This window comes from Orcinus orca, chromosome 17 (genome assembly GCF_937001465.1).
Source record: "Orcinus orca chromosome 17, mOrcOrc1.1, whole genome shotgun sequence".
Classification (NCBI taxonomy): Eukaryota; Metazoa; Chordata; class Mammalia; order Artiodactyla; family Delphinidae; genus Orcinus; species Orcinus orca.
The window spans coordinates 2,791,493-2,935,671 of NC_064575.1; the positions used below are offsets into that span (position 1 = coordinate 2,791,493).

At 42.2% G+C, this 144,179-nt stretch overlaps 1 protein-coding gene across 8 annotated transcripts; it reads right to left on the bottom strand.

Moving 5' to 3' along the window:
- Positions 1 to 31,695: 31,695 nt before the first annotated feature.
- Positions 31,696 to 92,276, bottom strand: RB1CC1 (RB1 inducible coiled-coil 1). 8 transcript variants are annotated; one of them, XM_033437666.2, is made up of 24 exons: positions 91,990 to 92,276; positions 74,472 to 74,585; positions 73,404 to 73,523; positions 72,287 to 72,413; positions 71,946 to 72,116; positions 67,123 to 67,325; positions 65,034 to 65,460; positions 61,117 to 61,287; positions 58,321 to 58,505; positions 57,967 to 58,153; positions 57,801 to 57,882; positions 57,617 to 57,678; positions 56,264 to 56,367; positions 55,425 to 55,551; positions 53,437 to 55,337; positions 45,090 to 45,255; positions 42,629 to 42,737; positions 42,318 to 42,546; positions 41,143 to 41,197; positions 40,101 to 40,148; positions 37,981 to 38,039; positions 36,173 to 36,309; positions 33,840 to 33,910; positions 31,696 to 33,097 (listed from the first exon to the last, which is right to left on the bottom strand). In XM_033437666.2, exons 3-24 carry the CDS (start codon positions 73,472 to 73,474, stop codon positions 33,020 to 33,022), a joined length of 4,770 nt encoding a protein of 1,589 aa, XP_033293557.1. In that variant the 5' UTR covers positions 73,475 to 73,523; positions 74,472 to 74,585; positions 91,990 to 92,276; the 3' UTR covers positions 31,696 to 33,019. The 8 variants fall into 8 exon arrangements, 6 of the variants coding, with proteins under 6 accessions (XP_033293557.1, XP_033293556.1, XP_033293555.1 ...); XM_033437665.2 differs by lacking the exon at positions 74,472 to 74,585 and having other exon boundaries at positions 36,182 to 36,309; positions 91,990 to 92,237; XM_033437664.2 differs by lacking the exon at positions 74,472 to 74,585 and having other exon boundaries at positions 91,990 to 92,237.
- Between the last annotated feature and the right edge of the window lie 51,903 nt (positions 92,277 to 144,179).

The following is a 144,179-nucleotide window of genomic DNA, read 5'->3' on the forward strand; positions in this document are numbered from 1 at the left end:
CTTTCTTCCTTCCTTCCTTCCTTCCTTCCTTCCTTTCTTTCTTTCTGTATGTCTTCTTTGGAGAAATGTTCATTTAGGTCTTCTGCCCATTTATGGATTGGGTTGTTTGTTTTTTTAATGTTGAGCTGCATGAGATGTTCATATATTTTGGAGATTAATCCTTTGTCCATTGATTCGTTGGCAAATATTTTCTCCCATTCTGAGGGTTGTCTTTTCGTCTTGTTTATGGTTTCCTTTGCTGTGAAAAAGCTTTGAAGTTTCATTAGGTCCCATTTGTTCATGTTTGTTTTTATTTCCATTTCTCTAGGAGGTGGGTCAAAAGGGATCTTGCTGTGATTTATGTCATAGAGTGTTCTGCCTATGTTTTCCTCTAAGAGTTTGATAGTGTCTGGCCTTACATTTAGGTCTTTAATCCATTTTGAGTTTATTTTGGTGTATGGTGTTAGGGAGTGTTCTAATTTCATTCTTTCACATGTAGCTGTCCAGTTTTCCCAGCTCCACTTATTGAAGAGACTGTCTTTTCTCCGTTGTATATCCTTGCCTCCTTTGTTATAGATTAGTTGACCATATGTGCGTGGGTTTCTTTCTGGGCTTTCTATCCTGTTCCATTGATCTATATTTCTGTTTTTGTGCCAGTACCATACTGTCTTGATTACTGTAGCTTTGTAGTATAGTCTGAAGTCAGGGAGCCTGATTCCTCCAGCTCCATTTTTCTTTCTCAAGATTGCTTTGGCTATTCAGGGTCTTTTGTGTTTCCATACAAATTGTGAAATTTTTTTGTTCTAGTTCTGTGAAAAATGCCATTGGTAGTTTGGTAGGCATTGCATTGAATCTGTAGACTGCTTTGGGTAGTATAGTCATTTTCACAATGTTTATTCTTCCAACCAAGAACATGGTATGTCTCTCCATCTGTTTGTATCATCTTTAATTATTTCATCAGTGCCTTATAGTTTTCTGCATACAGGTCTTTTGTCTCCTTAGGTAGGATTATTCCTAGGTATTTTAATCTTTATGTTGCAATGGTAAATGGGAGTGTCTCCTTAATTTCTCTTTCAGATTTTTCATCATTAGTGTATAGGAATGCAAGAGATTTCTGTGCATTAATTTTGTATCCTGCAACTTTACCAAATTCATTGATTAGCTCTAGTAGTTTTCTGGTAGCATCTATGTATAGTATCATGTCATCTGCAAACAGTGACAGCTTTACTTCTTTTCTGATTTGTATCCCTTTTATTTCTTTTTCTTCTCTGATTGCTGTGGCTAAAATTTCCAAATCTATGTTGAACAATAGCGGTGAGAGTGGACAACCGTGTCTTGTTCCTGATCTTAGTGGAAATGGTTTCAGTTTTTCACCATTGAATACAATGTTGGCTGTGGGTTTGTCATATATGGCCTTTATTATGTTGAGGTAAGTTCCCTCTGTGCCTACTTTCTGGAGAGTTTTTTATCACAAATGGGTGTTCAATTTTGTCAAAAGCTTTTTCTGCATCTACTGAGATGATCATATGGTTTTTCTCCTTCAGTTTGTTAATATGGTGTATCACATTGATTGATTTGCATATATTGAAGAATCCTTGCATTCCTGGGATAAACCCCACTTGATCATGGTGTATGATCCTTTTAATGTGCTGTTGGATTCTGTTTGCTAGTATTTTTTGAGGATTTTTGCATCTATGTTCATCAGTGATGTTGGCCTGTAGTTTTCTTTTTTTGTGGCCTCTTTGTCTGGTTTTGGTATCAGGGTGATGGCGGCCTCGTAGAATGAGTTTGGGAGTGTTCCTCGCTCTGCTATATTTTGGAAGAGTTTGAGAAGGATAGGTGTTAGCTCTTCTCTGAATGTTTGATAGAATTGGCCTGTGAAGCCATCTGGTCCTGGGCTTTTGTTTGTTGGAAGATTTTTAATCACAATTTCAATTTCAGTGCTTGTGATTGGTCTGTTTATATTTTCTATTTCTTCCTGGTTCAGTCTCGGGAGGTTGTGCTTTTCTAAGAATTTGTCCATTTCTTCCAGGTTGTCCATTTTATTGGAATGTAGTTGCTTGTAGTAATCTCTCATGATCCTTTTTATTTCTGCAATGTCAGTTGTTACTTCTCCTTTTTCATTTCTAATTCTATTGATTTGAGTCTTCTCCCTTTTTTTCTTGATGCGTCTGGCTAACGGTTTATCACTTTTGTTTATCTTCTCAAAGAACCAGCTTTTAGTTTTATTGATCTTTGCTACTGTTTCCTTCATTTCTTTTTCATTTATTTCTGATCTGATCTTTATGATTTCTTTCCTTCTGCTAACTTCGGGGTTTTTTTTTTTTTTTGTTGTTCTACTTTCTCTAATTGCTTTAGGTGTAAGGTTAAGTTGTTTATTTGAGATGTTTCTTATTTCTTGAGGTAGAATTGTATTGCTATAAGCTTCCCTCTTAGAACTGCTTCTGCTGCATCCCATAGGTTTTGGGTCGTCGCGTTTTCATTGTCATTTGTTTCTAGGTATTTTCTTTTATTTCCTCTTTGATTTCTTCAGTGATCTCTTGGTTATTTAGTAGTGTATTGTTTAGCCTCCATGTGTTTGTATTTTTTACAGATTTTTTCCTGTAATTGATATCTAGTCTCATACCATTGTGGTCAAAAAAGATACTTGATATGATTTCAATTTTCTTAAATTTACCAAGGCTTGGTTTGTGACCCAAGATATGATCTATCCTGGAGAATGTTCCATGAGCACTTGAGAAGAAAGTGTAATCTGCTGTTTTTGGATGGAATGTCTTATAAATATCTATTAAGTTTATCTTGTTTAATGTGTCATTTAAAGCTTGTGTTTCCTTATTTATTTTCATTTTGATGATCTGTCCATTGGTGAAAGTGGGGTGTTAAAGTCCCCTACTATTATTGTGTTACTCTCAATTTCCCCTTTTATGGCTGTTAGCATTTGTCTTATGTATTGAGGTGCTCCTATGTTGGGTGCATAAATATTTACAATTGTTATATCTTCTTTTTGGATTGATCCCTTGATCATTATGTAGTGTCCTTCTTTGTCTCTTGTAACATTGTTTATTTTAAAGTCTATTTTGTCTGATATGAGAATTGCTACTCCAGCTTTCTTTTGATTTCTATTTGTATGGAATATCTTTTTCCATTCCCTCACTTTCAGTCTGTATATGTCCCTAGGTCTGACGTGGGTCTCTTGTAGACAGCATATATACGGGTCTTGTTTTTGTAACCATTCAGCCAGTCTGTGTCTTTTGGTTGGAGCATTTAATCCATTTACATTTACGGTAATTATCAATATGCATGTTCCTATTACCATTTTCTTAATTGTTTTGGGTTTGTTATTGTAAGTCTTTTCCTTCTTTTGTGTTTCCTGCCTAGAAAAGTTCCTTTAGCATTTGCTGCAGAGCTGGTTTGGTGGTGCTGAATTCTCTTAGCTTTTTCTTGTCTGTAAAGGTTTTAATTTCTCCATCGAATCTGAATGAGATCCTTGCTGGGTAGAGTAATCTTGGTTGTAGGTTTTCCCCTTTCATCACTTGAAATATGTCCTGCCACTCCTTTCTGGCTTGCAGAGTTTCTGCTGAAAGATCAGCTCTTAACTTTATGGGGATTCTCTTGTATGTTAATTGTTGTGTTTCCCTTGCTGTTTTTAATATTTTTGCTTTGTATTAATTTTTGATAGTTTGATTAATACATGTCTTGGTGTGTTTCTCCTTGGATTTATCCTGTATGGGACTCTCTGTGCTTCCTGGACTTGATTGTCTACTTCCTTACCCATATTAGGGAAGTTTTCAAGTATAAACTGTTCAAATATTTTCTCAGTCCCTTTTTCTTTCTCCTCTTCTTCTGGGACCCACATAATTCGAATGTTGGTGAGTTTAATGTTGTCCCAGAGGTCTCTGAGATTGTCCTCAATTCTTTTCATTCTTTTTTCTTTATTCTTCTCTGCAGTAGTTATTCCCAGTATTTTATCTTCCAGGTCACTTATCTGTTCTTCTGCCTCAGTTATTCTGCTATTGATTCCTTCTAGAGAATTTTAAATTTCATTTATTGTGTTGTTCATCATTGTTTGTTTGCTCCTTAGTTTTTCTAGGTCCTTGTTGTATTTTCTCCATTCTATTTCCAACATTTTGGATCATCTTTACTATCATTTCTCTGAATTATTTTTCAGGTAGACTACCTATTTCCTCTTCATTTGTTTTGCCTGGTGGTTTTTTACCTTGCTCCTTCATCTGCTGTGTATTTCTCTGTTTTCTCATTTTGCTTAACTTGCTGTGTTTGGGGTCTCCTTTTCACAGGCTGCAGGTTCATAGTTCCCGTTGTTTTTGATGTGTGCCCCCAGTGGGTAAGGTTGGTTCAGTGGGTTGTGTAGGCTTCCTGGTGGGGTGGACTGGTGACTGTGTTCTGCTGGATGAGGCTGGATCTTGTCTTTCCAGTGGGCAGGGCCGTGTCCGGTGGTGTGTTTTGGGGTGTCTGTGACCTTATTATGATTTTAGGCACCCTCTCTGCTAATGGGTGGGGTTGTGCTCCTGTCTTGCTAGTTGTTTGGCATGGGGTTTCCAGCACTGTAGCTTGCTGGTCCATTAGTGGAGCTGGGTCTTAGTGTTGAGATGGAGATCTCTGGGCGAGCTTTCACCATTTGATATTACGTGGGGCCGGGAGGTCTCTGGTGGCCCAATGTCCTGAACTCAGCTCTCCCACCTCAGAGGCTCAGCCCTGACACCCAGACAGAGCACCAAGACCCTGTCAGCCACATGGCTCAGAAGAAAGGGAGAAAAAGAACAAAATAAAAAAAAAATAAATAAAATAAAGTTATAAAAATTGAAAAAAAGTTGAAAAATAAAAAAGTAATTTAAAAAAAAGAGAGAAAGAAAGAAGAGAGCAACCAAACCAAACAACAAATCCACCAATTATAACAAGCACTAAAAATTATACTAAAAAAAACCCAAAACCAAACCCAAAAATACCCCAAAAAACCAGACAGTCAGAACACTAGGACAGATGGCAAAAGCAAAGCTATACAGACAAAACCACACACAGAAGCATACACATACACAGTAACAAAAAGAGAAAAAGGAAGAAAGAAATATATGTCTATACATTAAAAAAAAAGGAAGAGAGCAACCGAATCAATAAAGAAATCTACCAATGATAAGAAGCTCTAAATACTAAACTAAGATAAACATAAAACCAGAAACAAATTAGAGGATGAAAGTAAACCCCAAGTCTCCAGTTGCTCCCAATTTGGGATGATTCGTTGTCTATTCAGGTATTCCAGAAATGCAGGGAACATCAAGTTGATTGTGGAGATTTAATCCACTGCTCCTGAGGCTGCTGGGAGAGATTTCCCTTTCTCTTCTTTGTTCTCACAGCTCCCGGGGTTCAGCTTTGGATTTGGCCCCTCCTCTACATGCAGGTCACCTGAGGGTGTCTGTTCTTCACCCAGACAGAAGGGGGTTAAAGGAGCAGCTGATTCGGGGGCTCTGGCTCACTCAGGCTGAGGGGAGGGAGGGGTACGGATGCGGGGCGGGCCTGCGGCGGCAGAGGCCAGCATGACATTGCAGCAGCCTGAGGCGCGCCGTGCGTCCTTCTGGGGAAGTTGTCCCTGGATCCCGGGACCCTGGCAGTGGCGGGCTGCACAGGCTCCCCGGAAGGGGGGTGTGGATAGTGACCTGTGCTCGCACACAGGCTTCTTGGTGGCGGCAGCAGCAGCCTTAGCGTCTCATGCCCGTCTCTGGTGTCCACGCTGATAGCCGCAGCTCCCGCCTGTCTCTGGAGCTCGTTTAGCAGTGCTCTGAATCCCCTCTCCTCACACACCCCAAAACAATGGTCTCTTGCCTCTTCAGCAGGTCCAGACCTTTTCCCAGACTCCCTCCTGGCTAGCTGTGGCGCACTAGCACCCTTCAGGCTGTGTTCACGCCGTCAACCCCAGTCCTCTCCCTGGGATCTAAACTCCGAAGCCCGAGCCTCAGCTCCCAGCCCCCGCCCACCCCAGCGGGTGAGCAGACAAGCCTCTCAGGCTGGTGAGTGCCGGTCGGCACCGATCCTCTGTCGGGAATCTCTCCGCTTGGCCCTCTGCACCCCTGTTGCTGTGCTCTCCTCCGTGGCTCTGAAGCTCCCCCCCCGGCCACCCCCCATCTCCTCCAGTGAAGGGGCTTCCTAGTGTGTGGAAACTTTTCCTCCTTCACAGCTCCCTCCTGGAGGGGCAGGTCCCGTCCCTATTCTTTTGTCTCTGTTTTTTCTTTTTTCTTTTGCCCTTCCCAGGTACGTGGGGAGTTTCTTGCCTTTTGGGAGGTCTGAGGTCTTCTGCCAGCGTTCAGTAGGTGTTCTGTAGGAGTTGTTCCACATGTAGATGTATTTCTGATGTATTTGTGGGGAGGAAGGCGATCTCCACGTCTTACCCCTCTGCCATCTTGAAGGTGCCCTCCATATGTATTTTGTACCTTCTTGGGTAACAAGATTATTTTTCCTGAGCAAAGTGAATACAAGTCCTATTTCATGTCGGCTGCGATTATCGATTCAAGGTTGTCTTTTAGAAATTCAGGACCCCAATTCAGTTTTGAATTCAGGGAACAGGTTAGGACTGTAACACAAAAACCTGGGGGAACTTCCAAGACAAAGCATGTCATGGACTTCGTGGAATCAGCCCTTTCCGATAGTAATAAAATCTTTCAAGCTCATTTCTCTCTAGAACTTGGTGTATTACATTTCACACTTACCTTTTTCTCTTTTTAACTATAATCTCTCACACAACCCTTAAAAGATTCCTTGCCCATGTCCCTTTTAATCAAGTCAACGCCAGAAGAGAATTATACAGTATATTTGTACTACACGTTTCTCTTTGGTGACCTATGCTTCCTGATTCCACACGGACGGTCTCTGCCAAAGAAGGCAACACAGGAAAGCGGCTCTGGGTCCATCATGCAAACACACGTGACAGTGCTGTCAAGGTGGTCACTCTGAACACATGGCGGTCTTTAAAGGTAGTAAAAATTACGTCAACAATTATAAAAAGCTTAATTTGTGTACTTTCTCTCATACATGTTTAGTCTGAGCTACCTTTATGTCACTTCTATGATTCTGAATCAGCTCACTAGCATACTTAAATGCAGTAGGAGAAAAAAGATAGTAGACGTAATTCTCTAGCAAGGGCATCATAGTGCATTCTATTCATGTTTTTGAGTTGAGATATTCAGAAAGATAAAGAAACACATTGCAATGTTCTTAGGTAAATATTTGAATCATTACAAACTTTTAAAACATTTATGTCATGGCTAAGTAGACAAAAACCATCCAAGTGATTGGGAATAATTCAAAAAAGTAAAAGACTGGAATGTGAACGTAATACAGTTTTATATGTAAAATATTATATGGAGAAAAATGATAAGACATGACTCTGATCTTAATGGAAAAACAAGATAGTGTTTGTTAGACTGTGCTTAAAATAATAAAAATTAGTCATAGTTCATGGTACCAGCAATTTAATAATGCTGTAGCAAGTAGCTGCAGTTAACTCAAGTAAAAGTCGAGCAAACAGTCTAACGTGACATTTCCAGAAAAAGGGGTCTCAAATCGGCCTACTTGGGTGCAAATCCCAGCTCTGCACTTCATAGCCGTGTGACCTTAGGGGTACCCAACTCTCTCCAAGCCTCTGTCTCCCGCTCACTTTTGGTGATGGCCACATCTAGGCTAGACTTAATTTTAGTCTCCTTTAAAGTAAATACAAATCCCGGGACAGCCAGAGACCAGCCGCCATTTGATCTCTAGTTTAGCACGAACAGCTTTCAGTCCTTTGCTAGTGATGTGGATGTTTTCATTTCTCTGGACGCATCTGGGTCTTCTCCTTTCGAGGAGGCGGCCACAGCAGGCTCTTGCCTGGAAATGGTGTCTTTAAAGAAAGGAGATGTTCTTCTCCTCGTAGCATCTCATACATCTTGGAAAAGTACAGCTGGCTCAAAGCTTGGGACAATTAACTCTCAAACCTGCTTGTTAGAAATGCCCCTGGAGCCTGAGGCTGACGGTTCTCTAGGGCAGTGCTCCCCAACGTTTTTGGTACCAGGGACCAGTTTCGTGGAAGACGGTTTTTCTCTGAGGTTGGGTGGGGATGGGGGGGATGGCTCAGGCGGTAATGCGAGTGATGGGGAGCGATGGGGAGCGATGGGGAGCGAGGGGGAGCGGTGGGGAGCGGTGGGGAGCGAGGGGGAGCGGTGGGGAGTGATGGGGAGCAAGGGGGAGCGGTGGGGAGCGGTGGGGAGCGATGGGGGGGTGGAGGGCGGTGGGGGGCGGTGGGGGGCGGTGGGGAGCGGTGGAGAGCGGCAGATGAAGTTTCGCTCACCCGCCCGCCGCTCACCTTCTGCTGTGTGGACTGGTTCCCAACAGGCCTCGGACTGCTACCAGTCTGCGGCCCCGGGGTTGAGGACCCCTGCTCTAGGGTGCATTGGACCTGGGGACTCCCCTTTCAGACCACATGTAAAGCTTCCGTCTGCGTGTGTCCTTTACGGATGGGCCACCTTCCACCGCCGTTTCAGCCGACAGCAAGCTAAATTAGTCCCGTCCAATTCTCCCCCTGGGGCCTCACCTTGCACTTAAAACAGATGAGTAGGTAGCTGTTTTGCATATATTATCTCTTAAACCATACCTTGAACTCTCCCAGCCTGAACACAGGGCATTTATTTTTCACTCCGCTCGGTACTTTGAACAGAGCTCAATAGATATTTTGGGGTGGGTTGATTGGAGTGAGTGAGAGAAATCAACAAGGTTCTTGTCCTTCTGTGCAGGACAACGTTAGAACAGGCGGCTTATTCACCAATAGATGGCAGTGGTGACTTAATTTCTGGACAGATGATTATACCAGAAAGGCAGTAAATTGCCCAAAGTGCCCGATTTCATTTTCCATCCCTGCATTGTGCTTTCTACAGGGCCCCAAAGCCCTCCCCATCTCTCTCAGCTCTGTCTGCCGCTGCCCTAAGCTATGGCGGTCAGAACAGCTGGAGTTGTAGGAATTCCCTCAGCTAGACTTCTCTGTCTCAACTCTTTAAGCCTTCTCTGGGATTTCTACTAAGTCATGTTCATAAAAGCCGGTCTGACTGCATCAGCCCCTGCTCAGCGTGGAGGGGCTCCCCATGGCTGGCAGTGCCAAGTCCAAACAATCGTCCTGGTTCTCAAATGGCCACTGTCTGGGGCCTTTGTAATTTTTACTCTTATTTTATTACCTGGCTAAACTAGTCTCCTCAATTGTTCTTCAAGCGCAGGTGTCCTGTATGTATCCTTATATTCCCACCCACTCCCTGGCGCCTGCTCAGTTGGGATTGATCTCCCAGTTCCTTATTCCCTCAGCACTTGGTTTCTTTAAGGCTTTCCTACCCCGCTAGGTGGTTTTCAAGATCAGATGAAAGACATGTGCTCTCTTTCAAAATACTGTGAGCTTCCAGACAGAAGGAGGGAAATGTATGTGCTCTTGGGAGAGAGCAAAAGGTCGGCTGAAAAGTTGAATGATCATTGTTCTTGATTATGAAATTCTTGCCAATACCATCACCAAGGAGCAAAGGCCATTCAGTGAAGAAAGGTAGTCTTTTCAAAAGCTAGTGCTGAAGAAACTGGACATCCATATGCAAAAAAAATGAAAGCAGACACAGATCTTACCCCTGTCCCAAACATTAACTCAAAATGAATTATAGACCTAAAATGTAAAATGCAAAGCTATAGCCTCGTAGAAGAAATCCAGATGAACATGGGTTTGGAGAAGAGTTTCAGATACAACACTAAATGTATGGTCCATGAAAGAAAAAAAATGGATAAGTTGGACTTTATTAAAATTTAAAACTTCTGCAGAGGACACTGTAAGAGAATGAAAAGAGAAGACACAGACCAGGCGAAAACATTTTTTTAAAGTGTATCTGATAGAAAACTGGTTTCCAAAATATGAAAAGAACTGAACCTCAACAATGAGAAAAGAAACAACCTAATTTTAAACTGGACAAAAGATCTGAACAGATCCCTCACAAGAGAAAATAATCAGATGGCGAATAAGCATACGAAAAGGTGCTCAACATCATTGGTAATTAGGGAATTGCAAACTGCAACAATAATGAGATATCGATACACATCTATCAGAATATCAAAAAACAAACAAACAAACAAACAAAACCCCCCGACAGTATCAATTCGTGGAGCAACAGGAACTTTCATCCATTGTTGATGGAAATACAAAATGGTGCAGCCACTGTGGAAGACAAGTTGATAGTTTCTACAAAGCTGAACATTGTCTTAAGATACAATCTAGCAATCACACTCCTCAGTATTTACCCAACTGATCCGGAAATTATGTCCACACATTTGCATGCAAATGTTTACAGTGGCTTTACTTCTAATTACTAAAAACTGACCAAACCACCTCAGACAGCTGAGTGAGGTCAACAGAAAGAGACATGTCACGAGGAGAGTACATATCCCACCTCTGATGGGATGCAGTCAAACGGTATTAATACCTTACCTCTGTGGTCCTCGTCCTATAAACCCATCACCCAGCCATGAGACAAACCTTGGACAAACCCCAACTGAGGGACAGTCTGCAAAATTCCTGAACAAAACCATCAAGGTCATCAAACACAAGGAAAGTCTGAGAAACTGTCACAGCCAAGAGGAGGCAAAGGAGACACAATTACCGAACGTAATGTTTCCTGGGTGGGACCCTGAGCAGGAAAGAGACAGCAGCTAAAAACTAAGGAACTCTGAATGAAGGATGGACTTTTAGGAATAACAAGGTTTAATACAGGTTCATTAATTGTCACAAGTGTACCATATTAATGCAAGGTGTTATAATATGGGACACTGGGTGTGGGGTATACGGGGACTCTCTGTACTATGTTCACAGTTTTTCTGTAAATCTAAAATTGTTCTAAATTAAACAGTTTATTTAAACAAAAGCCTAGATTGTGTATAATTTTTTTCCAGCGTCATTGAGATAAGTTGGCATATAACACTGTGTAAGTTTGAAGGTGATGATGTGATGCACATATATTACAAAATGATTACCACCACAGGGTTAGTTAACACCGCCATCACCTAATTTTCATTTGTGTGTGTGTGGTGAGAACATTTCATACTACTGTCTTAGCAACTTTCAAGTATAACAAGGAAAATGAAAGCAGGGGACTTCACAATGAATAAAGTATATTTTGGGGACTATGTCTCATTACTGCTGTCATCTTTGATCATTCGTCTGACAGACATCCCCACTGTAAATTTACTAGTTTTCCCTTTGTAATGAATAGGTATCTTGTGGAGAGGTACTTCTTGACCAAATATCTTGTTTCTCATCATACTTTAAACATCTAATTTTAGCATCCATTGCTGATTCTTTTTTTTTTTTTTTTTTGCTGTACGCGGGCCTCTCACTGTTGTGGCCTCTCCTGTTGTGGAGCACAGGCTCCGGACGCGCAGGCTCAGCGGCCATGGCTCACGGGCCCAGCCGCTCCGCGGCATGTGGGATCTTCCCGGACCGGGACACGAACCCGTGTCCCCTGCATCGGCAGGCGGACTCTCAACCACTGCGCCACCAGGGAAGCCCCATTGCTGATTCTTGATTGCAACAATTATTCCTGTGTGTTTGCTTAATGGTAATTTTCCACTTTTATCAATAGTCTACATTTATTAGTTGGCAGTGTATTTAAGGCAGAACCAGCCTTTCTCCCCCATTTATGTATTTATTTATTTATTTTGGGTTTTGGTTTTCTTTTTGGTTTTTTTTTGAAAATTCTTATTGGAGTATAGTTGATTTACAATATTGTGTTAGTTTCTGTGGTACAGCAAAATGAATCAGTTATACATATGCATATCTCCACTCTTTTTTCTTTAGATTCTTTTTCTCTCCCATTTATTTCCATACTTATTTATATTTATTCAATTCCTTGTCTATGTTTGAGCAACTCTGTTCTAGCATGTGTTCGGCCAATAGTTACTGAGCTTCTGTGATCACTTAGGCCGTCTCTAAGCTCTGAGACACATAAGTGAGTCAGGTATAGTCCCTGCTCTTGAGAACATTCTAGTTTATTAATCAGACCCAGGTGAGATGGATTCGCATCCCTTATTTTCCCCAAGCCTGCTGTATCAGGCTGAGGTGATCACTGAGTTTCTGGTGTCCGCCAGGCGCTCCTATAGAACTGCTCAGGAAACAAACAGAGAGACCAGCTCCGGAGAACCTGGCTCAGGACGGCAGCCTGGAATCTGCGTTTGTCACTGTGGCTGCTCGATGACTGAGATGCAGGTGAGCAAGGACCACACCTGGGAACCGCTGCTCGGGCACGAGGGCTTCTCAGTCACTTTGACATCGTTCTAATCACGACAGGTGGTCTCGCTGCTTCAGAAGGGTTTCCCCCCTGAAGCCTCAGGGGAATTATTTCATTCAGGGTCATCACGCCCCCAGGACCCATCAGCTTCTCTGCCCACTGCAGGAAAGCATTTGTGGGGGACGAAGAAGCACTGGTTTTCATTCAGGATTGTAACACCAGGACTTCTTAGCAGTACTGGAAAAGGGTTTTTGTTTTTCTTTTTTGTTTCTTAATCCTGGTCTTTGGAGAGCTCTGGATGTCCTGAGGCTTGCTGTATAAGGAACCATCGTAGAAAAACTGATAAAACACATTATTGTACTTCAAGATGCTGTAAAAAGTTAGTATGTTTAAGTAGACCCAACAGCAGTGGTATGTATGTTTGTGTAACTTTGACTTCATTCCAAAGAAGGACCTGAAGCAGGAAGTCAGGAAAGAGAGTCGATTTGAAGTTTTGGTTAAAAAACAACAAAAACAGGGCTTCCCTGCTGGCGCAGTGGTTGAGAGTCCGCCTGCCGATGCAGGGGACACGGGTTCGTGCCCCGGTCTGGGAAGATCCCACATGCCGCGGAGCGGCTGGGCCCGTGAGCCATGGCCGCTGAGCCTGCGCGTGCGGAGCCTGTGCTCCGCAATGGGAGAGGCCACAGCAGTGAGAGGCCCGCGTACCGCAAAAAACAAAACAAAACGAAACAACACACACACTAGGGTTTAGAAGCAGCTTCTCCACTTCCGAGCGTGTGAATTTGGGCAAATCACTAACGAGCTGAGTCTTGACCTCCTCGTCAGCAGAAGCCCTCTTATCTCTTGTGCTATAACTTCACAGACTGGAAGAGGTTCCGTGAGATCGGGGCGCAGGGGGGCATCTTTTCCTTCCACTGCAATAATTCATGTAAATATTCTGTTACTACGAGCCATAAACAAACGAATGGATTTGCCATCCTGAGCAATGAAGGAGATTCACTCTGATTACTTGAGTCTGAAGAAAGTACCACCTTCTACTTCGATTAAAATGCTTACAAATGATGAGAATGAGGGAAATGGCTTTTTATGACTCAAAGGACTATTGACTTACTTGCTGTTCCTAGTTTTATTTATTTAGCAGCAGAAAGAATGCTCATTTATTAAAAACAAATTGAAAAATATAATTTGAGGTATATAGATAGAAATATTGGCTTTAAACCAACCATTCACAGGATGGTTTATTTCTTATGAATGGACTCGGTGCCACGAGTCAAATCAATGCATGTTTTCTGAGTGAGGTCGAAGGCTGGGCTGAGAACGCAGCGAGAGGGAAAATCTCCAGCTGTCCAGGGATGCTGTGCTCCTTAAACTTACTGTAAAGTTTGTTTCAATTTCCATCTTCTATCTTCTGAAACAGTCTTAACTATAAAACCAATCCAAACCCTTTAAGGAAACAAGTGACCTTATTTATCTGCTAGTAACCTTGTAAACCTCGTGAGGGTGATTAATAGGATTACTGAAACCCACTGTCCAAAGAGGGTTTTTGACAGTTTTATGACGGGGGTTTTTGACAGTTTTATGACGGTATTAGTTACTTTCTACTTTCCAGCCGGTCTTCTTCCTTCCAGCTGCTCAGCGGCGTTCTGGGGCGTCCGTGGGATGCTCCTGCATTCCCAGTCCGGGGCCAGAAGCTGAGCTGTGTGTCCTCCACAGATGACACCTTCGCCCCAGGCTTGCCTCCTTCACAGTTAAATCCCAAGGTCATGCCACGGACATCTCACCTGAGAAGACCTTCCTTCTATGCTCCGCCTCTCGCCTGCAGTTCTCTTTGGGGAAATTAAAAATTTATGCAGCGACGACAACAATTCTGTCCCTTGAGCCGTGTCACTGCTAAGCAGTCTTGCCTTTTTCTATCACACTGAACAGGTGTTTCTACACCTCCCACTCTGCCCAGAACCTCAGGGCTCAGAGCCCTGCGCTTTCGTTTGAGACGTTCCTTCCTCTGATCTGCTCAGACATTACTTTTACAGTAGAGGTTTACACTTTTTCAACCCTGTCCTGGGTGGTAGTAAATTCTGCATCTCTGGAGCAAGTCAACCTTCAGTTGGATAGCCCCAGGAAATCCATACATGCTACAGACAAGAAGCATCGTTTCGGATTTTGGTGATGATGGCCTTGGCAGTCTCTGATATTGATATTTTCTGATTTTATACAGCTCTACTGATGAGTTATAATAGGTTTGAATTTTAGAATACTGGAGCCAAGGTAACTGAATTCATGCTTTGTATCCAAATCACAGTGGAAAAGCTCATATGCTATTCAAAGGAATCATCTATTAAATTTTGATTTTCCTAAGAAGTTGCCAACTAATGAAGAGAATAGATTTTAAGTCATTAATTGCAGGAAGACTCCATCAAATACCTATTGTATGAATGAGATCTAGATAGTTGAAAAAATTCCAGGTTTATATTAGATGTTTTCATCCATTATTCCTCAGCTCAAAGAGACGTGAGCGTAGCTGTATGATAAAGAGGCCTTGCTGCACCCGGCAGGTAAATACTAGGCAGTTGCAAAGACACAGTTAATTCCACATGCTCTTTTGGTGCCCTAATTACTAAAGCAGTTACCACCTTTATAACCAGTACTCATCGATGTCAAGTGGAAGAGAGGAAATAGCGCATCATAAACTTGATGACCAATCGCTGAAACGGCACAGTCACTTTAGCAAGATGGTGATTGTTGTTTTCAGTGGGACCATCCTTGACAGTTGTGAGACTTTGCCTGGTCTCACCTTCTGTCGCTAGGAATCACGTCCAGGCATATTTTAGAGAAGCAGATGGTGAGTAGTGATATGTTTCCTAGGTGTTTCACTCAAACTCTAAATGCCCTTTCTCTTATCTTTGTCCTTATTGTACTGTTAGAGGAGTTCAGACTACTTGGTTAGGGTTAGGGTTAGGTTCAGGGTTGGGTTAGGGTTAGGGTTTGAAATCACGTCACTGAGGCCACCTCTAAGTTACAGGATATTGTTTCAGTTGCTAATACATGAGCTTTTTTTTTCCTGATGCTGTCAGCAGTTGGTGTTGAGGCCTTTATTGTACCTGCAGGCTAACATACTTTGGAATGTACGTTTAAGGCCTTTTTATAAATTGATCCTCAGCCTTTTAGAAGAAATTAGAATTAAAAAAAGAAAAAAGAAAAGCTGTCTTAGAAGCACTAAATGTAATCTTCTTGTATGAAAATATCTTTCAACTGTGATGTAGCCCTATAAACTAGATGTTTAGTCATTATTACTGCTAAAATAATTTCATTTTAAGTATCACCTCTAAATTCAAAGAATTCTTTAATGGAATCATGAGAATATGGCTGTGAACACTAGCTTGAGAAATCCTGCCTTATAACATGGTTTAGAACATCTTTAGGATCATAAAGGGTATCATTTTAAAGAATAAATGGCTATTTAGATCATGTTTGATTCAAACTGTTGTCAGTATTAAGTCTGATGAAACAAAACTGAGTTGCTAAGGCTTTTTGCCACTGGTTCTGAGTCACAATTTCTAACAGATCATACTCTTGAAATAACCAATACTCACCAGTAAAAATTACTAATAACTCCCTAAGAGGATTAAGTACTTTTACTGAAATATATCGTGATTTATCCCCTCTCTTGTTAGTATGTTTGACTTTGGGGGGTAATGTGCTCATTACAGGGAAGATAAACACCTGCTAATGAGGAGGATGGAGGCCACGCAAGGACAACAGCTCACATCCACCGTGTAGACCGCGCCAGCTTCGTTCCAAGCCCTTTACATCTGATGACGGCTTTAGTCCTCACGGCCACCTATGAGCTGTTAATACTATGACCATCCCCATCTGCATCGTATAGATGGAGAGACTGAATCCTGGAGAAGGTCACTGGTCCAGGGTCAGAGCTTGTGGTCGGCAGAGTCAGGACTTGAACTTCCAGACTTCACGCTCTCTGTGCCCAGCCGACGCCATCGCCTTCCTGTTTCTTCCTTCTACACGATTCATCCACCGAACAGAATCATCTGAACCAAATCCGACGTCACCAGCTTCGCCGGTCAGGAGGCTCTGGCTCTGACCTGTCTGGGGAGGTGCGCGGAGCTTGCTCTGAGCTTGGCTTCCCCCTCCAGGCAGCACGTCTGCGTCTCTGCAAAATCAGCAATTAGGTCCTTGGCCTGGCTGCAAGCATTCTACATGACTGCTGAGATAACGCACTCCAGCTTCCCCAAAAGGGCCACCGTGGACAGTGGCCGAAGGACGGCGGCCGTCTGGGAGGCAGCGTCGGCTGGCAGCAGCCCTCCTCCACGTCCCCCGGGCACGGCCGGCACCACCAGGGCACACGGAGCCCTTCGCCTGGACCTCGGCAACCCCCCGGATGGACCTCCGATGGTCCTCTTGTTCCTGCCCCGAAGATGCTAATGAGGTAGCATTTATTTATGGCATGATTTCCTAATTGAAGGCAATTTTTAAGAATTTTAGTCTTAAGTATACACGAATCTAAAAACTGTTCATGAACAACACGGGACGTGTAGAAAACAGACGGTCCTTGGACGCTCACAGTGTCAGCCTTGCACTCGCAGCCCGCGTCAGCCACGCAGGAATAAGCACAGCGCCTCTGATGCTTAACGTGAGGGGGACGCGGACTCTCCCGGACCCTTTCTGGGGACGCTGCCGGTGGCCGTCGTGAGCTGCGCTGCAAGCCCCCTCTGCTCTCCGCGCCTCTTTCGTCAGCAAGGGGTCTGCCGGCGAATTCGGTGAAACGAGCCGAGCGTGAAAGAAGAGGCCTCGGACGAAATTTCCAAAGACAGAAAGCAAATGAGACAGCCTGGGCACCGTCCCCCAGTGCACTTAATGCAGCCCCGTACCCCCAGGAAGGTCCGTCACTGGAGTTCAGTAGAGAGACCTGTAATTGCTGGCTCTTCAAGTTTGGGGAATTCGACGCTCTTGCAAAAAGGCAGTTTCCCGAACGTCTTCAAGGGTTATGACCTAACAACTCGTACTGGACAGATTAACCCAAGTTGCACGAGATTGCCACAGTACTGCTGAATTTATTGACACCTACTTATACTTTTTGCTCTCCAAATTCAGGCTGGGAGCTCTGAGATTTCCCACAAGCATCCATCCCCGATGCACCTAGAGTGCTCACTAGGTAGGGAGCTCGAAAGCACGCCAAGCGCGACGCGGAAACACACAGGTCAGGAGGAAGGAAGAAAGAAAATGGCAGATGAAGGGCAGGCTTGAATCCATACATAACAACTCACGATTATCCAAGGCTTTTCAGTCACAAACAGAAATAAAACTAAACATTTTGATAGAACAATTTTGATGTGTCTGAAAAGTTGAAGTTCTCCTGAAAGAGAAATTAACACCCACCAAGAAGCAGGTGGGATTAAACTATTAAAGCTGCCGGGATATAGTGTGTGATTTAGGCCATGGAGACCGGTTTTAGTTTCAACGTTCTCTTTTGATACACTCTTTTTAAAAGGTAAAGAGTAAAACAGGTTCCAATTTGTTTAGAAAATTTCTTGGCATCTTCTGTAGTAACTGCACCCATTCATGTACTTAACTTTCTTATTAATTTGTATTTATTTATAGTTACATAAGATAATAAGCCTTTATCGTAACTGTAGAAATAATATTTCTTTGTGAGCTGCTGGCCATTATTCCATTCACCGAAGATACTTTTCCATTAGCACAGACAAGTTTAGCTTTTTTCCTTTCCTTTGTGATTTCTTCTCTTTGTAAGATTAGAAAGTCTTCTCCCTTCCAGGGTGGTAACAAGTATTTAACTCCATCACTGGGCTGCTTTTTAAATGGCATCTACATTTTCTATCTTCAGTTCATCTGGATGTTATTTTGGGCAGGAAACTAGGTTCATTTTTTTTTGCAAGTGAGCCAGCTGCCTACATTTATAAAGTGTGTTGGTTTGGCTAAATGGGCCTCTTTCCTCCGCTGCTTTATAAAGGGGTGTGGGGCTCAGCTCTTCCCTTGTGGTGTGTTTCAGCCTTGGGTGATGGGTTTAGCCGAGGGCAACGAGAGCTGCTAGAGGTCTTGTTCAAGGACTGAGACGCAAGATGCTGGCGAGGGTCACTTTGTGGGGTTCCATCCGGCGCTACCAGGCACCCAACGGTGACCAAGGAGGCCCCTCGATGTGGGGAGGGGCTTAGAAATGCAAAATAAGTCATTGCTTTCTTGTCCTTTCCCATCGTCGGATGTGGATCTGCCCTTCTCTGTTCACACACACACCTACAGGCTCACGCTACACCACTGAATTTGATTTAACTTGAATCTCAGAATCGGGCAGATCATCTGTCCTGAGCCCCGAGTGTCCTGGGCATGCTAGCCACGGAGCACTGCATGCTCCGTAAAGTACCGGCGACAGGAAAAACACAGCCCTCCCCCATTGTCTTCCTTTGAACTCCCCTCTCTGACCATGTTCCTCCTGTGAGGAGACATGGACCAAGGGTTCAGCGGTCTAAAATTGCATGAGGTTGCATACAGATGGGCAACAGGCACATGAAAAGATGCTCAACATTGCAAATCATTAGACAAGTCCAAATCAAAACTAAAATGAGGTATCACCTCGTACCAGTCAGAATGGCCATCATCAAACAGTCTACAAATAACAAATGCTGGCGAGGGTGTGGAGAAAAGGGAACCCTCCTACACTGCTGGTGGGAATGTAAATCGGTGCAGTCACTATGGAGGATAGTACGGAGGTTCCTTAAAAAACTAAAAATAGAGCTACCATATGATCCTGCAATCCCACTCCTGGGCATATATCCAGAGAAAATTCTAATTCAAAAAGATACATGCACCCCAAAGTTCACTGCAGCACTATTTACAATAGCAAAGACATGGAAGCAACCTGAGTGTCCATTGGCAGATGAATGGATACAGAATATGTGGTACATATATACAATGGAATATTACTCAGCCATAAAAAAGAATGAAAGAATGCCACTTGCAGCAACATGGGTGGACCTAGAGATTATCATAGTAAGTGAAGTAAGCCAGACAAAGACAAATATGATATCACTTATATGTGGAATCTAAAATATGACATGAACTTATTTACGAAACAGAAATAGACTCACAGACATAGAAAACAGACTTATGGTTACCAAGGAGGTTGGGTAGGGATACATAAGGAGTCTGGGATTAGCAGATATACACTACTATATATATAATAGATAAGCAACAAGGATTTACTGTATACCACAGGGAACTATATTCAATGTCTTACAATAACCTATAATGGAAAAGGATCTGAAAAAAAAAAAGTATGACTGAATCACTTTTCTGTACACCAGAAACTGACACAACATTGTAAATCAACTCTACTTCAATAAAACAAAACAAAATAAAATAAAATTGCGTCAGGCTGGATTTAGACTTGAGGTAAAGGACTTCTCCAAGCCGAGGAGAAGGGAGCAAACTTGCTCTGAGCACCTCTGCCAGGCACCGTTCTTGCCTCTCTGGGGCTCACAGCCTGGAGGGTGATGAATGCGAGACAAAGACATACAAGGGCAGACAACACATTTAAAAGTCTAAGACATCCTCCATGGGAACTGAACACCTCAGAGCAGTGGTCCAATATGATGCTTACTACGTTTGAATTTGGGGACCAACGGGAAGGTCGTGTCCACCGGGGACACACACTGTCCCCAGCACACCCCGTCACCCTCACGATGACTTGTGTATAGTAAGTACTGAGCAAGGGTCTGAGGGACACATGGACCTCCCAGTGGAAGTGAGAGGGAGAAGGCGGAGTGAGGCTGCCTGCGGTAGGAAATGGGAAGCCAGGAAAAGGAGGTAATTGCGAGTATTTCCATTTCTCTGTAACTGTTGAACTGGTGAGTGATTGACAGAATTTGTGATCCTGACCCTGAGCTACTCCATTAACCCCTGTGAGTATCAGTGTCCTTATGTGTAAAAACAGAGAAAGAGATTTATTTCGAGGTTGGAAAAGATGGTGAACCTGGCTCTCTGATTCAGCTCAATCCTTGAACTTCTAGGAAAGAAATATGTTGTCAAAAAATTTGGAAAGGGACTTCCCTGGTGGCGCAGTGGTTGGGAAGCCGCCTGCCAATGCAGGGGACATGGGTTCGAGCCCTGGTCCAGGAAGATCCCACATGCCGTGGAGAAACTAAGCCCATGCACCACAACTACTGAGCCTGCGCTCTAGATCCCGCGAGCCACAACTACTGAAGCCCACGTGCCACAACACCTGAAGCCCACGTGCCACAATAGAGCCCATGCTCCGCAGCAAGAGAAGCCACCACGATGAGAAGCCCGCGCACCGCAACGAAGAGTAGCCCCCACTCGTCACAACTATAGAAAGCCCGCACGCAGCAATGAATACCCAACAGAGCCAAGATAAATACATAAGTAAAATTAATTTTTAAAAAATTTGGGAAAAAACCTCTGAACAACACTAATACAGGCAGTGTCAAGAGAAACAAAAGGGACTAATGAGCATGCTAAGACTTTGTATAGAGGAAAGGTGCAAGGGTAGCTATTAAATAAGACAAAATATATTTTTTAAAACTAAAAGCATCACACTAAACAAAGAAGAATGTTGTATAAAGGTTAATGGGAAAATATATCAAGAAAATGTAACAATTATGAACATAGATCTACCTAACAATATAGTCTAAAAATACATAGAACATATGGCAAAATAGAAGAAATACATAAATCAACCATTGCAGTTATTTTAAAAAGTTGAGGTGAAACACACATTTAGTGAAGTCTGTGAATACACCCACTTAACCCACCCCAATGAAAATATATATTTCTAGCACCCAAGAAGTCTCCCTCAGGGCCCTTCTACAAAATTAACTTGTGTCAGCGTGGTTCATTTGCCCATTCTTGAACTTCATATAAATGGAATCATTCAGTATGAAATCTCTGTATCTGTCATTTTAATTCATTGTTATGTCTGTGATATTTATGTTCTTATGTGTACCGATAGCTCATTCTTTTATAAATTGCTACATAATGTACCACTGTGTGAATGCACCACAATTTATTTATCCATTTCTTACTGAAAAGCATTTGGGGTGTTTCCAGGTTTTATCTCTATACATTATTGTATGCATCTTTTGGTAAACATATGCACTTATTATTCTTGGGTAAATACCTAAGAGTGGGATTACCAAGTCAGTGCAGTGTGTAATTTCAAAAGATACTGCCGTGCTTTCAAATCTCTTCCCCCCTGCAGTGTACGAGAGTTCCAATTGTCTCACTTCTTTGTCAACACTTGGTATTGTTAGTCTTTTGAATTTAAGCCAGTCGAGTGAGTGTGTAGTGGCACCTCATCGTGGTTTTGACTTGCATTTTCCTGATGATTAATGATAATAAGCACTTTGCTAATAGCTTATTGGCCATTGGTTACCCTCTTTTGTGATGAACCCATCAAGTCTTTTGTTCACTTTTAAATCAGCTTGTCTTTTTTTTTTATCAATTTGCAGTTCTTTATATATTCTAGATACTAGTCCCTTGTCAGATGCATGTACAGCAAATATCTTCTCCCAGTCTGTGACTTGTCTTTTTACTCTAATTAAGGGGGTCTTTTGATAAATAGTTCTTAGTTTCAATGACATCCAATGTCTCAATCTTTTCTTTTAATGTTTTCTTTGGTCCTTCCCCAGAGGGGAAAAAAAAAGGGATATTTTTCTATTTTTTTTCTCCTAAAAGCTTCACTGTTTTACCTTTTCTATTTAATTTTATGATCCATTTCAAAATACATTTTTTGTGTGTTTCAAATATATTTTGTGCATAATCTGCAGTCAGGGCCAAGGTGCATTTAGTTTGCATCTGGTATCTTTTATTAAGAAGACCATCCTTTCCCCACTGAATTGCAATGGTGCCTTTCTAGTAAATCAGGTGACTGTATATATGCGAGTCTATTTCTGGACTCTGTTTCTTTTCCATTTTACCCTGTGAGCAGAAACCGTAACTGGATTGTGAGACCGGAGACAGTCATTTCCCAAGATGCTATTTTTAGGTGGAGACATGAATGCTTTTGCTCTGGTAGAGTTCTTTTGATTCTTTTCCCTGACTTACTTTCCATCTCTTTATAAGGCCAAAGACGGCAGAGAGCTGTAGGCCATGTAATGGCCATGGTGATCCAGACACTTTTTACTATAAATTCTATTACATCTACTTTTTCTAATAGAAAAAATAATACAAAATTTAATATGTCCCTTAACCCAATATCCAGAAAACAAAGTGAAATTACATGAATGCCCAAGGAGCCTTTATTTTGCATTGTTCATAATTCATTTTCTATATTCCTGGTTGTATATATGGATACCTACTAGAAATATTCTACAAATGAGATCTCAGGGAAATAAATAACAGCTAGTGCTAATGACCTGGGGTTTTAACTTTTCCTTTTCCTTTTATGAGTAAAAAAAATGTTACATCCATTTGTCTTTAATCTTGGCATTTATTATAATTATAGATATTCATGCTATCTGTGTTTGCACTGCAAATTATAAACTATCTTTTAATTAGAAAAGCACATTTTTAGCTCTTGATTGTGAAGGCAACAACAGCTACAAGAAGAAATATTTGTGTATATTTTGGCTGTGATATTTTTAAGAAATAAAATTACACATATTCTTCACACGATAACTAAAAAAAAAAACCTCCTGATGTAAGTATTGATCACAGTTTCTCTGATGCACCCAGTGGGACTAGTTTACCAAATTCAATTCTCTACAAGTACTTGGTCACTGAATACTTAATACCTTGTGAAAATGTCTAAGTCCATCTCAGAATGCACCTGGTTCCCATAAACATATGTTCAGCAGTATGTGCGACTTTAACGGTGAAATTATGGATTTCTTGTTTCCTCCTCTCCCTGCATTCACTCGGGAAGACTCCCCGTAGCAAAGCAGTTCATCCTGTTATAAGAGGATCATGAAGCAGGAAACAGTCAACACACTTCTTGTCGGACAAACCCTATCCTTACACGGTCTGCTTGTGCTCTTATATTAACATACAGAACTTGCTCCCAGAAAGGATCACAGCCACCACGCATCACTTTCTGTAACATCCAACTTTGTTATTATGGGAAACTTGAATATAGAGGCTCCCCAAACACTGAAAAAAATATACGAGAAAATATTGAGCAAAGTAATTGTAATAAATTGATAGTCTAAATGTCAGTCATCTCCCATTTCGCAACTGCACCCTCCTAAGTAACGCTGCACGTGAAGTAGAAGGCATTTGGCTTTGGTCCCTCTAACCCCAATCAAACTTTGAATTTCGCTGTTGCCTGAAGAGCAGAATCATTTTGATGTCAGGCATTTATTTAATGGAAACTTTCTGAACTTCATTCTAATCATAAACTTTTAGCGACAAGCTCTGTAATTTTTTAACGAAATAGAAATAATATGGCAGTGAGCACTGAGCAGGTATTTTGGTATGTCAGAAGTGTTGGAATTGTCAAGATTTTTGTGAATAATCTGTGTATTTCTAATTTAAGTTTGCTTATTCTAATAGACAACTGCAGAGAACACATGCAGGCATCCCTAGAACCTGAATAAAATTAGAAAAGTTTAGAGAAAAAATGCATTAGTCATCTGGAAAGTCTTAGAGGCTGTGGATGTGTGGCTTCCAACAAGAGAAAGACTTCATCTATTACTACAGATCTTCCCTGACTTACATTGGGTTTACATCCTGATAAACCCAGCATTAAGTCGAAGATATTTCAAGTGGAAAAGGCATTGAATACACTTAACGTACTGGACACCATAGCTCAGCCTCACCTCCCTCAGATGCGCTCAGAACACTCACGTTAGCCTACAGCTGGGCAAAATCACCTCACACAGAGCCTGTTTTATACTAAAGCGCTGCCTATCTCATGCGGTTTACTGAACACTGTACTGAAAGCGAAAAACAGAACGGTTGCCAGTGCATCAGTGGATCACCCTGGAGACCTCTTGGTGACAGGAGCTGCTGCTGCCCTGCCCAGCATTTACGAGGGGATCCACCGCATCTCGCTGCCCAGAAGATCAAAATCTAAAAGTCGAAGTACGGTTTCTACTGAATGCATATCGCTTTCACATGGTAGTCGAAAAGTTAAGCTGGACCATCGTGTATCCTATGTTCCCTTGGCAACTATATTACTCACCACAAATCAGCATGGTTTTGCTTTATACCAGAACCACGACCCCTGTGACATGGTCTGCCTTTATACATAATCATGGAAAAATTGGTACTACTGATTCTTAAATATATATCTATGTGTGTGTATATATACATATTTAGGAAACAGTTTTGCGTAAAGATATTTAGAAGACAGCAGCACTGACATGCTTATAGAAGTAAAGTGATAAGTAATTCAAAGGGAATAAGAAGACAGCGTTTATGCTTCGAAAGTGGAGAAACTGTTTTGACGTTCCAGTTATATCCAAAAGCCTCTACCCACTAGGAATTATCATTTAGTTCATGCTGTGAGGTTTCAGCTCCCTCAGCTGAGAATACCATGATTACTGATTAACAGTAAATGACCAGTTAGTTTTTCAAGAAATCAAAACTTCATGGTTTGAAAAGCCTCTCCAATGTCTTAAGGAGTACACAGTGGTTCACATTATCACTGGTTAATATAGAAATGCTTGGGGGCTTCCCTGGTGGCGCAGTGGTTGAGAGTCCGCCTGCGGATGCAGGGGACACGGGTTCGTGCCCCGGTCTGGGAAGATCCCACATGCCGCGAGCGGCTGGGCCCGTGAGCCATGGCCGCTGAGCCTGCGCGTCCGGAGCCTGTGTTCTGCAACGGGAGAGGCCACAACAGTGAGAGGCCTGCATACCGCAAAAAAAAAAAAAAAAAAAAGAAAGAAAAAAGAAATGCTTGGGAAGTAGCAGGCACCAAGGTTGAAAGGTGGCCTCTGTCTAGCACTCTGATCGCCACGGAAAAGGCAGGAGCAGAGTGATGAGAGAATTCTTGTAGAGTGTATAATTTTTGAATGCTCTTACTTATTACATAATGATACTATTATTTGTAAGGCATCTCAAAATATTTTAAATTATGCACAATTGCTTTTAGTGCTAATTGGTAAGAAGAGCCCTCTGGGAAGATTTCCAGAGCGTACATGGCCATTGCCATAGTTGAAAAAGTTGCTCATTCATGCTCCCCTGTATTCTTCAATGCTACAGCCTAAATCTGAGTAACATTCATGAAAATGTTACTTTTTTAAAAGGACCTAATTCAGTATATGGTGGCATGAAAACATAGGGAAAAGTATGCATTCCGACTAGACCATGTACAACCTGTTTTAAAAGTAGTACCACCTAGGGGCTTCCCTGGTGGTGCAGTGGTTGAGAGGCCGCCTGCCGATGCAGGGGACACGGGTTAGTGCCCCGGTCCGGGAGGATCCCACATGCCGCGGAGCGGCTGGGCCCGTGAGCCATGGCCGCTGAGCCTGCACGTCCGGAGCCTGTGCTCTGCAACGGGACAGGCCACAACAGTGAGAGGCCCGCATAATGCAAAAGAAAAAAAAAAAAAAAAAAGCAGTACCACTTATTTAGACAGTGACATCTCCAGAAACCATACTTCTCAAACAGGTAGGATGAAGAGATAAGCTTGTGTATGATTGTGACTGAAATTGCCAAGAATTCAGGCATCATATATGCTTGTAAGGTTAGGCCTTACACTTCTGTAGGAATTATTTAAGAACTCATTCTTTAAGAAACCAAGTTCATGTTAAAAGCCTAAGCTGGTTAAGCAGACACCCACTGGCCAAACAGAATTCCAAAGCGATTACGAGTGACACCTACGTTAATTATTCACTGAGTAACATTACTACTATGACCAGTGGGGGAATTAGTGGCATTCCTAAGTCGGTCTAAGAAGTATTACAGCATCAATTCAGAATTAGACTGTCAGAGAAGCATCTGTGCTATGAGGGTCCACAAAACTGGAGAGATCCTTCTGAAGCGACACATAACGTTTGTAAAAATAGTCCCTGAAAGCCACTGAAAGTGTTGAAATTTCCTAAATTGCCATTAAACTCTACTGACAGTGACGACGGAGGATTCCCGCCTAGTGCCCTGCTCTGAAGGAAAAGGGTAACATCTGTTAAAGTGGTTTGACGGCCCAGCATTTTAGTGAGGCACAGACCCCGGACAGAAGTGTCCCTACGTGACACACACACACACACACACACACACACACACACACACACACACGTACTGCTTGCACCACAAGGGTATGTAGAGGACTGACGGTCCATTTCGTTATATGGAGGCTTGTTTCCGCTAACACTGGAAGTGATGCTGCTACTAAGCCTCATCTATCTTAAGGTGAGAAGGAAACAATCAGGTGGGGTTCAACCTCAGTGGTGTCTGAGACACCTAGGAAGTATGTAAACCAAATAGCTTACAGCTGACAGGATGTCTCATTACCACTATGTTAGGAATTGTTTGAATTTCCATCTTACCCTTAAAGATTATAAATTATACAAAGTGTTTTTCAGAATCGGCCAAAGATGGCTTGCTTATATTCTAAGAGTATGACTAACATAAAAGCCATCAATTAATGGACATTAATAACATTTTAAACTGCTTCCCAGTCATCACTAGTAAGTGTTTAAGTAAAAGGGGAAATTTATGAAAATAAGATTTTAAAGCAAACAGTATTGGGGACTTCCCTGGCGATCCAGTGGTTAAGACTTTGCCTTCCAATGCAGGGGGTGCGGGTTCGATCCCTGGCTGGGGAGCTAAGATCCCACATGCCTCACGGCCAAAAAACCAAAACACAAAAGAGAAGCGATACTGTAAACAAATTCAATAAGAACTTTAATAATGGTCCACATCAAAAAAATCTTAAAAAACAAAACAGTGTCCAGTTTTGTTGCTTTAGGCATCATTAAATCACATGCTTTAAAAAGAAAAATCTTCAAGGACGTTTATGCCTAACATTAAAGGCCAACAGCTACTCCTATACTTTGAGTTGTGGCTCAGTCACTCAGTATGATCAAAAGACTGCGGTAGAAGTGACATAATTTGACTTCCAAGCCTCCGACTTTGTTGCCCCCTCTTTTAGGAATACTGCAGCCCTGCAGCCGCTGTTTAGAAACCAGGGCACTTTGACAGGACACATAAGGAACCAAGGCATCCCCGGTGAGCCTAACTCAGTTCCAGCCAACTGAGCGATGTCAGCCATTCTGAAGTGAACTGACAGACGACTGCAGCCACGCCACGTAAAGCAAATGAACGATACTTTACGGCACTGCTCACTGAATGCGCAGTTACAATGTACTTGACACAGAAACTGGTACCCCAAACCCAGAACACCTGGCACTGCCTGACAAGCCTGGGAGAACAGGGAACTAACTGTCCGTGAAGGTTGGAAAAGCAAAACTGCTACTGGAAGCTGGAAAGATGGTGAGTTACATCTTTAAGTAGCAAAACAACTGGCAAAACTAGCAAATGTGTGTTTTTGGCTAAGAAACTTTCTAAGAAATGTTCAAAGTGTCCACTGGTTTCCTTCAGCTCTGTATGAGGCATGGGAAGAGGCACATGAAAGAGAGAAGAAACTTTTCATTTGCAAGAAGAGTTCAGCAAAAATATAGAAGACACAGGACCTGTAAGGTTGGGTCCACTCTCTCCAGAGCTGAAGATTCTCAAAGTACGAAATGGTTCCTGGATCGTATGATCAAATCAAGACTGTAACTGCTATGCCCATTATTAAGACTTCAGGGTTACGCCAGCACCTAGAAAATCCTCTCAGCTACACAAAGGAGTTCTTAAGCATCTTAAGAGATTTTTCCCAGAGCACTTCACTATTCCAGAGACGTCTGTGTGAATCACGATTTAGCTTTTAAAGGACATTTAGGGAACTCCAAACAGTTTTATAGGAAACCCACAGCATTTTTTAAGGGAGTTGTACTTTGATAAACATATATGCACAAAGGCATTTTAAAAATAAACAAGACCTCTCGACTCCCAACTTTGAGTAAGCAGGAAGGAGGATATAAACGATCCACTTCAGAGCACTTATGATAAATGTATAGTCCTAATTTCTAGCAAATATATATCTTTCCATCTGTGTTTGTTCTCTCAGGCCAATGCCTGAAAGAAATGGAATTCATGTAAATGACTCCAACCATCGGAATAAACTGAGCCATAAACCCAGGGCTTTGGGGTTTTCCTCTCTCTCCCTCAACTGGAAGAACATTATGCTAAGTCAGCAGTGATGATGTGATTCTCACTGAGCTCCTAGTTCTGAGACACTGGCCAAGTCACTAATCACTCCAAACCTGTTTTCTTGTCTTTAAAAGGATCAATCCAATAGTGACGTCACAAAAGATGGTGGATTAGTATCCAGAGAATGTGTCCCTCCATTTAAGATGCAAAAATCCGCAACAAAATTCTAGGAACTGAATTCAACAGATTAAAAGGATTACACAAAATGACCACCGGGTGGGGTGGGGAGGTCTATTCCAGAATGCAAGCATGACTCAACATATGAAAATCAACGTAACACATAACATTAACAGAAGGAAGGACAAGAAAAACACATGGCCATCTCAATTAATACAGAATAAGCATTTGACAAACTTCAACACCGCTTTGTGATTAAAAACATTCAACAAACTAGAAACTGAAGGGAACTTCCGCAACATGAAAGCCATACGTGAAAAACCCACCACAGTGAGTAGCATACATAATGGTGAGAGACTGAAAGCTTTCCCTCTAAAATAGGAACACAAAGATTCTCATTTTCACTGCTTCTTTTCAACACAGTATTGGAAGTTCTAGCCAGAGCTATCAGGCAAGAAAAAGAAAGAAAAGGCATCCAAATTGGAAGGGAAGAAGTAGAACAATTTCTATTTGCAGATAATCTGATAATTAAGGAAGCAATTCCACTTACAAAATCCAAAAGAATACTTAAAAATAAATTGAACTAAAAAAGGACTGTACATCAAAGGCTACAAAATGTTTCTAAAATAAAGAGGATATAAATAAATGGAAAGACATCATGTATTTATGAACTGAAAGACAATACTAAGATTGTCAATACAGGGACTTCCCTGGTGGCGCAGTGGTTAAGAATCTGCCTGCCAATGCAGGGGACGTGGGTTCAAGCCCTGGTCCAGGAAGATCCCACATGCTGCGGAGCAACTAAGCCCGTGTGCCACAGCTACTGAGCCCACGTGCCACAACTACTGAGGTTGCGCTCCAGAGCCCGCAAGCCACAACTATGGAGCCCACATGCCACAACTACTGAAGTCCACGCACCTAGAGCCCATGTTCCGCAACAAGAAGCCACCGCAATGAGAAGCCCGGACGCCGCAACGAAGAGTAGCCCCTGCTCGCCGCAACTAGAGAAAGACCGCGTACAGCAACAAAGACCCAACACAGCCAAAAATAAATAAATTAATTAATTAGAAAAAAAAAAGATTGGCAGTACTGCCATAAAGTAACCTACAGATTTGATGCAATCCTTAACAAAATTCCAAGTCATTCTTCCAAAATGGAGAAACCAATTCAAAAATTCATATGGAGGGAATTCCCTGGTTGTCCAGTGGTTAGGATTCCATGCTTCTACTGCAAGGGGTACAGGTTCAATCCCTGGTCAGGGAACTAGGATTCTGCATGCCTCACGGCGTGGCAAAAAAAAAAAGAAATCATGTGGAAACTCAATGTACCCTAAAGAGTCAAACAATGTTCAAAGAGGATCAAAGTTGGAGGACTCATAATTCCAGATTTTAAAACTTATTACAAAATTTACTATAAAACTCAATATAGTGCAGACTGCAGTACTAAGGACACACACACACCCCCCAATGAATCAGAGTTGAGAGTCCAGCAATAAGCCCATACGTCAATGGTCAAATGATTTTCGACAATTCAGTTGGAGGAAAAAAAGTTTCTTCAGGTGGTACTGGGATTACTGGATATCCACATACAAAAGAATGAAGTTGGACGCCTACCTCACACCAAATACACAAGTCAATTTAAAATGACTCAACAATCTAAATATGAGTTCATACCACAAAACTCTTAGATATGACATCAAAAGCACAGGCAAAAAAAAAATTCAATTGGACTTTATCAAGATGATAAACTTCTGCACATCAAAGGAGATTATCAAGAAACTGACAAGATGACGTACAGAATGGGAGAAAATATTTGTAAATCATATGAGCCTAGTATCCAGAATATATAAAAAACTCTTACGACTCAACAACAGAAAGACAACTGAAAAAAATGGGCAAAGTGCTTGAACTGGTATTTCTCCAACAAAGATATACAAATGCCCCACAAGCACATAAAACACCCACTTAGGATGGCTACTAAAAAAAAAGTCATGATAATGTAAATGCTAATGAACCAACTAGAAAGTAACATACGGTTCAGGAAAGGTTCTTGTGATGTAACTAAATCTTCATATCCTATGAGAAAGTAAACTGATAATATAAATTGATTTATCGAGAAATACCAGTATAGTCGGGCACATAAAAAAAAAAAAAGGCCAAACAAGCAAAATTATTTCCACGTGGCAAAACTGGGAAATAGGACAGGGGTTTAAGGGCATATTAATTTTTTTGAAAGCACGTACATGTTTTATACCATGATAATTTTTTTAAATAAATAAAAAAAAGTTTGTATAATTTTTGCTCAGTCTGTTCTTAGGATATCCAGGTACTCTTGCAAAAATAAAACTATCCACGTAATTCACGTAAGCTTAAAGTTTACTTGCAGTTAAATGTGACTTAAACTTTCATTCTCATAATAAAGAGAGCTACATTTCTACTCGAGTTTGAATAGTGAATTTACAGATTCTGATAAAGAAATCTTTATAAGAGCTAATGTTTATTCAGTACTTAACCTGTTTATCTGAAACTGTTCAAAGCCCTTTATAATTTTCATCACTTAATTTTCAAAATAACCCTACGAGGTAGGTCTTATTATTACACCATTTTATACATGAGAAAACTGAGGTTCAGAGTTTATGCAACTTGGCCAAAATTGAAGTTAGATCTGGGACTGAAGCGTGGACATTCTGACGCCAAGGCTCACCTCAACGACCCAATGGTAAGGACTCAACCAGGCTTCATTTTTCTTCCTTTTAACTACGAAAACTGCATTTTCTTTCTGTTCGCTTTGTGAAGGTTTATGTGACCACTGATAGCATGGATATGAAATGGGATATAAGAAAAACTCTAAGCAACAGAAGCCAACGTTAAAGAGCGACACTCCTGAGATGTCACACGTCAGCCCACAGCCCCACGGCACAATGACCACGTGAAATCTCAAGTCAAACAGGCCCCCGGCAGATTCATTCAGACCAACCACATCTGCTCAGCAGGATCACTCTGCATATAAAGTTCTTCAGTGCTTTGACATTCTCTGCATGAAGATGTAATGGAAGGATTGAAAGAGAAACATGTGAAATCATTTGTTCATTTATTCATTAATATGTAGTCAAATTCAGTTGTCTATACACTATGGTGTTTATTCCATTTTCTGTACTATTAGACATACATATTTAAAAAAATATTTAACTTATTTTTACGAAGAAATTAAATATTTTCTGAAAAAAAGAATCACTTTATTATTGTTCTCTAGCAACAAACCTGAAACAAGTCTCAACCAACTCAACTACTCATTTAAATACCCCTGCTCCGTGGCCACTTAGCTAAAGATCGGCTTCACACAACTCTACTCTACGTAACACTGTTTTACCCTGTTACATAGCATATAGTTAAAGAACATTTTTGTAATAAACATGTTTCTCTTTTGATACGATACAGAACAAGCTTTTCACACCTCCCAGCAATCACTCAAATATATTAAACATGTATCCTTCTTTAAAAGGCACACACACTTACAGGTTCAAATATTTATTGTTTTAAAATTCTACATGTCTTTTACAATACAACATTTTGTTATATTTAAATGACCTCTAAATGGTTAATGTACAATGAATATGTTTTTTCTGAAACTGAACCATGAATTACGACCTCATCAATATGATTCTTCTAAACAGAATAATAAAGTGTTGGGAAGGTCTGTGTGCTGCTTGAGAAACCATCACTAGCACACTCCTTCCTGTAGAACCCAGGCGACCAATCTGTTCAAAGTGCTTTTGAAGATTGCTGATTATGGCTGATCGTAAAGTCAGTCAATCAAATTAGAGTTCCTTCTTGTTTGGAAACATCAAAGGGCATTAAAAAAATAAATGAAACGATTTGTTTTAGTAATCTACAGAGGCAAACTCAAAATTATGATTATCTGCATGCAGTGACACTCCTCCTTAAATAGTTTTGAAGAATTTATACATTTTATAAAGAATGTGTTAAAGAGTGCAAGTTTTCTGATATTGATTTCACAAAAGGACAAATGCTGGTAATAACAACTAACACTGAATATCTAAGTTCAAGCTAAGGTATATGTAACAGGCAAAGAATATGGCTGATCATAACCACAGTGCACGGGTGTGCCCTTTGAGAAGGTGAACTAGTTTGGTCCGCATTTCTAGAGTTACTTGGGTAGAAAAACAAAAACAAAACCATTTTAACTCAGCCAAGGGTTTTGATGAATTTATTGTTCCTAAAATGTAGCCAGGTAGAAAGTAAATGATATACACGAAAGAAGTATGCTGTCGTGTTGACTTGTATATAAAAAGATGGCCTGCTGTTTTTGGAGTGATGAATGAGCACTGTTGGGACAAATCAGAAAAACGTCACAGAATGTCTCAATTTCTTCCAAAATTATACTTTCTTATTCCATGACACAGCTTTCACTCTGTAAAACTTTGTCCCCAAAGGAACTTTAAATCTGTTTTGTGCCTAAGACAGAAAGAAAAGGGTGATTAAACCAAACTACAGAGGTACCATCCTACCACACTATGCCATGCTCGATCATTGTGGGAAGAGGGGTGTCTTTTTCAAAGAACACAGATCCGTCCCTCACCAGATGAGCATATAACAGACGAGCCACTAATACTGACGGAAGGGTCGGTAATCACTGCTAAATAATACAGTACAAAGTGAGCCATATGTTATTAGTTTAAACATCAAAGAAACCTCAACAACACACAGATCAAGTTCTATTGCTGTTCTGGCGCACAGGGTCCACAAACGAGCTAGGAAGACTGCTCACTGCTCTGACTCTACAGCACGGACACTGCCGACATCAGTCAGGTGCATTCTGAGCCATCAATATCTCACATTACCTTTCTTCACTGGGGGTAGCATTATAAAAGTAAGGAAACATCAGCTCTACCTACAAACAGATCAATCACCAGTTATGTTGTGTTCCTTTTTTTGCACATGAAAACACTAGTAATTTAATACTCAGAACAGAAACTTGTTGTAGTTTTCCTGGATATGTTGATAGCTTGTTGGCCATCTACCTCTACTACTGTAAGGTAAATCACATAAATATTCATAAAATTGCTGGTGCAAACTCACACTCATTAAATTCAGGCCTAGTTCAAGTGAATTAGAAGGCCAAGAAGAGCACTGTTCTGCATAAAGCACCCTGAGAATCTTCTTAAACTCCTAGGTCCACGTCCCACGATGGGCTTACCTTTTTGGCCTGACAGTACTCCTTCTCCATCACTTTTCCAAGGACCCATGGTCTTCGAGATGCACCTGAAGCTATGGAATCAAACCATTAAATTCTTTTTGAAAGTACAACTATAATTATTCATGAAAACGTAACTGCCCGAGTCACAACAGTTTAATGACATTCTGAGAGTGAAATCACAGAAATGCATAGCGATTTATAAAACAAAACGGAATTCGCTTTACTTTTCAACCACTAATTTTGGCTTCACTTACTCATTAAGTACAGATGGTTAGTCAAATCACAGAACTGACAAAGTTCAAGAAACAAAAACACAATCTGAGTACAAATCACGAACAAATAGATCTAGGAATTCTAAATTAGCTCAGCAGTGCCACCTACTGAAAGTGCTAACACATGACCTTTTCTGCTACTGAAAGCAGACAGTTACACAGACAAAATTTATATTCTAGGTTCAAAGCAAAGCATTGTCTTCTCTTTTTTTTTTGGCACCGCAATGCAAACCCAGTCAGTGCACAATAAATAACTAATAAGGATGAAAGAAAGTCTAAAGGGCAGTACTTGTGTGGAGGGGAGATAAAAAAATGTGGAAGGAGACACGATGAAAAAGCTAGTTCTCACACGGCAAACTAGGTAAGCGATAAATACTCATTCTCTTTTAAAATTCATCGGAAGAGAAGTTGTCATAAAAGAGCTGGTTCCAAAAGTATTCGACCAATGAATTATCTGTTAAGGGTAAAGCCTCTGAGAAGCTAAAACTGATTTTTTATTCCATAAACCTTACTTGGCATGATATATAAAAAAGATATCCTGAATAAACCATCTGAAATGAACATACAGATACTACCATGTGATACAAAGATAAAAAAGCTCCTGGACCACAGGATATTAGTCTAAGGACTAATAGAGCCCTTCAAGGATAATTCACAATTTCTGAAAAGAATCATCTAACACTCATGTCCAAGGAGTGATGAGTCCCCGTCATGGGCATAACAACGCCCTGGTCACCCACACACCCCCAGGGCAAGGAGTCGGTAGGCAGCATTACCCCAAATGGCATCCTGTTCTGTATGTATGCATGTACGTATGTATGCATGTATGTATGCAGGGAAGGAGGGAGGGAGGGACGGAGGGAGGGACGGAGGAAGAGGAAAAAAGGGGGCCTGAGTTCTGTGGTAAAGTAAGACTATTAAATAAATTCTTTTCTGTTGGACTTGTGAGAGTCTTCACAATGCAAATGCGCGTGGTAGACAGTGAGCGGTTACTAGATGTAAACACTGAACCCTTTCTGTTCTTAGGAAATGCAGAGTGAAGTAGTTAAAGGGGCAGGATGTCACTGCCTGGAAACAAACGTGTGCCTGCTTGTGTACAGCTGTGGGTCAGTACATTTAGACGTGCACAGGCAGAGGTAATGCAAATGGGGCAGAACGTGAACAGCAGGTGACTCTGGGCAAAGGGATATTGGGCTTTTTTATACTGTCCTTATTTATGCAACTTTTTTGGTAAATTTAAAAACCATTTTCAAATTAGTCTAAATAAATGAAAAACAAAAAACCTACCAAAAAAATTAAAGAAAAAAAATCAAGTTCATTGTTTTCAAGGTACAAAACCAGTAAATTAAATTGCAAGCTTCTTTTCTCATTTTTCATGGTCACATTCTACATAACCCACCACCAACAGCCATGGTGGTGTGATCGTGTGTGGCCTACTTCAGAGAACGGGCATATGACCATGTTCACAAGTCATTTCAAACAGGACATCAAGCCAAACGGACACACAGTCTTGTTTCTGAATAATTCCATTTAGCCTAAGTATCCCAGGGCACCTATTCTGTTCTTTTTGAGTTCTTTAAAGATTAATGCAATCGATGATAGTAATATACTAACTGTAATTTAGTATACTTTAACAAAGCTTACTGCCTTTTTAAAAAAAATTACTGACAAGTTCAATGAAAGAAAAAGGTAGAAACAGGATGATAAATAGGAGAGAAAAGACATCTTATAATTTAAAAGAATTTATTTTTGCCAAAACAAGTAATGCCCTTATAAACAAGTGAGCATGTTATATTGAAGCTTAAATAGGTATGAGAATTTTGATAGTGTAATTCTGCTATTGCTAGAGTATGAGATACTTGACCCAACTGCATCAGCAGAATCCAGGAACAATAATCTGGATAATGAAGATTTTAGAAAAACAAACAAACAAAAACCTGATAAGGCAGAGTTCCTGCTCACCTACTTAATTCTGACATCATTAGACAACGTGGGAGAAAAATCTTTCATATATTCTCTCCACTCTAGGTTTATTGTTTTGGTTACAGTTGTGACACTTACCCCCCTCACCTGGTTTGAGGTCCAGGGCAGGCAGCGACTCTGAGTGCAGGAAGTACAAGGTGGGACTCACGGTGAAGAGCACGTAATTGTCATGGCGCTCGTCCAGGATGATGAGGACCAGATCTCCCACCTGAAAACTGAACAAAGGAATGATTTCATTGATCTGAGGAGTCACCTTGATTCTGCAACGTTCAATGAAACATTCAATTAACAATGCAATAGGAAATTTCATACTTACATGATTTGTTTTTTACTCTACCCAGGCCCTCACGGGAATGCTGGACACACACAGACGCTCAAAGGCTAACGTGAGCAACCGCCAAAGACCCAAAATTTTTAAACATAAAATTTCCAATAAATCTACTGTTTAAAAGAGCACAACCCAAAACAGGCTTGGGTGAGGGGGAGACAAAGAATACCCATTATAGTGCATCTAGTATAGAAAGAAGGCATTCATCCTCATCTTTCATTTTACAATAAAAAACATAAATTGGGGGAGCAAACTTAGTCACAGTGGGAAAGAAAGAACTACCTTATACTACTTCTCCGGTCTCCAAGTAGTCTCCTCAATTTGAAAGAAAACCCAACTGAACCAGCTGCATGTACTTAGTTAAGCTCAAACAAGTCAACAGCCCGACTCGGGGTGAAGCTAGCAAGGAGGGCGCAGAAGGAGAGAGTAGGTGTGACCGCCTAGGGTGTCTCAGCTGGTGTCTGTCTCTCCAGGGTCCTTCGGAAGTGTCGAAGTGTCGTTTGGAATATCAGTTCAAAGTTAACCTAGATCTAAGATAACTTAGTGGGTCCTACACCTAATAAATCATTAACATCACTGGGGAAACTTTAAAAAGTTAACAGTCTATCATCCACTAATTATTTATTCTACACTTAACTGCCTGCCTAAAAAGATGTGACAGGCACTGTTTTGGAGGATAATACCTTAAAAAAGGAAGATAGGGCCTCTCTGAGGCAGTTTTTTTTTTTTTTTTTTTTAAGCTCGTCTCTCTCTAATCTTTGAAAAACCTTATATTGATTTGACTTGACATACAGCTGGCAGATAAAGACTGATACACCCAGCCCTTCCAAATCACTGAGAAAAGATAAAAGTCTAACGAGAAGTTAAAGATCAGTAACCGGGAGTGCCTGATAACCAGACATATGGTCGATGGATCTATTACGGACAAAACAGAGGGTCTTATTTATTTTTAAGTCAGTCCTGACAAGTAGAGAAGAAATGACCAGTATTCACAAGCTGCTAACAATGCTTTATCAGACACCCTCCTTTCCAGTAGCCCATGCCAAAAATCAATACATTACTATGGGGTAATTTGGTCCTGGAATATTGTCTATTAAGTTATTCAAGTGATAATTTTAACAGTGTATTATGGATTTGTAGCATATCAATAAAATGAAGTCTGAGAAATAAAAATGAAGAAACACTCCAACTTCAAATATCAAGATTCTCCAATCTAAAATGAAAAAGACTAAGGTGACAAACGGGATTTAAGAGAGGTGGCACCAGCTGAAAAGGAAGTAGAATCCAAAGGCTTCAGGAATGTATGTGTAAGTGATGATTAAAGCTATGATAGGAAGGACTTCGAATACAATCCTAATGTTCCCAGAATAACTTAGAAAAACCTTGCTTTTCAATAAAATAAATGTTAACTACGAATGAGTACAAAACACTCAGCTGACTGAACCTGAAGTTGAAAGATTATAGCCATTGAAATACATTTTCATTGACAATTCAATACTACTCAGTTCGGTGTATCATTTTCACAGAAAAAAGCACAAAATACAAATCAAATACTTACTCTCTAATAGCTATCTTTTCCGAATGCCTTGGGGACACGGACGACATGCTCTGAGACATCTAGAGAGAGAACAGTTCACAAAGCTTACACAAGTAACATGTTCTCTCGATGCACTTACTAGGTCCACACTGCAAACGCTTCTTCCAACGTGACACACATTCACGTCTGTGTCCCAGCTTTCAGGGTCCAAACTTCTCTGCTCCATTAATGTAATTCCTTTCCTTCAACAATTACTTTCAGTGGACAAATTTACCTACACTTTTACTTATGTTATTTCTTAATCAGGTTTGGCTGGATTAAAGACTGAATATAGAATTTTATTTATAAATACATATTTAATCCTAAAAAATATCACTAGGAAGGAGACATGTTTTTCGAGAAGAGTTTAAAACCCACTCTTCCGAGCAAGCATGACACAAGGAAGGGGCTGCCCCCCTGCCCCCCACCCCCACAGTGAGCATCGCAGGGGACACGACGGGACGGGACGGGACAGGCTAACTGGTCTGTGGCTGCCTCAGCTCGGCCGGGACTCTCCGCTCCTCAGTCAGGCTTCCGCACATTTCTCACACTGTCACATGATACATGGGACATGGGTCTCAAGGTATCCCTCCCAAGCAGTGTGGGCCCAGTTATAACCACACAAATCAAGGACAGAAAAAATGGATTTCTCTTTGTTCGTAAGTTTAATTCTGACACTCAGAATTTCTTCCATTTCCCTTTGAGCACTACGAAGGGTCTCAATTAATGTTTGAAAACAAAAGAGAAAGAAAACAACAAATACTGACTAAAAAGACCTAAAAGTGTATTCCAACCTGTCTTCAAAATCATCCAAATAGTCTACATGCTGCCAGTGAGAACAAGTTTAATGATCCATTTTTCAGACTGTATTCAACTCTGTTTAGATTTTCTTAAAAAAGCTTGAGCTCTCCACGTATTTGTTACAAACGAGGGCTTAGACGTGAGGGAGCCCTGGCTGAACACAGCTGGCAATCGACAGGAAAGTGCGAGTGACCCGGAGGCGCCGCTCGCGGCGGAGCGGGTGCGCTCTGGACCTGAAGGACCAGACCCTTTCCCTCGTAAGCCTTTCCCCAGCATCTACTGTGTGCTGTGCACCACCTACTATTCCGGGTGCCAGGAGCACACCTGTGAACAAAGTGCCTAAACCCTCGCCCAGCACAGCGTCCATCCCACTGGGGACGCTGCACGGAGCACACGTGGAGCACGTCTGTTCTGTGCAGCGACCCCAGTGGCCGCAGGCAACTCCTCCAAGGCTCCTTGAAAAGGGTTTGCTTCACTCACGGAAACAGCAAATAGCCTTCGAAGAATTGTTTTGGTGATAAATTCATGACTGACAGTCTGGCAGAGCCATGGAATTAATACGTAATTTTTGCTGTTCAAGTTAAGAAAGGCAAACGAAAGAAAGCACAGATGTCTCCCTACAAGACACTTTATTTAAAAAAAAAAACTCAATTCTAATCTGTACCTTAAAATTTTTCAGAAGTCCTGAACACAGGCCTTAAACTGTTCCTATTTCCTCATGAACTGTCATCACCAGAATTTGAAAAATGAAGCAACTGCTTTATTAAAGCAGGAAAGATTGACTGTAAAACTGCCTCATCAAGCACTTGGCTAGATTCACAGGCTAGAGGGAAGCCACGGCAATTCAGAGGGCCACGCAGGGTCTCAGGCAAGGTGTCAGGTTCAAACACCTTGAGTTAAAAAAAGAAAGAAAGAAAATCCGTGACGGACAGAACGTGCTGATTCCACACACCTCCGGGCGGATGCGCCAAGAGCCTCGTGAGGAGCAGTTCTGACTACCTGCGCACTTAACCAAGAGCCCCAACCTGACATTATAAACACGTTAATTATGCAATCCGAAGAGATTATAGCTTATTAATAATCAGAAAAGACAATCTGGATTTTGCCGGCTGCTTTTAACATCGTAAGACTGAGACAGTGCATGTGGTCAGGCTTAAGAGTCAACTGTCATCAGTGACCAGCGCAGCTCAACGAAAACTACCAGGAAAGAACTAATCACGCCACACAGCCTTCTGATCTTTATAATGAAATGCAATGCAAACAGTTTAAATGTCAAGATCAACTGGGCGAGAAGACCTTACCAGTCTCTGATTCAACCGCTTGTTTTCTTCTTCTTTCAACTGTAGTGTCTGCAGGGGTGGGAAAGAGAGACCCCTGGTTTATGCTCGAAAATATAGTCTGCGTGCTCAAGTCTGGTTCTACTATAAAAGGTTTGTGGGGACATTCTTTTCTAGGAATCCTTTCCAACTGTCTTATTTACTGGCTTAAAAGAGAATAAGAACAATTTTAGGTTTATTTCCTTAAGCCAAGGATTCTCAAAGTTTAATATGCATTAGAACCACTTGTGACCTTGTAAATACGCAGTAACTATCTGAGATCCATCCGCAGAGGCTCTGTTAGGAGGTCGGGCCCAAGAGGAGGAATCTGCAATTATACTCCTCATGCCAGCAGATGCTGATGAACCTTCACTAACAAGAGCACACGTGCAAGAGCACAAATCTGTACAATTCTGACTCTGAGTCCTTATCAGACGGTTATCTCGTAGGGAGCTAAAGTGCTAAAAATCTTCAAAGCCTCAGCAATGAAAAGTGGTCTCTGAACAAAGATGTGTAAAGTCTGCAGCTGAGAAGAAACCCCTTATTACCATTTTTTCTCTTCACTTCAATTAATCACTATAAAAACCCGAACTTTTCTTCATTATTCCCATATTCTACTTGTGCCCTACTTTGGAAAATAGTTAATATTTTGTTTTTTGAAATTAGTAAGTGAAATTCACACTTCTATTGCATTGCTGAATCCTGAACTGTTCCTGGCCACTTGGATCAGAGATGACAGGACTTCTCGAAAGTAACCACAAAAATAACCGTTAAAAAAGATCTAATTTGGGGAAGTCCCTGGCTGTCCAGTGGTTAGGGCTCAGCACTTTCACTGCCAGGGCCCGGTTTGAGCCCTGGTTGGGGAACTAAGATCCTACAAGCCACACGGTGCAGACAAAAAAATTAATTAAAAAAAAAAAACCTAATCTAAAAACACAAGTCTGCTTTCAGCGTAAGGTTTACTTCACTGCATCCTGGAGTGAACATATTTATTAAACCCTGTGTTTCAAGAAAACGATGCACTTACTCGTTCCAACAGCATTATCCTCTGCCTTTCTTCAGAGAGCATGTGGACGTTTTCTCTAAGAGAGAATGGCTTATTTTAGTTTAAGTCTTAAAATTCTGGACTTCACAGTCTCCAATAAGGTTTTAGAAATGTAACTGTTAATACAGAGCACTTTACAGATTTAAGGGTTTGTACTAAATTTTCAGAAGCAGCCTGTTTAAATGAGGACCCATTTTGATGGTGTAGGATGGTATGAAATTTATACCACAGATCCTGCATCTAGATTGATAAACCTTTTGAAATTATGAGCAAAACTTTGCGCATGCATCTTTCTAGGGATAATGTCTGAAATTTCAAGCTTTCTCCCAGGGACCATTCTTCTTATCCATGTTACAGATAAGACGGTCATTCTTGGGCGGCTTCACCATTAAAACTAGAAACAAACAAAATGCCACAAGTCCTTGAGTGAGCTATAAAACTCAAAGCTTCAGTTCATAAAGAACAAACCAAATCTATATAAAGACTACAAAAGTATTCCTACATGTCTACAAAGCGCTAGTCACTGTCATGTGTGAATCTGCCCATCACACTGAGGTAGACAGAAACTAATCAGAAAAGAAAACAAGAGAGCACGCAGGCTTTTATTTCATTCTTTTAAGCTGCGCCATAACTGACAAGTAAAACCGTAATACATCTAAAGTGCGCAGCACGATGGCCTGATACACATGCGCGCTGTGGGAGGAGTCCCTCCATCAAGTTAACTAACACACTCATCACCTCACGTCATTTACCCGCCTCTTCGGTGAGAACACCGCCCATGCTCCACCCCAGCCCCTGGCAGCCACTTTCCTGCTCTCTGCTTCCGTGAGTTTGAATTTTATCTGATTTTACTTCAGTTTCCACACAGAAGTGACAACTCCCTCCCCATAGCACGGCCTCAGCATGCTGGACGCACTGGCGACCCTAAGGAAGCCCTGCGCCCCTGACGCGATGGCCTCAAGGCCTGGACCCCACTGCAGGGTCCCCGCCCGGCCGCCTGCACGCTGCGGTGGCACCTGGGCACGGTATGAAAACGTGCCGAAGTGGATTCCCGCACACCATCAGTGGCGCTATCACAGGCCGCGGCACGGAGAATTCACACGCGCAGCTCTCAGGTCCACGGGCCGCGGCCCCCGGCGAGTAGGACGGGCACTCACCGGACAGACATCGTGCTGGTCTCCAGCGCTGAGTCCAGCCTGCCTTCGCCGAGGGCATCCGGGGCCTCCGCCGGGGGCTCGGGCGCACAGGCCCCATACAGCTCGGGGGCGGCGGCCACCCCCGGGAAGGGGACAGGGCCGCCGCCCCGCAGCCGGCTGACCTCCTCCTCCAGCCTCTTCTTCTCCTCCAGCAAGCGCGCGCGGTCCTCGGACAGGGACTCGATCAAATCTGCAGCCCCGGGCGGACGTGAGCGTTACAATCATGGAGTGTGACACGGAACTAACAACGCTGCATAGGAAGCGCCACTGACCTTTGTCCCGCTCCTGCTGCTGCATCGTGCTTTTCAGCTTGTCACTGAGGTCACTGATTATGTTCTCTTTTCTCATTTTCTCTCTTGTTAAAACAGTATTAAAATTGGTCTGGAACAACAGAACGATAACTACTTAAATTATCTGCATGCACAGGGCAGCCAGAGCTAAAGAAAATACGTCTATTTTTGCATGGTGTGTCTCTATGGGGAGAAGAAAAAGCATAATTCACAAGTGATGTTTATTTTGAAATAAAAATGCCACGCTGTGGTAAACACATTCGATTATATTTTCCTAGTTCTGTATTAAGATATGCTCCAATTTAATATCTTGAAAATGAATGCTATTTTCACATTATTGTCCACATTATTTATTGTCAGAGGAAAAGCATCAGTAAATATGTCTTAAATGTGGGGGAAAGAAATAAAATAGCCAACACTTTAACCAGTGCTGTTATATACTTAACTGTTCCTTTTAGTGATCTCCCTGCCTCTGGAATCTTCCTTCTGTCCTTAGCTAAATCTCGATTCCACAGTCACATTTTGGACATGACTGTATCCCATCTCCTCCTCTCATCTGGATATCTGCTGGTTTATAATGGCTGGACCTGCCACTCCTCGACTTCTAGGAAAGCCTTCTCACTGCGGATCTCATACATGCCAGCTGCCTGCAGAGATCCCGTGAGCCAATTTCCACAGTTAAGAGTCAAGATCCTCCAGTCAATCATTAATGCCAATGATGCTAGAAACAGAGACGTTTAACAAGAACGTGGCATTCCTGGGCCAAAATCAGTGAATTTGTTAAATACTGAGTTAAACTCATTTCTAGCCAGAAAGCAGACAGGAAGATCCCCTCAAAAAGAATATTTATGATATGCCTTTGTATTAAACCATTGCTCTGTATCATTTATGGTAGAAAATTAACAAATATTTATAATAGTACATTAGTTACTTTGTTTTCATAACCTCTGGCTGTTTCTGCAATATCAAATGGATTTTCAGAAAAGTTAACACAATTTATAATACACATATTAGAAACAAGACTAGTTAATGTAAGAGCCAACTAGGGCCAAGGAGCCCTTATAAAGCTAGTTACAAATCAACTCAAGTAACTACCACTTAACATCCAAGCACCACTTAAAATTGGCAGGTACCTTAGGAGTCACCTCCCCTCTCGTCTGACAGCTATTAAAAGAAGAACTACATTTGGATCAGATGGCTGGCAGCTTTCCACGCTGGTCTCCGTCTTATTTCATCCCCCCTTAATGCTGGAAGTCTGCAGTTGCACAGGCTCACAGGAGCACAGAGACAGGCAGCAAGAAAGCAGGAGAGAAAGACCTAGCTCACGGAGGAGGAGACATGAAAGAATGCACAACTTCAGACTTCTAAAAACAGACCTGAATGGCCTCTTCAGTTTAAACCTGGTGGCTCCTCCCAGCCCTGGGCAGTGCATTTCCCTGGTTTCCGTGAAGCACACTCTGTTTCCGGTTACTCTTTCTCATTCCCCCTTTTCCAGGCTCCTCTGTCTTTCCCCAGGCCTTAACATTTAAAGTTCCTAAGTGTTTGGAGCTTTACTTCTACATTTTCTTTCTGTTCTCTGGTTGACACTTTTATTAACTCTAAAAAGACAATAAGAAAAGGAAAACTACACCACACCACATTAAATGTGCACATTAACTGTAACATGCCTACCAGTCTCAGAAACGTATTCCTCGGGATAAAAAAAGGATGTCGTGCTACCCCTGGCCTGACTTACACCTGCTCTCACACCGGTCTGCTCTGGCAGCCCTCACTCTGCCCTGCGCCCCAGCCAGAGATCCTGATTACGTAGAAATCCAACCGCGTCGCTCCTTTATTTCCTCTCCCACTGCCGCCCAGCACCGTAGCTGATGTAATGCTCCCTCACAGGGCATCTTGACCCTCAGTGGACTGGCCGCTGCTGACCTCACAAGCGTCAGCTCTCACCACTGATCCATATTAATAAAGGAATCACCAAAGTTCAACAGTATTCCACCATAACCTACCGCCAGCCTATCACATGGATAAGAATTATCAGCATGTAATTTAGAATAAAATTTTAGAGTTTAGAAAAAATTCAAATATCATCTATGCAGCAGTACAAACACTTTCATTTGCAAAAACACCAAACTGATGTGAAGAGGTTAAATGCTGTTTACGAGGTCACACAGGTAGCTAGGCAACCAGGAACAGAATTTACATTGCCTCGTTTCTAACCTAGCACTGCTTCATTCTGAAGCACCTACTATGTGACATAACGACCGTTAAAAAGAAAATGCTTCTATCACGAAGAAGATATTTAATAATAAATACCATCAGGATCAATGTGGGAAAACCACATTTAAGATATAAGAAACCTCAGCTACACAAAGAAAATTTACTTGTGAATGTATGTTCATCTCCTCTAGACCTAAAATGAATGCAGTAAGGTGGGAGACCTACAAACCTGTTGTTCAGCAATCAAAGATGTTCGCACATTCTGCATTTCTTCGTTTTTTCTTTTCTCCTGCTCTTCAAGTTGTTCTAGAAACTTAGCTTTTTCTTCCTGGAGCTTTTCTTGAAGTTCAGCGACTAGGCTTGAAGAATCTTCTTTGGTAGACTCAATGGTATGACTTTAAAAATTAAATACAGCATTAATTTTTTCAAAATCACACAGAACTAACACAACATTGTAAATCAACTATACTTCAATAACATTTTTTTTTTTTTTTTTTTTTTGCGGTACGCGGGCCTCTCACTGTTGTGGCCTCTCCCGCTGTGGAGCACAGGCTCCGGACGTGCAGGCTCAGCGGCCATGGCTCCTGGGCCCAGCCGCTCCGCGGCATGTGGGATCTTCCCGGACCGGGGCACGAACCTGTGTCCCCTGCATTGGCAGGCGGACGCTCAACCATAACATTTTTTTAAAAAGTAACCAAAAGTATTTTAAGTACAATGTAAAGTCACTGAAGAATTTTGTCTAGAAAGAATGACATATAGTGAATTTAGATTTTTAAAACACTGTTGTAAGGATCCCGGTCAGAACACTGGGGCATGTCTGCATGAGAGGTTTCAGCTGACACAGGACGCTAAGTAATAAGAATCCTGTAGGAGTGCAATTGTGCGCTCACATCGCGTGTGCGTGCACAGGCGGGAAGGACCTTCCTTCCTAGATGCCCTGCGCCTGTGCGCTGCCCAGTGCACCGAGGGGAGTGCTGTTTCTATTTCAGGGTCAGTGCTGTGCGAGGATGAGGCAGGAAGGACAGTTCAGGCACAAGGACGTTCAGACACTACTGACTCTGTAAACACACGGTCATCCCCAACACCCAGGATGAGCACCCGTGACATCAGCACAGTGTATATACTGACCCGCAAGGTGAACACTTTGGCAGTAAAAACAAAGAAAGGAGAGCTTACGGGGCTTCCCTGGTGGCGCAGTGGCTAAGAATCCGCCTGCCAGTGCAGGGGACACGGGGTCGATCCCTGGTCCAGGAAGATCCCACCTGCCGCGGCGCAACTAAGCCTGTGCACCACAACTACTGAGCCTGCGCGCCACAACTACTGAGCCTGAGTGCCACAACTACTGAAGCCCATGCGCCTAGAACCTCTGCTCCGCAACAAGAGAAGCCACCGCAATGAGAAGCCCGCGCACCACAAGGAAGAGCAGCCCCCGCTTGCCGCAACTAGAGAAAGCCCACACGCAGCCAAAAAAAAAAACAACAAAGAAAGAGCTTTTAACACAAAGAATGATCAAGAACCATGCTGTGCTGGGGCAGGGCTTCTCGTGGCTTTATGGGCAGCCCTCCTTATCCTTGGGTTCCACATGCACGGATTCAACCAACCACGAGTTGAAAATATCCCAGAAAGTCCCAGAAAGCAAACCTTGAATTTGCCTGAGGGCTGGCAACTATTTACACAGCATCTGCATTGTTAGGTATTACAGGTAATCTAGAGATGCTCTGACGTGCACAGGAGGTTATATGCAAACACCGCACCACTCTATACAAGCTGACTTGGGCTTCGGCGGGTTCTGGTATTGGGGGAGGTCCTGGAACCAATCCCATGACATCGAGGGGCTGTTATTATTAGTCTGACCCAAAGTACACACTGTGTCACACTGCTGGAGGCTCCCATAGAAAACGCTCCAGATTACCACCAGCCCCATCATTCAGATGCAGTTTGCAGGACTCCAAGGCCCCAAACGGCTGACCTCAGCGGGCATTAACCCTAGCAAACTGAGCAGTAAGTGAGAGCTGAATATTTTAAGTAGTTTTTTTAACAGCATCACTGGCGGGCTTCCTCTGGGGAATTAGGAGCCATGTTTGTGTTGTGTGGGGAGAAGCCATAAAAAAGGGTTCCAGTATCTCACAATTTAGCTAAAGCTGTTTCTGATCCAGCGGTACTACCATGGAAATCTAAGAAATTTATCAATAAAGGTTGCCCTCCCCCAAAAGAGAAACTTACACAACGCTATCTTTCCATATATTAATTTAAAACCTTAAAAAGGCCCTGAACTTAAAACTGAAGGAAGCAAGGTATATCTGTTACCAGCTGGGAACGTCATCCCATCACACAGAACTTGAAACAGAGCAACTCTGGTTCCCCCACGTCCATGAACCAGTGTGTGCGAGCAAAGCTATCACACCCAGTGCTCCTAGTAACTAGGAAACCCGCACTGAACACACACCAGAGTGGCCTCTCCCCCATCAGTGACTGTATTAGATTTGGGCCTAGTAACCGAGTAGTTGATCGTGGGTTTTTAAAAACTCTTCTGAGATCACAGAATAAGAGATTCAAAACGACACCCTATTCCAGTGTTCCCATCCCCAGGCAGACCCACAGCAACTGCTCCTGGACACACGCCTATGAGCAGCACGGGAGGCAGGCTTCCCGACACATGCAAACCACACACACGTGTCCTGCATGCGTGTTCCGTGTACACGGGGTGTGAGAAAGCCCCTGCCCTCAACTCTCAAAATAATATATACTACCGACTTCATTTTTCCCAGTTATATGGAGAAAAGGTACGCACTTTTAATTCTGCATTTTCTTAATCCCAAGCAGACGGAGCAGCTATTCGCACCCTGGCCGTCTGTCTCCTGTCTTCTCTGACCTGTCGATTCACATCCTCCGCCCATTTTTCTCATGGATTGTTTGCCCTTTTCTCTCTGATCTGCGGGACCCCTCTGACATTACAGACATAATTAATACTCCCATTTATATCTCGCCAACGTTTCTCCCAGGCAGGTGGCCTCTCAACGCTGCTGCTGGCAGATGGACAACCGGCCGAGTGGGCACGGCTGGGAGAGGAGCTGGCCCGGGTGCCGTCCCATCAGCACCACTCCCTTCATGTCGTCACATCGGCACCACTCCCTTCAAGTCTCCTCACTCCTTTTCAAGGGTTTCCTCTGTGCGACGGCAGCCGAGAACGACACTATCCAGAATCCCCTTCCCAGGAAGCTCTGGTTTCAAGTTTGGCAACAAAAAGTTACCTGCATGAAGGAGTGCTAAAGAGTCTATCACTCCAGAGGGCGCTGTGACCAGACAGGAGGGCAGTGAGGGTCACAAGGGGTTTCCTGGGTCGACGTCTCAGTAGACACCTGGCAGCAATCTCCAGAGAATCTGTAACGGTTTCCTGACGAGCCACCAGCTTTGTACTTAAGGTGACTGTGAACCTACCGATTCCCAGCCCTTCAGCAGCAACGCTTACCCTTCGCTCCGCCAGCCCTCCCCAAATTCACACAAGTTCTAAACCTAGTATTACACCCTTTATTCTTAGAATACTTAAAAGAGGTTCTATTTTTCTAAGCTCATACCAGACAGATACAAATACGACCCTAGGGGAGAAAACCATCAAGACAGGGACCTGGAACTGATTCTCTGACCGGCTCCAACCGGAAGGCAGCAACCACCTTGGCGCCAGGGCAATGGGCGCTCCAGTGGAGCCAGGCCCCCACTGCAGAACCGGACAGCTGTGTCTTCCGGGAGCGAGAGTCTGGAGACATCCAGCGGAGCCCCCAGTGCCTACCAAGCTCCCCTACCCCCTTCCCTGGAGAGATCAGGATCACCTTCCTGAGGTCCCTTCTCAGTTAAGCTGATCTTCCTTCTCGACAACCTCTCCCACCATTTCACTACTACCAGACCCAGAGCAGCTTTCAAATCCCCAGATCCCAGAGGAGCTAAAAATCTAACCAAGGAGAAAATACAATTGCAAGATTTTCTTCATTTATTTTGGCAGAATCATAGGAAGTATGTACACGGATGGATCCAGTGAGAGTTAGAACAGGAAGAATCAGGCCAAAATTTGCGTGGATGTAAAGACCAGACATTCTAGATTCAATATTAGCTATTATCAGTTTGCTGTGGTGATTGCCTGAAACGTGGACCTAACGGGTAAACCACGGCCTGCGGGCCAGATCCGGCCTGTGACCTGTTGAGTTTCACCAGAGCACAGCCGCGCCTGTTCGTTCATCTCTCTCACTCCTCTTGATACAACAGCGAAGCTAAATAGCTCAGAGACCACTTAGGCCACAAAGCCTAGAATACTGAAAAGGAAGCCTTCTCAGAAAGTGCCAACTGGTTCTCTATACCAGTGACTCTCAAAGGGTGATCCACAGAACCCCGGAGGTAACTAAGACACTGTCCAGGGATCACTAAGGTCAGAACTACTCACACGATGACGCCAAGATGCTGTCTTTTACTCCCTGCTGGCATCGCACAGATGATAAAACTGTTGACACCTTAATGGAGAGACAGTAGCACCAACTATACTCTCAATCACTGTATCCTGCACTTCAAGGCGCTCCAAGTGAAGGCAGGTTTACTTTGGAATATCCTTGATGCAGTAAAATTATTAATATTACTGGATCCTGACCACTGAGCCTACATCTTTTAATCCTCTGTGTGACAAAACGAGAAGTACCTACGAAGCCCTTCTGCATCACGAGGTACGTCTGTCTCATGGCAAAGCACCTGCACAGCTGTTCTGTGTGCGCCGAAGGAGCACCTTCTTTCATGGTGCGCTACTTCTATTTGAAAAATGACAAGCTTTGGTTACTTAGACTTGCGTTTTTGATAGATGTTTTCTCAAAAATGATCAACATTACTTCAATGAATAAATGACATAATTTGTTACCACTGACAAAATGTGACACTTTAAAAAGAAACTAAAATCTCGAGCTTTATCATATACCCCTGGTAGGGCCCAGAGAATGCTCCTTCACCAAGGCTTTCAGAAACACCACCCCAAAGGCTCTGCAGGGCGCCTGCAGGACAGGGAGAGTGGCGGGACAAGCCAGTAAAATTCAGCGAGCTTCACGGGCAGGACAGGCTCTGGAGGGGAGGGGCCGACCAGCACCACTTAACCAGACGCAGGACGTGGCACCCTCACACGCAGCAGAGCCTGAGCAACCGAAAGTCTGACCCAGAAAAACCTCTGGCAGTGGCTGTCACTAGGGCTCTAACAGAATGGGCCGATAAAGGCTTTTAAACTGACTTTTAAAAAACCCAGTAGCTGGCGTTCAGAGATCTAACTTCCAGAGAATCGCCATCTTTCACCCAATTCCAAGACCTGAGTCAGTCACCAACTACAATGCCAAAATTTTATACAGCGTTTTCTTTCCAACCTTCAAAGAGACCCACGGCCATTTTCCAGGCTGAGTGTGTATTCAAGGAAGGTAATTAATCAACTTTTGAGGGAATCCTGAGCACCGGCTCTCACGTGACTCTAATGCCGCTGTGGTCCACCAGGACACCACTGACAACCATACACAAGAGACGCGTCCTTCCATCCAGGATCTGAAATGGAACAGATGTAAAAGCAACTGTTGGCGAATCACTGCTGGTCCCCCTACTGATGGAACGAGGACATTACGGCAGAAAGAGCCATAAAATCCCTGAAACACAGAGGAGATTTCTACCACAATCTCGCTCAACTTAAGTATGCGTCCTGTCGGAAACATATAAAAACAAGCAACGGGTTATCATGATTTAATCAGGTAGTGACTCCAATAAAACTGCTATTTCATACATAACCTCTTCACTGGAGCAAATTAACAAGACCACTACTACCTGACATGTAGCTACTGATTCGGTGATTTCTTCCCCCTTTATTCTTATTAGTACAGACCAGGGATAAACAAACTTTTCTCTGTAAAGACAAATACTGAATAGTATAAATGTTACTCAGACAATCTCTGTCACAGCTACTCAACTCTGCTGAAAGCAGCCACAAAGCAGAAATGGCCTCTCCGTGAGCCAATACAGCTGTGTTTACAAAACCAGGCTGTGGGCTGGATTCCCACAGGCCACAGACTATCAATCCCGGGTAGAGACCACAGGAAGCAGTGTGATTTCACCAACAGGGACCGCAATCGACTCTGTCTTATCCAGGATTAGATCAACTCTCCGGGCCTCTGTTGAAGTCTCGTTGGCAGGCATTATCGATCTTCCCGCTATCCCTCAAGAAATCACACTAATGCAACCCACTTATGGCAACATGCTCCTCAGGCCTGGTAAACAGGAATTAGCCACTACCTGAGCTACCAGGGCAAGACACAAGAGTGCCGGTGGGGTGAGCAATGAGGGCCGCGGAAGCCCACAAGCCTGTCAGCACAGCGAGATTTCTGAGTGCCCAGCGGTCCGGTCCAGGCCTGCGAGACGCCTGTCCAGGGTGCGGGTGAGGACCCCGAGGGCTGTGGGCAGCACCCAGTACGCTCAGCTCCTCCTGGACACCTGCCCAGCCTCCTGCTGTGTGGGAGCCCCTGCAACCCGTGCCAGCTGCCCTGCGGCGGGGCCCGTCTCCCAGCGGGTGCCAGATGTGTCTGCGGCAGAAACGGGCAGTGTACGGGGCCCCGGCAAGTCCTACAGGAGAGTCGCGGCTGAGGCCCTCAGGATTCTGAAGCAGGTGAGCGTTTCCCTTCCGTAAGATGGCTCAGGGCTCGCTCCTGGGTCTGTAGAGGCCGAGAGCCTGACCGTGCTCTCCCCAGTTACCGCGTGACCCGAGCCGCCTGTCAGGAAGAGGACACTGTCTCGCCCACGGAGCCAGGACGCCGGGGGGGGACACTCGGGTGACGACGTGGTGGACGCGAGGCGGGCCCACACGAGCCCCAGCAGCGCCAGGCGGGCACAGGAGGTGCTTCCCTTCCCTCCATCACAGCCACGGCGAGCCCGGCAGGGAAGCAGACTGGCGGGCCCGGTTTCCAGAGGACGCTGCACAACACGCGGGCCCGGCTCCAGAGCCCAGGGGCAGGACGAGAGCCCGGCGGGCAGGGGCGCCCATGATCAGCAGTGAACTCGAGGACGCCCGCCCCGGGGGAGGACCGGCCAACAGAGTACGGGAGAGAGGCCGTCCGTGTGGAAAGGTGAACGAAGAGCCGCGCATCCACTCCGGGGTGGCGGGAACGCTCCAGGGAGGGGAGACGGGGGACAGAGGCCGCGTCGGAGGAGCCTGGCTCCGGCAGGTCAGTGCGGGTGAGAGAGACGCGGGAGCCGCGGGAGGCCAGGGTGCTCGGTGCCGGGCGGCCAGCCGTGCTGCGCCCACCCCAGTGCTAGAGCCTCACCTGCACCGGATTATTCCCGGAACCCCCTCTGCAACCGGAAATCCGCCAACGAGGAGGACGAGCGTGGAGTCCGGAAGGAGAAGGGCGGCTGGGCCTGCTCCCCGGGGCCGCTCTCCGTCATCCAGGAACACAGTCCCGGGCCGAGCCGCACCCCGAGCCCATCGCTGGGCCCCGCGGGGACGCCCGGAGCCGCCGCGCCGTCCCAGGGGCCCCGCCGGCCGCCAGCCGCGGTGGGCGCGCCCGCGTCTGTCCTCCTGCTGTGTCACCGGTGCCCTCCCGGCCTTCTGCGGTGACTGCCGGGACCTCGGCGTCCCCCAAGCTCTGAGAAGGTTCGAGTATGGCCTAGTTCCTCTAAGAGCCCGCCATCCTTCCAGAACACATAAAGGCTTTCTGTCTTCAAAACAGACGTGGAGGGTGAACTGCGCACCAGGGTATGAACACCACACAGCGGACAGTCGATCACAGGAGGCGGTGTACAAGTCCCTTTAACCTCCGGCCAGAGGTTAAAATAGCCAATGCAAATATACCTATCATATGTTCCCTTGGAAAAATTAATGATGGAACCAACCGATAACGTTCTAGAAATTGTTTATTAGGCCACAAACCCCTTCAGATAATTTTAACGAGTGGAAATGCGGAAGCCCAATTTCTCTCAGCCAAGGCAGTAACATCCGGCAGCAACAATAACACAAAAACCCTCACCACTGTATAAACCCAGCATTTAACGTTATCTTTTGAATCACAGAGGAAATAACTGAAATCGTAATGTCAAGAAAATATCCACCAGAAAGCTACACAGCACCAACCCAGAAGTTACTAACTGCTGCTCTTCATACATACATACATACATACATACAGTATTTTAAAAGAATGAAAATAAATAACTTTCAAATGAAGAATTTAGGGAAAGAACTACAAACAAACCAAAAGGAAATTTATAACTTAAAAAAGGAATAAGAAGATCCCGAAAACATAGGAAACTTTCAAAAATTATTCCTCTCAAAATCCAAAATACGAATCCATTTTTAAAAGCCATCCTAATGGATTCACGTAGCCTGTTAATTTTTTGTAGATGTCTGTGAGAAACACTACTTTCAAAAGTACGTTTTTACTTCATAAAGTATCTCCACTGTTACCTTTACCTAAGGTGTTACCTAAGGTAAATGAGTAAATCAAGGCACTGTGATTACGCTCACAATTAAAATCTCCATCACTGAGACTTTAATTTTATGATTATAGACTAAAGTTCATTCTTACCTTTTTGCTATTTGACTCTCAAGATGTTTAATTTTTTCTAACAACTCCTTCTCAACAGCTTCCCTTTCCAAGCTCATTTCTTTACGGGCAGTCTCAACAGCTGCCTCTTTTTCACAATTAAGCCTCTGAATCAGCTGTTCTCGGTCCTGTTCGTGCCACATGACACATTCCTCTTTGTCTTTTTCAAGGTTCTGGATAATAGCTCTGTACTTCTCTTCTTGCCGGGTGATCTTCTCATCTTTTTCTTTCTCAAGAGCACTCAGTTCTGAGTCCAGTTTACTCTGCAGTTCAGCCAATCCTTCTTTCAGGCCTTTTTCTACTTCAGATGCTTGGTGATGCAATGATGTCACTTTGTTCACCTCGGCCCTAAGCATATCAGATTCTTCTTCATGTCTACTAATTAACTCTGAAATGCACTGATCTTTTTCAATTGTCATTAAAGTTCGTAGTTCGGCCAAGCCCACCTGGTAATTTTCATTATCATCTTGAATCTTTTGCTTTAGTTTACCCATCTCTGTTCTCAAATGTTCTGTCTCTTGTTCGACGAGAGATTTTAAGGTCTCCTTCTGCTGGGCTCTGCTTTCTTCCAGCAAAATTTTTATTTCATCCGTTTCTGCTTCCTTCAGGGCAAGTTCAACCTCTAACTTACACCTCATGTCCGACAAATCAGACACCTTGAGTTTTAATTCCTGGAGCTGCTGTTCTTTTTCCTGGATGGCTGTGGCATGAGAATCTTGCATCTGCTCGATTCTCTGTTGACTTTCCTTTTCTAATTTCTCCAAACAGACCTCGTGGCCGGTCATGACCTTCTTGAGCTCCTGAGTGTGCCTGACTTGCAGAGTGTCCTCCAAGTCCTTCAGGTGGCTCTGCTCCAGGCACTGGAGCTCTGCCCTCAACAGCTGGAGCTTCTCATCGTTCTCCACGCGGAGCCTCTTTAAGTCTGCTAGCACGGTCTCCCGTGACTGCTTCAGTTCTTCCATCTCGCAGTGTTGCGTATGCATTATACTTTCCATCTCTAACAACTTCTGATCCTTTTCCTTCTGCAGGCAGATGACAGCTTCCTTCTCATGTTTAACCAAAGCAAATTCGTTATCTTTATTTTGTAAAACCTCCTCAAGGCACACCAAGTCTCCTTTCAGCTTTGTGATTTTGTTTTCATTTTCTTCACTCTCCTTTACTAGTGCAGCAAGTTTGCCCTCATATTCACTTTTTAAAGACTGTAGTTCTTTTTGGTGTCTTTCATTTAGTGTTATTTCCAAAGAGCATTTTACTTTTTCAATAATGTTTCTTATTTCTACTGCTGTACACTTTAAAGAATTTGAGAAGTCACACTGTTCCTTCTGCACAAACGTTCGGAAGTGGCAAAGGTCCTCCTTTATGGTTTGTACACTGAGGTGCGAGTCGTGGGCAGTGACACGGCACTTCTCCAGCTGGACGCCGAGAGACGCGTGGTGGCCCGATTGCTCCTGACCTCGGGCACTCGTGTCCTGCATTCGCCTGCTGTCGATGGCATTGATGACTGAGGAGTAAAGGGATTCCACCATCATCTCTGGACTCTGTGGATCACTGATAGGATTGGGAGATGACAAGTTTTCCTCTATTACAAACTCATTCACTGCAGACATGAAATCTGATTCAGGACTTTCTGCTAATGAATCCAAGTCTAACGAAGCCTGGTGAAGAGTCTGTTCTATGTTTGGATGGGGGATAGTTTCAAAATCAAATGTATGTGCATCAATGCTATCCGGAGACAATTCTTCTAAGGGACAGACTGCAGGACACAAGGGGCCCTGCACAGTGAGTGGAGGGGGTGTTCTGGGTGAGGTAGTAGTTGTGATTCCTGTCGTGCTTTCTATCCGGGGTGAGGAAGCCGCCTGTGGGGACGTCTGACTCGCGGATGCCTGGAAAAGAGAGGGACAGGCTTACAGAGCTGCAGCAACACAGGCATTTACGCTAACGGGCGAACCACTGGAAAGAACGGGATTTGCCTTTTGTTCGCTCAGTAGGTCTGTAATGGTCTGTGACATTTCATCCAAACTTTGTGCTGCTTTTACCAAATTATGTAGCGCAAGTACATGCTGGTGCAGAGGGTCAAAGTCACAAAGTAGGGGCACCCTGAAACAGAGCACAATCGAATTAGATTTCTAATTTCTCAATGAAAAATGGATAACTGCAACCAAATACTATAAACTATGTCAAAAGCAACTCACCATCGTCTTTCAGTCAATACCAGGAATAGTTTAAGCAGACTAAGACATATCATTAAGGGGGGGCGGGGAGGAGAGGGTGGGACGAATTGGGAGATCAGGATTGACATACACTACCGTGTGTAAAATAAATAGCTAGTGGGAACCTGCTGTATAGCACAGGGAGCTCAGCTCAGTGCTCTGTGACGACCTAGATGGGTGGGAGGTCCAAGAGGGAGGGGATATAGGTATACATGTGGCTGATTCACTTCACTGTACAACAGAAACTAACACACCACTGTAAAGCAATTATACTCCAATTAAATAAATAAATAAATAAATATATAGTAAATAAAAGTGATAAATCAGAAATCTCTCACAGTATGCAACAACGTCAGATCACTACCAGAAAAGAATTAACTTCATGTAAGGCATTAATTCCCTCCTAGTTTATCTTCTTCGTTTTTTTCTGATCACTTTTATACTCCCCAGAAACTTCCCAGCAGCCACGAGCAGCCAGCTCTCACGGTGTGCTCCTCTGCTCCGGCACCCCTCGCGGTGCTGCTGCCCTTCCCACAGCTCCAGAGTAACGAAATCATCACAAGGTAGTAACTAAAGCCAGAAATATGAACTGTATTTACCTGAGGAACGGCTGAACTTCGGAAGGACAAAATGATTGCAGAAACTGTAAATCTTTTAATGAAATATCTGGAAGTTCACAGTCAAACTTTCGAGGCTTCTGTGTCTATATTAAAAAAATAGTAATTTACAAAAAAATATACAGTATAATTTTGTAACTGATTTCTTAGTATAATCAAATTCAATAACCAACAAAAATGCTTCAAATGATCTCCTCACACCTAAGAAACTGAATAAAATAATAAAATGCAAATGAAGGACTATTCAGTGAGGATGGGGAGACCACTTTTCTGAGTCTGAAATAACAGGGACGTGCAAGCTGTTGGTGATCAACTGCCGTGCTCACTCCCCACTTCTCTGTTCTCAGCGTCTTTTCATGGGAATTCTGGTATTCTCGCCAGCATTAAAGGAACCCATTTGTCTCACTATTACACAGGCTATTCCCAAGTTTCTACCTGACCAACAGCACAGTCGTGAGGACAGCCCCAGCCCTCTGTATCTATTCCTGTCACCTACTAGCGTGCTGTGTTGTTTTAATGCAGTAAAGATCGTTTTTTCTTACGCAAAACTTCCTCCTTGCCCTTTTCTTCACCTTTTCATTACATTTTCCAAAATACAAAGTCTTAGCCAATTTCAGATTCATAAAAAAATTATCTACCATTTCTTTATAAATACTGCCAAGAAATGCACCTTTTAGGATAACTCCAATGGTCTGAGTCATCACTTATGCAGATTTAGAGACGTCAAGACACCCTTCATTAAGCAGGGTTCCTAGATAAAGGAGTGTGGGAAATCCTGCCTATTACAACACTCATTCATAGATACACAAAAGCACATACATTTAAAGTCCTAAGGAATCCTGCAGTATAAACACATGTTTAACAGTTAAGCAGTGTGTCTGAGGAGAAAACAACAAACCTACAGCATTTCCAAAACTTCTTTGATCACGGAATCATATGTTTCATGTAATAAAATTAGTGGTCCCCAGACCACTCTGGTTTAGAAATACAGCAACCTTATTTTTCATGGTTTCAATGAAGATGACCTGATGGGTCACCCTATTCGGATTTGTGCAACATGAATGAGAGGGGAGGGGAGGGGAGGGAAAGGGCGGCAGGGACAGGAGGGGTGGAGACAGATAAGGTGAGGGGGAGAATCTGTTCCCACCCATCTCGACAGTGCAGTAGGACTTCATCGTCCCATGCAGTGAAAACTCCTGACCAAAAACTATGAATTCATCTTAAAGCCAAAAACATTTTGATAAAAAATTTCTGTTTCTGATAAATATCTCTACTTCTGAAATAAAGGTCTGAACACACACAGGATTTAGTCATATTAGAAAATAAATTACGTACACAAAAGGATGGGGGCCAGGAGTCCAATCCCCTAAATAGACGATTTCTTAAAAAGGACTTCCCTGTGTGAAGAAATTAACAATATGGTTATTTTACAACTCATCCTATATAATGCTATTCATATCTATGAAATAAAAACAGCATTTTTCTTAAAAAGTATAAGTTATTAATAAAGAACACTTACTAAATAACTTCCCAAAGGATTCCCTTTTTGACTTTTCAGCCTCATATAATCGCTTTCCGTCTTTGACTAAAGCACCAGCCCACTAAGAAAAGGAAAGCCTCTGTTAGTGTCACACGCCAAGTCACTGAGGCTCAGGCACAATCAAAGTACAACCCAACCTGCATACCTCCCTGTAGTGTTTTATGAACATTTTTCTCCTGACAACCTCAACAGCAGCTAAGCAGTACATCTGAGGAACTGTACTCAGAGCTTCAACGATCTTGACTCTCTCTAAGAGCTCTATAACGAGGCGGAGCAAAGCCTGCAACTTCTCTCCATCCTGATCAGCATGAAGCATCACAAAGCAACACCACCTACAGAATGAAATCAAGACACACAAACTCTGTAAACATCATCCAAGCCCATGTCAATCAACCAGTGAAGTCTGTCAACATGGGGATAAGATTACGCCATCACTTGGGAGAAATAAAAAAAAAATCAACTCTCAACATCCCAAATTAGATACCCTAGAATCACTTACTTCAGTCTGACATGAAGGTTATTTGCTAGTTCTTGTTTGGCAGTGGTGCACTTCTGTTTAATATCCAACAGTTTTCTATGATTTTGCAACATAATCATCAACTGATTTGCATGACTCAGGCACAAATCAGGTAACACAGACGCATCTTTCAAGTTTTCAGCTCTCATCTGATTAGCTAAAAATCCCTTTGGGAGAAAATATTTTAAAGGATATTAACTTTCATGAAAACCATGAGCATTCATTTAAGAGGAAAAGCTTTACGTTAGACATGAACTGTTCTACTTTCAAATAAGATTTTAAAATCTCCTACTTTTCTGAGTGTAGTAGGTGTGTCCATAGCAAAGATTCAGAGTTCTTAAGAAATGTATGCTCATCTAATTCTGTTCCATTTTCGTGCTAGAAAAAAAAAAATGAGACCCAGGAAGCTAAAGCAACATATCCAAGGACACAGCAGGCAAATCAGAACTAGAACCTATGACTGTAAACTCCTGTTACACCACAGTTCAGTCAGAGCACAGGTAAATAAAAACAGGGGCACTGACTTGAAGCCCTGTGAAAACTAACAACAGATTTAATCTAATCAATGATATTCAATAGCATATTATACACTTCCCCCAATAAAAATCAATCGACTTTGCACTACTCCCTGAAAAGTCATTCCTTCCTCTGGTATTTCTGGGCTATTATACACTTTGTTCCACTGATCTGTGCTCATTATCTTTAGAACAATGACTTCTACAGTGTATTTTATTGTTTCATAGGAAAAGTAATTATCACACTTTTTTATTAGCTATCCTTATTTATTTTCACAGGTGAACCTTGCATCTTTCTGTTAGGCAGGGATGGTTTTTAGACTACAGATTAATTCAGACAGATGTGCCAAAGCCAAGAGCAAACACTTAAAAAAAAAAAGTCCAAAGACATCTTGATGAGACATCTTGCTGATCACTGTATTCACAGGTTTTTTCCCTACTCTACTCACTAGTTACCATGTTATAGAAGTTTTAGGATCTGCACACCCATCTCGCTGTCACACTTGCTACTATAGGTAATTATCCTGGTAGGGCTCAACCACACAACCAACAAAGGACAGCAAGTGTGTCTTCTTACTTTCTAGTAGTTCTCTCTCTCTTTTCTGTTTCATGTTTTTTCTAAATATCATGAAAATATTTAAGTTTAAATGATGTGTGTTAAAAAAAAGTCGAGATGATTCAATATATGAAAGTAAGATAATTTTAGTATTTATTTTACATCTTATTTTTCTTTCAATATCCTGCGTGCTTAACCGTGGCTGTGCTTTTTCTGTAACTTAATCTATTTTTAAAAAGTAACTTACTGCTTTATTCTCTTTTGATAAAATCTTAATAGGTTTTCAATTGCTTTTTACTGAATCCAAGAAAAATATGGCATCAATCCACAATTCATGAAGTACAAGCCCAATGCAGGAGAAATACAAAGAAAGCCACACCTCACCATGTCACAGTCAAACTGCTAAAACCCAAACCAAAGGCAAAGTGCTACAAGTAAATCAGTAACAGCCTAGAATTCTCTATTAAGAGAAAATATCCTTCAGAAACAAAGGATTTTCAAATGACAAAACCTGCATTTGCCCCTGGAAGGAAATACTAAAGGATATTTTAACGTATGATAGACTTTAATACATCAAGGATGTATGTATTCCTTAAAAGGAATACAGCTAATACGTTAAAAAGACAGTATACTATGACCACATTGAGCTTATTCCAAGAATCCAAGGATGGTCCAAGATTCGAAGCAGAACGTACCTTTCTTAATCTGATAAAGGGTTTCTATTAAAACAAGGAGGAAAAACAACCTACTACGAACACTGTAATGGTGAAATGTCGATCATTTTTACAGATCAGGAATTAACCAGGGACACCCAGTATCACATCTATCTCAGCATTACACTGGGAGGGCTCCATTCGGTGCAAACACAAGATAAAGAAATTCAGTTCACAGTAAGGGGGCCGGATCCAAAATCAAGAGACAGAAAAAGAGAATCTGGTAATTACAAGATGAATTCAGTTAGTAAACTATAAAAATGCTATAAATATTTTCAACATGTTTAAAAAGAACACAGCAAGGCTCTATCTCCACGCTTTATCTACCTCCCCGATACTACACGTCCTCAGCCACGCAGGTGAAATACAACATTTGTACCCATTAAAGTGACCACTCTGACGTTCTAATGAAAGAAGACATTTAGAGGAAAAATGGTGGCAGGGCAAGTTGAACCAGCAAAGCATGTGTGAGCGTCAAGGTTAGAAAAGTGGCCTCTTTTGGCTCCAGGCTGTTCTCACAGAGTGCTCTCGCCAGGGGAGGGGCACACAAAGCAGTCGAGAGTCACAGCCAGTCACCACGTGGAAAACTCCCCTCGATTCCACCACCTTCTGCTGGTCATCAACCTAACCTGGCAACGGGGCTCCTAGAACACTGCATTAAACGAGACCTAAATTTTCTGAGGTTCCCGGCTTCCTCAGGAGGGAGCAGGGGGCTGCTCGGGTGGCGAGCACGGGGCTGTCGCGTGCGCAGGTCTCCCCTGCCGCTCACAGCGTCTCCGGGCCGCCTCCCCGTCACCCTCCGCAGCCTCAGCTCACGTGGTGCTCTCAAACCCGAACGCGAAGAACTGGCCTCCACCTTTACTACGTGGAACCAGTAATACCGTGTGAACAGCATTCATGGGTGAAGTGAAAACACGGTGCACAGCAACTGACATAAAAGACGGGTCTAGAAAACCGCGAATTCCTTTTCCTGAGAGAAGTCTGCGACAAGCACCTGAGCGAGTTCTTTCTGCTCGTTGACGAGTCGGCCGCAGCTGGCGATCATCTGGTCCAGGGCGTACAGCCGGTCCTCCAGCCCCTTGATGGCCTTCATGTTCTGATTATCCAGATTGGCAATAGTCTGACGGCATTCTGCTATAAAGGGCCGAATGATCCGTGGATCAAGCTGAATGACAAGGAAACATGTGCGAATGAAATTTTCTGCAAATAGCTTAAAATGTATTTCACACTATTTTGATACACAGCTTTAATGAAAAACAGTAATAGTGAAAAATACAGAAAAGCAAAAGCATGAGAAATCAAGGTTATATTTCCACAAGAAGGTTAAGAACAGGGTAGTTATGGTGTTAATAAAACACAATTATTACTGATTATATTGGGATACATAAGTAGGAATCTAGTTCTAGACATTACACTTTTTTTTTAACTTTTTTTAAAAATTAATTAATTTATTTTTGGCTGTGTTGGGTCTTCACTGCTGCGCACGGGCGCTACTCTTTGCTGCGGTGCACGGGCTTCTCACTGCGGTGGCTTCTCTTGTTGTGGAGCACGGGCTTTAGGCGCGCGGGCTTCAGTAGTTGTGGCACGTGGGCTCAGCAGTTGTGGCTCGTGGGCTCTAGAGCGCAGGCTCAGTAGTTGTGGCGCACAGGCTGAGTTGCTCCGCGGCATGTGGGATCTTCCTGGACCAGGGCTCAAACCGTGTCCCCTGCACTGGCAGGCGGATTCTTAACCACTGCGCCACCAGGGAAGCCGCATTACACCTTTCAATTCAAGCCACAATTCATTCAATTCTCAATATCCCACTGAAAATGTTATTTTCAAGGTCTTATGAAGTAGAGCAGAACTAATAACGAAAACACATTCTTAGGTCATTACCTGTCTGATCGATCAACTTCCCCCTAAAACAAAGCAACACCTTCAAACCTCCCTCCCTCCTGGAGAGACCTTTATTCTCAGTCTGCAGCTCCTCAAGGAAGCTGCTTGATCAACTACACTCTCTTACTCTGCAATCTCTCCTGTTCCCGGGCTTTAATTCTCCAAGATTTCTGGGATTTAGGTAATTCAAGGAACCCCCAAAATTCTCTCCACCCTGCTCCACTTTCCCCTGGAAGAACACTGCACACTGGCGTCTTCCGTGCACTGGCTTCCGGCGGGGCTCACAGTGTAGCCCACCCACCCGTGGGAGGGAGACCACCCCTCGCAGCTTCGGGCGTCCCCTCCGCTGGGTCTGGCTCCTCTTCTGTCTCCTCCATAAACAGGCGAGATCCTGCAGGACTCTGTGCTATGGCCCATCCTTACTGTTTCTTACAGGATTTCGAAGGAGGTGAACTCCCCGCGCCTGTCCAACCCTTCATCCTTCTCACAAATGTTCAGCGGGTTTCTGCCTGCCCGCTCACACCTCCACGGGGACATTGGCCGTGATTACTAAGCTGTCCTCTGCTGGAATCCCGAAACGGCTCCCTCGGCACCCAGACGCGTCCCCAAAGCACAGAACACTGAACTGCAGACAAATGCTGTTTCTCTAGCTTCATCTTTGTTCACACGGATTGTCCTGCCAGCTGCTGAAGCCCACCTCAGCCCCCCTCTGAGGGGCCTAGTCAATACCACCTCCTTCGTGTCTTCCCTGATCGCCACAAAGGGACTGTAAATTACTCAGCTTAGGTACAGTGTTAGGTTCACAGACAACATACGAAAGCAGTTAAAAATGAACCGTTATCAAGAATTCAGTGTAGTCAATAAGAAGCTGCATTTCTAACATCACAAAAAAGTTAACACAGCCATTATTTAACACGGGCAGCACCTGCTTCACGCAATATTAACTAAAACTTGTGCATATGTGAACATTTCCTCATTTCCATGGTGAGTCCAATGTGCACACATTTCCAATCCAAAGTATTGACTAGTTATAAATTATGAGGGTGATAAAAGGCTAAAAAAGATGACTAAAATAATTCAAAATTTCAACCTGGGCCAAGTTACAGCTATACGTAAAACACAGCAGTGATTTAAGGAAGAAAAAACAAACTCCAAACCATGGCTCCTGGTTCTAATGCTTCTGTATCTCATAATTCACGCAGAGTACAACACAACTACACAGACAAGCATGGAAGAATATTTTAAGATTCACTGAATTCTGTAGGTATGAATTATTGTGAATTTTCATTATTAAGCCAGAAAAGGACCACTGTTTCTTCTCTCTTGTCATATAAAGTGAATAAAACTTATGGCTTTGCTAGATTTCATTTAAACATGCAAACACAAAGCCAAATGCAAGCCCTTTAAAAAAGTGGTTCTCGTGGCCTAGAGCCCTGTTCTCTGATTCACGTGGAATTATAAAAGATGACGCTTCAATCACCCTATCACAATCACGTGGTTGATTTTCCACAATCACAGATGGAATTTTTAGGCTACTAAAATGTCAACAGTTTGAATAGGAACACTAGTTTTCATTCATTTTTGGCAGTAATCTTTGCACAATATATTCCATGCTTCCCCACCCTGGCAAATGTCTTAATTGAAGCGTTCTTTGACAACAAATAATAAATGGTCAAAATGAAAGAAATGCCTAAAGGATGTCATCAAGGAAATGGGTGTACTGAGAGAACTAAGAATAAACTTTGGAATGCATTCCATTTCTACTGTCCAACAACTTAAACGAGAAAACATGCTGCTATTTTCCAGGCATCCCAGACAGTGTGCTGCCTTTCCCCCAATAACCAACCAAAGATTAATAAGTCTCTTTTCCAAGTCAAAAGTTTACTTTTGAGAAAAGTTTAAGTATTCTGCCCATCATCTTTAGACAACAGCAGCCTTCAAAATACTGTTTCATATGGTCTGCATCACTGACGCATGTGCCTCAACAACCTCCTCTCAGGCCTCAAAGATTTTCTATCCACTTACTGATCAGATCTGAAGAGGTTTATTCCAGATTTATTCCCCAGGTTTAAAAGTTTTTATAAGTGTACTTGGGGGAGAACTTAATCCAAAACACAAGTCACTATGGTTACAAACTAAAAACACAATGTCTAGGTTTTGAATTTTAAAATATCTCAGGCAGATACTGTATCTAAAATTACTTCTTTTAAACCTCAGAGATGAGTTCCCTGGGAGGGGGTGGGGCGCGGGGGGGGTGGTGGTGGGGGGAGTGATGCAAAAGAGGCCCATGGGGGTTTTCCGGGAGGTGGAAAGGTTCAATGTATCTGCCTTTGGATGTTGGTTACTCCAGTGAACTAACCACTCGAGACTTGAGTATTTCATCGAACGTCAATCATTCTCAGTGTAAAAAACTGTTATAAATAAAAACTAAATTATATCATTAATATTTTCCCCCCAAAAGCTTGAAAGTTCTACAGCATCTGTAAATGTGAACGTATGAATCATTATTAAGTTAATGTAAGAAACAGCGATGGCCAAATGTTATCATTTTATCGATTTACTTGTAGAGAATGCTCAGTACTCAAGGCGCAATAATGAAAACCAGCAAGACTGTTCAAGTTTTACCTAGCAGATCAAAGAGCCTAACTGTAGGGACAAATTAGAGGACAGAAGATATTAAAAAGTCCAAGCAATATTACAGGATCAGGAGAAAAAAAATTCAAAGTACCACCACCACCAAGACCATCCCCATTGGAGTGGACACCTCAAGGCTCGGCACGGCATAAAGATTTTACCTATATTACTTCTAGCAATCTTCCCAAATTTACTATCAGTTCATAAATAAGGTTATGCATTAAATGATTTGATTTGTCCAAAGTCTTAGATATGGTTATAAAGTTTTATTCCAAGGCTCATTATTTCCGCTATAACATGGTACTACCCCCGCCCCTTCTCCCATTACTGTACAGAAAATATTTAGTACAGGTAACATAATTTCAAGTGGTTAAATGACAAGAAAAATCAGATGACTCTTACCCTGCTCATGGAATCAAAGCACTTCCTGACCAGCGATTCCACGTCATTAGGCCTATCCTGCACATTGATCCAGTCTAACAAAGAAACATTAAAAAAAGGCAGGTCACCGTCTTTAGCATCTACTGCAGCTTCGTCCTGCTGGACAGGACTTGGACAAGGTTCCCTCATTTCTTTTCCACTTTCAGCATCTGTGGTGTCTGGGGCTACATGTTGCACGGACTTGTGAAATGAGGTTAAGGAGGGTTTGTTCATTGTTGCAGGCATATCGGGAGAGAGCACCAGTTCAGTGGAGGTTTTCATATCGGCCTTTTCTGAGCCTTCACATTCAGGCAAGGAATCCAGTCTTCCCAAACATTCCCTGTAATTATGTCTGGTTAGGCACTCCAACAGTGGAATCTTGGCCATGACTGAAACCGCAGTTCCTAAACTTAAAGTACAAAAGACCTGTCAGTAAAATAATGGGACTGCTCTAGTCAGAGGTTAGCATTTTGAAAGAAATAATATGTTATTATCACACACAGAAATCTCACCACCTCTCTGTTAACACTACATGCATCTAAGTAGTCCATGAGGTGTTCTTTAAAAGAAGACAGAGAGAAGGAGGATGTCGTTCACATGCTGAAACACCCTCTAAAGATAGCAAGTTTACACTAGACACGTGGACACTTGGTTTTTAACAAACCTTAAGGTATAAAAAATTGGAACTTATAAAAAAGATTTACCATAGAAAGTTTAATGTTTGATTAGCTTAAAGATAAAACATTTTTGATATATTGAAAGCAAAGCATAAAATTAACACTCTTATTAGAGATTAAGGTTAACTCTTGCATTCATCACTCCCTGAAAATAAACAGGTAGATAGATGTATGCTGTCAAAAGAACATGGGAGGGCTTCCCTGGTGGTGCAGTGGTTGAGAGTCCGCCTGCCGATGCAGGGGACACGGGTTCGTGCCCCGGTTCGGGAAGATCCCACATGCCGCAGAGCGGCTGGGCCCATGAGCTGTGGCCGCTGAGCCTGCGCGTCCGGAGCCTGTGCTCCGCAACGGGAGAGGCCACGACAGTGAGAGGCCCGCGTACCGCAAAAACAAAACAAAAACAAAAACAAACAAACAAAAAAAAACATGGGGAAAAGATGAAATCTTGATGATTTGACTTCTGTAAAAACTATGTAAAATAATTCAGGATCCTACATTAAATTAACATCTGAGAGAACTACCCACCCCCCAAAACAGTTACTTGAAATCTCAGGTTATAAAAATTGTAAATGCTCCTTCCAGTCTTCATTAATCATTCCTTCCTTCCCAAGATGCACCCCATTGTCCACTTAAGGCCAAAACGTTCTAAACATTCATGCCACAAAATAGAGAAACTTCAATTAATAAAGTTCACTTGAAAGAAGAAAAAGAAAATACTTCCCTCCAACTCTAGTTAAATAAAAAGTTTAAGAACCAAAGAAAATGAATACAAAACACTGAAAGCACAAACACACACACAACAAAGGGCTACATTTGTGTGGAATTATTGTCGCATTGTTTTACATTCATTATAGCCCTTTTAAAAAAGAACCAATGGGTATCAGATGGGCTTATATGCAAAGAACCAGAAAAACATCTAAATGAGAACCGGAACACAAAGGTTTTTTTCCATCTCAGCAAGCCTTCATCATATGGCAATATTTAAAAAGAAAAATAGAATTTTCCTTGACTGCCTAATGTTTGAAAACTTTTCCACTCCCATTAGATTGTTACTTCTGCATTTTGCTTTACTTTATTGTAAAACTGGTAGCAAGGCAAGAGACAAAGGTTCCTGGTTTCTAAATGATCTCAAAAGTATTTTGAGTCTTTTACATAAAGAAAATACAAGAAAAAGAAACATGGCAGATTCATAAAATATATGGAGGATAAAACTGTCCGTAATTTTAAAAATCTTACAGTCCATAAAAGTCATCATAAAAGTCTCAAAAACATGAACCTCAATTATAATAAATATATGGCCTACTAAGAACGCAATTACTGTTACTAAAACTACTGATAAATTGCAAAGGTATTTTAAACAAACATCTTATTATCCATTTTAATGGCATACATACTGAGTAAGTTTTAACTTGATGTCCTCTACGGATTGCAGGTAATTCGAATAAATACTTTCAAATTTGAAAAGTAGCTTTTGGTAGGAATTTGAACAATCCTCCAGATTGGCCATGATTGCCGCCCAGCCTTGGTGCTGAAGATGTTCATCATGGACCAGACCTTCACAGAAAGAGCAAAGTTTCTTGGCAACTTCATACATCTCCTATATTGGAAAAGAAGAAATAATCGGTAAAAGAAGGTAATGTTTGTGTGCACGTCTGCATATGTGTACTTACATACATGCATGAATGTGCTCTGAACTCATTTCAAAGGAAGCACTGCTACAGGAAAGTTTCCGTTTCTGGTTCCTGCTTGTTGCCGTGATAATGAGGAGGAACTCATTGCTCCTGGGAGTAAATGCAGCTAGAGGTCCACACAGGGCAACGCAGCAACAACCATCAAAAGTAAAACTGTGAACTTGCTATGGTGGAATACTACACAGCAGTGAATACAAACCACTAATACACGTGATTACATGAACGAGTCTCAGGAACGTAATGCTGAGTCCAAGAGGCCAGACACAAAAGAAAACAAACCGTTTTAGGAGTCAGGATATTGGTTAACTTCATGAAAGAAATAATGGGTCCTGAAAGGGAGAAAGCATGAAGTGGGGCTTTTGGGGTGACACCGTATTTTAAAATTTGCGTTCTTTGTGAAAGTGCACTAAAAATTATGAATGTGTAATTGTGATATGTCCATTTTCAAATATGTTTATCAATAAACAACACTCTATTATTAATTTCACTAGCAGTAAAGACAACAGTCCAAGGTCACCCAAGTAACTGGGAAACTTGACTCTGGAGACCACGCTCTGGATGGTTAAAAGACAAGAGGGCTGGGGACTTCCCTGGCGTCCAGTGGTTAGGACTCTGCACTCCCACCGCTGGGGGCCCAGGTTTGATCCCTGGTGGGGGAACTAAGATCCCACAAACCCAGTGGTGCAGCAAAAAAAGAAACAAGAAAAAGACCGAGCCTCTAATTGCTGACGTGATGGACAGTTTGACTGTGGGTCTCTGTCTTGGTTAGAGTAGCTCTGGGTGAATGTTACAAACTGAGAGGTACATTCTTCCCTCCACTTCCCATTCTTCTTTCTCATCACTTTCTTAGCTATTCCTGGACAGTGATCCTTCCAAGCAAACTTAATATCCATTTTATGTAAAACAAATAAAACAAACAAAACAACCAAATTCCCCTCACCCCCCCAAAGCAAAAATGCTTCATCATAGCAATTAACTGTAACTAATTAAGCTAGTGAACAGATAGTAATTAGAATATGATCATGAACATTAAGAATATATATTTTCATTTGATTATGTTTTATTGTTAATAAACTATGTTCCATTATAAAATAAAATTTTTTTTAAAGATTAAAAAAATAATAAGTTTTTATGTTCTGGAACTTTATAGACTTTTGTTGTTGTTGCTATTGAGAATGCAATTTATTTCCCATTTCTATTCTAAAGCAGTGCCAATACAGAGAAATAGGAATGATGTTTATGTATTTATCAAACACCCAATCAACCTTACAATTCCTTCCAGTGGGCTTTTGTTAAATTCTCTCAAATTTCCCGAATATGCAATCATATCATCTAAAATGGATGTTTTTCACTTCTTTTCCATGAACTTCACCACTTACTTGATTTTTTTTACTTCAGTATATTTCCCAGAAGTTCCAAAAGAATCCTGAACAGGTTTATTCTGATTTATGCAAGTGACTCTAGCTTTTCACTTACTTGAAAGCTGATTATCTTTTTATATTTGGTCGAGTCTGTGTTACATTTATTTTGCTCCCTTCTAGGGCTATTTAATTAATTAGGAACAGCTGCTGACTTTTAACACATGCCTCTTCCAGACAACATTAATATGATGCTCTATGTCTTCTCCTGTAAAGTATTAGTGATTGAGGCAATTAATTATATTAATACATATCCAAATATTGAACCATCCTTGTATCCCTATAACATCTGCTTTTTGCTATTAATATATTAGTCTTTTGATACTCTTCTGGGTTATTATCTATAAGGAAAAAAGTATATTCTATATTTTTAGGATTCAGAGAATTCAATCTAGTCCACAAGATCCTTTTGATTATGAGAGAAATGTATTAAAATCTCCCTTAAAATTTTTTTTGTGGTGAAACACACATAAATTTTACCGTTTTAACACATCTTTAAGTGTATGGCTCAGTAGCATGAACTCGTTCACATTGCTGGGCAACCATCACCACCACCCATCTCCAGGATTGTCCCATCATCCCAAACGGGAACTCGGCATGCATTGAACAATTACCTCGACATTCCCCTCACTCCTCGGCCCCTGGTAACATCTATCCTGCTGCCGTCTCTGAATTTGACTATTCTAGGGCCTCATACGATTGGGATGGTGCGCTGCTTGTCCTGTCGTGTCTGGCTTATTTCAGTTAGCATGCTGTCTTCAAGGTTTCCCCATGTTGTGGCTTATATCACAAATTGCCTTCCTGTTGAAGGCTGCATGATACCCCGCTGTATGGACATACCGCACTTTGTGTACACGCCCGCTGGGCATTTGAGCTGTTTCCACCATGTGCCATGAACACGGGCGTGCGCCATTATGTAAAAGCTCCCCTGGGGTTAGGGCTGCCGCCTGTAGCCCGTGCTGACGGGCTAACACACACGTGGCTTTGGCTTTTTCACAAATTACGTCTTTTATTATTAATTTCACTTTTTCTGTTTAATGCTTTTAACCACCACTATCTACTAGCTCCGTGCATATCTTTCTTCTTATACTTTAGCAACCTGTTTTAGCAGTATTTCTTGTGATGGCATAGTTGTTTTCTGTTTTGATCATACCATAAAATTTCTTTTAATAAGAGAAAAGTTGGCTAATCAATAACCAAACACTGGAGGACTGTATTAATCTCACTGCTTTATGTTTAGCATTCACTTTATTATTTCTATTATATCCTATCTAGATTTTTGCTAGTTTAATGAAGATAGTATCCATTCCTAGCTCTTCTCTGCTACTCATTATACGCCCTCCTCTTTCCCACTTGACTTAATCCATGCCTGGATTAAACCTTTACAATTCTTTAACTTGTCACCTGGCATCACTAGATACTGCAAAGATTGTTTACTGCTACACTAATCCTCTCTCTCATTTCATCTGTTTGATTTTTAAATCTTTTTATCAAGTTTTATTTGTTCTTTTGATTTTTTACTCTAATCACTTAACAATTATACGTCCTATTTGGTTAGCCTATAATTTTTATATCTAATACTACATTTTTCTATTAGCATGTAGTATCTATATTTTTCAATTAAATCAAAACCATTGCTTTTTAAGTGGTATGCAACTGTGTAACCTATCTTCATTAGTTTTATTAATTTATTTATAGACCAATAATCAGAAAACAAATCTCAAGGACTCTATTACATAAATTCAGTTTACAGAGTTTGTCTTTTGAAAAATAATTTTGCTTTCTAAAAATCATTTCCTGACTCTTTAATGTTTATTAAGCATATTCCAGAAAGATGAGGTTATTCTCTTTTTATGTTGTATCCTGTGTGAAAAATGGTATAGTTTCACAAATGTATGTACTACATTAAAACAACCTGCTCTGAAATTTCTTTTAAGAATGCAAATATTACTACTTAATAGTTTATTTCATTAATTTATTTTTATAAAAGGTAAATACTCTTTTTCAGTTGATTCTAAAAGGTAACATTTTTTTTTATGTCTGAAAGCAAAATGTGTCCCACGACTGATAGCTTACAGCCAGCATTACAGTAAAGTACCAGCAAGTCAAAAACAAACACAAAAAAACAAAAAATAAACCAAATGGCTGGGAAACAATGCACGGGGGCTGCAAGCAGCAACACAGAGGTGTATGTATTAGGAAGAGACTGGGCGCTCCTCCAGGACCTAAATATGGATGTGAGAGAAAAGTCACAATCTTAAGAGTTCTTTAAGCTCTCTGTGCCTATGTCTGTCTACTCAAACATAGGTACTGCACTGATCAAAGCAATGTCCTGAAGTCATTAACTGCACACCATCATCTAGGAAAGAGTAAACAAACCATGTTTAAGACAGTTGTTCCACCCTAAGATTTTGTAACTGTCTGCAAACGTAGGATGACGAACAAAGCACACGCCTGAAATTTAAAATCCAGACAAAGTAATCACAAAATATTTTTTCAAAGTTTGTTATTTTTCATGTTTTTGGCATGTTTCCTCTATAATTTAGACTACTCTACTATTTAGATTTGAATGCTTTTATTTTTTAATAAATTTATTTATTTTGTATTTATTAATTTTTGGCTGCATTGCGTCTTTGTTGCTGTGCACAGGCTTTCTCTAGTTGCAGCGAGCAGGGGCTACTCTTTGTTGCGTGCGCGGGCTTCTCACTGCGGTGGCTTCTCTTGTTGCGGAGCACGGGCTCTAGGCACGTGGGCTTCAGTAGTTGTGGCACGTGCGCTCGGTAGTTGTGGCTCGTGGGCTCTAGAGCTCAGGCTCAGTAGTTGTGGCGCATGGGCTTAGTTGCTCCGTGGCATGTGGGATCTTCCTGGACCAGGGCTCGAACCTGTGTCCCTGGCGTTGGCAGGCGGATTCTTAACCACTGCACCACCAGGGAAGCCCAAGATTTGAATGCTTTTAGAAGCAATCAATTTTTTAGATCATTCGCCAATGCCTAGTAAGCTAATAGTCCACAAAAACATTACCAAGCATGTGAATAAGACATTATTCTGTTAAATAATGCCAATTTTTAATTTTAAACTGTACTAGGTATAAATAAATATTACAATTACCACTGCAAGTTGTGTCCTTGAAGCAACAGTGTGAAAAACTGCAGGCATCATAAGGGACTCTTCAACTTTTATCTCCATGTCATTTTCTGTTGAAAAGGTAGTTTTAGGAATAGCAGGTAGACGTTCCGATAAGATCATTTCCTTGTTAAAAAGAAAAATTGGATTTGTGTCCTATAGAAGTAAAAATTCAAAAAAAAAAAGAAGTAAAATGTTACAAATAACGAACGTGCACACTGCCCTCCATACACCAATCAGATACACATTCCTTGCGACCACGAGCCCTGAGCCCCTCCGTGAAGCTGGAGTGCGTCTGCATGGAAGGAAAGGCCCTGGACACCTACCGTCCCGGCACTGTAGGTGCACACTCTCCGGTCTGCAGCCATGCACTCTCCTCCGTTGACCACCAACACCTGGTGCTGAATAGCAATCTTGTACTTGCTGTGGATGGCATGTTTCAGGTCAGCCACACTTTAAAAGAGGGGGGGCAGGGGGCCAAAACATCAGCTATTTACATTTGCCCAATGACAACTTTTTTCATTATCCAAGTGGCACTATGTAAAAATACCTGACAGATAAATGAATTTCACTCTAAAAATTTCCCCAAAAACAGTAGTAAACACTACAAGCTTCTTGTTTCTGCAGCTGGATTCCATAATCAACCAGCCAATCATAAATAACTAGAAGGTCAACGATCACCCGTGTCCCACACCTAAAAGTGAGCTTATGAAATGCAGGCAGTAGAAACATTTATTTTTGTGATCTTTATATAACGTAGCAAAGGAACATGCTCAAATTAGCATCAGGTCTGTTAAAATCCTCAGAACAAAGAATGTGTGTTAAAATCTCCACATCACATTACACAAAACACATGAAGTCTACACCATATAAAAATCGCCTTCTTTTCCTAATCTTTCAAAAAACCATTCCTTTACAGGTCAAATCAGATTTTATAAAAACCAGAACTTTCAAAAAAGTAATTTCATAATTCCATTAAAAAATAAGATTAATTCGAAATTTTAGTCTATCATTAACAAACAAAACAAACACTATTGACTTTATTCACATAAAATAATAAAAACAGTGACGAAAAACCACAGGGCTGGTACATGCTGGTTTATGTAGCTATAGCAATAACCCCCTCAGCAGCGCCCTGGGCAACTCAGAAGAGCAACTAGCTATGAAAACTTACTTCTATTCGACTGCTTTGGTTTGAAATCAGTATGTTTACTCTGAAAAACACAGTCACGCAAACAGAACAAAGCACAACTTAACAAATTTATCATTAGCGCTTTAGAGGAAGATGACAACTGTATACGTAATATGCTGAGGATAAAAAGGTGAAGACTTGCCATACTGCTACTCTTATTTAATAAAGGAATAGTATTCTCAAAATCAAATCTTTAACTTTTTACATGTACAAAATGCAAAACTGATGAGAATCAATGAAACCCAGCTCACGTTTGCACTGTAAGTTCAGTGTCAAATGTCAGGGTGGTTCCAGTGTTCACCAGAAATACATACAACTTCATGATGATTTCTCTGGATTCTGTGAGCTTATACCTCACTCTGATACGATTACTGAAAGAAACAGACAAGAAAAGTGGTCAATTTACAAACGCAAGTACAAAGACAATTATGCTCACATAAGACAGAGCACAGTTATACTACATAAGCAACAAAAAAACGGAATAGGTTTTGATGTCTAGAACGGCTAACTGGACAATTCAGTAAACTTGTTGCTTAAAAAACAAAAATGAACAGTAATGAGGCTAATGAGAAGCGTAACTTCTATCATAAAGAAAAATAATTTGTTCTGAGGAAGAAAGAAGACAGTAGTTAGAACAGTTTGGTGTATATTTCACACTGTTCTCATGGACCACCCTATATTAAGAAGAAAAACAAAAATTAAAAATTTGGTCCAACATCATCCTAACTCCAAAAGTTCTTCCCCTGCTTCTACCTTGTAACAATGAAAAAGTCTTAAGGTTAAACTTACTAACAGCAAACAAGAAGAGCCACCACTTGCAATAGGAGGTAAAGAGTCAGTCCCTATTCCTTCCACCAGGTGCCTCTTACTCTGAGTTCCACCTCCACGCTGAGTTAGAAACACTTCACGAAAGAAACTCTGGCCCTTACAGTTCATCACTTTGTGGAACAGCAGAAAGTGCACAGGTCGGGAAATCAGAATATTTAAAACAACCCTGCCATCACCTAGTTGTCCAAGTCAAAACCCCATATATATAATAAAGCTTCCTCATCTATAAATAAAAGGGACAGATGTCAAGAGCTAGCGTTTTATTTTTAACAACTGGAGGTAAAAATCCCCAATATCAATGTAAGTGATGAAAGATGACAAATACATTTCCAGAAACTAGTAGTTATCTTTCTTTATGCTCTCTCCACATGAACTTAGAGCAGATGAGGGAAGAAAAAAGCAAATAAGGCTTTAAAATTAATGTTTCCAAAATCGCTATTTTAAATGCATTAGATCAAAACTCCGTTATAAAGGCAGGAACTGTGACTTACCGTCAGGCACTGTGAAAATGATTACCACTTTCTTAAAAAGCAGATTAAAAGTGGCTTATGTTTGCTTTGCTTGATATTGGCAACTGAATGGCATTACTGGTTAAACTCAGTGAACTGGAAAAGAAAAATTTCTGATTATAGAGAGAAATAATTCAATGTGACTACAAAAAACGGTTAAGTGCTCTTCCTTTTAACATTACCTTCTGAAAGAGTAATCTCTACTCAGCTTCTCTTCCTACCTGCACATTCACTGAACCACAAGCATATGACCTTGACCTACACCACTGCATTAAAAAGACACCAAACAAAAGTCCCCAAAGAACTCCCCGACACTGTCAAAGTGTACAGCCATTTTTCAGTCCTTAAAATATAACGGCCCCACTACTTGCATGCTTAACTGTTTCAGTTTCTTTTGTAAGACAGGAATAAAATGGTGCCCGTAGCACTGGGCCTCTGAGGCAGCCCCTCGGCTTCCCCAAGTCCCCTTGCACGTGGGCGGAGCCTGTGATCTGCTTTAACCACTGAGATTCGGCCAAGGTGATGGGGTGCCACTTACATGACGGCTACTCAGGACCATGACCTCCCTCCTGCCAGCTTCCATGGAATGCGCTGTCATAGGGAGAGGCCCACGTGGCAAGAAACCGAAGTCAACAGCCAGAAAGAAGCCGAGGGCATCAGTCCGACAGCCTGCGAGGAACCACCGGTTCTTGACAACCACAGCGAGCTCTCGGAAGCGGATCATTCCTGCTGAGCCTCAGACAAGACCCCGCCCGGGCTGAAACCTTCACTGGAGTCTTGTGAGAGACCGTGAAGCAGAGGACCCCGCCGAGCCGTGCCCACAAACGTGGAATAATACGTCTGTGCTGTTTTAAACAGCGACGATCGTGGTAGTTGTTCCTCAGCGACAGGCAGCGCGGCAGCCCACCACAGGCCCACAGGACAGCGCTGGGCAGGGCCGCCGCCAGCCTGCCCGGGCCCCTCGTCCTCCTAGGCCACCTCCCTAGCGCTCGGCTGGGACCTCACCGCCCCCCCGGGGCTGCAGAGGCACCACTGCCGACCACCGAACCCAGCCTGAACCACTCCCTGGCCCCAAGTTCTCTACACAACCCCTCTCGAATCCGCTCTGCCACCTGAAACTCTGTTCATTTTTCGCTTCTCTTTGTTGATGGAACCGACATTCACCCACTCTCACGTGCTGCCCTAGATCTTCCGTCTTCCTCACAGATCCATAAACGTCGGTAACGATCCACGTCTGCTTGGTTCTGACGCAACATCTACGCTACCTACCCCTGTTCCTGTGGCTACCCAAGCCCTCGCTGACTCTGGACTTTCTCAACCGGCTCCCCACCTCCTTGACCCCACCCCCACCCCCCGCATATACCCTCCCACCGCCCTCAGGGAGGCCATTCTCAACCCGGGTGGTCAGGCGCTTCTGCTCCGGGACACCAACCAGGGTCAGGATGACCTTAACAGCAGCGGCCACCGTTTACCAGTGTTTACTATGTCCCAGGCGACTGCTCTAAACGCTTTACTAAATGAAACGTTTTCATTGGATCCTCACAAGAATCCTTTACAGTAGATACTATCATCATCTTCACTTTATAGACAAGGAAACTAAGAATTACGGGCTTCAGTAATGTCACAGGGTAATGAGTGAGGACTCAAACCCAGACAGTCCAATTCCGTCTTCTCGGGTCTCTAACCATAATGATAACACCCAGGAAAACAGCAGACGCTGCGTGGCTTCTTCCTCTCCACCCGCAGCCTCCCCACCGCTTCCCACCCCTCCCCAGCTTGTCACTCCCAGATACCACCCTGCCTACCTTCCTGAACAAAACTAGCCCTTTCAAGTCTCTGAGCCTTCGTGAGGGCTGTTCCCCAGCCTAGAGCCTCCTTCCTTGGTCTGCTGTGATCACCCTCCCCCTGCCCCCCCCCCGCCCCGCACACACAGTCTTTCACCGAGTCAATCACACAATCCTGCCATTAGCTGTGCTGACTATGTACTCCACGTGCGCTTCTACGCTGCATATATTGTGATGTTTCTTTACAGAGTTCTCTCCTCTACTGAACGGCAAGCTTCTTTAAAGCAAGGACCCTGTATTCCTGGGAACTAGCTCTAAAATACTTTCTCAATAAAATGAATGATTAATCTTACACCAGTAAAGGATTTCATTATGAAGACTGCCAAGAAGTCACATGCGTGGCACTGACCACAGGTTCTTTATCTCCACCAAGGATAAGTAAGGCTGCACTTCACCCACCACCAACACACTCGCCCCACTACCGATTATGGGTGATGCAACTACTCTACAAATGCAACCCCGCGGCTCAGCCCAACTAAACAGATACCTAACTTACATGAAGAGATATGCTCCCGTTACACTACAGTAGAACCAAATCTTTTAATGAATAAAGGAAAGTGACTAGGAAGCCAACAGACTGAAGTGATAAATAAAGAGCTGATTATCAGGGCATCCCAAGCAGCAGAGCTGGGTCTCTGGGTAGTAATAAGCACGGTCCCCTGCCCACCCCTGTGGGGCTTGTAGTGTGAGAGAAAAACATGTGAAAAATCACTGAAAGTTTAAATGAGAATTTCATACCAGAACATTATCCAGACTATCTTGACTTCTCTAAATTACTTGTCCATCACTTAATAATCATCCTTCCACACCATTACAAATACTTCATAAACATCAATATTGATGGCCAAAAAGCATTCCAACCTGTGAATTCACCACAGTCTATTTACAATCTATCTCCAGGTGTTTGCTTTTTAATCTCACAGGTACACATTTGTTCTTATGCTTAGGATCATTCCCATGAAGTCAATCCTAGAAGTAAAACTGCTGGGTCAAAGCATCCAAAATTTCAAGGCTGTTAGGCTTGCTTCTCTTACCAATTTATACTCCTCAGGCAATGCACCCAGTCAGCAAGGTCGCTGTACCCTTGCCATCACACTATTTTCAAATGCTTGCTAATAGTATTTCATTATTTTACATGTAAACCCTGTCTCTGATTATTTGTGAGTTTGACTTTATTCATGCATAGGTTGCCTACTACGTACCATGCACTATGTTAGACATGGGATGTAACAGTAAATAAGACCAGCACAGTCCCAGAACTTCTGTGAACCTCAATTACCAGAAAAAATGGAAATTCATCTTATCCAGTGAGCTTAAAAATTAAGCAACACGATACATATATAAACATCCAACGCAATGCCTAAGACAAGCACTCGAGAAACGTACCCAACATTAGATTCTGTAGATTCTGTACATTCAAGGGCTGAGCATTGAAGATACAGAAACAATGAAAAAAATGTAACATCTGCCGCCAGGAAAAGTAAGCAGAACGACCATAATCGCAATACTGTCTAAGAAGTATGTAGAGAGTGATAGGGAAACAGGAAAGGCACTCAGATTGACAAGAAAAGAGCAGCGAGAGGGTGCATCCCTAGGGAAAGGATGCAGACCTGAGCTGTTATCAAGAGAGGAAACTAGAGATAAGCAGGGCATCACATGACTGCAGTCAATGAAGATTTCATGGATAAAAGGGCGAATTAGTTAAAAAATGTCAGCGAATGCACAAACTTTATCTTACAGGGGAAGAGGAGCCATCTTGTTTCATGACAGATTATACAGCTGAAGTATGTGACTAAAACAGAAGTATAACAACACTGGTGGCGCAGATGATTCATTCATTCACTCACTCACTCATTCACTCATTCATTCATCCAAATCCACCCAATGCCTATGAACTTAGGCGCCAGGACTGGGAATTCTGTGAACAGAACAGATATGGTCTTTGCCCTGATGGAGTCCACCATCTTGAGGGAGAAGAAGGCATCAAACAAGAAGAAAGCAAACATGATGTAAGTTGTGATGATGACAATGAACGAAGAGTGGGCAGGAAGGAGGACCTACTTTAGGTTGGGGTGACGGCAGCAGGCCTCTGGGTGGGTCCATTTAGACAGGGTTGCAGGGGGTAAGAGGAAGCCCGTCCTGGGAAGGTGGGGAAAGCACTACAGGAAGACACAGCATTTCTCTGAGACTAAACACAAAGTCTTTATAATAATCACTATATTATTCTAAGTTTTCTTTCTTTGTTTCCTTTTCAATATTATTTACCTTTTTTGTTTTGATATAGTTTCACACATAAGAAAAAAGGTAACAAAAATAGTACAAAAAACTCCCTTCTGCCCTTTGCCCAGATTCACCCACTGTGCTCCACTGCTTTACCATTTGGACCAGTTCATGCTACGTGCACGGTTTTCTTTCTTTCTTCCTCTCTCTCTTTAGAGACATATAAATATTAGATATATTTTTTCTGAACTATGAGAGTAATCTGAAGACAGAATAGAATGTCTCTTTATCCATAAATATTTCAGAATGTGTATTTCCTAACAGCAAGGATTTTCTTGTACATAATCAAAGTACATTTATCAAATCACTGATCACTACTGTTTATCTAATCCACAGACAATATTCAAACTACTGCCCCAATAATATTCTTTAAAGTTTTTTTCTCCCAATACAGGATCCAACTCAGGACCATGTGCGGCATTTAGCTGTAAAATCTATTTAATCTCCTTCAATCTGGAACACTCCATCTTTCCTTTTCCTTTTCACGACCTCACTCTCAGTCAATCAGGAGCATCAGAGATTAGCGACCGACCTCAGTGTCGCCTCCCTCCTCCACAACACCTGCAGCAAATGAGAGAAACTGACAAGCCGCAGCAGCTCCTGTGTCCTTCAAACAAACACCAGTCTTCTTTGGGCGCCCGCCCAAAGCCGCAGCTCAACCTGTGACCCGCAGTCATTCACAACACCGACAAAAACCTGAACAAAACTTATCTGAGGCCGAGTCTGTCTGCACACCTGATGAACAAGGTACCAATTTCAAGGACAGTGCTGATGTCAGTGGCTCTAGAACTCAGCAGAACTCCACTCCACTGTATCGGCACACTTGACCCCATCACTGCGCATTCAGCTCATTTCAACAGCTCCGAAGCCCACCCACCCCGATAGAATGTCCCATGTTTTCATCCCCTGACTATGGTTTACAGCCATCAAACCGGCAGCGTGAACCAGAGCCCCCTTCCGAATCTTCACTCCGCACTCTCACCGTCAGCCCGCACCAAGGGCCACCCCTGAACAGTGTGCAGAAAACCCAGCTGGCGAGGTCAGTCATCATTCCCGGGGTCCACAGCACTGAGGGTCTGCGGCACCTGAAATCATCATTGCTGGTGCTTACGGGGGGTGCACCATATGCGGTCATCATGCTCAGCATCACTTCACTCACTTTTCACAACACGTAAGATACCTATAGTATTACCGTCCCCCTCTGCAGATGAACAAAAAGACTCAGAGTTTCCTCAACTTGCCGAAGGCAGAAACTTAGTAAATACACGTTCCAGGGCCTTGAACCCAGGTCAATGAATAACATTCATTCAATAAAAATTCACCTGAGACTCTAGTACATCCTAGGCATTTTCTTGGCTTTGGGAATAAAGAGAAAACAATATAATAAAATTGCCTTCTCTCATAAAGCTTACATCTTAGTGGGCAACATGAAAATTTTATATCTAAACACAAACTCCATGGTATCTACTTTCAGAAAGAACAGCGAAAGAAGAAGAAAAAAAAAGCACATTATTTTTAAGTAAAAGCAATTCCAACATCTACGCTAGCTCTTTTCTGTTTTATTCCTTCAACTGTGCGTACAGCTGGGAAACACGGCATCAGTCCCAATCCCCAGAGGAAATGGGGAATGAAGATGTGTGTCTGGCCTCCAGGAGCAGCCAGAGACTACAGGCCAGCCATGGGACGCTAGGTGATGAAGCCTCAGTTACAACTCTGCCCAACGACTCAGGTAAGCCCCAGGGCGCCATACTCTGTGCTGCGGCAGAGAGGGCAGCACGGAGCCTCCCTCGACCCCGTGGTGGGCACCACCAGAGCTCAGCGCCTGGAACCCTTCCAGACTCCCCTCCGTGCGGATCTGCCTCTGTCTGCTTTTCATCTTAATGTGTATCCTTTCGCTATAATAGAACTGTAATCATAAGCACAGCACTTTCCTGAATTCTGTGAGCCTGGGGAACGCCAGACTTTGCAGTCAGCTGGTCCGAAGTGAGGGTGGTCCTGGGCACCACCAAACCTGTGGCTGGTATCCCAAGTGAGAGCGGTCTTGTGAGGACCACTCCATCTAAGTCCAGATTCGACTAAACCACCGCACAGGGCTTCCCTGGTGGTGCAGTGGTTAAGAATCCGCCTGCCAATGCAGGGGACACGGGTTCCAGCCCTGGTCTGGGAAGATCCCATATGCCGCGGAGCAGCTAAACACGTGCGCCACAGCTACTGAAGCCAATGCGCCTAGAGCCCGTGCTCCGCAACAAGAGAAGCCACCGCAGTGAGAAGCCCGCGCACCGCCAAGGAAGAGCAGCCCCCGTTCGCCGCAACTAGAGAAAGCCGGTGGGCAGCAACAAAGACCCAGCGAAGACAAAAAATAAATACATTAATTAATTAACTAAAAAAAATAATCTATATAATACGATTCCTCTTTTTGGATGATAACAGCATTTTGGTTATAAAATAATAATTGTAAAAAATAATTAGTTCTAAAAAAATTCATGTGTAAAATGATATTTGAAATGTTCTAAAATAGTCTAGCAAAAGCAAATTTAAGAAGGAAGAGAGGGAGGGAGGGGAGAGTTTAGCTAGACAGGGGGATAGATAAGATTGGCAAAATACTGGTAATCATTAAAGACATTCAGCATTCATATATTATAGGTGGGAATCTACTATAAATAATTATGACCTTCCTGAAAAGCAACCGGTGTTCCTGGGATAGGTAAGTAAAACTTTAATAAACACACACCTCTCTCATCTCAAAAGCAGAGATAATATCTTCCTTGCAGAGCTATCGGGGGCATATCTGTTCTTCAAAATTTACAAGATCAAAGTCGTGAGACAAGGGGAAGTGAGGGGTGAAGGGGTGAAGCAAGGGGTGAAGCAAGATTGGCCATGAGATAACTACTGAACAAAATGACACTTACATATGCCTGTGCAAGGGTTACACGCACACCAGAAATTATGAACCTGATCTCCCACCGTTCATGCTGGACAAAAACTTAATTCCTCCCACACCTTTTGGTCATCCTTTCTCATGTTGATGGATACAAGTCACTGAAACACTTTTGGAGCAGCCTTTCACTGTGGTAAGACAGAGCTAAGAAATTTTCTTTTCCATAATTTCTCCAAGGCAGTCTTCATCCCACTTTCAAGTAAGTCTGGACCCAGCATCTCCTATCAGCTCTCAGCATATCATATTCGCAGGCAATCCATGAAAATGAGCAAAACATACAAATAATGCCTGTACAGAGGGACTCTGTGGCCACTGTGTCCACGGAAAGGCATAAATATTATGCTTCACTACCTAAAAGGAACAGTAACAACTGCCAGTGAAATGAAAATCCTAACTTCCTACAAGTGAGCATAAATACACAGAAACACAGAGACCAAACCTGCACTGTGCACCAACACCTGACCCATATACAGCATAAAGGCCAGTCCAGGCTTTCTTATTCTCAAACTGCAGACAGGAAAAATGAAATTACTGCTGAGCTAAGAGTTCCCCAAACCTGTCACTGCCCTGAGAGGAAAGACGCCCTGGACGACACCCACAGTACCGACCTACTCCAGGGAGGTTCTATAAGGTAAATTTTGTGTACATGGAAACAGACAAAATTGAGTCTCTGTCCTGAAGGGTATACCATCTTGCAGGGGTAACAAGCAAGATGTAACTAACAATTCGAAGAGCCAGATGTGAAATAAACAGTAAACGAGAAAGATGTCCCGTGACTCTCACACAAGCACGCTGTCCCAGTCCAAGCCAAGGCATATCACAGAGACCCCTGCTTTTCCACCACTTGCATTTCCTCATAAAGTTGCCTGATCTCAAGTTCTCTCTCCTTTACCTTAGCTCCTCTAAGACTAAGTCCTTTAAAACAATCTATTTCTATCTTGAGCTGTAACTTCAACCTTGTATGACTAATTTTTAGGTGGTCATGTCACGGCTTCACAGCAAGCTAAGTTTGTTTGGTAGAGGAAAGATTTTATTTCTACATTTAATTTTATTTTTTTCATAATCTGCAGACTGGACACAATAATAAGGGAATGGAAATAGGAATCTGTATGTGAGCAAAATAAAAGCTCTGGTCAGATTCTAACTGAAAAGTATGGGTTATAAAATTAAATGTTCTAAAAGGGTAACAGAATGAACAAAATATATTTACTCATGCTAATATTTTAAATTATTTTAAAAGAAATGTCATAAGACCTATATAAAGACCAATTTTGTTTAATCTAAATCAAAGATATAAAATTTTACTGAGTTACATCTTCTCCAGCCAATCCATGAGCCACATGGCTTCACTGTCAAGTAAACAGAGTTAAAAACAAAAAAAACCCAATGTCCTCATCAGTACACATCCATCTGAATTTCTATTTCCTAACCTGTAAAGTAGGGATATTAGCAATACCTGCCTCATACTGCTTTTGTAGAAAACAAATAAAATAATGCCCACAAAAGAGCATATTCAGCACACTGCCAACTCCACAGTAAATACTCCAAAATGCTGCCTAGTGACAGGAAATATCTTGTGACATAACACAAAGTACTCAAGATTATCTGTTGAATGAATAGGTCCTCACGAACAAAAATTCCACTACTAGCAAAGCAGAGTTCAAATAGTAACTGAGAGAGATCACATCCAAGTAGCTAATTTTTGGTAGTTTCTTTAGCAGCCAACATATTCCAAGGTTCCTTAATAAAAACACAAAACAGTAATAATCACCTCTACCTTAAACATATCCTTCTCTTTATTAACTACCCCTCCTACCCACCTCTTTGTTTTTACCAGTGGTGATCAGTTTGGTTTAACATGTCTTATGCGAAGAAGTACTCCCTGGCACAGACCTAACAGCCCCAAGTCTGTGCGCCCCTCTGTCCATTTTACTCCCAGGAAGCGATCTAACTCAGCACTGCTACTGCACACCTGGGCCAACAGCCTAGCTCAGCTCCTTCTACGTGCAGCAGTCATGTCAAAGCCATCCTGGAGGACATCACCAACTACGCAATCTTAGTCTCACTTTAATGTCACTGTACTTCTCCCCAAACTAAAAACGCCTGATAACATCTACGCAATCATCTAAGTTCCTTGGACTAACATTCCAGCATCGCCTTTCTACAGCTCACTACATAAAGCTGCACACCGTTTCCGCTGACCTCCTGAACAGGGAGGAATAAGCTTCACCTTTTGTGCCCTGGCTCCTATCATTTCATTGCCTCCATTTTTAAGCAAAAAGGTCAAAGACATCCTTCCTTACATGCAATTAATTATAAAGTACCAGCACAGAAGCCAACTGCTGCTGAAGGAATTACAAGCTAACTTTATGTGCCTCATATAAAATATAAGCTTAGTTCCTAATGTAACATTACTTTCCACCCGTCAAGATCTTCTAAAATTTCCCATGTCTTTTTATATAAACTTTTTCTTAATTTCTACAAGATGAAATCATACTCAGTATTACACAAGTTAACACAACGCAATTCTAAATTAAAACCAAAGGGTCAGGGGCTTCCCTGGTGGCACAGTGGCTAAGAATCTGCCTGCCAATGCAGGGGACACGGGTTCAATCCCTGGTCCGGGAAGATCCCACATGCCGCGGAGCAACTAAGCCCGTGCGCCACAACTACTGAGCCTGCGGGCTATAGCCCGCGAGCCACAACTACTGAACCCACGTGCCACAACTACTGAGCCCATGTGCCACAACTACTAAAGCCCGCGCACCTACAGCCCGTGCTCCACAACGAGAAGCCACCGCAGTAGAAGCCCGCACACCGCCACGAAGAGTAGCCCTCGCTCGCCGCAACTAGAGAAAGTCCACACGCAGCAACGAAGACCCAATGCAGCCAAAAATAAAAATAAATTTTTTTAAAAAAGAAAGAAAATAAGCCAATATTAGATTTAAAAAAAAATCAAATGATTAGTAACTCAACCACTGACACAAAATTTTCTTGAAATTATGTGGCCCTTTGCATAAACACTGTCTTTAGTTTGTCGGTTGAGAATACAACTTACCAGCCTGCTGTACATATATTGAGACACTGTAGGAAAGAACATTGATCAAAACACATCAGACATACTATAACAGCAATTAAAACTAGGATTCTGGTCCATTAATAGATAACACATGGAACAGAAGAGATTCAAACGTATCTTTAAACACATACACACACATACACAATAGGAGAAATCCAAATTGAGAGAAAGTAAAAACTGTTCAAAGTATTATACTAAATGGCTATCCACAGCATGCAGAAAAACAAAGTCTATTTAAATACCATTTTTACACTTCAGATTACTATTAATGATTAATGAATAAAACTGCTGACAAGGTAACAGTGAGCACACTGGCACAGTTCTGACAAGAATATAAATTGGTATACCTTTTAAGGAGATTTCATCTGGCAATATGCACCAAAATTTAAAATGTGCGAACCAGAAATTCCACTTCTTGAAAGGTATAGGAAGCAGATAACCAGGCAAGTGTACAAAGGTATATATTCAATGATTTCCATTACAGCGTTATTAACAATGAAACATCAGAACAATGACTGTCATAGGTGCCGGTCAAATAAACTACAGTTCAACTATATAATGTGACATTACTCAGACATTTTAAAATGTTCATTAGATCTAGACCCATCGATTAATGATATATTTATCATTTAGTTACAGAAGGCAAGTTACAGAATATATCATGTGATTCTGTTTGTGGATTTTATTTTTATTTTATTAACTAATACTGAGGGGTATATACGCAGACACAAACATTAAAAAAGTTTGGAACATGGGCTTCCCTGGTGGCGCAGTGGTTGAGAGTCCGCCTGCTGATGCAGGGGACACGGGTTCGTGCCCCAGTCCGGGAGGATCCCACATGCCGCGGAGCGGCTGGGCCAGTGAGCCATGGCCGCTGAGCCTGTTCATCCGGAGCCTGTGCTCCGCAATGGGAGAGGCCACAACAGTGAGAGGCCTGCGTACCACAAAAAAAAAAAAAAAAAAAGTTTGGAACAACTTAACATCAATGTTTTTAACAAAGGCTATCTCTGGATGCAGGACTTTCACGCTCTCTGGTGTCTTTAAAATCACATTTATAATCTGAGGTTAAAAATACTTGCTTCCATTTCGAAAAAGAAAAAAAGACAACACTCTACACGTTCCAAAGAAATAAAGGACCTGAAGATACTGCCCTATAAGAGCTGGTCCAGCTAAGAGACAAGACAACCCTCCCCACCTGCTGGTCCCAGGCTGGCCCCCAATCGGGGCCCCAGGGGGACTCACCCCGCTTACTTTGCACACTTCCCTAGATGGCCATTCAAGTTTCATTCACTGTCTTGATGTGCACATAAGAGGGAGAAGAGAACTGTGAAAAGAACGTGAGATCACGAGTCAGAAGACCTACATGCAAGTCCCGCCCCCACTACCGACTGTGTGATGCCGATGGACCTCAACTAACCTGAATTGTTCTGATACAAAAAGGAAGGAGACTCCCCAACTCACAGGTTGTGAGAATGCAGAGAAGAATCTACACATACACAGGAGGGTTATGCAAACCGAGTGCAAGACAGTTAACTCTCCCAGACCTCTGTCCTCAGCTCAGGACCAGCGCCTGGCCGCTGCTGTCTCCAGTCAGAAACCACACTGTTCCTCAAACTCAACACGTCTACATTTCAACTCAGGGCTTTTCCTTTAAAGCTATTCCCTAAGTTCTTTTGCGAACAAAACGATGGTTCTCCTGCTACCCAAGACTTCAGTTATTTCTGTCTAAATCCTATCCCTCTTCCCCTTTATAATCGAACCCCTCATTCTCCAACGACATAACCCTTCTTTCAGTGCCTGGAAGCTCTCCTCATCCGGCTCCAGCCCTTCCTGAACACGCCCTCCACTTACAACACTGCGGGCAACGCCGCCTCGCCCCTCCACCCCGGAGCCTCACTGTTGCCAAAGCAGCTGGCACACCAGCGGCCCACCGTGCCCCGCCGTCTGTGACCTGGGTGCAGGACCCGGTTGTGTACACAGACAGTCTCCCTGAACTTCATCTTCTGCCTGCCCCGTCAAACGTGTGAAGCCACAGCTCTGGCCTAAAGCTAGATTCGCAGGAAAACGGCAAGAGCCACCTGAGTAGCAGCTCTCCCACGCTCAGTGCGCCTCTTCACACCAGTTTATGAACTGAAATCATACCTTCTGCAGAGTGTATGAGAGGGACAGCAATAATGCATTTCAGATTATGGTGTAAGGAATATAATAAAAGCTCCTAAAATGGTGCCAATTGTAATTTTAAGTAATCTTCAACATTCTAGGACTTCATAATCAACCCCAGTTTGTCTTTCTTAAAAGTCTCTCCAGCTACTCTCCTACACGAAACCCACACTCTCACTTTATCTATACATAGTCTTACCAGATAAAATAACTCGCCCCCATTTCGTCTCATCTGAACTTTATTCATCCAACTGTGATCAAAAGCCCTTCTGGGTACTTTCCTGGTGGTCCCGTGGTAAAAAAAAAAAAATCCACCTTGCAATGCAGAGGACGCGGGTTCGATCCCTGGTAACAAAGATCCCACATGCCGCGGGGCAACTAAGCCCACTGTGTCACAACCACTGAGCCCGCGTGCCGCAAACTACAGAGCCCACGTGCCACAACCAGCGAGAGAAAATCTGCAGGCCGCAACTAGAGAGAAGCCCGTGCACTGCAACTAAGACCTGAGGCAGCCAGAAATAAATAAAATAAATAATTTTTTTTAAAAAGCCCTTCTGGGAAGTCTTCCCTAGTCACAGGTGGCCCACAGTCTTCCCTTCCCTGCCTTGAACTAACAGAGCTCTTCACTAACTATCAAGTGGTATGAATTATCTTATTGGTGGGGGGGATAATCTCACATCATGAAAGGACATCTGTTTCTTCTGGATCCTCCTGGGGTAAAGTCAGCTATAAATGAGGGGGAAAGGAGAGACATATTTTTAAAAATACTGATTCCGCTGCATTTATTCCCAGACATACAGGTGTTACAATTGTACTTTCATGCCCATAAAAACAAGAAAGCATCTCTCATACTCACAAAAGACAGTGTCTATCATTTATCATTGGAGATTAATTTGTAATTTCCTCTTTGAGAGATTACCACCACCATGATCAGGTCAGTCACTCCAGCTTACTGTCAACCGGTCTAATCCATTCAAAACTCAGAATCAGCTTCCCTACTTGGGGAGACCAAGGGGAAAGCCCCAGACAACAACTCTGCCCCCCAAAACTGAACAAAGCCAGTCATTATTCACCCTACTTTTATCGAACACCCGACATAAGCCAGACACTATGCCAGGTGCTGGGAGTACAAAGACCCTCAAGTTGCTTTCAAGTCTAGCAGAACACAGGAAATGTGGATGACGCTGGACAAGGTGGACCAAAAGCTTCATAAAGAACAAGGATTAGGAAAACTGATTTGCAATTCTGCAAACTGTAATTCAGCAGGTGGACCTCAGTGAGGGCCACGGGTGCTACACCAATGAAACTAGTTATGTTCACCACAAATGGAGTTGTCCGGGTTACCCAGGGACTGCAAACTGGGCTTCAACCTCTCCAGATCAGATTTATTCCCATCTGATCCTCCTCTTTCTCTGCCAAGAAGAAAAGAAAAGGAGAAAAAGAAGGAAAGAAGAGTAGGTCAGCCATCTTCCTTACACTCCCCGAAAGAGAACCTTTCCATAAAGGCCCAGGGCGTCCTAAATGAATGCCTTGCCTGCAACTAGACGGGCCACCTGACTGAAGGGCAGCACGACAGACAAGAACGGAGGCAAGAGGAATACTCTCAGCAGTGTGGAGTAGGTGCTTCGGGTTTTTCCTACGTGTGCAGGACGTACATGTCTATGTGTGGACAGTTTGGTTTCTCAAAAATGAGATAACATCGTGCATACGTGCAATTTGTTTGAGTTGAATAATATAATATCACGGGAATCTTTCCATATCAGTACATATAAATGTATTACACACCGTGATGTCCTGACACTCATAAAAACTGCATAAAACACATGACTTAAAGATAATTTGGAATTGGAAATATTACTAAATACACAGTCTAAAAAATTAGTCCCAATAGAGAGTATCATTCGATTTCATCCTTAATACATTTAAAATTTTTTCATGTGTCATTTGATAGATTCTCAGAATAACCATTAAAATGAATTTAAGTCAGTCTGCTACAAAATAGCTCTCCGGCCTCCAAATATCAACCATGGAAGCCACAACCGTTTTTTCAGTATTAGTGTCATCGTGATGATGCTAAATCCAGGGCTGTGCATGGTACAATTTTGAAATATCAATATCGACTTATGACACCTTCTTTAAATATGAATTGTTTTTTTAACTCTAAAGTCTCACACAATAGTATCTACAGCAAAATTTTCTAGTTCTATGCTTCAATTTATAATAGATCCTAAGAGTAAAGAAATGGAACCAAAACTATCTTTTACAGCAAATGTTGAATTAGTTTCATTCTATTAAACCAGGACTATATGTAAATATACAGCAATATCAAAAAAGGATGTGCACATCTGGAATTTGCAGTATAATGGCTAAAACAGCCATGGAAATATGAACAGGTACTGTACTGATGCGACTAACATTTCGATATTCTGCTGGTTACTAACCAGTTATGTGAGGCACATGAAGGAAAACATGATGCAAATAGTCCTGAACCAGCAACCAAAAGGAGGGGGAGTCACCATTATTTCGTCTCAGCGTAATTACAAGCCAATAAAATATGAGATTTCGACAGAGAGCAAAATTGGGGGAGGGGGGCGGTTGCGGGGAGACACTGCGTAACCCTCTGGGTCCCCACTGGACGGCTGTGAAGGCAGACGCTAACCAACGGAGGAAGGGACCCTTGCAGCGCTCCAGCCCCATACCTGCAGAGAGATTTAACCGAACAGCAACTTCACCGAGCCATGGAAGAAAGGCCCCCCCTCCCAGGGCCCTGCACAAGGGGTCCAGGTTACAGACAAATTAGCTTTACTAGGCCCCCAATATGGAAGAATCAGAGTCATGTAATAATGAGAATATGCATCCTTTTCATCACTACATAGAGACGGCAAGTACTCCACAGTCTGCTCCCCCAGCACAGTGTCTGCTTCAGCATCTCGGAGCAGTCTGCGTTTGCAATTTATCTTCCTGAAAACTTCCGGTGTTTCACCATTTCCTACAACCTTGTATACAAAGCTTACATATAAAGTTCCTTTTGTTCACTGCTCGTGTTGCTGGAACTAAAACTGGGTCCTGTTGGGGTTTAACATTTCACGAGCAAAGGAATGACTCTCAGCCCAAGCTGCTTCCCAGCTCTGCCAGGTTTACTGAACAAACCTCTGTGCCTTTGCACGTGGGGCTTAGAGTACGCTACCTTCCTTACTCAGAGCCCCGAAACCTGAGTATCTGTGGAGCCTCTGCTACCACCACACGCTCCTACTGGGCTCCCCTCGCTCGCCCCGCCCACCTCAGCAACCTTCTCCCCTTCCCTCGTATATGCCAAGGTCCTCAGAGCCTTTGCATTTACAATTCCTTCTTTCCCCAGACAGTCACACAGTCAGCTTCCTCACTTCTCTTGGGTCTTTCCTTCAGATTTCCAATTAATGCTTAAATAGTAATTAAGTGTATACAGGACTTCAATTTTCTTTCGTTATAAAAGTTAAAAACAATATCGAACACATTCCTGTATTCCTTGCAGTAACTGGTTCAACGGTCTGCCTTGGTAAGGAAATACTAACCATCTAAATGAGTGTGCGTGGAAAGGGACTGCTAGATTTTTACCTGAGTTGCCTGAACCAGTATTTTCTGAACACAGAAAGCTTAACTGGGGTTACATTACCTGTAACATTACATTACATTACAGCATTACCTGAATGAGAAAATTTCACTACCCACTACTTTTTTTGAAGAGTTATATACAGCTGAAAAGTAAAGCATAGGGCAGGTGTTCAAACATTTGCTTGAATGCATGACAATTAAAGATAGTCTCAAAATCAGAGGCTAAATAAAAGCTCCTCAAGCTTACATAATAAAAATTTTAAGTTCAAAAGTGTGGCTTTTCAAAAACAAAGGTCTTGGGCCCTCTGCCCCTTCTGACTTAATGAATTTCATCTGCTAGGAGTCAAATCTGCCATGTGTTCTGACCTTGTGCTTGTTGGCAAGGGCCAGAAAAACACTGTCCTCAGAGACGAGTTTCGCCTCCTCGCCTCCCCTGTCATCCAACATCACCATATAAGAATCAGGCCCCAAACTAATCCTGTGACTAACATAAAAGGTTCCAAACAGACGAAATAAAATTACTTTTTAAAACCGTGGTCTGAGTCCATGTCCGAGGTCCATCAACAGGCATTTGCCAACACAAACGTTTATCAACAGGAAGCATCTCTTTTCTAAAACTCTAGGTTTTAAACACAATATTAAACACGAAAATGTTGCTGAGAAAATGTGTTCACCCAGACCATATTCTATTGTTGCAACATTAAAAACAGAAAGGAAAAAGAGATCTTCACCTCGCCATCAAGGGTCTCCTTACGGATCGAGTCAGCCACCTTCCTCAGTGGTCCCTGGCTGCCCCTCATAGTAATGTCAGGATCGGAAGCGCGCTGCTTATATCAAATACGGACATACAACGGCGAGATTCTTCATCAAACAGGCTGTCTGTCTGCTTAAGCTGAGTACCCTGCTCCTAAGCGGCTCACCTTCCCACCCTCGGGAGAAACCACACAAGCACCACCCACACACGAAAACCTAGAAACTATACAAAACGGCGGTTAGGCCCTGCTCCTGCGGCCCAAATCATTGCTCCCTGCCTGGCGGACGCTCTTCCCCGGCTTCGGGTCTCGCAGCAACGCGCCTCTTTATCAACAGCGGGCACCTGCGCCTGCCCAGGGCCCCGCGGGGCGACTACACTTCAGACGGAGAGAACGCGGGTACGAAACCATCTACAACAAACGCAGCGCACGCGGCAGGCGGTGGGAGGCACGGCGGCGATGACCCCCCACGAGGGCCGTCCGGCTCCGGCCGCGGAAGCTGTGAAACCCGCACCCGCGCCTCGTCCCGCGCCCGCCCGCGGGGCGGCGGAGGCTGAGTCATTCCCGGGAGTAACTTTATCCGCATCGTGCCCTCGGGGAAGCCTCGCGCTCCGCGGCGGGACGGAGCCGCGTCTGGGACCCTCGCCCCGTCCGGCCTCCGAGCCTGACACCTCGGGGCCCAGCCCGGCGGCGGCGGCGGCGAGGGTGCGTCCCTGGGCCCCGGCGCTCCCGACGCCGGCGGGAGGCACCGGGAGGCCGGGGCTGCACAGGCCCCCGCGGAGCCGCCCGCCCCCGCCTCCCCCGCCCGGGGACCCGCTCCCTGGACCGCGCCCGAGAGGCAGGACGCCGCACTCACCGGGAAGCGCCTCCTCCTCCGCCGGCGGCAGCAGCAGGGCCCGCGGCTCCCGGCACCATCTTCCGCCGCCGCCTTGACTTCGGCGGCTGCTACCAACCGTCCATCGGCGCCGCCAACCGACACAACCGCCGCGGCCGGGGCCGCCGCCTCTGGGCGGCGGGGACGGGCAGGCCCCTCGGCTCTGGGTCGGGGGCCGGGGGAGGGCGGGCCGCGGCCGGTCAGAGCCGAGGGGCCGGGCGACGGGGAGCCGAGGCAGCGCCGGGCTCAGCAGGGCCGCGGACACGGCCGCCGCGGGTTTGTTATTGTCGACTCCGGCCCTTCCTGCGCAGGGCACGCCGGGAAGCGGGCGGGGGAGGGGCGGCGCGGCGGGCGCAGGGCAGCTCTGCGCAGGTCCGGAAGTCGGCGGGCAGCCGGGAAGGGTTGGACGCGGCTCCGCCTGGTGCCGTGCTGGTGTTGGTGCTTCCCGGCTCGGGGCCCTGGTGTCCTCGCGTGACCCGGGAGACTCCGCTGGGCGGCTCGGGGCGGTGCTGGCCGCTGTCCGGGCGCGCCTGCCCCAAGGTGAGCCTGACCTTCTCGCTCCAGCGAGTGGGCCTGCGCTCTCCGACCCACCGAATCCTGGGTTACCCGGGCGGAAGAGCTCGGCCCCCTCGGCCTGTCGCGGCCCCTGGGCTCCCGCCACCGGCCCAGGGGCCGTGAGGGGACGGGGCGCCGGGGAGGGGGGGCTGCGTGTCTCCCCGCCGGGCCTGCAGGCCGCCGGCCAGGGGCCTGGCAAGCCTGAAGGCGCTGGCGGCACAGGCTCAGATCAGGGAAGGGAAAGAAGGCAGTTAAGGCTGGGTCGGTGGGGAGGAGGTCGAAAGCGCCGCGACCACCGCATTTTTCAGCTCGAGCCTGAGCTCTCTAGTGGGTTAGCACGAGCCCCCTAAGGAAAGCAGTGTCGGGGGTCCTGATGCTGTGAAGACGGTGAGTCACGGGCAATGGAGCCGCAGCGCGCAAGTATTCAAGTCTGAGGAGCGGGAGTTGCAGGTAGAGTAAATACGTAAGACTTCTGGGCTTCCTGTTGGGTCCAGGAATCTCTGGTATGAGTAACAGCTTGGAGGTGCTACCGCTGAGTCACTAGAGGGCTTTTGAGTTGCGATTGCGTAAAGAGGCGTGTCAGCACCCTTTTCGAGGGCGCCCAAGCAGAACACACGCTACGGGCAAGCGAAATCTGCGCTCCGTCGTTTGTAATGGTAGGAACTGAAAGAAAACGTCGAACAGCTGGTAAGCATTACGGATTTTCAGTTTCCATCGCGCTGACCCGGTATCTGAAAGTTATGGCTGAGACGGGCTAAGACGTGTTACCACTTGATTCTTAAGTTTACACTCCTGCCGATCCTGGAGAGATCTTGTTTTTGGCGAGCGATTTTTACTTTTTTTTTAAGGGTGGAGTTTTATTACACCACCCCAACAAGGTACTACTGCAGGGAACTGAAAATTAAGAGGCTAAACCGTTGTTATGCCTTGGGGGAAGGTGTGAACTGGCAAGATGAAGAAAGGAGCTGATTTTATCAGGCACAGCATGGTAACCAGCATAAAGAAAGTGGTCGGAAGGGATTCAGCCAGAAAATTGGCAAGCGGAGCACAGGATTAGGCCTCTAGAGAAGATATTGGTGCTTGAGTTTCCTCTTAGTTATCAGTGACGTTCGGCAGCACAACTTCAATACACCGTAGAGTGTAAAATCAGGACTGGAATATGCCAATGATAATCTATTAAATAAAACGTTTTAAATGTTACTTGCCCGACTTCTTTATTTGGGGGAAAAAAACAAAACAAAACCTAATTCAATCCTCATCTTCCTCTTCTCCAGAGTGTAAATAGTAAGAGTTGATATGCCTCATGTCCTTTCCTAGCGATAAGTGAAAATGTATCAACGTTCGTTTTTCGACATATATCTAGCTATCTAGAGAAAACACTGTTACAGTTTCCTGATGCTGCGTGTGTCCATAATAGTTCTCAGTAAGTCACATTTTCCTTCAAACCAAGGATATTGAAAACCCTCTGCACTCTCCCTTAATAAATGAAAACAAGAACAAACAATCCTCATGCAGCGTTCCTTCTCACCCAAGCTTCTTGATAGGAAGTTCTCGATCCACAGTCTCATTTTTGCCAACTGTACTTTTCTTGCTGAAATTGCAGATTAATAAGGACCCCCAAATTATTGTATTAAATGGGCGATGCTGAGACTTAATTTGAACCTTCTAAACCATTTGCCCTGTTACATTTTTAAATCTTTTTTTCTCCCCCTTCCCTTTGTAGTGTCTCCCTCTTGGCTCTTAAATCTGTTCTTTTACTTGGACCTCTTCCAAATTCTCAAGTAATTATAATACGGATGCAAATGATGAAAATATAAGGTGCTGTGGGCGCGGAGATAAGAGACTTGATCTTGTTCTCATCACACTACTTCGTTAATCTGATAAACATTTTAGGTCCTCTGATAGATTTCCCATGATTGCAAAAGACAGTGGTTCTCTTTCTGAGTCTGTAAGAGGAGTAGGAAAAGTCTATTAAACACCCTAAATACTTCAGATCAGATCCAGCCTTTAACACCTCTTTTTCCTCTAAGTCTCAACTTCACTGTCACTTTCTCAGGGAGTCTTCCCTGACATGCCCGTAGTTCCCCTAGATCCTTGTACCTTTCAGCATCTATCTGACCTGCTGAAATGTAAGTCCTTTAATGGAGCTGTTTCCCCAAATGCATGCTGTACAGTGCTGAGCGCTCACATTTGTTGACAGTGCCCTACAGTTTTTTTTAGTTGATACCTCAGCTCACCACCCAACTCATCTTTCGTTATTTACTCAATCTAAGACCAACCTCATCCTGTCTCTAACCACCTACAACCTTCACTGATTTTGTTTGGTGTTTTACATACAATTTAAGCTTCTTAGCATAAGAATCTCTTAGGTCCCAACCCACCTCTAGGGTATCTCCTGGCACTTGTCACGTTTACACACGCCTGGTATGAGTTTCATCATCCAGGGATGTTCTTCCACTCTTGTTCATCTTTCAGAGGCATCCTTTAAAGCAGAGCTTGGACCTCAGCCAGCTGCCAGCTTCTAGACAACATAGCGATCACTCCCCCTTCCACACCTCTGCTTCGTATCACACAACTGTAAATTGTTGGCTCCCCATCTAAATCTGAAACCTCTAAGACAAGGAACTATGAATTACTCATTTTTAAGTTCCTAGAACTTTATAGAGAGCTGGGCACTTAGCAATTAATAAAATATTGAATGTAATAAATAACTCAAGTTGAAGGTTGAGTAGGTAAGGTACTGTGGAAAATTTCTGCCCTCAAGTATCTCAAAAACTCGGACAGGGCATCATTCAAAAATCATTGTAGTGGCAAGTTTATGACATCAATCTTTTAACCAAAAATACATCAGGATACTGGGAAGATCACGGTACACAACTTAATTTTGTTCACTCTGCCTGATCGGGGAATTTCATTCTCCATTTGTGTCAGATTTTTCTCAGACAGTTTCGTGTCATTAGCCTGATTTTTTAGATTATGTTCAAACAGCAGTAACCACGACGGACATGACTTAAAGTATGAATCATAATTTTCCATTTTCAAAAGTTAGCCCCTTTAAAAAGTCTCAGACTTTGTTTTGAAGACCATAGCTATTTGGTGTGTAAGATATGGTCACGTAAATACTTGGAGGCTTCTGGCATTATTAAGTTAATCTGTCCAGTGCTATTTACGGACCTTAAAGCTGCCCCAGTCAGCTGCTCTGCTGGTACTCACATGTTATTAATGATGATGACAGTTAATTTACAAGTGAGGATCTTCAAAGCTAGCGAGGAGCTTTGTGAGCTGTTTCTAATGCGACACCCACAAGAAAATACAGCATCCTTCATTTTCCAACAGATTTAAACCAATAGATTGAGACAAAACAGTCATTTTTTCACATCGAGTTCCTTTCATTATTTTGACAACTTAAAATGTCAAAAAGTAGAACTGGGTTGTCTTAGATCTATTAAAAAAAAAAAAAAAGCAGAAACTACTGCTTCCTCAAATCATCCATTTGTTTTAGTGAATCCTACCTGCTGCCCATACATGTAAAACTCTTCCCAGTAGGCATCCTTTTTAATATGGTTTATTAAAGAGAGCACTAAGCTGGGTGTCTGGAAACCTGGTGTCCATTCCTGCCTCAGCCATCTGTGCTATGTTTGTTTCCCTAGTAGTGAACTCTGCTCGCCATCAAACTGCACTGCTCTTAAAGCCCTAATCCCCACTCCTTTGCAATTTCTCTCTCCTGGTCAGTAATCTCACCTCCGACATCACGAAGAAGTGGAAGCTGTGAGAAAGAACTCCGCTCTCCTGCCAAGTAATCTGCAAACCTATCCAGGCCTACTGTTGGTACCCCCTCCAGTCACTCTTCTGTCCCTTCTACTGAAGGGAGTGGTGGGCTCTGGACTCCATCCCACCGTCTCATTCAGTCATTCCGTGGGGCCCCTTGGTAAGTGCCAAATTTAGTGTACATGGCAAATGTTTTACAGAATTTAAGTAACATCTTTTGAAATTGGAATTCATCCTTAATTGCCTGTTGTTCCACTTAAAACGAAAATCAAGTAAGAAATAAAGCATTACATCAGCAGTATGATTTAGTAGTTACGTAAGATATCTTTTGATCTCTCAGTTTTATTAAAATTCACTTATTACTTGCTTAGACAGTTATTTAGACGAAATGTCATGTTGATCTCTTAACAAAAGGTTAATGTTAAAACTCTTAGGCTGGGCTTCCCTGGTGGCGCAGTGGTTGAGAGTCCGCCTGCCGATGTAGGGGACATGGGTTCGTGCCCTGGTCGGGGAAGATCCCACATGCCGCGGAACGGCTGGGCCCGTGAGCCATGGCCGCTGAGCCTGCGCGTCCGGAGCCTGTGCTCCGCAACGGGAGAGGCCACAACAGTGACAGGCCTGCATACTGCAAAAAAAAAAAAAAAAAAAAAACAACTCTTAGGCAGATATAAAAACTATAGAAAAATTGTTTTCCTTTTTGTTTCTGTAATATTTATTTTTTAACTTTAGTTTTGACTGCTTTGATTATATGAATTTTCAATAAAAACTTTTAGTCTTAAAAAAATTTTTCAGTGTTTCTTTCTTTTTTGGCCATTATTATTATTTCATGATTGTTACTTAAATTAATTTCGTTATATGGAAAAATGGAGTATTAGAAATTTATCCACTCTTTAATACACTAGATATATACCAGTGACAGGGTCCAAGACTTTTTTAACATGGTCTAAAGGGAATTCTAATGCAGATGATGGCCTTGAGAAACAAAGGACTAAATCTCTACAGCCCCTTGCAGTCCTACAAAATACTCCTCCTTTTAATCCATAGTGCTACCCTTTCTCTCAAAATGAATTCATCAGATAAATACTAATTCATTCACAACTTTCTATATCTTTGTACTGTTGAAGGGATTCATTTGAAATCACTTGTCATTTTCAAATGTGCCCTAATTGTTTTTTGAATTTTACTTTATTTATTTTTTATACAGTAGGTTCTTATTAGTTATCCATTTTATACATATTGGTGTATACATGTCAATCCCAATCCCCCAATTCATCCCAACACCCACCCACCTGCCGCTTTCCCCCCTTGGTGTCCATACGTTTGTTCTCTACATCTGTGTCTCTATTTCTACCCTGCAAACCGGTTCATCTGTACCATTTTTCTAGGTTCCACATATATGCATTAATATTTGTTTTGCTCCTTACTTTACTCTGTATGACAGTCTCTAGATCCATCCACGTCTCTACAAATGACCCAATTTCATTCCTTTTTATGGCTGAGTAATCCATTGTATATATGTACCACATCTCTTTATCCATTTCTCTGTCAGTGGGCATTTAGGTGGATTCCATGTCCTGGCTATTGTAAATAGTGCTGCAATGAACATTAGGGTACATGTGTCTTTTTGAATTATGGTTTTCTCTGGGTATATGCCCAGTACTGGGATTGCTGGCTCATATGGTAATTCTACTTTTAGTTTTTTAAGGAACCTCCATACTGTTCTCCATAGTGGCCGTATCAATTTACATTCCCACCAACAATGCAAGAGGGTTCCCTTTTCTCCACACCCTCTGCAGTATTTGTCATTTGTAGATTTTCTGATGATGCCCATTGTCTGATATTACATTTAGGTCTTTAATCCATTTTGAGTTTATTTTTGTGCATGGTGTTAGGGAGTATTCTAATTTCATTCTCCTACATGTAGATGTCCAGTTTTCCCAGCACCACTATTGAAGAGACTTTCTTTTCTCCATTGTATATCCTTGCCTCCTTTGTCATAGATTAGTTGACCATAGGTGCATGGGTTTATCTCTGGGCTTTCTATCCTGTTCCATTGATCTATATTTCTGTTTTTGTGCCAGTATCATATTATCTTGATTACTGTAGCTTTGTAGTATAGTCTGAAGTCAGGGAGTCTGATTCCTCCAGCTCCGTGTCTTTCCCTCAAGACTCCTGTGGCTATTCGCGGTCTTTTGTGTCTCCATACAGATTTTACGATTTTTTTGTTCTAGTTCCGTAAAAAATGCCACTGGTAATTTGATAGGGATTGCATTGAATCTGTAGATTGCTTTGGGTAGTATAGTCATTTTCACAATATTGATTCTTCCAATCCAACAACATGGTATATCTCTCCATCTGTTTGTGTCATCTTTGATTTCTTTCATCAGTGTCATAGTTTTCTGCATACAGGTCTTTTGTCTCCTTAGGTAGGATTATTCCTAAGTATTTTATTCTTTTTGTTGCAATGGTGAATGGGATTATTGCCTTAATTTCTCTTTCTGATCTTTCGTTATTAGTGTATAGGAATGCAGGAGATTTCTATGCATTAGTTCTGTATCCTGCAACTTTACCAAATTCATTGATTAGCTCTAGTAGTCTTCTGGTGGCACCTTGAGGATTCTCTATGTATAGTATCATGTCATCTGCAAACAGTGACAGTTTTACTTCTTCTTTTCCGATTTGTATTCCTTTTATTTCTTTTTCTTCTCTGATTGCCGTGGCTAGGACTTCCAAAACTATGTTGAATAATAGTGGCAAGAGTGGACAACCTTGTCTTGTTCCTGATCTTAGAGGAAATGCTTTCAGTTTTTCACCATTGAGAATGATATTTACTGTGGGTTTTTTCATCTAAGCCTTTATTATGTTGAGGTAGGTTCCCACTACGCCTGGAGATATTTTTTATCATAAATGGGTGTTGCATTTTGTCAAAAGCTTTTTCTGCATCTACTGAGATGATCATATGGTTTTTATTCTTCAATTTGTTGATATGATGTATCACATTGATTGATTTGCGTATATTGAAGAATCCTTGCATCCCTGAGATAAATCCCACTTGATCATGGTGTATGATCCTTTTAATGTGTTGTTGGATTCTGTTTGCCAGGATTTTGTTGAGGATTTTTGCATCTATATTCATCAGTGACATTGGTCTGTAATTTTCTTTTTTTGTAGTATCTTTGTCTGGTTTTGGTATCAGGGTGATGGTGGTCTCATAGAATGAGTTTGGGAGTGTTCCTTCCTCTGCAATTTATTGGAAGAGTTTGAGAAGGATTGGTGTTAGCTCTTCTCTAAATGTTTGATAGAATCCACCTTTGAAGCCATCTGGTCCTGGACTTTTGTTTGTTGAAAGATTTTTAATCACAGTTTCAATTTCATTACTTGTGACTGATCTGTTCATATTTTCTATTTCTTCCTGGTTCAGTCTTGGAAGTTTATACCTTTCTAAGAATTTGTCCATTCCTTCCAGGTTGTCTATTTTATCGGCATAGAGTTGCTTGTAGTAGTCTCTTATGATGCCTTGTATTTCTGCAGTGTCCATTGTAACTTCTCCTTTTTCATTTCTAATTTCATTGATTTGAGTTCTCTCCCTCTTTTTCTTGATGAGTCTGCCTAAAGGTTTATCCATTTTGTTTATCTTCTCAAAGAACCAGCTTTTAGTTTTATTGATCTTTGCTAAGGTTTTCTTTGTTTCTATTTCATGTATTTCTGCTCTGATCTTTATGATTTCATTCCTTCTACTAACTTTGGGTTTTGTTTATTCTTCTTTCTCTTGTTCCTTTAGGTGTAAGGTTAGATTGTTGATTTGAGATGTTTCTTGTTTCTTGAGGTAGGCTTGTAGTGCTATAAACTTTCCCTCTTAGAACTGCTTTTGCTGCATCCCATAGGTTTTGGATCATCATGTTTTCGTTGTCATTTGTCTCTAGGTATTTTCTGATTTCCTCTTTGATTTCTTCAGTGATCTCCTGGTTATTTAGTAATGTACTGTTTAGCCTCCAAGTGTTTGTGTTTTTTATGTTTTTCCTCCCTGTGATTGATTTCTAATCTCATAGCGTTGTGGTAAGAAAAGATGCTTGATATGATTTCAATGTTCTTAAATTTACCAAGGCTTGATTTGTGACCGAAGATGTGATGTATCCTGGAGAACGTTCCATGTGCACTTGAAAAGAAAGTGTAATCTGCTGTTTTTGGGTGGAATGTCCTATAAATATCAATTAAATCTATCTGGTCTCTTGTGTCATTTAAAGTTTGTGTTTCCTTATTAATTTTCTGTCTGGATGATATGTCCATTGGTGTAAGTGAGGTGTTAAAGTCCCCCACTATTATTGTGTTACTGTTGATTTTCTCTTTTATAGCTATTAGCAGTTGCCTTGTGTATTGAGGTGCTCCTATGTTGGGTGTATATATGTTTGTAATTGTTATATCTTCTTCTTGGATTGATCCCTTGATCATTACGTAGTGTCCTTCCTTGTCTCTTGTAACATTCTTTGTTTTAATGTCTATTTTATCTGATATGAGTATTGCTACTCCAGCTGTCTTGATTTCCATTTGCATGGAATATCCTTTTCCATCCCCTCACTTTCAGTGTGTATGTGTCCCTAGTTCTGAAGTGGGTCTCCTGTAGACAGCATATATGTGGGTCTTGTTTTTGTATCCATTCAGGGAACCTGTGTCTTTTGGTTGGAGCATTTAATCTATTCACGTTTAAGGTAATTATCAATATGTATGTTCCTGTTACCATTTTCTTAATTGTTTTGGGTTTGTTTTTGTAGGTCCTGTTCTTCTCTTGTGTTTCCCATTTAGAGAAGTTCCTTTAGCATTTGTTGTAGAGCTGGTTTGGTGGTGCTGAATTCTCTTAGCTTTTGCTTGTCTTTAAAGCTTTTGATTTCTCCATCGAATCTGAATGAGATCCTTGCCAGGTAGAGTAATCTTGGTTGTAGGTTTTTCCCTTTCATCACTTTAAATATCTCGTGCCACTCCCTTCTGGCTTGTAGAGTTTCTGCTGAGAAATCAGCTGTTAACCTTATGGGAGTTCCCTTGTATGTTATTTGTCATTTTTTCCTTGTTGCTTTCAATAATTTTTCTTTGTCTTTAATTTTTGCCAATTTGATTACTATGTGTCTGGGTGTGTTTCTCCTTGGGTTTTTCCTATATGAGACTCTCTGCGCTTCCTGGAGTTGGGTGGCTATTTCCTTTCCCATGTTAGGGAAGTTTTCGACTATAATCTCTTCAAATATTTTCTCAAGTCCTTTCTCTCTCTCTTCTCCTTCTGGGACCCCTATAATGCGAATGTTGTTGCATTTAATGTTGTCCCAGAGGTCTCTTAGGCTGTCTTCATTTCTTTTCATTCTTTTTTCTTTATTCTGTTCTGTGGCAGTGAATTCCACCATTCTGTCTTCCAGGTCACTTATCAGTTCTTCTGCCTTGTTATTCTGCTATTGGTTCCTTCTAGTGTAGTTTTCATTTCAGTTATTGTATTGTTCATCTCTGTTTGTTTGTTCTTTAATTCTTCTAGGTCTTTGTTAAACATGTCTTGCATCTTCTCGATCTTTGCCTCCATTCTTTTTCCGAGGTCCTGGATCATCTTCACTATCATTATTCTGAATTCTTTTTCTGGAAGGTTGCCTATCTCCACTTCATTTAGTTGTTTTTATGAGGTTTTGTCTTGTTCCTTCATCTAGTACAAAGTCCTCTGCCTTTTCATTTTGTCTATCTTTCTGTGAATGTGGTTTTCCTTCCACAGGCTACAGAATTGTAGTTCTTCTAGCTTCTTCTGTCTGCCCTCTGGTCAAGAATAGCTTTATTGTTTTGCCAGGCAAAGGGGAGCACAGAGAGCTCCTGCCCTCTAAAACTATGTGTCCCTGCCCTAATTTTTTTAAATATGTGTATATTTCTACATAACTAGTTCATAAGGTTGTTGGCATTTAGGAGGTGGAAAACCTGAGATCTCATTTGGATTTGGAAAATCTATGATTTGAAGTTCCTCCTGTTAAAATGGTGTTGGCAATACCTATTGTAGCTACTCCACATTAACTCTCTAGGTTAAAATTTTAAAAATATCATGTAGGGAATTCCCTAGCAGTCCAGTGGCTAGGAATCCGCATTTTCACTGCTGAGAGCCCCAGTTCAATCCCTGGTCAGAGCAATTAAGATCCCGCAAGCCATGCAGCAAGCCCAAAAAAAAAAAAAAAAGGGCATGTAAGATATACGGCAACTCAAGACATGTTGTGTCGGCCCAGAACGATAATTATACAATGGCCACTCGATACATTTTGAAAAATGCAACTCCATCAGTTCTTGAAATTAATAAAGTGTTTGTCAGTACACACATCTAGGTACATTTAAAACATAAAAGAATTTCCCAAATTTCTTTATTTTACATCTTGTCACATTCATATTATAGGCTTTTTACCTCTTCCCCTTTTTCCCTTCCTTCCTTTATACCTCTAAATTCCTAGAAGCTGACCCAAGAGAGATCTTTGTGTGAAATGCTTGTCTTTTCCTTTCTATACAAGGCTCCCGAGAATACTTTTTACTCCTGTTTCAAGAAGATTATTGTTTTGTTGCCGCTGTCACCTTCTGAGGTGGCCCACACTCTGTCTGTGGAGTGTGTTTCTCTCTAAATCACTTCTTACCTGTCAAAAAAAAAAAAAGATTATCATTTTGAAAAATGTCCAACAACACCAAGAAATAAGCTGAGAATCACAGGTTTCCTGAAAGTTCATCCAGCCTTTTTAAAGAAGTTATGGAATGGATGTCTTCAACAGAGCAGATAGTACACATTCAAAAAACGCAACAGTCCACACTAAGTGATTAAGAAACATCCTTTTCCTGTTTCACGTGTCTGCCTCAGTGGTACTGTTTACTTAAAAACATTTTTATTAGATTTCTGTAATGTAGCAATAAATTTAAAAAAGGAAATAGAGAAATCAATTCCATTTTAATAGCATCCATTTAAAAAGCATATAATAGGAGTAAGTTTAACCAAAGAAATGTAGGACTTGTACACTGAAAATTTCAAAACGTTGAAAGAAATTAAAGACATCCCCTGTGCGTGAATTAGAAGACTTACTAAGATGGCAGTGCTTTCCACAGTGATCTAGAGACTCAACATAGGCCCTACCAAGATCCCAGGTAGGTTTTTTTGCAGAAACTGGCAAAAGCTCACCATAAAATTCAGATGGAAGTGCAAGGGACCAGAATAGCCAAAAGAATCTTGAAAAAGAACAAATGTGGAGCATTCATACTTCCCAGTTTGAAAACTTACGACAAGGCTATGATAATCAAGACAGTGTGGTACTGCCATAAGGTTAGACAGATTAAAGGAAAAGGATTGAGAGTCCAGAAATGAACTGTTAAAGTTAATTGATTTTCAAAAAGAGTACCAGGACACTTCAATGGAGGAAGAACAGCCTTCTTAACAAACGGTGTTGGGACAACTGGATATCTACATGCAAAAGATGAAGTGGGGCTCCTACCTCATGCCACCTACAAAAATTAACTCAAACTGGATCAAAGACCTAAACGTAACAGCTAGAATTATAAAACTCTTACAAGAAAGCATAGGAGTAAATCTTTATGGCCTTGCATTAGGCAATGGTTTCTTAGATGTAACACCAAAAATGCAGGCAATACACATACACACACAAATTAGATAAATTGGACCTCATCAAAATTAAAAACTTATACTTCAGAGGATACCATCAAAAAGTGAAAAGAGGGCTTCCCTGGTGGCACAGTGGTTGAGAGTCCGCCTGCCGATGCAGGGGACATGTGTTCGTGCCCCGGTCCGGGAAGATCCCGCATGCCACGGACCGGCTGGGCCCGTGAGCCATGGCCGCTAAGCCTGCACGTCTGGAGCCTGTGCTCCGCAACGGGAGAGGCCACAACAGTGAGAGGCCCGCATACTGCAAAAACAAAAAAAAAAGTGAAAAGACTACACAGAAGGTGAGAACATATTTTCAAATTACATATCATATAAAGAACAAGTACCCAGACTCTCTAAATGAACTCTTACAACTCAATAATAAAAAGACAACCCAGTTTTTCAAATGGGCTGAAGATTTGAATGTACATTTCAACAAAGATATACAGATAGCCAATAAGCACATGAAGACATCCTCAGTTTTGTTAGTTATTAGGGAAATGCAAATCAAAATTACAAGAAGATACCACTTCATATCAGCTAGGGTGCCTAAAATCAAAGACAGGCGATAGCAAGGCTGTGGAAAAACTGGAACTCTATATGTTGCTGGTGCGATTGTAAAGTGGTGCAGCCACTTTGGAAAACAGATCGGCAGTTCCCCAAAAGGTTAAACATAGAGTTATCATAGAGCCGCACAATTCCATTCTTAGAGAAACAAAAGCATGTCGCCACCAAAAACTTGTACACAAATGTTCGTACTACATTATTCGTAACAGTTAAAAAGTGGACACAATCCTGACATCCACCAGCTGACCAATGGATAAACAAGATGTGGCACATCCACACAGTAGAATACATGTGATGCAAGAATTTCAGTTCCTCACGTGACAATTACCACATGACCCAGAAACTCCACTCCTAGGCATATACCCAAGGTAATTAAAAACCTATGTCCACACAAAGATGTGGACACAAATGTTCATAGGATCCTTAGCAGCCAAAAAGTGAAAGCAACCCAAATAGCAACTGATGAATGGATATACCAAATGTGGCTTATTCATACAATGGAATATTATCTGGCAATAAAGAGGAGTGTACTGATACTTGCTACAACATGGATGAACCATGGAAACATACTAAGTGATAGAAGCTACTCAGAAAAAGTCACATACTCTATAATTCCACTTACATAAAATGTGCCGAAGAGGCACTTTCCTAGACAGAGAGTAGACGAGTGGTTGCTAGGGGCTAGGGAAAGGGAAGAATGAGATATGAGTACTTATGTGCATGTGTTGGGACTTCCCTGGTGGTCCAGTGGCTAAGACTCCACGCTCCAGATGCAGGGGACCTGGGTTCGATCCCTAGATCCCACGTGGCACAACTAAAGATCCTGCATGCCACAACTAAAAAAGATCCCGTGTGCCACAACTAAGACCTGGCACAGCCAAATAAATATTTTTTTAAAAGATTATGTGCATGTTTCTTTGGGGAGTGATGAAAATATTCTGAAACTAAATAGTGGTGATTGTTACAAAACTTTATGACTATACTAAAAAGCACTGAATCACACTTCAAAATGGTGAATTTTTGCTTTGTTTTTTTAAAATACTTATTTATTTACTTTGGCTGCACCAGGCCTTAGTTTTGGCATGCGGGATCTAGTTTCCTGACCAGGGATCGAACCCGGGCCCCCTGCATTGGAAGTGTGGAATCTTACTCACTGGGCCACCAGGGAAGTTCCAAAATGGTGAATTTTTGGTATGTGAATTATATTTCAATAAAAAGTTCACAACATTTTAAAATTATATTTTTAAAAGTCAAATGAGGGCAGCTTCCCCGGTGGCGCAGTGGTTGAGAGTCCGCCTGTGAATGCAGGGCACACGGGTTCGAGCCCTGGTCCGGGAAGGTCCCACATGCCGCGGAGCAACTAAGCCCATGCGCCACAACTACTGAGCCTGTGTGCGCGCCTAGAGCTGGTGCTCCGCAACAAGGGAAGCCACCACAATGAGAAGCCCGCGCACCACAGCGAAGAGCAGCCCCCGCTCACCGCAACTAGAGAAAGCCCGCGCAGCAACGAAGACCCAACACAGCCATAAATAAATAAATAAATTTATTTAAAAAAAGTCAAAGGAGATAAGTAGTAAACAGAAAAACACAGCCACGTGAATCACCTGTTGCTAAGCTCTAGTTCACATTAACTATCACTGAAGTGCTTTAAAAGTACTTTGAAAGCAGAAATCTGATTTAGCCCTCACTTGAAGTGGCAGTCCTTTAGAAGGAGAAATCTAATGGAAATCTAATGACTGGCCCTGGGTGCAGGCAATAAGGTAGAGCACTGTCGATGTTAATTATTTAACAATAATAAATATAACTTTAATCAGTCTGCTTTTATGATCACTATGTGCCAGCAATCCTAAACAATGCTCCAAAAAAATACTTCTCCCCAAAAAATCTTTTGTTAATCCAAGCCAGGTTTCCTCAATCTGTTGTTATTTTTGGCCAGATAATTCTTTACTGTAGGAGGCTAAAAAACCTAAACGTAAGAGTGGAAACCATAAAACTACTAGAGGAAAATATAGGCAGAATACTCTTGGACATAAATCATAGCAATATTTTTTTAACCTGTCTCCTAAAGCAAAGGAAATAAAAGCAAAAATAAATAAATGGGACCTAATTAGACGTAAAAGCTTTTGCACTGCGAAGGAAACCATAAAATAAAAAGACAACCTACTGAATAAGGGAATTACTTGCAAATGATATGACCAATAAGGGGTTAATATACAAAATATATAAACAGCTCATACAACTCAACATCAAAAACAAAACCCACTTTTAAAAAATGGGCAGAAGACCTGAATAAACATTTTTCCAAAGAGGAAATGCAGATGGCCAACAGGCACATGAAAAGATACTCAACATTGTTCATCATCAGGGAAACACAAATCAAAACCACAATGAGATATCACTTCACACCTGTCAGAATGGCTACCATCAAAAAGTCTACAAATAACAAATGCTTGTGAGGATGTAGAGAAAAGAGAACACTTGTACACTGTTGGTAGGAATGTAAATTGGTGCAGCCGCTATGGAAAACAGTATGGAGGAACTAAAAATAGAATCATTATATGACCCAGCAATTCCACTCCTGAGTATATACTCCCAAAAAACAAAACACTAATTTGAAAAGATACATGCACCCCCATATTCATAGCACCATTATTTACAATTGTCAAGTTATGGAAACAATCTAAATGTCCATCAACAGATGAATGGATAAAGAAGATGTGGTACATGTACAGTGGAATACTACCGAGCCATTAAGAAGAATGAAATTTTGCCATTTGCAGCGACATGGATGGACTTGGAGGGTTATATGCTAAGTGAAATAAGTCAAAGAAAGACAAATACTGTATGATCTCACTTATATGTGGAATCTAAAACACAACAAACTAGTGAATATAACAAAACAGAAGCAGACTCACAGATATAGAGAACAAACTAGTGGTCACCACTGGGGAGACGGAAGGGGGAGGGGTCATACAGGGGTAGGGGATTAAGATGTACAAACTATTATGTATAAAATTAGCTACAAGGGGCTTCCCTGGTGGCGCAGTGGTTGAGAGTCCGCCTGCTGATGCAGGGGACACGGGTTCGTGCCCCGGTCTGGGAAGATCCCATATGCCACGGAGCGGCTGGGTTCGTGAGCCACGGCCACTGAGCCTGCGCGTCCGGAGCCTGTGCTCCGCAACGGGAGAGGCCACAACAGTGAGAGGCCAGCGTAACTCAAAAAAAAAAAAAGCTACAAGGGTATACTGTACAACACAAGGAATATAGCATATATTTTATAATAACTATGAATGAAGTATATTGTGAATTACAATAGTGTACACCTGTAACTTATATAATATTGTACATCCATTATACTTCAATAAAAAATTTTTTTTAAATGGGTACACCACTGATTTCAGAGAAGGAGAGGGAACTAAGAAAATGGAATGAGCGTGTGTGAGGCATCATGGTAGTGCTTTATATACAAGCTCAGGCTTACTTAAGTGGCCATTTTTCCTCAAATTCTATTTAAAATTCTAAATAGCATGAATAATTTGTATTAGCAGATTTGTTGCTATCTCAGTCTTGGGCTGATTATTGCTCTCTCAAAACCAAACAATATAGTAGCACACTATTTATATAATTAGTAACTTTTAAACTTCTGCACTTTCTTAGTTCTTAATAAGAATACCTTTCCAGGACATTAGTATACTTCATGGCAAGACAATTGTCTCAAGATTATGGAAATATTAGTACATACATGCGTTTTATTTATTTATTTTTAATAATATAACATACTTTATTTTAAAATTTATTTATTTATTTATATTTGGTTACGTTGGGTCTTCGTTGCTGCACGCGGGCTTTCTCTAGTTGCGGCAAGGGGGGGCTACTCTGTTGTGGTGCGCGGGCTTCTCATTGCAGTGGCTTCTCTTGTTGTGAAGCACGGGCTCTAGGTGCGTGGGCTTCAGTAGTTGTGGCATGTGGGCTCAGTAGTTGTGGCTCGCAGGCTCTAGAGCGCAGGCTCAGTAATTGTGGCGCACGGGCTTAGTTGCTCCTTGGCACGTGGGATCTTCCCGGACCAGGGCTCGAACCCGTGTCCCCTGCACTGGCAAGCGGATTCTTAACCACTGCGCCATAAGGGAAGTCCTAGATGCTTAGTCTTGCATTTAATTAACCCTTGCCAAATGAATAATATATTAAGTTTGTCGCTTGCCTAGTCAACATGAACTCAGCTCAAAGAAAAATTGTCCGGAAATGGCTCTTTCAGGAAAGTCTTGGTGCACAATTTTATTTTGAAAGACAGGTAAATAATAAGAGGATGTAGAATCATTAAGATAAAGTACAATTCTAAAATATAGGACAGGAGAGAAACAAAACTAGTGTCTTTTAACATACTCCTAAAATGTTCTCTCCTACCTACAATTGTAAAACTTTTGGAGTGAATTCTATTCCCATAGTAGGAAGCTAGATACCAGCAAGAAGGATGTGTGGCATTTTGCCATGGAATCAGAAATTTCTAAGCTTGGCCTCAGTCGACCACATTTCAGTGTTCCTTTGCCCCAGCACAAAATGCATCGTTCCCACATATTAAATAATGTCCTATGCCAAAACTTGCCATCACTGGATGGTCAGTGTTGTAAAGTTCTTATGTGGAAGCTGTCCCTTTGTCATGATATAAAAACCAGCTGGTGAATCAGAATATATGAACTCGAACTTGAGCTTCAAATAACTGGTCTCGTTTTAACAACAAAGCAACCTAGCCGGATTTATTCTTGATTCAGTAAATATAAGGCACACTCAGGTTGTGGTGGCCTGTAGCGAGCTGGGTGTGTCCCTACAATTCAAAAGATCACTAATAAGGTACTGTTTACATTTAAAAGTAGAAAAATTATCCTTAATATACACTTCAATTAAGTGATAACTGAGGATATTAATGCCAATTATGAAAACTGAAAAATTACACAGACCTTAAAAGCAGTGAAAGGCTATTCTTCCCCAACCCTTCCCATCCACCTCTAAGGTCTTGAAAAGACAGCAGGTAGCTGGGCTTGGAGTTTCTTGGGCATCCCTTTGACACTGCAATTTGTAGTAGGGATTCTCAGCTACAATCCATACCAGATGTCTAGCATACTTTGCAATCAGTTTCTTTGTTACTCATTGATTCATTAGTTTATTCATTCACTCAACAAACATTTATCATGGACGAGGCACTCTGACAAGGATAAAGTGACATGGGAAGAACATAACTGTCCACTAGTGGGGATGTGGATAAATAAATAGCAGTATATTTAAGTTATACGATTGAATACTATTCAATGCATGAACTGGAGCTATATATATCTCCAAAATGTAGTATTTAAATAAAAAATAGTGTTGGAAAGGAGGTGAGAAAGTGGGCACATATTTATTTCAGGGAGTGTAAGTGTATTACAACCTCAAAGGAGGGCAATTTGACAATCCATTGTGATTAATGTTACCATAAAAGTGTCAATTCTAATTTATTCTATAGACATAACTGCACGTATGGGAACTGAAAAAGAACACATGAACAAGAATAATTATTTAAATATTATTTGTAGTAGTAAAATATGGATTGTTCATTAATAGAAGACAAGTTAAACAACTTATGTTTATACATCCATGAAGGATTTGAGGTGAACATTTTGTTTTCATTACAATAGCATATCCAGAGATAAATGTTCTAGTGTTCAGTATGAGTTACTTAGATTTATCTCATATTATTACATAGACAACTGATTTCTTAAATTTGCTCTTCTTGGGGGAACACCTAATTCTGCACAATTGTGGATTTTAAGGCACTTGAAAAATATCTACGTTTCTCCTTTTAGATATTGCCTTCCACTAGATTAGATAAGTCTGAATTCCTATAATCACTTTTTATTTTTCCTATTGCTTTAATAGCTTTGAGTTGATAAAATGAATTTATTTCCCAAATGGATTTATTGTAAAATTTTAAAATAGCATGTGCAGGTATTACCTAATACAATGTTGCTCTTTTGTATGTTTAGTGCACAGAATCTAATTTCACATGGATAAATCTGCTATTTACCCCATGGGTCGCCAGGAAGGAGGAGCTTTCTATACAGTTTGCCCACTCCGGCCAGTAGACCATCAGTAGATGATCTTAAAGATCTTAAGGATGATCTTAAAGATATGAATAGCATACTGCATATTTTTCAAAGTAACACCAGGGGTCACTATTAGCTAGAAACCTTCAAATGTTTTAAAATGTTGAGTTCAAGTCAATCACATGATTTTTATTTGAATATTAAGCCACAACAAAATTAATTCAGTATTTATTATTCAAAATAAACAGGCAAATGAAGGATAAGGACAACAGGAAGAGTAAATTCAGGTTGAAGATTAGATAGAATACTTTTCAATTTGGGGGTCAGGTGGGATAGGGTTTATACAGGAAATAGCGTTCCGGTTACCAAACTATAGATTTTAGCATTTTAGGGGATCATTAACCCCTTCTGGAATTTGCTTATAGCTACAGACATTCTAACTCAGAAAGATGCACAAAATTCAGTGTTTACCAATAAAGAACCAAGGCTCTTGGGTTGAGAAACTCTACCATAGGAATTTCAGTCTGATTTCTCTTATTTGTAAAGGATAAGCAAGGATGGGTTGTGTTGCAGGTTTGCTTTTAGCTACAGTTAGATCGGTGCTGGGGTAATTCAGCACCCAGCAAACTTGCCCCACAGAAGCCACTGGCCAGGCATGATAAGTGCAATTCTGCTTCTTAGCAGCCTAACCTATACATGAATCAGTACCTTCACCCAGAAGAGCCAGTGACACTGAGGCTGAATGCTTGCCCTCATCCTTTGGATTATTTATGAATTGCCCCTCCAGAGGCTATAAGTTAGGGCGCAACAAAATTATGAATGAAAATGCGTGCGATTTTCAGTCACAAATAATCATTACCATGAAGTTCATCTTAAGAAAGTGACTACTTCGTTTGACTTGATATGTGGTTGCCATCATGCATATTTCCTCACCCCTGAGAAGGCAAATTTAAAAAGACACTGTGGGGACTTCCCTGGCAGTCCAGGGGTTAGGACTCCACGCTTCCACGGCAGGGGGCGTGGGTTCGACCCCTGGTGGGGGAACTAAGATCCCTCAAGTCATGCGGCAAAAAAAAAAAAAGGCACTGTAGACTCTTGTGTATTTCATTATAATGTAGACAGGGAATACATTTATTACTGCCTTTGCACGTCCATCCTTCCTTCAAGGGAAAGCAAATCAGAATGTGGAAAGGACTTGTTAGATTTCCGCTTGTTTGGGGAACCAAGGAGGTTTGCAGCTATGACAAAGGGTAGAGTGTATTAGAGAGGACAGTAGTATTAAATGAAGAAAAATCGTTTAAATAGAAAAGATATTTAAGACTTTCCCAACACCACAGGGAATAATTTGTGTGCAAAATCGGTGGGATTCAGGGCGTGACTAAATCAAAGGGGAGAGATGAGCTATGAATAGAGTGAGGCTGCACTGCTGAGACTTCATCTTCAAGGAGGGATTGGAGGTGTTTAAACACAGGAGTGGCAGAAACGGTTTTGGCTTTTTGGAAAATCACTCTGGCAATCAGGGAGCAATGCATAGATGAATAGAGGCAGGAGGTGCAGATGGGAACTAGGATGGTGGACGTGGGAGTGAAGAGGGAAACACTGGGAGAGGCAGGGTGACTGGCTGGATGTTGTTTACTTTTGTTTCTGTGGTGTCCTGGTGCCAACCGCGCCTACTACTAGTTTAGGCATTAACAATAAACTTATATTTATAATAATTTTTAGCAAACGAGGGGCCTTTACATAATAATGTATGTTTCAGGTTTCTGGTTTGGCTGTTGAGCCATTCACTGAGGTAGGTAAATAAGTCTTTCTTATTTACCTGCATCAAAGGGATGGCAGGCCTCTGAACGGAAAGGGTAGGGAGATCTGACTATAAAAGATCTAAATGTCTGTACATCACAATGGTTGTGAATTGATTGTGAATAAAATGAGAGAATAAAGTAGGAAACAATATTTATAAAAAATGATTGGATGCTTATTAGCTAAACAGCTCATACAAATCTCTAAGAAAAGCATGAAGAACTCAAAAGGAGGAAATAAGACAAAATGACACTAACAGGTAACTAAAGAAATACAAGTGACTAAACCCCATCACATAACTCATCAATTCAACCTCTGGCTATATATCCGAAGGAAATGAAGACGGAATCTCTGAGAGATATCAGCACTCCCATGTTCATAGCAGCATTATTCATAATAGGCAATATATGCAAACAACCTTAGTGTCCGCTGATGGATGAACGGATAAAGATGATGTGGTAATAATACACAGTGAAATATAGCCCAGCCATGAAAAAGGAAATCCTGACATTTATGGTCACGTGGATGAACCCTGAAGACATTATGCTGAGCAAAGTAAATCAGAGAAAGACAAATACTGGATGATCTCACCTATATGTGGGATCTAAAAAAGCTGAACTCATAGAAACAGTGGTGGTAGCAGTAGCAGTAGGTGGGGGAAATGGGGAGAGGTTGTTCAGAGGGTACAAACTCCTATTTATAAGATGAATAATTTCTGGAAACCTAGTACATAGCATGGTGACTACAGTTAACAGTACTGTATTATGTACTTGAAGGTTGATAAGAGAACTTAAATATTCTCATGGAACTGCTATCAAAAAAGATTCTGGATAGATTTCTACTTCTGGCCATGATGGAATAAAGGGAATTGGATTAGCTCTCAGGCCCACCTTTCCCCGCCCCCCCAGCTATTTGGTTATAATTGAAATCAGATTAAACAGACTATTTAGCTAGGTATCATACATTCATAGTTTGCATTAATAGAGCTAGACAAATAAGCCCCAAAAGGATCACATGGATTTCAAGTAATTTAACTGCATTTTAGAACTGAAACCCTAACATATTTAAAGGAATTTTTAAAAAACCCAACATCCAATAGCATATAATTGACAGCATTGGCATCTAATCATATATTGCCAGACATAAAATTAAGCAGTAAAACATGTCCCAACACCAAGAGGAAAAACCCAGGATGCAGATACAGAAATGACGTAACTAATATAGTCAGCAGACAAGATATTAAAACAGCTATTAAAAATATACTTCTTATGCTCAAGGGGATTAGAGAAACGAAATCCACATTGTAAAAAGATCCAAGTTAAATTTCCAGATGTGAAAAATATCACATCTGAGATGAAAAAAAACAATGGATGAGATTAACAGCATGTAAGACACCATCAGATGCTGAAAAGAAGGCTTGTGAAATTGAAGACAAAGCAATTGAAAATAACCGAAATGAAACTCAGAGGGAAAAGAGTTTACAAAAATGAATAGAGCAACATAATACAGCTTAATATACATCATACATATAATCAGTCTTAGAAAGGAGGGAGAAGGGGTTCAGACAAAAAATGTTTGAAGAGATAACGGCTGAATATTTGTCATATGATGAAAACCATAAAACGAACAGGTCAGAGCCCAAGTAAAAGAAGCAGAAAGATTAAACATAACAAAGTACATCTCACTGAGAAGTAAATGGCAAATTAGTGCATGAAAATCTGCTCATGATTTTTAGTCATTAGGAAAAGAAAATCAAAATGAGAAGCCACTCCATACCTACTAAATGCAACATTTAAAAAGGCTTCCAATACCAAATGCTGGCAAGGACACAGAGCAACTGTAACTCTCATACATTTCTGGTGGGAATGTAAATTGGTAGAGCAACTTTGGGAAAAGTTTAAGTCTTTAAAAATTAAATGCTTAGGACTTCCCTGGTGGTGCAGTGGTTAAGAATCCGCCTGCCAATGCAGGGGACACGGGTTCCAGCCCTGTTCCGGGAAGATCCCACATGCCGCGGAGCAACTAAGCCCGTGCGCCACAACTGCTGAAGCCCGTGTGCCTAGAGCCCATGCTCTGCAACAAGAGAAGCCACCACAATGAGAAGCCCAGGCACTGCAACGAGGAGTAACCGCTGCACGCCACAACTAGACAAAGCCCGCGCTCAAAAGCGAAGACCCAACACAACCATAAATACGTTAAAAAATTTTTTTAAAATATTAAATGCTTACCATACAATTCAGTAGTCCCACTCTCATATTTAGCCAAGAGAAATAAATCCCTATGTCCACACAAATACTAGTATAGCAGATCTTTAAAGAAGATTTACTCACAACCCAAAACTAGAAACAACCCAGTGTCCATCAACAGATGGACTTAATAAAACAAATAACCCATTAATATCACCCCCTCTCACTCTCAAAAGGGTACCAGTTCAGACAGAAAATTACAATAAATTTCACATCTACCTGTCTAACCCTCACTTATCCCAGGGCAGAACTTTTTTAGCACATGGTTAGTGGCACATGTACTGAAAGAATGTTGTAAAGTGTTTACCCTGAAAGACCCAGAGTAAATCCTCTAAACCAGTGCTTAATGTAAATAGTTCTTACAGTTGATTAAAAATCACTGCTGCTCGGTGTGGCTTTGATTTCCATTTATTGGTCATCTACAAAGGAACTCTCAGGTGGGATAGAAACAATTGTTTTTATATTGCTGGGGGATAAGTCCCTCGGAAACATTCCATACCCAACAATTCAGCTTCCTTGCGTCTTGGGTTGGATGACTCTGAGACTTGCGTTTTGTACTTTTCCCCAGAATTTTCTTGCCTGGTGTCACTTCTCCTGTGTCACTTCTCTCCTCCCGGTGTCACTTCTTCCCTTCTCTACCAGTGTTTCCAGAACCTTCCAAATACACTCTTTGCATTTAAATCCTTGTCTCATCTGCACGGGACGGGGGAGGGGGACCCAAACTAATTTACAAACATTTTGTCATTTGGCCATCAGCTTAACCTTTAGAGGATGGCAGAATAATATTATTTCACTTTTAAAAAGGAAACAGAGGTTGTGCACTTTTCAAAGCCACCCATCTAGTAAGATTCTGAGTTGAGAGATGAACTAGTCTTCTATGCTATTTCCCTTATACCTTGAATCCCTATATTGAATCCCTCTATCAAGGTGTGTTCTTGTCTATGAGATCCAATCTCGTAGACAAGAACATCTACATTGGTAGATGTGTGAATACGAATAGGTAAAGTCACGGGAATATCACAGGGAAACAATGGTCTAAGGTCAAAAATGGACAAGTAAGGTACAATGCAAAGAATTAACCAGTTGTTGAAAATCATGTTTACACTAAGGTGATGAGTCAAGAGGAAAGAGACCAAAGGTGGAGGTAAGTGCACTTACTGTAGAAAGTAGCCTTGATAGAAAGCACGGGAACAGGTGGGCAGGTGGTCCATGGGCTCCAAAGGGAGGATGCAGGCTAGATCAGAATGCTCGGTGTTATTATTCCAGTTGCTGCAGCCCAACTGGAGGTTCCCTGGGGCATTGGTAATGGTCGTGAGCCCTGCTGCCCAAGAGGGCTCTCTCCAGTATCACAGAGAATGTCTGAACCTGCATTAAAAAATATCTTTGAAAGACCAGAGTACGGAGAGGTTTGGAATCTTTTGAGACGTGCTCATGGTCATTAATAAGGTAACATTTCAACATGACAGAATTTTAGAAAATGGCCTTACAGAATTGAAAAGTTTACAATCAAGATTTAACCTTCATTTTCATTATCCTGCTCCCTCCTCCTCTCCTATCTGACCTTCTCCCTCATCCACATCTATTTATCTGAGAATCCTGACGGCACCTGGCTGTTGGCATTCAGACCACTTAATTCCTTCTAGTGATAGCTTTCGTGGGCCAGCAGACACCCAGCCTTCTAAGCACACAGACATCCTACTGTGCTTCAGAAGAGTAAATGTATTCCTATAAAACATTTCCACAAATAAGGAGAACTTTCCCCTTATCTCTACTCTGTCTCTTTTTAAAATGAGATTAACAGAACTGAGATCGGTGGGGATTCACTGGAAGGACCTTTGTGAAATCAGAAAGCCTGGATTTCTCTCTTCATTTTACCTCTAATTGTGGTACCCTAAGCACACCATAGCATAGTCTCATTAGAAGGTCCTACTGAGAAAAGCAGGAGCAGGGAGCCATCTGGTGTGTAAGGTGGCTGTGGCTGAAAAATTTATGTGGCTAAAAATAATCTCAATGTGACGACTCTTGAAATTAGGCACCTGGGCAAACATGCTGCCTAGTGACCAGCCCAGGAGACTGCTATTCTCCCAGCCTCTGCACAGAGATCAGATGGAGTAAAAAGCCCTGGAAAACCACAGCCCTGGTTTGGCGGTAGAGGATGGACAGGTATATGGTTTCAAAATGACCACAAAGATGGAGGCATGATCAATAATCACCATGATGCCTCTTGACAGATTTGAATAGAGTGTAGAGCGCGGGGGCTTGGGGGGGGGACGATGAACTGTGCAAATATAAAGAGGGGTGCCTGGGTGAACATGATTGGCAATGCCAAACATGGCCCAGATCTGGAAGACGTAGACAGTTCCAGATGGATGTTAATAATATAGTGCTGCATTAATTCTAAACTTATAAGAAGTATAAGAAAAGCTTTCAAGTTCATTTCTTTCGTCATTTAATTATGAAAAGTTTTAAATACACATAAAAGTTGAAAGAATTTTACACTATAAACCTGTTTACCCACAACCTAGATTTTACCATTAACATTTTATTTTATTTGCTTTATTGCCTATTATCAGTCTGTCCATCCCTCTGTTATCCATCAACCCATCTTATTTTCTGATGCATTTCAAAGTAAGTTGCAGAAATCAGTACACTTTCCCTAAGATATATATATATATATATATATATATATATATACACACACACATACATATATATATATATATATATATATTTAAATTTTTTTTGGCCACACCACATGGTTTGTGGGATCTTAGTTCCCTGACCAGGGACTGAACCCATGCCCTCGGCAATGGAAGTGCAGAGTCCTAACCACTGGACCACCAGGGAATTCCCCTAAACTCTATATTGTTTACATTTTTTTAAGGTAAAATTTACACACAATGAAATAGACAAATCTTGTCTACTATTCTGTGAGTTTTGATGAATGCATACATCTGTGCATTCCAAATCTCTATCAAGATTTAGAGCTTCTTCACCTGAGACACTTGCCCCCCCCTTCTCATCTCCAGCCAATCTTTGTCCCTGCCCACCCAGAGGCAGTCATTATGTTCATTCCTACATTCCAGGTTAGTTCTTCCTGTTCCAGAGCTTCATGTAAATGGAATCATACGCTTTGTACTCTTTTCTGTTAGGCTTTCATTCAGCATAATGCTTTTGAGGTTCCCCTCCAGTAGTTGTGTGTATTCAGAGCTTGTTCCTTTTTTTTATTGTTAATTAGTGTCCATTTTATGTATACACCGCAGTATGTTTTTCCAGTTTCCTATTGATGGATACTTGGCGTATATGCAGGAGGAGAATTGCTAGGGTAGGTGTATGGTTCCCTTTTGAAGGAAGCGTGGGGTCATTTTACAAAGCAGTTGTTCCACTTTCACATTCCCACCAGTACAGTCTGAGGCTTCAGTTACTCCTCATATGCTTGCTAGCACTTGCTACTGCGGGTGTGCAGTGACCTCTTACGCAATTTTAATTTGCATATCGTTAATGAATAATGACACTGGGTAGCTTTTAATGAGATTACTGACCAATTGTATATCTTCTTTGTGAAGTATCTGTTCAAATCTTGTGTCCATTTTTTCATTGGGTTATTTGTTTTTATTACTAAGTTGTAAGGAGTCTTTGCTTATCCTCAATACCAGATATATGTTCTGGTATTAAGGACATATATTATATATAATATAATATAAAAATATTATATTAAGGACATATAATATATATAATATATATATGATACAGATATATGTTCTGTTTAGCATTCAATACCATTTCACAGTCACTTGATGTTTTAAAAAGTTAAGAATGTGTTTGCGAGCCTGCCTGGAGGGCCCTCTTCCCCGTTCATGGAACAGCTGCGCCAGAGTGTGCTGTGCACAGGGAACTGATGGCTGATGCTTCAGGGCCGGGGTGGGGTGCGATCCCATCATTTTAGCAAACGGCTCCGGCTCAGCGGCACCAACCAGCGCTGGAAGACGGCGTCGCCTGGATCTGCCCTCCAGCTCCCCCAGAACCGCCCCGCGCTGCATGTTCCTGTTGACTGACTGTTTTCCTTTTCCTCTTTTTCCTATCCTGGCACCTTATAATAATATTTTAATACTGAAGAAAATTCAGATGGTCTGGGCCTGCCATGCATCCCATTCAAGGGAGGGAGGCGGGGAGGGGAACGGCCGGAGGGGGAGGAAGATGACTAATCTATCTGAGCTCGTATCGGAGCCGGAAACTTCCATGGATTCCGTATTTCACATACCAGACATTTATTTCACACTCATTATGGGCCAGGGATTTTGACATATTATATATTTGCCTCATCTCACCTGCCGAGGAGCATGGGGGGTCAGTATGATTATAAAACCCGTTTTCCATACAAAAAGGAAGCGGAGGTTCAGACATAAAATGATTTACCCCTGGAATTTAAACCTAAGCCCGTTTGACTTTAAAGCCTGTCTATTCCATCCCCCAACCCAAAGAGGCTCTGTTAACAAAAGATCCTTATTTCACAATACCATAGGAAGGGCTCTTAATCTGATTTCTTTCAGTTTTCAGAACTCCAGGTTTACTTCCAGGACCCCAGGCGTTGAGGAAAGATTCAACTGCCTTCCGAGATCTTGGAAACACAGCGAAGTAACAATTCCTCCTGCCTCTCACGATGCATCTTCTTTCTTTCTTAGCTACTTCTCTCTGCTGGGTTTAGGGGATCTGGGTTAGCGACAATAGATAAGAAACGAAAAAGGACGCCGGGCAATGACAACCTTCAGGGTAGAAAACTACCGTTGTTAGCAGGCAGTGTCTATACCGCTAGCACACTGGCTGCTGTAGGCCGGATCACCGGGCCCGGAGAGCACCTGGCAGCGTGGGTCGGCCTCCTGCCCAGGGGTGCCCATTGTCCTCCTGATGGTCCTGGGTGCCCCGGAGCACCGCATCCCTGCACGGAGGAGTTCCAATTCATCCTCCTCGGTGCGGCTGGCACCCCTCATCCCAAATTATTCCGCTCGGCTCAGCTACAGAATTACCATTTCTATTTCCAACTGGCAGCAGCTTGTCACCCTTCCCAGACATATTTCCATCTTAACAAAGCTCTTATCACGCCAGTCCTTTGCCTAACACTTTCCAACCTTTTCCCATTGTAAGTGGAATAAAACCCCATTCCGTTCTGGCGCCCTGCAGGCCTTCCGAGATCTGGCCCAGCTCTGCCATCCCACGTCCCCTTCCTCCCCACCCCCCCCTCACTCGGGGGCCCCAGCCGCACTCCTCGCTTTTCTTTCAAACACTCCAAATGCATTTTCATTTTCTGAAACCTGGCTTCTTCCCATCAGCAGGGCGCAGCTCATCTGAAATCTCAGCGGGCCTTTGCTCCCCTTCACGCGTACACAGCCTCCTCCCACACACTCTGGCTTCAGCTCTATCACGTCGCCCTCTCTACTTTCTCCAAAGCAAGTTTCACAGGCACAAGTCATGCTTCAGGTTTATTTGCTCATTTTGTTTTCTGACTCTCTCCTTTGGAATGGAAGCTCCGTTTAGATCCCTCTCTGCTCGTCTCCCACTACGTTCCTTGTGTGCGGAACAGGACGTACTCAGTAAATATTTATCAAAGGAGGGCAGGGTATTAACACCAAAGGGTGGCTGACCATCAGTGGGATTTTAGCTACTGTAGCAAATAGGTAAAGGAAAGATCTTGCATAGAAATAATGTAGGGAACAGGAGGCGGGTCTTAGGTCCTATTCTCTCCCTAAGTTTCCTCCAAGTCATTGGCACGTGCAAGTAAAAACAATACAGGCAGCCCCTGTCTTGGTTGGTCCCGATGTGCATGAATTTTCATTTACCCCCCGTTCAGCTCAATAAAGCAGTCCCCCAACAACTCAGCTGAAATGTCAGTGTCCACCATACATGAACTGTAAGTGGATAAAGTACAAATTTAACTGCTAGGTCTTCAGCGTGTATGTTATTACATAAATAGCAGGTGTGTGTCATCACATCTTTCAAAGTCCTTTGGTGATGAGTCCCTGAGCGGTTACTCAGGTCACACACAGGCAGCAAAGCACGTAGCTCTGTTGCCTCCTTGTCTCCCACTTGTAAACCCCTGTGACATTTCCTGAAAATAGACACAGAAAAGGAAACTGGCCAACGACGACAAAAGTGCAGCAAAGAAGCAAAAACTGACCATGCTGGAAGTGAAATCTGAATGAAACATCAATGGAATTATAGAAGTGAAACCGGACCATAGCAATGCTGCCCCTGCTGCCCCAAGAGCTTCTAGTCGTGCAGCCTAGAGGAACTTATCAACGTAAACAAGGACCATGGTTGTGAGAAAAGGACGACAATGTCTCAGAGACCGTGATGCTGGCAGAAAGCTTCACGTTAAGGGAATTCTTGACGATATTTCATGACATCAAAGGCACAAACTATAAAATATTGGAAGCTGATCCATTGAGAAAGGAGTATAATTGACCAAAGCAAGGAAAATATGCTCCCTTTGTTCTGTAAGTTATACAGTGTTCAAGCTGCTCTTAAGTTTTTCAAGAAATAAAATATTTCTATTCTCAGTGTTCCTAATATTTAAAATTAGGATTCATTAGGATTTAAATGAATATTAGTATAATTAATATAAATTCATATTTGAATATTAGCATTAACAATGTTTAAATTTTTTTCATTTTCCTTTATAACAGTAAGAGCTTTATTTATTTATTTTAAAAAATAAATTTATTTATTTTTATTATTTATTTTTGGCTGTGTTGGGTCTTTGTTGCTGCACCCTGGCTTTCTCTAGTTGTGGCGAGCAGGGGCTACTCTTCGATGCAGTGCACGGGCTTCTCACTGCCGTGGCTTCTCTGGTTGCGGAGCATGGGCTCTAGGTGCGTGGGCTTCAGTAGTTGTGGCTCACGGGCTCAGTAGTTGTGGCTCACGGGCTCAGTAGTTGTGGCACGCAGGCTCAGTAGTTGTGGTGCACAGGCTTAGTTGCTCCGCGGCATGTGGGATCCTCCCAGACCCGGGCTCGAACCCGTGTCCCCTGCATTGGCAGGCGGATTCTTAACCACTGCACCACCAGGGAAGTCCAAGAGTTTTAAATATTTTGACAAAAACTTTAAAAAGTCACAGAACAATCATACTTTCCCCTTTGATGTTATGGGACTGAGCATGGTTTCAGTGTGCGTGGTCATTTTTACAGCCCAACCATGTGAAGGGAGGCCCGCCTACAGCCTCACGGGCCCACCAGCACCTTCATGCATCCAGATATGATTCCCCAGATTTAACTAACACAGAGTGTTTAAAGAATAGAATTTTTGCAACGGAAGAATTTATCACTGTAGTAATTTGCTTAATACTGTGCACTGCTTTGATATAATAAGCTTTCCTAAAGAGGAATTCTTAAAAATTTGGAAACGTTCCGTGTGTACTTGAGAAGAAAGTGCAATCTGCTGTTTCTGGATGGAATGTCCTGTAAATATCAGTTAAATCTATTTGCTCTATTATGTCATTCAAAGCTTGTGTTTCCTTATTAATTTTCTGTCTGGATGATCTGTCCATTGGTGTAAGTGAGGTGTTAAAGTCCCCCACTATTATTGTGTCACTATTGATTTCCTCTTTTATAGCTGTTAGCAGTTGCCTTATGTATTGAGGTGTTCTTATGTTGGGTGCATATATATTTATAATTGTTATATCTTCTTCTTGGATTGATCCCTTGATCATTATGTAGGGTTCTTCCTTGTCTCTTGTAAAATCTTTATTTTAAAGTCTATTTTATCTGATATGAGTATTGCTACTCCAGCTTTCTTTTGATTTCTATTTGCATGGAATATCTCTTTCCATCCCCTCACTTTCAGTGTGTATGTGTCCCTAGGTCTGAAGTGGGTCTCTTGTAAACAGCATATATATGGGTCTTGTTTTTGTATCCATTCAGTGAGCCTGTGTCTTTTAGTTGGAGCATTTAGTCCATTCATGTTTAAGGTAATTATTGGTATGTATGTTCCTATGACCATTTTCTGAATTGGTATGGGTTTGTTTTTGTAGGTCCTTTTCTTCTCTTGTGTTTCCCACTTAGAAGTTTTTTAACATTTGTTGTAGAGCTGGTTTGCTAGTGCTGAATTCTCTTAGCTTTTGCTTGTCTATAAAGCTTTGGATTTCTCGGTCAAATCTGAATGGGATCCTTGCCAGGTAGAGTAATCTTGGTTGTAGGTTATTCCCTTTCATCACTGTAGATATATCATGCTACTCCCTTCTGGCTTGTACAGTTTCTGCTGAGGAATCAGCTGTTAACCTTATGGGAGTTCCCTCGTATGTTATTTGTCAGTTTTCCCTTGTTGCTTTCAATAATTTCTCTTTGTCTTTAGTTTTTTGTCAATTTGATTACTATGTGTCTCAGCATGTTTCTCCTTGGGTTTATCCTGCCTGGGACTCTCTGCATTTCCTGGACTTGGGTGGCTATTTCCTTTCCCATGTTAGGGAAGTTTTCAACTATAATCTCTTCAAATATTTTCTCAGGTTCTTCCTCTCTCTCTTCTCCTTCTGGGACCCCTATAATGCGAATGTTTTTGCATTTAATATTGTCCCAGAGGTCTCTTAGGCTGTCTTCATTTCTTCTCATTCTTTTTTCTTTATTCTGTTCTGCAGCAGTGAATTCCACCATTCTGTCTTCCAGGTCACTTATCCATTATTCTGCCTCAGTTATTCTGCTATTGATTCCTTCTAGTGTAGTTTTCATTTCAGTTATTGTATTGTTCACCTCTGTTTGTTTGTTCTTTAATTCTTCTAGGTGTTTGTTCTTTAATTCTTCTAGGTCTTTGTTAAACATTTCTTGCATCTGCTCGATCTTTGCCTCCATTCTTTTTCCGAGGTCCTGGATCATCTTCACTATCATTATTCTGAATTCTTTTTCTGGAAGGTTGCCTATCTCCACTTCATTTAGTTGTTTTTCTGAGGTTTTTTCTTGTTCCTTCATCTGGTACAAAGTCCTCTGCCTTTTCATTTTGTCTATCTTTCTGTGAATGTGGTTTTCCTTCCACAGGCTGCAGAATTGTATTTCTTGCTTCTGCTGTCTGCCCTCTGGTCTGTGTATAGATTTTTACACTGGAAAATTGCTTTTAATCAAAATGTTATGTATATGTTTAGACCATATCAAAAAAATGATAAATGAATGATCTGAGAAGAAAACTGATACACTTGTGTATGTGTGACATAGCAGGTGTTAGTATCTCAAGGTGGGAGTGTTTCATTAAGCATCAAAGATGGTTTTATGGGAAATCTCATGCTACTGGTGACAGTGAAGATTGGATCGACCTTTCCAGGGAGCAATATGAACATGTATCAAAATTTCAAAAGTAAACATCCTTTGATCCAGGGTAAATTCAATCCTAGGAATTTAATCTTAGGAAATAATGGGAAAACTGCAAGGTTTTTCATCATGTCTTTGTTTATGAGAGTGAAAATAGAAAACAACAACTTGTATTCCTCACAATAGATGAATAATCAGGAAAATTTTGATCCAGGTATATCATGTAATATAATACAGCTGTTACATTATGGTATAAATTTATATTTTTGAGATGGAAAAAATTTTAAGACACGTTAAGTTAAAAAAAACCCCAAAATTATAGGATGGTATGCAGGGACTTCCGTGGTGGTGCAGTGGTTAAGAATCTGTCTGCCAATGCAGGGAACACAGGTTAGAGCCCTGGTCCAGGAAGATCCCACATGCCGTGGAGCAACTAAGCCTGTGTGCCACAACTACTGAGCCTGCACTCTAGAACCCGTGAGCCACAACTACTGAGCCCACATGCCACAACTACTGAACCTCACACGCCTAGAGTCCATGTTCAGCAACAAGAGAAGCCACTGCAGTGAGAAACCTGCACACTGCAATGAAGAGTAGCCCCCACTCACTGCAACTAGAGAAAAGCCCGTGCACAGCAGCGAATACCCAACACAGCCAAAAGTAAATTAATTAATTAATTTTTAAAAATACAGTATGCAGAGAATGGTTCAAGTTTTGTAGGAAAACAAGGATAGAAAGATATATGTATTTCTTTATACACAAATATATAAATTTACTAGTGTCTGGAGAACACCAAACATAAGAGCTATAAGCCTTCGCCGCTGTGTCTGGACAGCAGGTGCTTCTCCGCTGGGCACAGTGACATCCAGCTCGGAGCTTCCTGTGTCAGCTCAGACCCCTCTGGAGGTGGGCAGGGGCTCTATCTTCCCGAGGTTCGCAGCTTGAACCACCACAGTGTATTTGTGCCGGTCTTCCTCTGTCCTCCTGACGCCTGTGTCAGCTTGACTTCCCAAAGTCCAGCCCGGGTGGACGCTGTGCCTTCTGCTGGGCGGCACCCCGCCCTAAGTGCAGGGGGCTCTCCAGCCACAGTCTGTGCCCCGAGGTCCTGGGCTCGATCCCCTGGGCCCTCTTCTAGTCCTCCAGGTGACCTGCACCCCAGGAAGGTGCGTGCCCGTCTCAGGCCACCGCCCTCCTGCTCTGAGTGATTCACGCCCCTCGGCTCCACTGGATTCTAGAATTCGTGTTTATCCACTTTAGCATCCGAGCACAGAGAACAGAGCTGTGCTCAGTGCTCACTGTGTGGTTATGAATGAAAGAAGTAATACAACGAGTGATGGATTGCTCTTAAAAAATTAGTTTCTTTCCATTCCCTCTGGTTATTTGTATATAGCGATTTTTGAGAGAAGAAGTTTCTGTAATCAAATGTAGAGAAAATTTGTTTTTCAGGGTTGTGCTAATAGAGACTAAAATATTTACACCCTCCCACACTTGCTGTATCGTTTATAATTTACCTTGCAAACTCCCTCTGGACCATCCCACTAGTCTAGGAATCAGTACAGGTGGGAGTTCATTCCTTCCCCCGAGACTGCCAGCTCTCATCCCCTTCTCTGATTTTCCTTCCAATCTTTTTATTTTCTTTTAAACTGTCTTTTTAATTTTTAAATTGATATCCAGTTGATATATAACATATTAATTTCAGGTAAATGACGTAGTGATAAAATATTTGTATATATTATGAATGATCACCACAGTATTTCTAGTTAACATCCAACACTACACACGTACAATTGTTTTTTCTTGTGATGAGGACTTTTAAGGTCTATTCCCTTAGCAACTTTCAAATATACAATACAGTATTGCTAACTATCATCGACAAGCTGTACATTACATTCCCAGGCCTTATCTATTTTATAACTGAAACGTTGTACCTCTTGACCACCTTCGCCCATTTCAGCTCCCCACCCCCGCCTCTGGCAACCAGCAATCTGTTTTCTGTATCTATGAGTTCATTTTATTGCTGTCGCTGTCTTACATTCCACATTAAGTGAGATCATACGGTGTTTGTCTTCTCTGTCTGACTTATTTCATTTAGCATGATGCTCTCTGGGTCCATCCATGTTGTCACAAATGGCAGAATTTCTTTTTTATGGCTGAGTAAGATTCCATTGTATATATACATACCAGTGCCTTATGAGGGGCTAGAACATAGCAAACTCTCAACACACGTGGTTGTTCTGAATGAATGTTTAAGCAAGGTAATGTCTATGAAGTTTACTCTAATTAAAAATGGCACAGAGGACTTCCCTGGGGGCTCAGGGCTTCCTTGGGGGCGCAGGGGTTAAAAATCCGCCTGCCAATGCAGGGGACACAGGTTCGAGCCCTGGTCTGGGAAGATCCCACATGCTGCAGAGCAACTAAGCCTGTGCACCACAACTACTGAGCCTGCATGCCACAACTACTGAAGCCCGCGTGCCTAGAGCCTGTGCTCTGCAACAAGAGAAGCCACTGCAATGAGAAGCCCGTGCACTGCAACCAAGTGTAGACCTCGCTCGCTGCGACTAGAGAAAGTCCGCATGCGGCAAAGAACACCCAATGCAGCCAAAAATAAATTTTTTTTAAAAAGGGCATAGAAATGTTAGGAGTTTTAACTAGTCATCTATAACCAGAGGATACATGTGCTGTTGATGAGAGTCATGTCCTACCCCGACTGAAGCACACCCACCACTTCCTATTTTGTTCACGATGGAATCTGAACACTTTATGGGTGCCCGGCAGGGAGTGGCCAAGGTGACCTGCCTTTCAGTCTCGTTAAGCTATATTTTTAAAATGCTAGGCAAAGTAGTGGTTTTCTTTTTTTTTTTTTTTTTTTTTTTTTTTTTTTTTTGCGGTGTGCGGGCCTCTCACTGCTGTGGCCTCTCCCGCTGTGGAGCACAGGCTCCGGACGCGCAGGCTCAGCGGCCATGGCTCACGGGCCCAGCCGCTCCGCGGCATGTGGGATCCTCCCGGACCGGGGCACGAACCTGTGTCCCCTGCATCGGCAGGCGGACTCTCAACCACTGCGCCACCAGGGAAGCCCTGGTTTGTTATTTTTGCTAATAAATATCTTCTGACATCTAATGAGCCTTGAAAGCCAACAGTGTTCTTCCTTCAGATTGTTATTGTCCTGGAGTGCTGATTTGCATTTCTGTTATGTATGATTTTCTTGATTCTATTTCATGAGAAAAGTAAATGTTTATAAACCATGCATCTGCATTTTGTAACTTACTTCTGGAAGGCAAAGATACCTTCATCCAACCCTTGCCTTTCATCCATAATGAGTTTTTTGTTTCATTTTGATTTGATTCTTTCAGTTCTGCTACATCAATAGGCAAAGCTTGAAATATTACGTTCAGGATCTCTTTGCTGGAAAAGCAAACTAAACATTTCATTTGGTGCTATAGCCCCTGAAGACCCCGTGGGGACGGCGTCACCATTTCCATGCTCACGACTGTTGGGTGCAATAGTCCTTCATTATTACTAAACCTTCTGAATTTACTGGTTCTGGGGAGGAAGAGAAAGGTGTAAATATCTGAGTCTTCCCTGCATGTTGCAACTCAACTGCGTCATCGCAGTTCAATGCGTCCTTGAGTCAGTCCATTTGCATAGAGAATAGGGTACTGGGAAAGAAAGCTATCAGTGGTGTCAAGTTTGAATCCGAGAATGATCTTCTGAGTTTAAAAATACATATAGAAGAATGGAGTTCACTCCTATATACCCTCAAAGATGGCTCTGAATGACACCAATGTTTTTATGCTGGTACAGGCTTATGGCATTTTAGAATTGGAGGTTCTGTTCGGACCCACTCATTTTATACGTGAAGAATTGGAGGCCCAGAAGGGCCAGTAGCCTGTCAGAGTTCAGGCGGCTTGCTCCTGGCAAAGGTGATGCAGAAATACAGGCCTTGGGACCTGCAGGCCACCTTTCTCTGGACTACAGGTGCTTTGTAATGCTTGCTGATTATTCAGTTTGGAGATTATTCAGGGCTATTGCTTCTCCTCCTAGGTCCTGCATCTATTTCAGAGCATTTGCTAATTGTACCTAATATCGCTGAGAGGTGAGGTATCAGCCAGCCAATTTTGCGCTCTTTCGTGGATTTGGTAAAGGTTTAATAGGAAGGAGGTTTTTTCCTAAGATAAAAATAAACTTTTGGCAAGATTCTGTGATTTTTATCGATGGCTCCATGGTTTCCTCTCAAGTTAATTAAAAATATTTCAATGTATATGTATCGCTTCTTTATCACACCGACATAGATGCGTATCAATGTATTACCAGAAATCTGGTAGTAATCTGACTCCAGATAGTATTATCAATGAATGTGCTTCATCCTGTGATGTAAACAAAAAACATAGCAGATAGCGCTTTGCAATGTGCTTCGTCATCCTACAATAGTGCTTTGCACCACCACAGCCTGGAGACTGCATTTATCACGGTGCCCAGTGACTACAGTGCGGGAAACCAATGGCCCTTCCCTGTCCCGTCCTGCTCTAACAGTGGACAAGGCTGCTTGGTCACCTCCCTTCTTCAAAGCCTCTTCCTCATCTGGGTTTCTAGGGTGTCACGCTCTCCCTCCTCTCACCTCTCCTGCTGTCCCTCCTCGTCTCTCTGACCTTGGACCTCACCTCTGTCACACCCAACTCATTGGCATCAGACACCGACTCTACAGCCTCCACTCCCAAATCTGTGTGTCCGGCTCAGACCTTGGTTCTAAACTCTAATCATATATCCAGCATTCTATGTGAAATCTCCAAAATATGCCCAAACACACGCTTTTTTTTTTTTTTTTTTTTTTGGCCACACTGTGTGGCTTGCAGGATCTTAGTTCCCAGACCAGGGATCAAACCTGTGCCCCCTGCAGTGTAAGAGCAGAGTCTTAACCACTGGACCTCCAGGGAAGTCCCCCAAACATACTCTTGATTCTCCAAGACCCCTGCATCCAACAACTTAATCTTCCATTTGTCTTTGACCAAACTCCAACTTACCCTTGATTCTTTTCTTTTACTCTCACCCCTCAAATCCAGTCATCAGGAAATTCTCTTGGCTCCACCTTCAAAAGATCCAGAATCTGACTGCTTCTCACCTCTCCCCTCCTATGCTCTGGTCTAAGTCACCACCGTCTTCTCCATTAGACTATTTTAATAGATGCTTAACTCTTCTGCCTGCTTGCCCCCCACCTCCTTTGTCTGTCATCCACACAGCAACCAGAGCGTCCTTTTACAGCTCAATTCTAGGTACGTAGTTCCTCTGCTTGGAGCCTCCAACATCATTCCTCTCAGGGCAGACTCTTCTCTGGCAAAAATCACATAAGAAGATTCAGGTTAACAAATATGTCACAATAGGGATCCAAACCCTAATCCCAGGGATGGGCGGGATGCGGATGGCAGAGTGTGGACGGTGGAGCCGGGTTAAAACGCGGTCCAGCTAGTGAACACTTCGATGGTAGAGTTTTTACGCTTCTAGCCGACAATTTTAAGTTTCAGAATTGGGAGACGGGGCGACTTCCTCATCGCTTTGCTTCTTTTTCTTGAATCTGTCCTTTAGTGACCTGAGTGTAAAGCAAGTTCTTGAAGCCAGCTGTTGGGTAAGACAACCTGTCAGAATCTGCGTCCGGCAGGTAGTATCCGTGGCCGCGGAGGGTCGAGCCAGAGAGCTTTGCTGTGGACTCTGCTGCCCTCTCTGGGGTGGAAATGTTTCTGACTTTGTCTCTGTGTTGTTTATTTAATTTGGAATAACTTAGATTTAGCAAAATGTGGTGGTGGCTTGGTGCAGTAACGGAGATGCCGCAAGGAAAATGAACAGTCTTTGGACTTAAAATTACACTGGCTGTGAGGTTTCTTTTTCTGAAAATGTACCTTCTGAAAACAGACCTGATATTTTAAGTCTTTTCAAAAATACATACTCCATATATAAACTTTATGACATTCCTGTATAACTAAACTCAAAACATACTGTCTGCATCTATTCTGTTTAGAACATTGTGTAATGGGTTAAAGTATTGCTTTGTGTGTCATCAACAAATGTTCTCCAACTCGCCAGAGTGATCCTTTTTTTTTTTTTTCTTTTTTAATTATGAAAGACGGGAGGGATAGAGTGGGAGTTTGGGGTTAGTAGATGTAAGCTTTTATATATAGAATGGATAAACAACAAGGTCCTACTGTAGAGCACAGGGAACTATGTTCAGTATCCTGTGATACACCATAAGGGAAAGGAATAGGAAAAGGAATGTCTGCATGTGTATAACTGAGTCTCTTTGCTGTACAGCAGAAATTAACACAACATTGTAAATCAACTATACTTCAATTTAAAAAAACTACAAAAGAAATAACTGCTCTAAACATTTCTAGCAACATGAAAGCATATGTAAACTATATATATATATATACTTTTTAATCTCTTTCCTTTCCCCCTTCTTATTCCAGAGCTTCAGAAGCAACCTCTATTTTCCATTGGGTCTGTACCTTCCTAAAATCTTTACTATTAGTATTACTCTGCAGCAGCTGCCGTAACACAGCACCACAGACTGGGGGGCTTAAACGACAGAACTGTATTTTCTCACAGTTCTGGAGGCTGGACGTCCAAAATCAAGGTGTCAGCAAGTTTGGTTTCTCTTGAGGCCTCTCTGCTTGGCCTGCAGACGGCCATCTTCTTGCCATGTCCTCATATGGTCTTTTCTCCCCTGTATCTCTTTGTGTGTCCAAATTACCTGTTCTTATAAGGACACTGGTCAGATTGGATTGGGGCCCACACTAGCAGCCTTGTTTTAACTTAATCACCTCTTTAAAGGCCCTGTCTCCAAATACAGTCTCATTCTGATGTTTTTGGGGTAGGGCTTCAACATATGAGTCTGGGGGACACAATTCAGCCCATAACACTATGCATAGATTGAGTGTCTTTTCCCAACATAGGCAGGAGTACAGTACACACATTGTCCTGTGATTTGTTTTTCACTTAGCAATGTAACATGAAGATCTTTCAATGCCTATAGTTGTCCTTTTCACTGACTGCACCTTCTCCTAGTTACTTGTTTAACCATCACATTGTCAGTGAACATTTAGGTTGCCTCCAATTACTTGCCAGCATACACACGATAATATTAATTTATACTCACAAGAAGCACTTTTGAGAGTGACTGCTAACCTCAGCTCTCACTGAGTTTGAATATTATCAATATTTTTTTAAATTCTTATATATTTGATGGGCAAACTTACCATTTTAATATGCATTTCTTGGGCTTCCCTGGTGGCGCAGTGGTTGAGGGTCCACCTGCCAATGCAGGGGACAGGGGTTCGTGCCCCGGTCCGGGAAGATCCCACATGCCGCGGAGCGGCTGGGCCCGTGAGCCCTGGCCGCTGAGCCTGCGCGTCCGGAGCCTGTGCTCCGCAACGGGAGAGGCCACAACAGTGAGAGGCCCGCATACTGCAAAAACAAACAAACAAACAAACAAACAAAACCACATGCATTTCTCTTACAACTAGACAGGTTGAACATCTTTTTGTATGTTCCACCTGTAATTTTGTGATTGTGTCTTGTTAATTGTCTTTTCTATCAGATGCCCATTTCTCTATGGGATAGTCTGTCTTTTTCTTGTTCATAATAATTCTTCATATATTATGACTATTTATCCTTCATCTGTTATACATTTTAAAATACTTCTGTCAGGCAGGTACAACTTGTGTTTTAACTTTGTTTGTGTGTGTTTTCTTTTTTTGACCTAGAAAGACTTTACATTCCTATGTGATCAAATCTGACAGCATTTTCCTTTATTTTTATTTATTTACAGTTTTTGGCCGCACCATGAGGCATGTAGGATAATAGTTCCCCAACCAGGGATTGAACCTGTACCCCCTGCAGTGGAAGTGTGGAGCCTTTAACAGTGGACCACCAGGGAAGTCCCTCGTTTGTTTTTTTTTTAATTGAAGTATAGTTGATTACCAATGTTGTGTTAATTTCTGCTGTACAGCAAAGTGATTCAGTTATACGTATATATACATTCATTTTTGTATGCTTTTCCATTATGGTTTACCCCAGGATATTAATTATAATTCCCTGTGCTATACAGTAGGACCTTGTTGGTTATCCAACGTGTTTTCCTCTTAAAGGTCTGCATGTTTTTAGGAATGCCATCTCTACTAAAAGACAATGGCGCTTTTCCTGTATTTCTTTGGTATGAATTAATTACACATATTTCTCCTTTTTATCATGTCATAGTTTTAAACTCTGCAGAGGAACTTGCAGTGAAACATGAAGGTCTTCTCTACTTTTCCATCTCCTGGCTACACACCCACCCCTCCTCCCCTCCCTGGGCAACCAGTGTTCACTATTATTGCCTAGCATCCTAACATCCTCGCTCATTCACTGTGCATTTAAACAATCCCTGGGTCTCATTATAGAATCATAAATGAGATTGAGGTTCATGTCCATTCATTTCACTGGCTTTTTCCATGCAGCAGTATGTCTTAGAAACTTTAAATGTCAGTACAAATAAGTCTACCTTATTCTTTTTAGTTTCTTGGAAACTTTAAATGTCAGTACAAATAAACGTACCTTACTCCTTCTGGTGGTGAAGGCTGTGGCATACTGTTACACTATACTTTATAAACTGTTTCTTTCATGAGGAACGTGCAGTCCTTTTCAAATCTGTTTTTGCCACTACCATAATTTCAAAAGGTTGAAGTGTTAGTTTTGTTTTTTAATGTTTAGATTTTAATCTATCTGATATTTATTTTTATGTTTAGTATAAGTTGTTAACTCAGCCGTACATTAAACAGCCCATCTTTTCTTTATCAATTTGAAATGCTACTTTATTATATTTTATAATATTATGTCTAATTCTGCTTCTTGACTCATTTTTCTTGTTTTCCTATTGCTATTCCAAGACAACGCTGTTTTAATTATTGAATAATTATTAAATATTTATCTGCTATAGCAAGTTCATTTACATTATGATTTTTTTCCCGAAAAAGTATTCAGGCTGTTCTTGCCATTTGCTTTATTTTCTTAATGAGCTAGAAACAGCATGTCAAAATATGGAGACTTTTGGGAGTCTTTAGGCTGAGAGATTAATTTGTTGGAAGCATTGACTTTTTGGGAATTCCCTGGCGGTCCAGTGGTTAGGACTCCACACTCTCACTGCTGATGGGCCCAGGTTTGATCCCTGGTCGGGGAACTAAAATCTCACAAGCTGCGCAACTAAAAAAAAAAAAAAAAAAGCATTGACTTTTTAGAGTATTGTGCCTCCTGTAATAATAATGGCCTGTCTCTCGCTCTTTTTCCTGGTTTTCTTTGCTGTACTTCAATAAAGCTTTCTTTATAATGGCCTGCATGCTTACTTTTAGTTACATTCCTAGGTACACTCCTGTTTTGCTAAATAAATGGGATTCTTTTCCTATTACATTTTATAGTAGGTTATGGCTGTTATATAGGAAGGTTATTGTTTTCTTTGCATGTTTATCTTACTTCTCATTAAGAAACAGACCTGTCCCAAAGAACTTACAAATTTAATGCAAAGAGAAGTCAATATTTAAGTTAGAATGTAAGAATAATTAGAGGCACAGTTGTGTGATCTGCTCCACAAATTACTTTCAGAGCTCTAAAAGGTTCAAGAAAGCTTATCACAGTTACTGGTGGAGCTACGTGGCCCTTTAAGGAGAGGCAGCTCTCTAAACAATAGGTTATAGTGAATGTTGGCACAGAGATGACATTGAGTATGACATATGCTTAAAAGGATGACTAGCATCTCTCTTTTTTTTTTTTTTTGGCCACATTGCGTGGCTTGTGGGTTCTTAGTTCCCTGACCAGGGATTGAACCCACACCCTCAGCAGTGAAAGCACAGAGTCCTAACCACTGGATTGTCAGGGAATTCCCTGATTGGCATTTCTTGTCAGGTCAGATGAAATCTAAAGACCAGTGTGAACAATGGACAGAAAGGAAGGGGGAGGGTATTATGAAAGCTCCCCAAAGGTCAAGCTGAGTATTTTGGATTTAATCCAATAAATAATGGGACTCATTTTGGGGTTAGAAATGTGACATTCAGAACATAGAGTTGGGACTTCCCTGGTGGCACAGTGGTTAAGAATCCGCCTGCCACTGCAGGGGACACGGGTTCGATCCCTGGTCCGGGAAGATCCCACATGCCGCGGAGAAACTAAGCCCGTGTGCTGCAACTACTGAGCCCGTGTACTGCAACTACTGAAGCCCTTGTGCCTAGAGCCTGCGCTCCACAACAAGAGAATCCACTGCAATGAGAAGCCCACGCATCACAACGAAGATTAGCCCCTGCTCACCGCAACTAGAGAAACCCCATGTGCAGCAACAAAGACTCAACCCAGCCAAAAATAAATAAATAAAAATAAATGTATTAAAAAAAGAACACAGAGTTGTAGTTTTGGGGTTTTTTTGGGTGCTGGATGCAATCTGGGATCAGGGTAGCCCACTGGGAAACTATTCCAGTAATATAATCTTACAGAGAAAAGGGACTGAAACGAAGATAGAGGTAAATAAGGCATTTTCAAAAAAGAAAAAAAATTAGGACAAAAAATTGAATATGAAGGAAAAGTAAGATATTTACAACATTTTTATCCTAGTTGAACAGAATAACAGCAATATGGTTACCAGAAGTGGGTGGGAAGCTGTTTTAATGAAAGATGATTGTTAAAAAAGACATGACAGGCCCTAAGCAGAGTGACCTGTGCTCAGCGTCACATCAGCAAACCAAGACTTAACACCTAACCTAACTGCAGTTACAACCTCCCCCAGGACTGTAGTCTCAACTGGTCAGTCTTGAATTTTCAGGTCAGCACCAATGAGGTATCTGCCACATAGTCCCCTTTTATCCCCTGTAGGTAGGTTCCCTAAGCCTGAAACAGTGCGCTCTTTGCCGCCTTCTGCCTATAAAAGACTTTCATTTTGTGCAGCTCCTTGGAGCTCCTCTCTACTTGCTGGATGGAATGCTGCCTGATTCATGAATTGTTTAATAAAGCCCATTAGAATCTTCAATTTACTCAGCTGAATTTTTGTTAACACAAGAAGAGTTTGGATTAGAACATGTTTAGATAAATATTGAGGTAGTAGAAAAATTTATTTGGTATGAAACTGAATCTGGGTGATTGGTGCACTGAAATAATTCAACAGCATCACACGCTCTTGTTTTTGGAGGAACTCAGCTTGTCCCAATCTGCTTTTTTTTTTTTTTTTTGCAGTATGGGGGCCTCTCACTGTTGCAGCCTCTCCCGTTGCGGAGCACAGGCTCCGGACGCGCAGTCTCAGCGGCCATGGCTCACAGGCCCAGCCGCTCCGCGGCACGTGGGATCTTCCCGGACCGGGGCACAAACCCGTGTCCCCTGCATCGGCAGGCGGACTCTCAACCACTGTGCCACCAGGGAAGCCCCCAGTCTGCTTTTGATTCATGGTGTAGTAAGACTTAATTCCTGTGGGTTTCTACTGATGTGGTTAAAGGTGCTTTGTTTTGTTTTGTTTGTGCTTTGTTTTTGTTTTGTTAATAGTCAAAAATCATTCAACTGGTGAAAAACTATGAACTGGGATGAGTTTACAGAGATGATTTTCTAAAAACTACAATCGTGTTCAAGTTAAGCCCTTTATAAGGGGTATTTTGGTGAAGATATCTGAGAAGGGAGTGAACAGAGGGAGAGATGCTGGGAAACGCCAGGGGTAGAAATAATGATTAATTATGAACTCAGAATACACCTTAGAATGACTGCTCTACTTCATTGTCACACTGGCTTTTTGGCTATAGGCACATGTAACTGCGAAACAGGAAGAAACGTCAACATTCATTGCTACCTAAGTAGACCTAGTGAGTAGTCAAGGGATGTGCTTGTATTTGCCAAAGTGTGCGTGTGTTTGTGTGCGCGTGTGCGTGTGCAGTCAAACTGAAGAACGGCATGGCAGGTTCTGGTTTCGGGATCTGAGTTTTGGGAGCACAGCATGGGGGAGGGAGCCCTCCAGACAAGAGGGGCCCTTTAGTCCCCTCTGCTCCTCTAAAGGCCGAGGCCCCAGCGCCCCAGCTGTCTTCTTTCTCCATTCCTGCCCCAGGCGAGCAAGTGCTGCACAAGGACAACACAGCCAGGGAGAAGCGTGGGAAATTCCCCCCAAAAGTTCAGTACTGAGCCCAGAATTAACTAACTTTCAACAAGAATTTTCAGGGGAAGAAAGTTAATTTCACTCATCAGATAGATGAGTTTCTCATAAGTATATTTTAAAAATTGAAGACTTTTTTCCTGTGGTACTTAAATAAGGATGAAATGAAGCTCTTCAATCATTTAGGGTTGTTTGTGTGTTTGTTGGCAGATTTCTGTTGGAAGAAGGATGCACTTCTGACAAAACACTAAAGCTATTGGCAACAGCATGAAAAAGATGATTAGTTTTTGAGCTTTCAGGCAAGAACATTGTTGAATTTAAAAGGCTTTGTCTCACTGGGAGCAAAACAGATTTAGCTGAACAATTAGAATAGTTTGAGCTGCCACCCAGGCTTGCAGATGTCCAGGGAAGAAGTGATTTCCCCTCAAGCCCAATTTTTGAATTGTTTTTATTTTTTCCCCATAAAACAGGCAAAAATGGTATGACTCAGTTCCAACACTCTTATAGGTATTGTCCACATATTTCACCCAGCCCCACCGGGCAGCGTGTCCGATTTGTGCCATCAGCGGCTGACAAGTCTTGTTGACTGCAGTGTCACATGGAGCTTGGAACGCTGAGAGTCTTCACTTGGTGTCCCCCAGGGTACCTGCGGCTTACTGCTTCCCGTGTGTGACTGTTGGATGGGAGAGAACTTGAACTGTGCCATAGATCGGATTTTAACGAGAAAAATAACATTGGAAGAAAGGGAGTGACTGAATGCACCACCAGAATTGTACGGGAAACATTTCCCTGTTCTCATTTCATTTTGTTTATTGCCCCAAATGTGCCACATCTCAAGTACATTTTGTTCAGATATGGTTTATGAAGCCTGTTTTTTTTTAATTAAAAAATTTTTGGCTGCATTGGGTCTTTGTTGCTGCGCGCGGGCTTTCTCTAGCTGCGGTGAGCGGGGGCTGCTCTTCCTTGCGGTGCGCGGGCTTCTCACTGCCGTGGCTTCTCTTGTTGCGGAGCACAGGCTCTAGGTGCGCGGGCTTCAGTAATTGTGGCACGTGGGCTCTAGAGCGCAGGCTCAGTAGCTGTGGTGCACGGGCTTAGTTGCTCTGCAGCATGTGGGATCTTCCCGGACCAGCGATAGAACCCCGTGTCCCCTACATTGGCAGGCGGATTCTTAACCACTGCACCACCAGGGAAGTCACTGAAGTCTGTTTCAATGCAGGGTCCCATCTTGGTGACTTCTTCCAAAGCGTTCCTTTTTTTTTTTTTTAATATTTATTTATTTATTTGGCTGCTCTGGGTCTTAGTTGCAGCACGCCGGATCTTCGTTGCTGCATGTGGGCTATTTAGTTGCAGCAAGTGGGATCTAGTTCCCTGACCAGGGATTGAACCCAGGTCACCTGCTTTGGGAGTGCGGAGTCTTAACCACTGGACCACCAGGGAAGTCCCCAAAGCGTTCCTGTTTGATGGGTTCAGTAGAATCACTGGCACTGAACACCTTTCTCTATCGTCTTTATAGACACACCACAGTTTTGTGACATTTATTTATTTATTGGTCAAATAAGTTCACAGGAAGTGTTTAGCATCATATGTGGTCACTGTGTGATATCTTTGGAGCAATACGTGCACCGTACGTGAGTTCACTCATGATGCTGAACAGTAATCACCCACACAAGACCTAGAACGAGGCTGACAACTAATGGTATGAATAGGCTGTCTTTCAAGTGTCCTTTAGGTGCTGTGTTTCTCCCTCAGTTACCCCATCCCTTCCTGTGTCCTATAGACCAGAGTCCCTGTGCTCAACTCCAGCGTCCAGAGCCCATCTCCACGTTCACCCTCCTGGGCTGCTCACCCCCTGGGAGCCAGATTGCTCCAATGTACCCTCTCTCTCTGACCTCCTATGTCCTCCACGAGGAGGTGCAGGCGAGGAGTTTGTATTTTCAGCTCACAGGACGCTGCTTCACACTTTTGTAACTCTGAAGCCAAGGACAGAGGGTTGTTGGCCATTCAGTGGGAGGGGCCTATTCTATTTCCTCAGGTTTTTTGTTTGGTTTTTAAGGCCAAGAAACAGTTTTTTAATGCTTAACCCTGTACTGTTACATAGTAGCAACAAGCAATTATAAAGTGAAATATACAAAAAATACACAATTTACAATAACTTCAAAAACCATCTAATGCCATACTGTGAGGAATTTCTTTCTGTTCCTTGTGCTATGTTTTCTTCTACATTTGGAATCTTTTTTTTTTTTTTTGGCATCCTCGTGTTTTTAAAAAGATGACTAAGGTTACCAGCAGGTGAACACTCAGCTTCTGTGGGAGAATATCTGACTCTGTTCATGCAGAGATAGTTTCATAAATGACATGTGCATATATCTAAACAGATTAGCTTACTGACTTTTGGGCAAGGATATCTTGATCTAGGGATCAGAAAGAACCTTGGACGTAGTTACCTAGCAACAAGTTTTAAATTATAATGAGATTAAGTCAGTTTGCCCAGAATCCAAATGGTATCAGGAACAGACACCTGGCCAGGATTAACCAAAATCTATTAACTTGAAAAGTCCCATAAGTCAAGGTTGCCTTCTTAGGTAGAAATAAATATAATGCTTCAAAGAAGATACATAACGTTGACGTCTGAGCCTTTACTGCATCTGAAACTCTGTGGTCGATTGTGTTTATTCTTCTCTTGGTCTTCAGTCCGCCTGTTCATCTCCTCCCTCTCGTCAGCTCTCCCTCCTGATGCCTCTCACATCGGTTTGTCCTTCCACCTCTGTGCTCAGCCCCTCTTGTTTATACTGTCATCACCTCTCACCACACCATTCTCCATATTTTTAGAAATCAGTCCACAAAGAGGAAACGCAAAGTAATTTGGCTTACACTTTTCAGTTCCTGTTTCTTTTCTTTTTTTAAAGGTATAGGAGCCTTTTATTTATTTTTAAAATTAATTTATTTATTTGGTTGCACCAGGTCTTAGTTGCAGCAGGCTTGCTCCTTAGTTGTGGCATGTGAACTCTTAGTTGAGGAATGCATGTGGGATCTAGTTCCCCGACCAGGGATCGAACCCAGGCCTCCTGCATTGGGAGCGCTGAGTCCTATCCACTGCGCCACCAGGGAAGTCCCTGTTCCTGTTTCTTCGTTCTCTGCACACTGGAATTTCCAGTGAATTTAATTCTCAGGTTCCTAAAGTTCATAGTTAAGACAATTGTGCAGCCAGGAGCTCAGCGGGATTCAGTGGGAAGGATTCATTAATAGAGTCATACTTTTGTCTGCTCCCCTGTGACCTGGAACACGTGTGTCCTGACTGCCTTTGAGAAAGGATTCTCCCTTCTCTTCATCCATGTCTCTTCCTGAGCTGGGTACCCATGTGTGTCCAGGCAGACGTGCAGGAGTGGCCTGCAGCCTTCCTTCTTCTCTGGGTTATTGTCAGCACCAGCAGGGGTACCTGTTCCTCATGAGAATTGGGGAAACATGGCCACCAATACCTTCTGAAGGTGCAAAATTGGAGTTCTGGTTATTTGACCATTTTCTTTGCCCTGTTAATGGAGTGAATAGCGTTCTTACCAGGAACTAATGTTGACTTTTTAGTCATTAGAAGTTCAGGAAGATTGAAATAATATACACCAAAAAGTTAGGAGCAGTTTGTTCTGATGAATAGTATTAGGGGTGCTTTTTATATTTGCCTTTTTGTTCATATATTTTTTCTTTATTGTCCATCAAGGCCACATATTATTTTTTTAACATCTTTATTGGAGTATAATTGCTTTACAATGTTGTGTTAGTTTCTGCTTTATAACAAAGTGAATCAGCTATACATATACATATATCCCCATACCCCCTCCCTCTTGCGTCTCCCTCCCACCCTCCCTATCCCACCCCTCTAGGTGGTCACAAAGCACCGAGCTGATCTCCCCGTGCTATGCAGCTGCTTCCCACTAGCTATCTATCTTACATTTGGAAGTGTATAAATGTCCATGCCACTCTCTCACTTCGTCCCAGCTTACCCATTCCCCTCCCCGTGTCCTCAAGTCCATTCTCTACATCTGCATCTTTATTCCTGTCCTGCCCAGAGGTTCGTCAGAATCATTTTCTTTTAAAATTCCATATGTATGTGTTAGCATACAGTATTTGTTTCTCTCTTTCTGACTTACTTTGCTCTGTACGACAGACTCTAGGTCCATCCACCTCACTACAAATAACTCAATTTTGTTTCTTTTTATGGCTGAGTAATATTCCATTGTATATATGTGCCACATCTTCTTTATCCATTCATCTGTTGATGGACACTTAGGTTGCTTCCATGTCCTGGCTATTGTAAATAGAGCTGCAATGAACATTTTGGTACATGACTCATTTTGAATTATGGTTTTCTCAGGGTATATGCCCAGTAGTGGGATTGCTGGGTCATATGGTAGTTCTATTTTTAGTTTCTTAAGGAACCTCCATACTGTTCTCCATAGTGGCTGTATCAATTTACATTCCCACCAACAGTGCAAGAGGGTTCCCTTTTCTCCACACCCTCGCCAGCATTTATTGTTTGTAGATTTTTTTTAATTTATTTATTTTATTTATTTATTTTTGGCTGCATTGGGTCTTCATTGCTGCAAGTGGGCTTTCTCTGGTTGCGGCGAGTGAGGGCTACTCTTCGATGTGGTGCGTGGGCTTCTCATTGCAGTGGCTTCTCTTGTTGCGGAGCACGGGCTCTAGGCGCACAGGCTTCAGTAGTTGTGGCATGTGGGCTCAGTAGTTGTGGCTCATGGGCTCTAGAGCACAGGCTCAGTAGTTGTGGCACACGTGCTTAGTTGCTCTGCAGCATGTGGGATCTTCCTGGACCTGGGCTCGAACCCATGTCTCCTGCATTGGCAGGCGGATTCTTAACCACCGTGCTACCAGGGAAGTCCTGTTTGTAGGTTTTTTGATGATGGATGGCATTTCTGACTGATGTGAGGTGCTACTTCACTGTAGTTTTGATTTGCATTTCTCTAATGATTAGTGATGTTGAGCATCTATTCATGTGTTTGTTGGTAATCTGTATATCTTCTTTGGAGAAATGTCTATTTAGGTCTTCTGCCCATTTTTGGATTGGGTTGTTTGTTTTTTTGATATTGAGCTGCACGAGCTGCTTGTTAATTTTGGAGATTAATCCTTTGTCAGTTGCTTCATTTGCAAATATTTTCTCCCATTCTAAGGGTTGTCTTTCCTTTTCTTTTTTTTAGATTTACATCTCTTTATTTATTATTATAAATTTATTCATTCTATTTATTTATTTTGGCGGCATTGCGTCTTCATTGCTACACGTGGGCTTTCTCTAGTTCTGGCGAGCGGGGGCTATTCTTCGTTGTGGTGCGTGGGCTTCTCATTGTGGTGGCTACTCTTGTTGCGGAGCACGGGCTCTAGGCTCTTGGGCTTCAGTAGTTGTGGCACGTGGGCTTAGTTGCTGCACAGCATGTGGGATCTTCCCAGGCCAGGTCTCGAACCCGTGTCACCTGCATCCACAGGCGGATTCTTTTTTTTTTTTTTTAACATCTTTATTGGGGTACAATTGCTTTACAATGGTGTGTTAGTTTCTGCTTTATAACAAAGTGAATCAGTTATACATATACATATGTTCCCATATCTCTTCCCTCTTGCGTCTCCCTCCCTCCCACCCTCCCTATCCCCCCCCCTCCAGGCTGTCACAAAGCACCGAGCCAATATCCCTGTGCCATGCGGCTGCTTCCCACTAGCTATCTACCTTACTACGTTTGTTAGTGTGTATATGTCCATGACTCTCTCTCGCCCCACAGGCGGATTCTTAACCACTGCACCACCAGGGAGATCCTTAAGGGTTGTCTTTTCATCTTGTTTATGGTTTCCTTTCTTGTGCAAAAGCTTTGAAGTTTCATTAGGTCCCATTTGTTTCTTTTTGTTTTTATTTCCATTTCTCTAGGAGGTGGGTCAAAAAGGATCTTGCTGTGATTTTCTCCTTCAGTTTGTTAATATAGTGTATCATTGATTGATTTGCATATATTGAAGAATCCTTGCATTCTTGGGATAAACCCCACTTGATCATAGTGTATGATCCTTTTAATGTGCTCTTGGATTCTGTTTGCTAGTAATTTGTTGAGGATTTTTGCATCTATGTTCATCAGTGATATTAGCCTGTAGTTTTCTTTTTTTGTGACATCCTTGTCCTGTTTTGGTATCAGGGTGATGGTGGCCTCATAGAATGAGTTTGGGAGTGTTCCTCCCTCTGCTATATTTTGGAAGAGTTTGAGAAGGATAGGTGTTAGCTCTTCTCTAAATGTTTGAATAGAATTCGCCTGTGAAGCCATCTGGTCCTGGGCTTTTGTTTGTTGGAAGATTTTTGATCACAGTTTCAATTTCAGTGCTTGTGATTTTTCTCTTTATATTTTCTATTTCTTCCTGGTTCAGTCTCGGAACATTGTGCTTTTCTAAGAATTTGTCCATTTCTTCCAGGTTGTCCATTTTATTGGCATATAGTTGCTTGTAGTAGTCTCTTATGATCCTTTGTATTTCTGCAGTGTCAGTTCTTACTTCTCCGTTTTCATTTCTAATTCTGTTGATTTGAGTCTTCCCCCTTTTTTTCTTGATGAGTCTGGCTAATGGTTTATCTATTTTGTTTATCTTCTCAAAGAACCAGCTTTTAGCTTTACTGATCTTTACTATCATTTCCTTCATTTCTTTCTCATTTATTTCTGATCTGATCTTTATGATTTCTTTCCTTCTGGTAACTTTGGGGTTCCTTTTGTTTTTCTTCCTCTAATTGCTTTAGGTGTAAGTTTAGGTTGTTTATTTGAGATTTTTCTTGTTTCTTGAGGTAGGATTGTATTGCTATTAACTTCCCTCTTAGAACTGCTTTTGCTGCATCCCATAGTTTTTGGGTCAGTGTATTTTCTATGTCATTTGTTTCTAGGTACTTTTTATTTCCTCTTTGATTTCTTCAGTGATCTCTTGGTTATTTAGTAGCGTATTGTTTAGCCGCCATGTATTTGTATTTTTTACAGTTTTTTTCCTGTAATTGATATCTAGTCTCATAGCATTGTGGTCGGAAAAGATACTTGGTATGATTTCAATTTTCTTACATTTACCAAGGCTTGATTTGTGACCAAAGATATAATCTATCCTGGATAATGTTCCTTGAACACTTGAGAAGAAAGTGTATTCTGTACAAATTGGAAAGAAGAAGTAAAACTGTCACTGTTTGCAGATGACATGATACTATACATAGAGAATCCTAAAGATGCCACCAGAAAACTATTACAGCTAATCAATGAATGCGGTAAAGTTGCAGGATACAAAATTAATGCACAGAAATCTCTTGCATTTCTACACACTACTGATGAAAAATCTGAAAGAGAAATTGAGGAAACGCTCCCATTTACCATTGCAACAAAAGGGATACAACACCTAGGAATAAACCTACCTAAGGAGACAAAAGACCTGTATGCAGAAAACTATAAGACACTGATGAAATAATTAAAAATGATACCAACAGATGGAGAGATATACCATGTTTTTGGATTGGAAGAATCAATATTGTGAAAATGACTATACTACCCAAAGCAATCTACAGATTCAATGCAATCCCTATCAAATTACCAGTGGCATTTTTTACGGAACTAGAACAAAAAAATCTTAAAATTTGTTTGGAGACACAAAAGACCCTGAATAGCCAAAGCAGTCTTGAGGGAAAAAAACGGAGCTGGAGGAATCAGGTTCCCCTACCTCAAACTATATTACAAAGCTACAGTAATCAAGACAATATTGTACTGGCACAAAAAAAGAAACATAGATCAATGGAACAAGATAGAAAGCTCAGAGATAAACCCACGTACCTATGGTCAACTAACCTATGACAAAGGAGGGAAGGATATGCAATGGAGAAAAGACAGCCTCTTCAATAAGTGGTGCTGGGAAAACTGGACAGCTACATGTAAAAGAATGAAATTAGAACACTCCCTAACACCATACACAAAAATAAACTCAAAATGGATTAGAGACCTAAATGTAAGACCAGACACTACAAAACTCTTAGAGGAAAACATAGGAAGAACACTCTTTGACATAAATCACAGCAAGATCCTTTTTGACCCACCTCCTAGGGAAATGG

What these genes read in the sequence shown, in the direction of transcription:
- RB1CC1 (XM_033437664.2), bottom strand. Translation starts at nt 92,048, where the DNA reads ATGGTGCCGGGAGCCGCGGGCCCTGCTGCTGCCGCCGGCGGAGGAGGA. An exon ending in ACCAGCACGATGTCTGTCCG is followed by an intron (nt 41,198 to 42,317) that starts GTGAGTGCCCGT and finishes ATTCTCTCTTAG; the next exon opens with AGAAAACGTCCACATGCTCT. An exon ending in GGATAATGCTGTTGGAACGA is followed by an intron (nt 40,149 to 41,142) that starts GTAAGTGCATCG and finishes CCACCCCTGCAG; the next exon opens with ACACTACAGTTGAAAGAAGA.